General features: G+C 36.3%; 2 protein-coding genes across 7 annotated transcripts; both read left to right on the forward strand.

Moving 5' to 3' along the window:
• The first annotated feature begins 2,392 nt into the window (after positions 1 to 2,392).
• On the forward strand, positions 2,393 to 45,968 carry LOC149807390 (solute carrier family 35 member E1 homolog). 4 transcript variants are annotated; one of them, XM_089966171.1, is made up of 8 exons: positions 2,393 to 2,801; positions 7,840 to 7,910; positions 14,738 to 14,875; positions 26,385 to 26,510; positions 32,532 to 32,777; positions 37,194 to 37,309; positions 39,172 to 39,255; positions 42,867 to 45,968. In XM_089966171.1, exons 1-7 carry the CDS (start codon positions 2,459 to 2,461, stop codon positions 39,212 to 39,214), a joined length of 1,083 nt encoding a protein of 360 aa, XP_089822297.1. In that variant the 5' UTR covers positions 2,393 to 2,458; the 3' UTR covers positions 39,215 to 39,255; positions 42,867 to 45,968. The 4 variants fall into 4 exon arrangements, with proteins under 4 accessions (XP_089822297.1, XP_089822280.1, XP_089822289.1 ...); XM_089966154.1 differs by having other exon boundaries at positions 37,194 to 37,470; positions 39,172 to 45,968; XM_089966163.1 differs by having other exon boundaries at positions 39,172 to 45,968.
• A 9,752-nt stretch (positions 45,969 to 55,720) lies between these two features.
• LOC149807391 (uncharacterized) lies at positions 55,721 to 119,661 on the forward strand. 3 transcript variants are annotated; one of them, XM_089966184.1, is made up of 4 exons: positions 55,721 to 56,345; positions 74,949 to 75,213; positions 98,694 to 98,852; positions 115,913 to 119,661. In XM_089966184.1, exons 2-4 carry the CDS (start codon positions 74,976 to 74,978, stop codon positions 116,362 to 116,364), a joined length of 849 nt encoding a protein of 282 aa, XP_089822310.1. In that variant the 5' UTR covers positions 55,721 to 56,345; positions 74,949 to 74,975; the 3' UTR covers positions 116,365 to 119,661. The 3 variants fall into 3 exon arrangements, with proteins under 3 accessions (XP_089822310.1, XP_089822322.1, XP_089822315.1); XM_089966189.1 differs by having other exon boundaries at positions 55,725 to 56,345; positions 74,949 to 75,207; XM_089966196.1 differs by lacking the exon at positions 74,949 to 75,213 and having other exon boundaries at positions 55,723 to 56,345.
• The last annotated feature ends 20,958 nt before the right edge of the window (positions 119,662 to 140,619 follow it).

Consider the following 140,619-nt stretch of genomic DNA (forward strand, 5'->3'; position numbering starts at 1 on the left):
AGTATGACCTCGTCGTATCGCGACGCTATGATGTTTCAGCGTTGATAAAACAGCGCCGCGAAATTCACTACCAGGATCAACTTGTAATAGATTTGGCCAGCGCAGAGAACCTCTTCGATAAATCCGCTCAAACGCATCGGCCACTTCAGTTGCTGACTTTGTTTTTAACGGCTCCGCTTGTTTGTATCGACTCGCAACATCAACTACGGTTAGCGCGTATTTGTAACCGTTGTCATGCGGCAGAAATAGTATATCAGCCTGATGAACTTCATTAGGTACGCTGACATCAAAGCGCGAGAAGTTGATTTGTTTAGGCGGTGGTAGATAGATTTGCCATATAGCCTGTTTGGACAACCAATTAGCCGCAGTGGCCTTTGTTACCTTTGCAGCGCTTGCAAGCTTACCAATTGCGGCCTTCCCCTTCCAGTATCCTCTCGGAGAATAATAGATGGATTCCATGTTGTTATTAATTACCAGCGCCCATCATTAATTTACCTTTCATAGCCGATTTTACCAACCATGAGGCCAATTTTTCTTTGAAGGATTTATCAGGAATGGTATTTAACGCGTGAATTAATTTCACATCCGCGATATGACGCTGTTGCAGATCGCTACTTTTGTAGTAAGCAACATCATGAGCATGACACGCCTTATCGATAGCGTTTATTGGATACTCACCGGGTTTGGGCTGATTTTGTTCATCGAGTCTGATATCTAATCCTGTTCCGGGGCCACAGTAGCTATATCCTGGGAGGTGCTTTTCTCCTGGATACTTTGCCCACGGTGTTCCGGGAAGTTTTGCCAATTTGGCTGCAATATCACCTCCTCGCTTTTTTTTAAAACATCCCCGGGTCTAATAGAAATAAATCTAAATTTCTTTGTACCGCATTGTACACACTTACCAGTAAGTGCTGATCTGTTATTTCTTGTTGTAACGGTTGTCATATCATTTGTGCCAGTACGCACTCTACACTTCACACAATATAGATCCATAATTTATGTATAAAGATATGAATATAATTGATTTTTCGGCGACTAAAACAAGAGAACCAGTTAAGCATGTTGCAGCGTTACCAAACTCGATCCGGATGATTATCATCGGACCATCTGGATCCGGCAAGACGCAATTGTTACTTAATTTAATAATGAGATGGATGAAGTGGGATAAGTTGTATTTAATCGCCCCTAGCGTAGATGATCAACGATGCTACGAGGTGTTGAAAGATTTTAACGAGAATGCATCAGCGATCGCTGAAAAAAATGTTATTGAGTTTATTACAGATATCAATGATGCACCGGGTATTGATGATATTGATGGCGACGTTAACAATCTAGTCGTGTACGATGATGTTATGTTAGACAATCAAAAAAACCCAGCTAGGATATTTTCCAGAGGCAGGCATAAAAACACTGACGTGATATATGTCACTCAACGATACACTCAGATTCCAAAAGTAATCAGAGACAACTGTAATATTCTTGCTGTATTCAACGGCGTTGATACACACACGCTACGAAATATTTGGCAGACATGGTGCGGCGGTGACATGGACTTTGATGTTTTTCGAAACTTTTTTAGTCATGCTCAGTCGACCCCACATGGATTTGTAACGATAAATTTACATGATCCTCGGACACGATATCGTATCGGACTTGACCAAATATTCGGTTAAATTGTAAATAGCCTCTTAGCAGCAGAGGGGGCGATGACATCGACGCGGCCGTCGTTATGTTTACCCGACGCTGACGACACTGGGATCGCTGAGTGCAGAAGGTATATTAAACCAAATGACGTTCGATTTACCCCCCCCCCCCCCCCGACGACGACGTTGTTTTTTTTTACCCGGCGCTGACGACGCTGGATCCGCTGAGTGCAGAAGGTATTAATTAAGCCAAATGACGATTGGACAAAATGTCCGATTCGCCCCCTCTGCTGCTAGGCTATACATGGCGGCCAGTATTAATGGTGGAGGAAGAACCCGGGAAAACCCCTGGAAAGAACCTCCGACCCACGAGAAGCTACTGGCAAACTTTCTCACATACCCACATTGGCCGAATCTCAGACTCGAACCCACGCAGATAGAGGTGAGATGGCAGTGATCCGTAACGGAGAGCGCGTTAGACCACTAGGCCACTCGGGGCCCCGTACGGAACGATACGAGCCCCTGTGGCATAATCCGTATCTACACAATTTAATATTCAGCCAGCGATATGTGTGGATACTTTTTTATAGATAAAACGTTGCATCAGATAAATTAAAAGACCTTTCGTACACAATACTTAAATATGAAGAGTTACGATACTTTCTTCAAAATGCGTGTGCCCGAATTAGTACAAATATAAATCAACCAATCAAGTTCCGCCTCTACATCAGTCCTTGTCGTATGTGGAAACGTGTACACTTCCTGTTATTAATTCTTACCATCTGTTTGACACATTTGGTACGTTTTTATAGTCCATGAAGTGTTACCGGTTGCAAATGAACAAAAGTGATACGCTGGACGCAGTTAAGCTAATTTTAGTCTGTTTGTTATGGTATTTCAGTAGTGCGAGCGGAAATGTAATTGGCAAAATGGTTTTGAATGAATTTCCATACCCAATGACGTTAACGATGGTACAGCTGACTTCGGCTTGCATTTGCCTTGGACCAATACTCAAGATTCTTGGGGTTCCCAAAAGAGGCAATATCCCGAAAAGATACTATCTAACCATGATAATACCCCTGTCTCTAGGGAAATTCGTGTCTTCAGTGTTATCCCAGGTCAGCATATGGAAAGTGTCGGTTTCATATGCACACACGGGTAAGCTATTGGAAGCCGCTTACGCTTGACATTCAAACATGGTATAAGTTTTCTCTGGCCCCTTCCTATCCAGTTTTAGATATTTGATACTCCAGCGTAAATGTCAAAATAACTTGAATGGGCTAGGAAGAGTCAAAGGAAACTAGGATTGATTTGAATAGCTTGATGTCTTAGTCTTTGTTATCGTCATTTATAAAGTAGAAGGAAAATGGTATATATGAAAATATACATGGAATAACAAAAACTTTAAAGGAATAAACATTTACTTATTTCCATTGTGGCTTTAATTACTATATAAGACCCATCAGGCGTTAAAAATAGAAACAAGTCAGGCTGACAAGAGAGCTCATTTTCATAGCAACAGATATTCGTTACATTAAGAACAACTTTTTTGACTAGCAGTTTTAGTGGTTGAGATTGATAATGTTTGATGCTAACATTTTTATGACAATCTGTTTCATGCTTTCATATTTAGTATTCAAGTTTGTGGACTTGATTTGTGTCAGTTTTGGTAAATCCAAGATTTATATCCTTTAAAACACTACTAAATTAAATCAGTATGAAATTAATGGTGCCATATGAGCATTGAAACATTATTACAGTACCGCCTGCAAGTAACAAACAGAATTATTATAATGCAGCCACACGTTTATATTGTGTTAAATGAATAAAGAGATAAGTAGTTTGATATTAAGGATTTGTCATAAAAAGCTTATTTGTTTTAACCAGGAACAACAGCAAATTTAAACACTTCCACTATCAAAGTCAACTTCTCTATAAAGCACAAACAAAATTATATAAATAATAAGATATTAATATTTTCATCAGCATTAAAGAAAAATCTGAAAATAAATTGCAACCAGATTTATGAGTGATGAGGGCTGGGAGATTAATATGTTAATAATACCCCCAAATACTCATTTTACAATGAAGAATGCCCTGTATAGGGATGGGGTTTCTTGGAATCATCCTTGAATGCTTTGTATTTTATAAAAGTACCTTGACAGGCATGCGTTGTCAAAATGAAATTGAATAAGGGCACTTGCCAGTAACTTAAAAGTACCTATAAATGATTGTTCCTTTATGGAGAACAAACCTAAGCCTTGCACTGGACTATAGGATCTGAACGTTTACCTCAGATTCCAGAACTAATCATTAGTAATACTCAGATTATCTTATCCTGGTGTGGATGAAGTTGAATGTTTCAATGAACCCTAAACAGTCAGAAAAATGGATGTAGTTGAATGTTTTATATAGGTCTTAATCAATCAGAAGCATGGATAAAGTTGAATATTTTAGTATGTCATATTCTGTCAGAAGCATGGATGAAGTTGGATGTTTTGGTAGGTCATATTCAATCAGAAGCGTCAATGAAGTTTATTGATTTAGTAGGTCCTAATCAATCGAAAACATCAGACTTACCTCATCTACTTTGAATAATTACACACTCAATTAAATATTAATTATGCTTCCTACTCAGGGGTCAAGCTAGACTTGAATTTTAGGGAGAAGCAGCTTCCCCTTTTGGACAGGACAGGGAGATTGAGAACTGAATAGGGAGAAGTAGAAATAAAGCAACGAATGCAATATATGTGTGTGTGTGTGTGTATGTGTGTGGTTTCATTTAATTGAATTAAGCTCTCAGTTTCCCAGTTTGCATATTTGCATTTAACATTGGTTTTAAGCAATACTTTATTTACAAGTTGAAAAGTTTCTTAGTTGTATGTATATTAAAAATACATTTGGAATGTGTTTATAACATATATTTATACGCAGTGTATTTTGTCCAAATGACTTTTTTAAAAACCAATAGAAGCTATACATTGTAATGAATTTTAACTGAGTAACTGGATTACAGTATATTATAATTGCAAATTAGTCAAAATGCTTAATCATCTACCCTTAATAAAGATTTCTTTTTACTTTCTGAAAGTTTACTATAAAATGGCACTTGAAAAGATTTCTAAACTTGTTGGAACAAACCCGGTACTATGTCCATATACAAAACTAATACTGTTCATCCTAATTTCTTTGTTGCTGATAAAACATTACTGTAACTATCCATAGATGACACACTGAAGAAGTAAAATTTGTATATGAATGAACTAAACCTGTCTTCCAATTGAATCAACATAGCCAACATGTAGGTGCATCTGTTTTTAGAAATAAGGATTATCTTGATGTAACCACTTACTTTATAGATGCAACAGTCCCAAGTTAGGTTTGAAAAGGTATGGTTTTATTATTTGTCTACATGCTTATAATAACATTGGGCATTGGTTACAAGTATTTGTTCACTGTTTATTTTTTTCTTTGCATTTTCTTAAAGATGAGTATAGTCAGAAAATAACTTTGACTTTACAGTGCATCTTGAATTCCACAATTAACATAGCATTGTCCTGTATGTTTCTGACCTGCATAATTGCATTTAAAAGCTAAATCTTCAACAACATACATTTAGACTCTGCTTTCTAGGGATTGTATATTTTCCTGAATATATTTGCCCAATGGTTTAAAAAAATAGACAATCTAATCATGTGGTACTTCCCAGAAACAGTGATGTCCAACATTATTTCCCCATGACAGGTTTACTTACCACTTAAAACTGATTTTGTGAAGAGAATAATGTACATGCAGCAGTTAAAATATTCATTTTACTGATTCTCTTCATAAAATACAAATTGCTATTTACATACTTTTGCTAAGTTGCAAAACACAAGTTGGTATGTTTTTATCATCGAAGGGTAACTCGCAAACTCAAACAGTGATAGTTGCCACATTATTCGGGAAAGGGTTAATAGTCAGTCAACTATCAAAACACATGGCTGTGAATGTGCAGAAGTTTGTATACCAGCACAGTTTATATCAGCACCAAATATGTGATGTATTGAAGCCTACATTTCACCTTGAGCTACAATACAACACTGGAACTAACCTGGCTAATGCAAGGAAGCTTCTCAAGAAGTACAGTCACTCAATTTACTGCTAAAAAATCACAGGGTTAAGTCATTTTCACATTCCAATCAGAATAAAGCAGAGTTTACATATTTGTAGGTGACTTAGTCACCCATGTCACCTGGTAATGTAACACCTGATATTTTATATCTCCTTGCAGTGATTAGAAGCATTGGAGATTAGCAAATGTAGCACCTGTGTCAGAGAAAAAGGAGTCACTTCTTACAATTACTTTTGTGATTGTTACATGTCATATATATACATGTACTGACTGATTGTAACAATTCTCCAATTTATGATGTTATATTTTTGGTTACTTTTGGGGAAACATTACTGTAATAAATTCAAACTTTCTCCTGAATCCACAAAATCCATGATTTTACTTGGACAAAATTTCTTACATAAATATGATTTAGTACAAAGAGCTCCAATCAAATCATTAACATAACAGATACTGCAATGGACAGAGTATCAGTCCCTGGGGAAACCACCATATCAAATAATAGCACTAAAAGAAAAAGTACCATAAATATCCACTTGCTGCTGTCTGTGGTCAGATAATGGTTTTTAGCTTCTTTATATTAGGTAAAAATGATCAATGGTACCATAAGATTTCTCTATGTCAAATAATGAGCATATCAACAAACTTGCATTGAACCATTGAAAGTTAAATGTGCCATGTTATATGAATTAAATATCAGTTGAAACTCCATGCAGAAATCCTGATTATACCAAAATAAAAGCATTCTTTTAGTGAAAGAAGAATAAAGGGAAAAAATATAGATACATTACCCTTTCCTGTACTTTTGAGATACTCTACAAAATACCTTTATTTTCTTTTTTATCCACAGTAATTACAATAGAAACACATTGGGACAAAACAATTTTGAGATTTTAAAATTTAAATATTGTGGAAAAATCAATCTACAACAGTGAGCGTTCTAGCAAGAGCACTAATCAGTTACAGAACTTCCTTGTGAGAATAACCTTAACAAGAAAATTGTGCCTGTAAAAAGACTTTAGAAAATAAATCTCTCATCTTTGTTGAATACCACTCTCCCCAATGTATAAACAGAAATCTTTCGTCCTTGCTGATTATCAATATCCCCCAATGCATAAACAGAAATCTCTCATATTTGTTGATTACCAATTTCTCCAGTGTATAAACAGAAATCTGTCATATTTGCTGATTACCAATATCCCCAATGTATAAACAGAAATCTCTCATATTTTCTGATTACCAATATCCTCCAATGCATAAACAGAAATCTCATATTTGCTGATTACCAGTATCCCCAATGCATAAACAGAAATCTCTCATATTTGTTGATTACCAATATCCTCCGATGCATAAACATAAATCTCTCATCTTTGCTTATTACCACTCTTGCCCAATGCATAAACAGAAATCTCTAATCTTTGCTGATTACCAGTATCCCCCAATGCATAAACAGAAATCTGTCATTGCTGATTACTAGTATCCCCCAAAGCATAAGCAGAAATCTGTCATCTTTGCTGATTGCCAATCTCCCCTAGTGCATAACAGAAACAAAGGAATTTAATTGTGTAATGGGTATTGGGTACTTAATTGGATCACACCATTTTCTTGTCTCAGGCAGCTGGTTTGTTAATAGAGTTTTGTTGACTTTTATATCTTGGTGTGTTAGCATGATGTCCTAACCTGATGATGCTGATAACATAAATTAGAGTGAATTCCATGGGTCCCATGGGAGATCCTTTTGTATTTTATTACATATCCTACCCCTAGCCCTAACTCACTTCCCTTATATTTGACCATGACCCAGGTTTCATAACCTAAAATATATTACATCTCTTTTTTCATGCTGTGAATGCATGTTTAGTTGAACATACAGACAGGCATGGTATCGTGCAATTCTCAATCCAAAAGCATCAAATTAAAGTTTCAATAAATAAATATCCAGTTATTTGTGATAATAATAATAATATTAAGAAGAAGGAGAAAATAAGAATAAAGTAAATGAATGTGGTAAACGTAAATTCTACATTTGTTTTTTTTTTTTAATTAAAATTTATGTACATTTTGTTTTCTTTCTCACTGCAGTAAAGGCAACCTTGCCTCTGTTTACAGTTATAATAACAAGGCTCTTTTTTGGAGAAAAACAAACACTGCCGGTAAGTATCTTTACCCAGTTCATAGTTAATATATATGGAATATAGTCTGAGTTCATATTTAATGTATATAGGATACAGTCTGAGTTCATAGTTAATATATATGGGATACAGTCTGAGTTCATAGTCAATATATATGGGATAAAGTCTGAGTTCATAGTTAATATATATGGGATACAGCCTGAGTTCATAGGTAATATATATATGGGATACAGTCTGAGTTAGTTAATATATATGGGATACAGTCTGAGTTCATAGTTAATATATATGGGATATATTCTGATTAAAACTGAGATCTGTGACAAGGAGATTTCACAGGTACTGATAGAAGTCCATGTTATGGTGATCTTTGGAATTCCTGGTCAGGTTAATTTTATAAGTCTGTCAGACAGAGCAATGTATTTCATGTTAATGAGATTTATAATTGGTAACAACATGCTCCCATTAACATTTTTAACTTTCATATATATGAAAGCTTTAATTTGATTGGTATTTCCGAAAGTTGATTGAACATGACTTCATTTTGGTGCCCGTCAGAAATATTAATTATAAGTACATGTGTATTTAGATTGATGTGAGATAATGTTCACTGAATTCTATACGTCTCCTGTCACATTTCAGTTTGATGTCATATCGCTGAATTTCCCATTCTTTCTGTATTGTTTGAATCAAGTTTGATAAGACTTCTGTTGTAGTTTTTACGTACCAGAGAGCAAATATCAGAAAAACGAAACTAAAAATGAAGAAAAAATTTTAAGATATATTTTATATATCCAAAGACATTCATTTTGAGCTGAATATTTTGTATTCAATGCTGCTTTTTTATCAGAATTTACCAATTTGGTACTTCTGTTTATATTTTCCCCTTACATATCTCAGCTGTAGATAGTTTTTAATTTATCTAAGATGATATATAATGCTAATGAATAAACTGTCCATTCATTCAGTCATTGTAACCATGGATCATAAAAAAAGTTAAACATAAAGTGCATTAAGACAGGTGAAATGTTTAAGTAAGTATGTCACTATAAATCAGTCTAATGACAACAAAAATTGTCACCTCCACAGTGGTAAGTATAATAATGTAAAGACCATTTAGAGGAATTGGCCAATATATTTAACTTGCTTTTGAGGATTTTACTCATAATACCTTAGGAGTGTGACCACAACCTGGAGAATCAAGCCCTCCATGGCTAAAAGTTTTAGCTATAAAAGCTCTAAATTGTCTGCACACATAGGTGGCAGTCAGACAGAGTGATCTTCCCTTGATATAGGGATTTACTTCAAAAACCCATCAATACCTCAGTTACTATTTCTGCTCATGCTAGGTATCATACCCTCTTGAGAGACCTCACAAACTGACATCAAGAGTTTCTTCTAGTCTGCTATTGTACAAGTTTGAAAAATTTCTCATCTTGGAGAAGTAGTTGTATAGTCCATCTATACATGTATTTCCAACTATTTCTTGCTCTTTCTATATGAGACAGAGTTTTTTGTATTGATTGTAGAACTATCAAATAAACATGTTAGGCACCCTTTTGTAGTTACCTGCATTAGTTGCTAGTTTCAATAAAGTGATGTTTTGCTGGCTATACCTGTATAATATTACCTCTTGTATTTCTTTTTTAAAGGGTGTAGAATATGGTTTGAACTAAATGCAAGCAGTGTAAACACCTGAAGGACATGGGCAATAACCATAATACATGTTTAGCATGTATTGGATGACACTCAGGAAATGCATGTCACTATGCACTGTATGGACAGAGAATCGGTTGTCTACGGTACTGATCAAACAATCTAAACAGAGGGAAAGTGGATAAACGCATTTGGAGAGATGAGGATGTCAGTAGCATCAATGCTGCACCTGCCTCCGTCATAAATTCCTGATGGACAATTCCATCTTCACAGACTTCAACTAAACAAGATTTTTGTCTGTAGTACCAGTAGGCCTGATCATGTGACTCCTCAGGTGCATGATGGCCAGTCATCTCTGCCTGCCAGATACAAGCCAGATTGAGAGCATGCCAGTCCCACTCAAATACTGTCTTGCACAATACAAGCAGGGACCTGTTATGTGGCTCACATACCCACTAACCAGTCCCAGCATAAGATACTTGACAGTGTTATGGAAGATAAGATTTCTGTGTTGTGTCACAATCAGACTGTACCATCTGAATCAGGTCCAACGAGGTCAACGCCAAAGTCAATCTTATCTTTAGTGTCAAATGTGGAAATCTTTGTCTACCAGTTAGTGGGATTCAATATCCCCAAATCTGTCCCACCATCATGAACCTGGTATAAATAGGAAGGAAATGATGGCTCTTTTGTGTCAAGATTCTGCCATAAGATATAGATTACTCATGGTCAATACCAAATTCGATTTAGCCTACAGATATGCCTGAGGGAACTGCTTATGATGATGTAAACTCACATCCTCGCATCTTTACATCAGCACTCAGAGGGAAAAAAACTGTTCCTGGTAAAGCTATGGTCACTTTAGTGCCATCATACCCAGTTTCTATCACAGATGCACATACTTGTGTAGGGAAGAGACATCCAGTATAGTGCCATAATTATCCAGTGGCCATTTTAGTGGCATGTACCCAGTTGCTATTACAGACACGGGGTAATCTATAGCCATGAAACCATCCACACTTATTACAGGCCCTAGCAGGCCTGGTACTAATGTATATGGCTGCAGCATGACCTTTCATAACTTATTTATGGTACTGACATGACAGTGTTGCAGTCCCAGATCCCAGAGAATGAACAGTACAGTTAGCAAAAGGCAGCATGACCTTGGCACCAAAAGAAGGAAATGATGCTTCTGTTTCATCAAGACTGGCCATCTAACTATTGATTCTAAACAGTTAGCACACATTACAATATGGCCTTTTCTTATGCCTAAGGGATGGGTGACAATGATCCAATATCATGTGTCCTGCCCTAGCACCATAACACTGACTTCAGCATCACAAATCACTTGGTCTGGACCCATGTTGGTCTATGACCAGTGTTGTGCCACTGTTTCTGGTTATATGCCAAAGCACACAGGTACCATTACAGAACTAGTGCAGTCCATAACCTATTTGGGGTCCATGGTTTTTATGGTCCTTGCTATCAGAAACCAGTGTTGTTTTGGGTTTAATGCCTTATTTCATTATGGTTGGTATAACTGGTAGATTAAGAACCCAGAAAACCCCCAGTAGGAACCTCCTGCTCTTGAGAAGTTACTGGCAAACATTCTCACATACCCACATTGGTTGAGCCCTGAGTATTGAACCCATACCAACAGAAGTGAGATGGCAGTGACTGGTCAAGTTGAGCACATTAGACCACTCAACCAACCAGGCCCCACAATCTAGTCATACAGCTTCATGGTCCATTAAGACTTACCACTAATGTACCTGCTACAGTGATGTTACAGTCCAGTCCATGTCAGCCTGATACCATGTAACTCACACTCACAAGCTTTATTGTCAGTTCTTGAACCAACCAATACAGGAGACAAGTCGTAGAGTGTTCAAGTTGCAGACTTAATAGATGACTATCTTTTTTCCAGAATCTGAACATATAGCTGTGTGCTGTAGAATCAATACTTTCATGTGACTCACACTGTAATAAAGTGGCTCAGAAGCCACTTGACATAATGCTATAACTGCAGCCATTATTATTATGGTATTGAGATGCATTTCTCTTTAGCTCTGTTATCTGGGTGATTGTCATGTAACCTTTCTTGGATCACAATAAACAACATTTCTTGGATCACAATAGACAACCTTTTTTCGATCACAGTAGACAACTTTTCTTGGATCACAATAGACAACCTTTCTTGGATCACAATAGACAACCTTTCTTAGATCACAATAAACAACTTTTCTTGGATCACAATAGACAACCTTTCCAGGATCACAATAGACAACCTTCCCAGGATCACAATAGACCACCTAAGATGCAGACTTCATGAATATCCAGAGGCATGCTCTTTTCCTTTATATATGGGAGGAGATACAGAGCAGGAAGGGTCTTCTAAGGCAAGCATGCAGGAGTGAACATATCTCACCCTTGATATCCTGTTCAAAGGAAATCAACTTTTCTAAAATAATAGGAGTCATTACATCACTGTTCCTTGAGTGATACACAGTATTCTGCAATGCCTTTAGACATGTGTTTACCTTCATTACAGATGTCCCAAGAGATGGACAATCTGCAGCATTTCAACTCCTTTAGGTTACTCTAGATGATTCTTGCTACCAAAGGCCAATGGCACTCTTTGACTGGTTATAGATCAAGCTCTCAACCTGTTTATTCAGGCACATTGGTTCAGAGTGGGAAATTCCCAGACAGGTTGTCAGAAACATTTAAAAGGGAGACTGATTACATTCAGGGACTCATTATACCAGTTCAGGGCACGTCCCTCTGGTTGAAACATCAGTCCGAATTTTGTTGCTCTTTACAGCCATGTCCTCATTAATAATTTCCAATAATCTGGACAAGATTCTACTTAAGCAACAGATAAATTAAAGTCCAGATCAAGATGCACGCTTCTTTCACATCTGTTCCTCCTTGGATTTCTTGCCAACACTGGCAAATCCATTATAGTACCATTTCAGAGTTTTACCCAAAATATATATGAACAGGGTCTCATTCCCACAAGTACATGGCTTGGAATAATAATAATGGCTTGTTTATCAACCCAAACTATCAACAGGGTGGTTCGGTGTTGTTCATTATGGCCCCATCCCATCTGTGTGAAGAACAGGTTTCAGCTACTTTGCAATCAATCTTTTATGGTGAAACCACTTTCTATGTTGGACCATTCACCTGAGAGCCATCTGCAGGACCCAGTGAAAGCTTTTAAGTAGTACCTAAAATGAATCTAGGTGGTTCAAAGATGGAGATCTCATCTATTTTACTTTTGAAAGAGGGAAAAGGTCAATATCTCAGCTCAGGCTCTATCAGCCTGGTTATTTGTTCTGCATACAGAGAGTTAATCCAAGATCAAATGAATTTATGATGCATTTTGGCTCATGAGGTTAGGTCATTTGCAATGGTCATTGCAGTGTAACTGTTCCCTAAATCAAACCATGGAATGGAGGTCAGAGATGACATTTCTGAACTCTTATATCCCAAATGGTTTGATTTGAACTTAAGGGACCTATAACAGTAATGCAACATTTCTACCTTCCCAAGTTGCTTGGCATCTTCTTGGTGGTGCCATATTTCTAGATGGAAAATTTTCCGGGTCAGCCACATCAAGGCATATGGAGTCACTACTCCAGCTTAAGTTATTTCTCAAGAGTTGAAGAAATAATTTTCATAGTTAAATATGCTTTTTCAGCAATACTTACCCAACTGTGACATGGATAAATCCTCCCAACCTGCCCAAATTCATCCCACCTAAGGAGAATATAAATTCCACTCCTATAGTAACAGAGGTATAGATGGGATTTGGGTTCAGTATATTTATCAAGAGATCTTTCTGTCTGATTATTTTGTGGGCAAGCACCTTTTAGCTTTTATAACTATATATTTTTCTTTAGAAGACTGGATTAGCAAGGTAATGGTTGGGTCCTGAGGTGTCATGATTGGGCAGGTATTATCAGTGAAACATTTTTCACACAAAAACTGATTTCTTTTCTTGTTTTTTAAAACCCCTTTGTTTTGGTTCCACTGATTTACCAATAAACCCTATACATCTACATATATTTCATATGAATGTACTGAAGTAACTACATGCACTTGTCAAGGATATTTGTCAAATTCATGCATTCACTTATTCACTGATTCACTGTGCACAATAATCAGGGTCTGTTGAATTTCAAAATCTGATAGTAGCTCTGCATCCTATCTGAAAAAGAACCTCAACTTCAGCATTCCAGTGGGTGTGCTTTAATATTTAGGTGAAGAAAACCCTTTCAGCTCATTACGAGTCAGTTATAACTCTTCTTTGACTTGTTTTAAGAGTTTTGTTCAACAAAATAAAATAATATTTGATCAAGTTATGTTATCATGTATTAATATACTGGTCTGTTTGAATTCATTATCCCGAGTGGCCGAGTGGTCTAAAGCACTCTCCCTTACAGATCACTGCCATCTCACCTCTGTCTGCATGGGTTCGAGTCTAGGATTCAGCCAATGTGGGTATGTGAGAAAGCTTGCCAGTAGCTTCTCGTGGGTCAGTGGTTCTTCCCAGAGGTTTCCCGGGTTCTTCCTCCACCATTAATACTGGCCGCCATACATAGCCTATCATGTGCTGAAAAATGGCGTTAAAACCCACAACAACAACAACAACAACAACAACAATTGAATTCATTATCCAGACCCATTATTCTTGTAACCTGATGACCTCTGGGTACATGATTTGTCTAATCCCTTTTAACATTATTGGGGACCACTCCTGTGTCCAAATAGTTTGAGCATCTGCCTTGGGTATGGGGGGTCACAGGTTCGAACCCTGGCCAAGTCATACCAAAGACTTCTAAAAATGGTACTAACAGCTGCCTCGCTAGGCACTCAGCATTAGGAGGTTAATGTTAGGACTGGTCAACCTGGTGTCAGGATAATGTGACACGGTGGAACATCATCTCCTTAGGTGGGATGTAACTGGGCAGGTTGGGAGGATTTATCCATGTCACAGCGCCCGCTATGCAGACATTCTAGCGATATGACTGAAAAATTGTTAAAGCTATTACAAAAATCCAAAACACACACACACAACATTATTGGGACTCTCAATATAATTATGTATCTACTACTTGGTGCATCATTAGTGCACATTATAATAGCACACTAATTTCTTGATAAATCATTTGTATTTTTATTTGCAGGTATACCTGTCTCTGGTGCCCATCATAAGTGGTGTTGTTATAGCCACTTTAACAGAAATCTCATTTGATTTGATTGGTCTCATGAGTGCTTTATTTGCAACATTGGAATTTTCACTTCAAACCATATTTTCCAAAAAGGTAAGAACATGATATATTGATGAACATTCTTGATCTTTGTCTTGAATAACTAAAAATATATATCACATGCTGCCACAAAATTTGTTCTACCTTGTCATTTACCAGATGTTGGTAGGTATTCATTTAACACAAACAGATCAATCAGCCATGAAAGGGAATGATGTCTGACATTTTATTTGACACATGTGACACATGACCACTTATTAACTGTTTTGATAGCAACCAATACAAAGTTTTACCATCACAATGGATTAGTGATGGCTGGGATTTTAGTTATCCCTGTAAAATCACTCACCTCAGTTTAGTGAATTAGCATTAACTTTGTACTCATTATTTAATCTAATGTAAATAATATGCAGATGAATCATAACATAAATACATCTATATGCAGATAAATCATAACATAAATATATCTATATGCAGATGAACCATAATATAAATATGAAATCATAAAGATAAATCATAACATAAATATGAAATATGAAACATAAAATCATAATTGGGAATCTATGCCTTGGATCACCAAGTATTTTGTGACACCACTATAGCATGCTTCATTATAACACGAATATCTATCTATATGCAGATGAACCATAACATAAATATATCTATATGCAGATGAATCATAACATAAATATCTATATGCAGATGAATCATAACATAAATATATCTGCCAGTACTATACTGTTTACAAGAATTCATTGATTATGGTATTTGTTTTAAAATTCAAAATATACTGTTTGTTTTTGGGAGAGCGAAACTATTAGGGAATGCATAATGATTACTTACAGGTACATGTTTCCTTATCCTTACTTTGACTGTAAATAAAATTCAGTATGTGATACCAAAGATGAAAGTTAAAGAGTAATCCAAACCTTACATGCTCTTACATGGATCAAAAAATGACCAGATGATGGTAATGTGTTGATTTTACAATTTTACTACTTGCATAAAAATTTATTTGTGACTATTTTTAAATTAGGAAATTAACTATTTCTCTATCTACAATCAAAGACAAACAATTTTTTAAAATAAATAACATGGGCCAAACGGATAGACATGAAGAAAAGCCTTATTTTTAATTTGAATACATTCCCTAATCATATTAACATTATTGCAGCCCTACCAAAGAGGAAAAAAAGTTGTCTTTTTCCATATCCACATAGATCAATGGAAGAAACTTTTACCCATTACCTCCCCTTTACCACTTCTAGGTGGTTCAAATTTTATGCTTTTGTTCAGCATTAGCAACATAATCCTGTAGGACTTGTCAAAATCCAGTTTTTATCTTCTTGATTTGAATCTGTCCATCCATAAAATCAGTATATTACTGGGTATTAAGCTTTTTTACTGCATGTGGTAGTCATTATATTTTATTTGTGACTCATATTTATGTAACTGACTTTTGGGCAGTTGTGAATGTTGTTTATTCAGAGCTTGTGCTCCAGCAAGGTATGTTGTCTGTTGTTTATTCGTCCTCACTGCATAAATATTTCCACTCATTTAAGTAACACTTTTCAATTGTTATTTTCCAATATTGATTGGTCTTTTCAATTAAATATTGACAGTGAAATTCAGTAAGAGCAAGAAATATAAAGTTAATGAGGACACACATGAGATTTGTCTCACTTGCATAAATTATTTCTTATCCTCAACATGCAGTGTGTGGACATTATGGATGGAAAAAATCTGTTCCATGGTGTTGCAAAATAGCATCAAAAACAAAAAGAGACACATGAAGTTTTGTGCATTGTAGAGCAAAGTCTTGAGCCTTCACCGAAAGATTGCATCAGCTGCTAGCATAGTGATGGAATCATGATGGTTCTCACTCGCCATCAAGGATTAGACATATGATGCTAAATGCAACAGTTATATACAGCAAATTTTATGAACAAAGGGTTTCAAAGTTGCTGTTCCCACCCCATTTCTAGGCAACCCATGGAATGTCTGTTCCCCCCTCCTCCCCCCCAAATATCCAAGAATAACTGTCGAGCCCATAAGTCTGTGTGCATGGGGTATTTGTTGGACCAACATCTTTTCAAGCCATATAATGCCACCCTGGCTCACCATGCAGTAAGCTGTACCCATTGTCTGGTGATCATATAATGCCACCCTGGCTCACCATGCAGTAAGCTGTACCCAATGTCTGGTGATCATATGTCACTTTGGCGAGCCAAGCCACATACAGGCTGACACGGCCATGGCATGTGCAACCATCATGGTAACTGACTGATGATATGTCTATTTTATTGCACTTTCTACATGAGTGGTTCCAGAGCTGACCAGCCAAAAACAGTACACTCCATCCACTTGTCCATCATACTCTCTTGTCATCCATCCACCTGTCCAACGTACTCTCTTGTCATCCATAGCTGGTCAGCTCAACCATCAGTACATTTCTTCATGGTTTATTTATTAATACACTTATAGTACAAATCACACAGATCATGTAAATGCTCCAAGACAGTTTTACAGCTATAGGGGTCATTTTGGAGAATTTGTTTACACATACCTTTAAATTGCATTTAATCACTTTATTTTGCTACTTATCCATCAAAATTCCATTGAAGATTATTGTATAAATTCCTCGAGAAATGCTTAACAGCAAATTCAATGATAACGTACGTCGACATTTTTAGATTTAGCCACCCAAGGGGATGATCCCATTTAAACCAGATTCTGTCACACTCTGATGTAACAGGGACAATGCCTGTTGTTAAGTTGTACAGCAAACATAAATAGAGATGTTACAATGTTGTAATTTATAAACAAAACCTTGAAAAACACCTGCAGGAAAAAACCCCACAAAAAACAACAGATGAGTCCAATAAATTGGAGGTAATTGTGTAACTTTGTATATATCTTAAGTATGGTATGTTGTGTCCTGGGATAGGAGAGGCATCAAGCTTGCCACCAAACTAAAAGTCTACACAGCGGTTGTTCTCCTCATCCTCCTCTATGTTTGCTAGACCTGGGCTGTGTTTAGCTGCCATGTTAAAAGACTGAACCACTTCCATATGAACTCTCTGAGAAAACTACTGAAAATCAGATGGCAGGACAAGGTATTGAACACAGAGGTGCTCACTCAGGTTGGCATGACAAGCATCCACACCATGCTGTGCAAGGCACAACTGCAATGGGCTCGTCATGTTGTTCACATGCTGGTAGAATGCCTACCTAATAAGGTCTTCTATGGAGAGCTACAGCAGGGCAAGAGATCTCACGGTGGTCAAAAAAAGAGGTACAAGGACACCCTCAAGGCCTCACTGAAGAATGCAGGCATTGATCCTGACAGCTGGGAGAATGTCGCTGCTAATCGATCTGCGTAGCACAGTCAAGTCAATGTCAGTGCAGCAGCCTTTGAGCAGGAAAGACTGGTGGACACAGTTGAGAAACGTGATCTGTGCAAATTCATGAACAGCAGTTCCACAACTCCCAGTCAGCGACCTGTACATCCATGTCCCCGACCAGACTGATCAGCCATCTCTAAACCCACCCCCAATGAATCGATGACATTGAATGCTCCTCATCGACACCGATGGACGAACATCATGTTGTGTCCTATATTTTAGTTTATACATAATACCTATTTTTTCAGTAGAAATATTTTCCATCATATACATAAAAGACAGTAGAAACGTTGTTGTAAAAAATTCAGATTTATTTTAGTTGAATTTTACACTATGCTGAATTATAATTTTGAAGAAATATCTTCTATAGAAGTTAAAACGTACTTAACAAATATTGTATGTTACTCCTCTATCTCATTTTTAGCTGAACATCCCTACAAGAGATGAATGAAGAAAATGCACACAACTTCTTCTTCACGTGATTGAAAATTGATTTTCCCTGCATTAGTAATAGTTTAATCCAATATCAACTTTCTTGACCCGTATAATGCTGAACTGCCATTGTATACATCCACAGTGATCAATAATTTTCATCTGTAAGTTTATAATGCAGACCATTAAAAACTAATGATTGAATAAACTTTGTGTTAGAACTATATTAAGATTAAATTTTAAGACTGAAATTAATTTTTAAAATTATATCAGTAAATGCAAATGCATGACCTGTGTAACTTTTAGTATAGATATGATGGCCATGCCTCCTAAGATGTTCTACACATACATTGACAAAAGCCATGTTGAGAATAACCAACAGCATGTGTGGGGATATCTTTGGTAACATAACATTTGGATCCTGACTCTAGTTCAATTGTAAAGTATTTGTCTTGAAAATACGTGTTGTGTTCCTGAGTTCTGAAAGCCTGCCACCACCAACTGTGAGCCAGGCCTATAACATCAGTCATCAGTCGAACATCCCTCCTGCTATAGTTGGCAAATGTAAGGAAATATTAGACCATCTGTCAGATAAGGAAATATTATACCATCTGTCAGGGAGGGGGATGGTTGAGTGTTCTAAGGCACTTGCCTTGACAGATCACTCAAACATATCACTTCTGTCTTTGTGAATTTGAGTCTTGGTTCATGGGTATGGGAGAAAGCTTGCCAGTAGCTTCCATTGGGTTGCTGGTTCTTCCCAGATTTTTCCACAACAGAACATACTGGCCACATTGCTTATCCTATCATGTGCTGAAAAATGGTTAAAGCCAACAAAACAAAACCAACAGTGACCTGGGCAATTCTAAGGCTTTCTTTTTGGGAAGCCGACTACCAGTAATGTTTTTGTCACACTGGAATTGAAACCACTGAGCTTCCGGTATTACATAAGGACATTGTGGTGAATATGACTGTTCAACTAAGTTGACAAGAATGTCTTTCAAGCCTAATTGAAGTTCATATATAACATTGCGATTACTTCTTCAATGTTAGACCTAGCATTACTAGCCATTTTATCAGCTTGCCATAAAATCATAATTGGGAATCTATGCCTTGGATCACCAAGTATTTTGTGACACCGCTATAGCATGCTTCATTATAACACGAATCCAGATACACCACTCCCTCTATAACTTGCACCATGATAACTCATGAACCCACTTATAACATGGTGTCAGGCATGGATGACATTTTTTAAACCAGAAAATGCCCCAAAATTGATAAGTATTTGTTGAACTTGAAGAAAATCCTGATCATAATTGGTAATGGAAACTTAGATATATATCACTAGTTTTATCATCGAAGACAGTAGATATGACCAGAAAATTTTGATCAACATTATGACATATCAACTTTTAATAAGAAGTCATATAATTTGTTACATTTTCTTTTTAAACAACATTCTTAGTACACCACAGTTAACGATATTCGAGGACATTTCAATCAATGAAAGAGTCACTTACTCCTAGTGGAGGCAGTACTTCAATAAATAAATACCAATTAAATAAAATATTTATTATCAATTGAAATTTGTGATCTAGTTCTATCTTTTAATTCCTTTTAAGTGTAATCATAAATGCAATTTGTCCTCTTGTAATTAAACGTAAGATGTGTTAATCTACTGTTACAGTAACAGCTATGTCCATGAGTGTTTCTTTGAGAACCTAATTAAGTACCCACCATGTTTTGATATTGTACAAGCAGAAGCATTTGTTGTCTTGATGCACTAAATAAAAAGCAGGCCTCCTTTTATATTATCATGGTAATTACGTCTTTTGACTCAAATAAAGGAGGTGGAATAAAAAAAGTTAACAGGCATGCAAATCCTACATGCTTAAGAAACAGCGGCTCCGGTCATATGTTCGGTAACTAATTTCAGTTGATCAATTGAACACTGATCAATTTTATTGGGTACATAATCTAATTAAACTACAATAAATTCACCTACTTAGTCATAATTGTGATTAAAGATAGCAAGGCAACCAAACAAAATGAGTACTTCGTAGAATAAACAGCTTCGCTTCACAGATATGGACCATTGTGGGAAAAACAAGTTCTAGAGAATTCCTGAAGTTGCACTTAGGGATGTCCTCAAGGATGATAAGAAGTTTCACCGATACTTGCAATGAAATCACGGCATCAATATTGAAAAATACAAAAATTTAGTTTTGATGTAGATGATTATCTCATGAAATAAATGTTGCATGTTTTTGATAAAAAGGAATCTTGTTTGGTAGTGTATAAACAGTTAGTCTGGTTCCCTGCTTCATAGACTCCTTTCACAAAATACTACTGTACATCATTCCGGGAACCAGACTAATCAGCAAGACAAAAAGCCGTGATGTAATACATGAATGTTTTCGCGAACCATGTTTGGTTGTTGAAACCAGTTGCAATCATGTTATCGATCTTTCAGATGTTGGACATTTTGAAAATTAATGTAATTTATAGAGAATAACAAACAACTTCATCAGAAAAGGTGCTTTACTGATAATTTTTCTCAACTCGATAATAAAACGAAGATTCAGCCATTAAACAGCCCATTCCCCCCCAACAACCCAGTGTTTTTATGGATGTCTAGCAGGTATTTTGAAGGTCGCTCAGTAACTCATGCCCTTGCTTTTAGTGCAGTCTGTGTTTTTGGATCCTGATGTGCGTGAGTTATCGAGGGATAGGAGTATAACATGGTTGTGGTGTGGCTTCTGAAATTTCATATGCATATACTTTTCTAATCCATGAAAATATTTTTCTTTCTTAAAAGTACAAAAGGTAACGTGTAAAAAGTTTATTATCATTTTTGGGGAAGAGATTGTGTATGAATTCTAATACAAGACAATCTAGGCATAGCTCCTGCAATTTCATATGTATGTATTTTTCTTGTACTTGTGGAAAGAAGTTTTTCTTCTTAAAAATACGAAAACAACATGTAAAATGTTTATTCAGGGATCACACAGGGCATCACCAATGTCACAAATTGTGATTTATATTCCTTACTGGCAACAGAATATACCATTGGGCGATTTATTTTCCCCGACATTATTGACTGTTTAAATTTATATATACGTTTGGTTTTGAGTAAAGAAATTCAGATGCAACATGAAATGAAGCCGCAAACTTGATATGAAATGCACTGGAATTTTTCTGTTGTTAGATACACAAACTCTTTGTTCATATTGACAAACCATCTTAATTAACAGTGCATTGTCATATTATAATCTGAGTTTTTGGACATCATGCCAAAGTACTGCTTGATGTGTAATCTCATTATTTTTATTTGTTTAAAACATTTCTGGTAGAGGAGATCAACCAAACAAGGCACAATCTCATAATGATGAAATAGTGTCAGATTATAGGACGCTCACTAGGAATTAATTTATGTATATTGAGTGACCACTGTATGTATGTAAAATTACTCTTCTTTTCACTCATAGAATTAAATCCTTCAGAACACTCATATTTTCTGTAGCAATCCCTGTCAGAACAGAACAAAACACCTATGTATTCATCATCTGACTGATCTTCTTTATCCAGTTTATAGACCGTTTTGCACTATTATATGACCCACACATAAACACAAAACATTAAGTTTGAGTCAAGTTGTGTTGGAGTTGAATTGTCCTTGGGGTCAATATGTCCAGGCCAAATTGTCTTTGGGGTTGAAATGTCTTGGGTTCAAAATGTCTTGGAGTTGAAATGTCTAGGAGACTAGAACCACAAGCTGCCAACTTTATCCCTGCAGACCTGCAAGCCTTGGCCATAGGATGCACTATCAATCAGTTGGGTGGGGTTTTGTGTTTTCACCAGCCTCCCCACCATCATGGTACTTAAAATAATACAGAAAATGAGAAGCCAGAACTGCAAACTGATTCTGATAAATCCTGTCAGGTGGAACAAGTGCTGGATCAATGATCTACTCAATTTATAAATATTCCCAGAAAAACCTCAGCAAAGTCAAACCTGCTCAGAGCCACCATGGTCACTTTTATTCTACTCTCTCCAGACCAGGTCTTCTGTCATGCTTGGATTTTGTTGGACAAGTTTTACAAATAAAGGTAGTTCAAATCTTTGATTGTGGAGATAATCTTGCAAGCTAGAGGGCCATCCACTTTGAAGATTTACAAGGGAAAGCGGCATAGTTTCAGGAACTGGTGCCAAGTCAACAACATCATCCCTTTGAGTGCCTTGTTCCCAAAGCTGGCTGATTTTTTTTTTTATCCTCTAGCTGTTTCGGTTACTGTAAAAGGTTATATATCCATGATATCTGACACTTTCAGCCATCATGGCAAAAGAGATATTGATCCAAAAAAAGATCTATCAGACCTACTTGCCATTTTGTTCTGAATAGGCAAAAATCTCATCCTGTTGTAAATGGAACCACTGGTGGGTTTTGACATGACTCTGTGTAAGTTAATTTGATTGTTTAGCTGGATCCTTGCAAAAGCTACCATCATACAGACTATGTGTGGCAGAAAATCTCCTTCAATTGACAAAGTAATCAGTTAATAGACTTTATTGACCGAAAATAGCATTTGATGTTCACAAAAGTCTTGAAGATAGTTCATGAAGCAATAATTGAATAATCACAAGAAATAAAAATGAAACCATTTGCAATATCTTTTAGTTTAAAGTTTATTACATATACAGATGCTGAAAAACTGCATTAAACATACATCACTATAAAATTGTCAGATAGTTACACAGTAATATGTCCCAGAACCAATAATTATCTGAAAAGTAAATTAAGGTAAACTTTCGACATTATGCTATTGGTCACATCTTTCAACATATGCAAATCAATTGAAAAGTGATACAATGAAATTCAGTGTTGGAATTTTATAGGTGTATGAATGTTCATAGCATTATGCTATTTTTCTACTCATAAATTAGGAAATCATGAGGTATTGAGTAAAGAAGACAAATTTACTGCATTAACATGGGTAAAAACACAATAAAAACTTTTCTAGTACAGTATATTTCTCGATGCGCACTGCACAATAACACTAAATGAATTCCAATATGTGACCACCAATGAGAACATGTGAAAATAATATTGTAGGAGCAAAAATTCGTTTAATTAAAAGTGTTATTATCTATCCTAATCAATATGCATGAACTATTATTTATAATATTTGATAATCTTACTTGGGAAAAATGACATCATTTGTTACCTAATGGACATTACAATTCATGTCATCCATTGAATGTAAATGGTCTTGTAATGCAAATATTTAGGATGGATTTTCAACATTGAATGGATCCCAGAAAATAAAATTATACCACTTAAGAGACCACAATTTCTTGTTTACCCATGATTTCCACTTGTCCTTTGCATTCCCATTTGTTTTCCCCAATCTCTTTTTTTTGGCCACAGGTGATTGTTTATATACCTGCCTATGATAATTTTATAATCTACATGTGTTTTCAAAATATTTATCCACAGTAATAATAAGCAACTTCTCAGTACTTTAGAGACCGCTCCAGTGGCCTAGTGGTTAGAACTTCCACCTCAGATGCAGGAGGTTGTGGGTTCAATCCCCGGCCGAGTCATACCAGAGACTTACAAAAATGGTACTAACAGCTGCCTTGCTTGGCATTCAGCATTAAGAGGTTAGTGTTAGGACAGGTCGGCCTGGTGTCAGGATAATGTGACTGGGTGGGACATCATGCTACAGGTCTGCAGCATGATGCCCCAGTGCTAGACATCACTGTAAACTGCCACATTGCAGACATCTTAGTGACCTGACTGAAAAAATTGTTAAAGCTACGTTAAAAATCAAAATCACACACACACACACTCAGTACTTTAGAAAATGAAATGATAGTATGGGTACTTAATTATTATTGGATTATAAACAAAATTCAATATAAAGCATACAAAATTTGTTGTTTATTATTTTACACATTATGAACAACTTGGATCAGAATTATATTGTTTGCAGATACACATCGAAGAATGTACAAAGGGAATTGACTTAACACCTGCGTGATGTCATGTCACTTAACCAATTGGAAAGTGTCTTGCGCTATTTGATGTAAACACTTTGGCTACTCCCATGAAGGACTAGAGGTATCTGATCATTTAGCAACATTTACCTGTACATAGATAAGATTCAGTGAATTAGGTAAGTAACCGTAGATCGAATACTTTGATGTATCTGCAGTCTATTGGATTATTGCAGCTCGATAATGGATATGTAAAAATGCCAGTCTTTATTTTCAAACTACACATGTACTATATATGACCAGTGCATGGTGATAAATAATATGTACACAAGGTTGTGAGATTTACAATAGAGGCTTTATGTTATCTCTAGCTTTGACATTCAGATGAATGAGTGTCATGCTCTTTTAGTGGACCCAAATTATCTCCAGTTCATACTGATGCAACCAGACTGTGTTGCTTAGAATAGTTTTCACCAGCGGGCAGTCAGTGTCATTATTAGCTCCCTCTCTTCAATGGATACTTTGAGAGGCAATGATGCCCTCAAGCATTACTTGAAATGCACATACAGAAGTTGTAGAACAAGCGGATGCCTCTTCCAGTGAAGGCCAGAAAAGAGGTTATAAACCCCTTATGCACTAATATTGTGGCTGAAGTCGATGATACTCTCATCATACTCCATAGTCTCAACAGATCAGAGTTGCCTTATGAAAATTTAAGCTCATGAGATTAGAGCAATTGCTGCAAGCTTCCAATTGAACATATGTTTCAATATGAGCCATAACAAGAACTGGTGGTGGCATGCACAGTCAATCTGCTTAAGTTTTATATCTAGAATTAAGCTTTGCAGAGACAAAATTAAATTTGATGGGTCCAATTTATGTTGCCCATATGACCACTAGACACATTCGACATGAGCACAACTGCCTCATTGGCATGAGTTTAGTGTGTTTGCTGCATTTGCTCAGAACTGTTATGAGTAAAGAAGAATTCATTATTTTCCTCTTATCAGTGTATAGTTGTGCTGCTCTCTCGGGTTCAGAGAGTGGCTTATTCTTCATGCAGGGAATTTGGTCATTTTTACCTCAAAGGTATGATGCTCAGCATTCCCTCCTATTACATATTCTCCTAATATTAATGTGATCAGGAATGTATTCAATTTAGAAAGCCAGTTTTTAGTAAATTATGTTTCTCTGAGAATACTTGCCTGGTCACATTACTATAAATTCCTCCCACTCCTCCATGTTAATGTGAGCATCTACATTGATCTATCACTTAGTTTAAAACTGGAGTCACCTAGTGGTGGTAAAGGGGATGTAATGGTCAAAGTTTTTCCATGGTCTCTATAGTGGAAATGCTTGGTTTGGATTATTTTTTCAAAATATTCATGAGATTGGGTAAGTATTCTCGGAGAAACATAATTTACTAATAAATTTACTTTTTTTTTAATTTGATGCAGAAGTCACAACCATGTCATTTTATGCCCAAACTCTCTCAGAGTTTATTGCTGTGACACTTCTTGCTAAAAACGAAACTGATGTTATCTTGATGACTTCATACTGTATCGATCAAGATATCTTCAGCTGCCAGTAAGCATTGATTTTACAAAAGTAGACCTGAATTACTTTTTTGGGTGAGATTTACCCCTGCCTCTTCTTCACATTTGATTAATGCATGTATGTTTTGCTTTTCAGTTTGTTTAATTTCTGTTGGTTTATCTTTTCAGACACTAAAAGATACTGGTCTACATCACATGAATCTCCTGTTGATTTTTAGCCGACTTGCTGCCCTTTCTTTTTTCCCCATCTGGCTGATGCTTGATGTCAACAGGATTGTTCAAGATGAAAATGTGGTATGTTTGGCAGAGTAAAACCTCACCTGACAAACAAAAAGTACAGTCTACCTTCCCATTCAGGTTCTATTTACTTAAGAGCTATAGGTTACTGCATTTGTATGGGAAAATGTGAACAGTTTTTAGGATGTAAATAATGCTTGGGAGTGCAGTATATCTGTTCGACAAAACAAGTTCATATTTTCCCATACAAATGCAGTAACCTTTTTGTTATATGCTCATTTTCTTATTCTACCTAATGCTTAATTATATTAACAAAATACACTACAAGAAACAAAGTAACTGAATCTAGGCAGTATTCCAAACTAATTACACAAGCGCAGATTCATCATTACACAACAACAACATTATTACTGCACACATAACTCCGCCCAGATAAATTTGAACTTAGTCACGCACCCGACATAACTTCTGAAAGAAAGTGGCATGTCTAGTTAAAATTGATGTTTGGAGTCATATATTGAATGAACGCATATTGCAAAAACTTTTCCATTTGATCTGGAATGAGTAGGTTTTGGTATTTTTTTTATTCTACAAAATTTTCGTGATTATGGACTGGATTTATGTGACAATTCCACATGACATTGGATTGAAGAAGCAAGGGAGAAGCATGTTGACATCTGCAAATGTGTTTCTCTTTCAGTCATTGAATGTTTGAAATCATAATGTGGGGAAAATATGAAGTCTTTCAATTGCAATTATCAAAAAGACGCTATGGAATTTAATGCTTATTTCATTTTGAGTGCAGTAAGGAGGATGTAATTGCACTTATGTTCGAAATTACAGTACAATTTCGAAAAGTGTAATCAAGATTGAGAACCTATGACATGGCTCATGTAATTTGGATTTGCAGAACTAAGAAAGTACATTTTCAGGAAATTCAAGATGTAAAACTGTAAGTATATTTTTTTGCCATTTTTATTACCAGCTAAAGACAGCTTATGCCTTGTCACTTGTATGTCATTTGTAAGGACCCTTTCTTGTGTCTACTGTATAGCTAGCCTAAATATGAAACATTGTATCAAAAAAGTTAATGTGGAATGTGCCAAAGCAGCTGGTATGTGGCAGTCCATGAAACATCTGCTTTACTTCATTCAGAAACAATTTTAATCAGCATAAAAATAAAGCACCTACTACGTGAGTGTACATGATTTATTTACAAATCGAAAGTGCTGGCTGCTGAGTCCATTGTTTGTTTACAATAGAAAGTAGTTCCTTTATGCACGTGAATGCAATGTGAAGGTGTGCAATATCATAAAATACTGAACGATTCTGACAACGTAAAGTTAACAGAGGAAAAAAAAGGGGAATATAATAACTATATTTCTTACACAACCAATGTATGCTTTCCTCTCTTCCCATTACAGATCACCTCTGTTTAAAATAGCCATAATGCCTGTGGCATGGTGTTGGCTTTGTTAGAGAAAGCAAAATGTACAGGGCTTGAAATTGGTTGGGTTATTTTTACAGATCCTGCCAAAATGTCACTAATCCTTGCACTCTTATATTTCTTTGAATCCTCTGTGCAGAAAAAGTGCACAACATAAAATCTTATTCTGGGTCATAATTTAGCCTTCTTAGTTGTTTTCCCAATATTTGTAGTGCTTTCTCTCTTTCTTCTCTTGATGGGTCCCCAAGTGGCCGAGTGGTCTAAAGCGCTCTCTGTTACGGATCGCTGCCATCTCACCTCCGTCTGCGTGTGTTCGAGTCTCAGTTTCAGCCAATGTGGGTATGTCAGAAAGCTTGCCAGTAGCTTCTCGAAGGTTGGTGGTTCTTTCAGGGGATATCCCGGGTTCTTCCTCCACCATTAATACTGGCCGCCATGTATAGCCTATCGTGTGCTGAAAAATGGCGTTAAACCCTACAATAACAACAATCTTCTCTTGATCATATCTGTGTTTGTGGGTTTTTTTGGTCATCTAATTTATTGTATTTGGTAGCAATTGTACACATTGCAAGAACTTCCACAGTTATCTGATTATCACCTCACAATGCATTGAATGTTTAAACAACAATTATATAATGAAAATGCTGGTGTTCATTATAATGCAGCATAATTTTGTTGGATTGGCCAAGTTTTGCCACTGTGCTGATACCATATATACCATTTTATATTGTCCACATTGAAATTAGTTAATTTAGCCAGGTTATCAGTCTTGTTCTGTATGCATAATGTTTTAACAAGCAGCACAATTATTTATTTAATAAATTGAAGAACACTGACCATTTTTTTCTGGATATTCATTCTGTACATCATTAGTGAATGGCTTGGCATGTATAAAAATAATGCAGTTAAGTTGTGTACAGTAGACAGGTCAGTATATTCTATGTACAATAGACAGGTCAGCATATTCCATGTACATAGACAGGCCAGCATATTTCATGTACAATGGACAGGTCAACATATTCCATGTACAGTATACAAGTCAGCATATTTTATGTACAGTATACAGGTCATCATATTCCATGTACAGTATACAAGTCAGCATATTCCATGTACTTAGACAGGCCAGCATATTTCATGTACAATGAACAGGTCAACATATTCTATGTACAGTATACAAGTCAGCGTATTTTATGTACAGTATACAGGTCAGCATATTCCATGTACAGTATACAAGTCAGCATATGTTATGTACAGTAGACAGGTCAACATATTCCATGTACAGTAGACAGGTCAACATATTCCATGTACAATAGACAGGTCAGCATATTCCATGTACAATAGACGGTCAGCATATTCCATGGGCATTATTATGGGGACTAACACTTCTCTAAAAATAGTAAATCAAATTATTTGAAGATGTGGATATTGTTGTGGTAAATTATCAACTGGCACAAAGAAGACAATATGATTACCATTATGTATTGTAGTTACGATGAAGATTTGTGAATAATTTGAATTTATGATTTGTTGATCAAGCTAGTTTAATTCCTTGTAACTAATCGAGTTACACTCATTAACTATTCAGCCCCAATCCCACCTTTAGGCTTGATGAGGTTGTACCCTGCTTCCAAGCTCTGTTGGAATCAGAATTTGTGCCCAGATTTTAGATTTTTTGGTCTGTGATCTAAGGCAGACTGGTCTGAACTTCACACAGACAGGTGAATCTTTCCAAAAAGTAGGACAAGTTGGGGGTTGGGAATAAAAAGTGGCCAGGAGACAAAAATTGATGGATGAAATAAGCACAAAAAATCTAACTTTTACCCTTCTGTACATGCTCCAGCCAAATAGCCAATGAAAAACAATGTTTCTGGAACAACTAGGTGTCAGTCTAAGCGAAAAACTCTTAAAACAACAGATGTATTTGGATATATTCAGAATTAACCTCCATGATGCATTTCCTGCCTCCATTTCAGGCGAAAATGACAAAAATCTCCAGGGCCAAATGAGTTAAAGAAAGTCTTTATAATTATTATTATTATTATTTTTGCTACATTCATCATTGTGCTTAAATGTTTCATTATTGCATTTCATCAATATGCCTCATGTTCAGTTTTTAGCCCTACTGGTTATAAACCAAAAGAGCTTATTTGATGGTTTGTTGTCTGTCTTTAGCTAGTCTGTTAACACAAGTTTGTTATTGCTACTTCTTAAACTACTTGGAGGATTGCCATGAAACTTGACACATGTCTTGATTTCAAGGTCTAGTTGGTCTTAAATGAAAATGGTGCTGCTGGGACATCCAGTATGGCCACCAGAGCAGCCATCTTGAAAATCTTGTTATCAATACTGATGAATGGATAGTCATATCAGCATTGAGTTTTGACATGCAGTTTTCACCACGTGACTTCTTATGATGTATAGTTTGTCTTAAATGAAAATGATTCTGCACAGACATCGAATATGGTCACCACATCTGGAAAGTTATATTGTTGCTACTCCTTCCAAATGGATAGGCCTATCAACATGGAATTTTCACTAAAAGACATATTATTATATGTGGTTGGCCCTAAATGAAAATGGTACTGATGCAGTATCTAATATAGCCACCATGGCAGCCATCTTGAAAATCTTGTTATTGTCATTCCTCCTGAATGGAAAGTCATATTGACATGGGGTTTTGACCAGAAGACTTGGTATGATGTGTAGTTCATAATACATGAAAATAGTGCTTGTTTTCACTAGTCAACAAGAATAGATGGTTATAACTACATAGGGTTTTCACTAAGGCTTCTTATAATGTCTAGTTGGTTCTAAATTAAAATGATGCGAATCTGATATCAAACATGGCCACCACAGCAGCCATCTTTAAAAGTTTGGTTTCATTACTCCTGATTGGAAGGGCTTATCAACATGGGGTTTTCACTGGTTGAAATTTTATGTCATCTAGTTGGTTTTAATTAAAAATTGTGCTGATCTGCTATCCATTATGGCCACCACAGTGACCATTTTGAAAAATCTTCTCTTTTATCCACCTTCATTGAAAGACATAAACATTGTGTTTTCAACAGAAGACTTCGTATTATGTCTACCTGGTACTAAATGAAAATTTTGTTGATCTGATAGCCAGTTTAGCCACTGTGGTGGCCATCTTGAAAATCTTTTTATTGCTACTCCAGCTAAATGAAAGGTCATGTTGATATGGGATGTCACCAGAAGACTAAGTATGATACCTAGTTGGTATTGATCTGACCTCCAAAAGGATCTGACCTCAAATATGGCCACCATATAGAACATTTTTTTCACTAATTCTCCTGAATGGTTTGTCATATCAATGTGGGTTTTTCACCAAAAGTCTTCTAAATTATGTCCATTTTGTCATAAATGAAAATAATGCTGAGCTTACATCCAATACAGCTGCCACAGTGGCTAATTTAAAAATATTGCTCCAGAAACTCTGAGATGGTTTCAGAACTCAGCAGTTCAAAAAAGAATGGTCTTAGTTTGAATTCCTGAAAATTCTTCTCTAATCATAGAGCATCATTACCTTGAAGGGATTCTTGTTAGCCTTACTGGTCATAGACCATATGAGCATGTTGGATGACCTGTTGTCCATTGTCTGTCATTTGTCTTTCTGTTAGCACCAGCTTGTTGTCATTACTCCAAAGCTATTTGGAATACAGTGAAACTTTACACACATATTCATCCCAATCTGACTACCAATGTGACCTCCATGGGAGCCATCTTGAAATCCTTATCACTACTTTTCTTGAACAGAAGGTTATATTGACATGGGGTTTTCACCAAAAGACTTCATATGATGTATAGTTGGTCCCAATGAAAATGATGCCAACTTGAAATCTAGTATGATCATCATCATGAAAATATTTTTATCACTACTACTTCTAAAACTGGAAAGCCATTTTGACATGGGTTTTCACCAAAAGACTTTGTATAGTGTCATGTTGGTCCTAAATGAAAGTGATTCTGATATAATATCCAATATGGCCACCATGGCAGCCATCTTGAAAATCTTGTTATTGCTACCCCTGAATGAATCATCATATTGACTTAATGTTTTTACCAAGACTTCTTATGATATCTACTTGGTCCTCAATGAAAATGGTGCCTATCTTACATCAAATATGGCTGTTGCTCCTTCTAAATGGATGGTGATAATGAAATGCAGTTCTCATCAGAAGACTTTTTGTGATGCCTAGATGGTTCAAAATGAAAATGGTGCTAGTCTTGCATCCAATATGGCTGTTACTACTTCAGACTGGATAGTCATATTAACATGGGGGTTTCACTGAAAGACTGTTTGTGATGCCTAATTGTCTGAAATAAATATGGTGCCAATCTTAAATCCAATATGACCACTATATGAAAATCATGTTAGCGTTCAAGAATATTAAAGTTGGTTTCAGAACTTGTTAGTTAAAAGGAAGAAACAGTCCTGGAAATTCTTTAAGCCAGTAGAACATTGATGCCTTCGAGGACTTGTGTTATTGTAAATTGTGCATAATTATTTACTGTATTTCTTGACAAAATTGTTATACTTAACTAAAATTAGTAATACTTTTCATGGAAAATATTTTAAATAGAAAGAGCTGAAATTTGATTTTCTTAAATTCCAGATTAACAGTAACAGAAAATTGATGACTCTAGGTCTACTTCTCTGTGATGGACTATTGAACATGCTGCAAAATGTGTTTGCATTTACTGTCTTGGCAATGGTAGCCCCATTAAGCTATGCAGTAGCCAATGCAACAAAAAGACTAGTCATAATTGGTGCTTCCCTTGTCTTGCTGAAAAATCCTGTAACTCCAATGAATGTTGTGGGTATTTTAATAGCAGTACTTGGAGTTTTGTTTTATAATAAGGTAATTGAGTGGATATTTCAAGGCTGGAAAAGTCTTAAAATGTGTACTTTCTTAGAATCATGATTTTTTTTTGTATTTAAAATGTAAAATTGTGTATTTTATTCCCCAATGCAAATTTAGTTGGGATATATAGTGTTACCCTTGCCTGATTGTTCACCCAATCCAATAATTTCAGTTGGCATTGAAAGGCAGCATTTATGTTCCATGAAAGCATTTATAATTCCTTAATAATTATTATAATCGGGGTCCGTATGGGATCTTGAAAACCTTGAAAAAGCCTTGAAAAATGAATTTGTCCTTCAAGGCCTTGAAAACACCTTGAAGATTCAAACTTTTGGCTGAGTACCTTGAAAAGCCTTGATTTTATTGAAACCTAAAGGAATTATTAAATAGTTTTGTTTTGCAGATTTAAATAATTTTAAAAAAAGAGAAAAAAACAATCTCTCACTAAGTTTATCCCGGAACAGAAATTTCCACAACTGGCCACTGTGCAGTCATACGTTTTTAACTTCCAGATGTAGCCGCAGTATAAATTTGAATCATCTGTAAGCTTTGAAATGGCTGGCTGTTGATTCCAACTTCAGTGGCTAGACAAGGAAAAATACAAAGTATGGATTATGAGATCTTTTGCGGACACTTTGCAAAATGCAAATTATGCCAGATGGCTTTTGATATGCATACAGTGGGAGAGAGTGCTCTATGGTTACATGCAGCCACAGGTACTCAACACGAGCTTGATGTTTAGAAAAAAAACAATAATCTGAAGGAAAAAAATCATACAGAATGACAAAATCACCTTAGATTACCCCCATAACCTGTTCTGACATAGGACCCTCTCAATCATACCATATAAGAAAGAAGGTATGTAAATCTCTTATATAGTATGACAGAGATGGTCCTATGTCAAAACGGGTCATGGGGATAATCTAAGATATTTTTTTCACCTGTATGATTTTTTCTGTTGGATTATTGTTTTTTTTCTCAACATCAAGCTCGCATCAAGCACCAGTGATGCAGCTGGGAAAAAACTAGCTCTTGTAAATTACATAATTGTGACTAATACAGCAAAACAAGAAGCCTTAAGCATGAAATTGTTTTAGATGAAAGAGGTAAGTCTGCGAATACGGAGCTTCAAGTTTTAAAAAAGAAATCTTATGTAGTCATAATTATGAAATTTGTTTGTTCCAGATCTTTTTGGGGGATTGAGTGGAAATAGGACAGACAATAATTACAGACAATAATTGCAATGAGCAAGATAAATCTAAACATAAAAGGATACAGCTAAGCTGAGAGAAACATTAATATATCTAATATGAAATAGTCTAAAATATTGATATGCTGTTTTTAAATAAGTGATAATATATTAAACAAATATTTTTGTTACTTTTTTTTTATGGGGGTGGGGTATAAATAACGAGACCTCAGCACAGGAGCCCACATTAATTTAGATTTTTTCCCATGAATTTAATATTCATAGGTGGATTTCAGACAGGTTTACAGCAGGGTTTCACTTTTAAAAGTATACTGTTATTCGGATCTCATTTTCATAGTTGGAATTATTGAATGGGGGTCCTGTAAAGTTTTCCCATGAAAGGTTACCATTTAAAAGGGTTTTTCTATCATTAAAGAGTGTGAAGATGTAAATATGAAGGGAAGGACTGGTTGCAAGGAGAGTGAGTATTGACAGTGTAAGAAATGGTGGAATTTGCCAAATTGATATAACACCAAAAACGCTTATAAGTGCAGGCAGTGCTTACAGTAGGTACAGCATGTACTTGGATGAACAGATGAAAAACCTTGAGCAAGAGAGAAGAGGACAAAAAAGAAAGTACTGGAGGAGGAAATAGCAGAGTTAGTGAAGGAAGGCAGGCACTGAAAAAGAAAAAGACATTGAGACAATAGCAGCTGCTGCTGATAACTATGCATTGAAAGCAGAGACCCATAGGAAAATTTAAATTATCATGACATCAGATAGTTTGAGGAAGAGTGTTAAGGACAAAATCGTTGAACTTGGAGCTCTTGAAACACAGTCTGATGACAAGCTACAAGAACTGAAAAATTCACTCTAAAATATTTTGGACATTGTAAATAGTATAGTTTTATAAAAGTCAAATGAACATTATTCAGTGACTGTACATTATTCTAATGCCCAGATGTAGATAGTTTAGTATTAATGGGAATGACATCAGTGATAATACTCTTGACTTCATCTTTTTTTAAATAAAAAATTGTAAGAAATGTTCCTCGTATGAAGTAATAGTAAGTAGTGTTTACATACAGTTTAATTTATAAATCCTTTAAAATTAATGTAATAATGCATTGTGAAAAACATGATTTTGAACCTTGAAAAATCTTGAAAAACCAGGATTTTTTTAAAAGAAATACGCTACTAACCCTGTATAATATTCTGGGCAAAGTGACAGAAAATTTTCTTGCTCAGGAAAAGTCTTGAACTTCGCTAGACCTTCCTGACTATAGTCTTTAGCTCTAATGCTCATAGACCAGAAGATCTCATGGGTATGATTTGTTGTCTGTCACCCATATGCCCTTTAGAACAAGTTTGTTATTCTACTTGTTCTAAACTACTTGGGGGATTGCCATGAAACTTGATAGACACAATCATCTCATGGTCTGGTTGGTCCTAAATGAAAGTGATTTGACTTGGACAACCAGTATTGCCACCACAGCAACTAGTTTCAAACTCTTATTATTGCTACTCCTGAATGGGTGGTCATATCAATATGGGGATTGCACTAAAAGACTTCTTATGATGTCTGGTTGGTTTTAAATGAAAATGGTACCAAATGTATGTCCAAAATTGCCACTGCAGCAACCATCTTGAAAATCTTGTTGCCAATACCCCTCATGAATGGAAAGCCCTACTGACATGAGATTTTCACCAGAAGACTTTTTATGATGTCTAGTTGGCCCAAATTGAAAATGGTGCTGACCTGATGCCTAATATGGCTATCACAATAGCCATATTGAAAATCTTGTTATTACTTACTTCTGGAACAAAACAGTAATATTGCTATGGTATTTTCACCAGAGGATTTATTATGATGTCTAGTTGGTCCTAAATAAAAAAGGTGCCACTTGCACATCTAATATTTCCACCACAATGACCATCTTGAAAATCTTGTTATCACTAATGCCTCCTGAAGGGACAGTCATATCAACATGTAGTTTCTATTAACTTAGTTCTTATGATGTCAGTTTGTCCTAAAGAAAAATTGTGCTGATCAGACAACCAGAGTGGCCATCTTGAAACTGCTGTTGTCACTACTCCTAAATAGTCACATCAGCTTGGGGTTTTCACTGAAAGACACCTTATGATCCCCAGTTCATTGTGAATGAACATTATGTGAACCTGACTGCTATTATGTCTGACAATGGCTATCTTGATGATATTGTTGTGGCCTGGGGTTTCCACCAGAAGACTGATGTCTTGTTGGTCCTAAATGTCTTGTTGGTCCAAATGAAAATGGTGCCAATCTGACATACACAGCATCTAATTTGAAAATCTTGTTATTGATGAGGAATATCAGAGGTGGTTTCAACACTCAGCAACAAGAAAGGAAGAAATGGTCTTATCTAGAAATCCTGGAAATTCTTTTCAATCCATTGATTGTCATCCCCTTCAAGGGACTCATGTATTCACAATATAATGCCTGGTATACCATTCAAATAGAAATGTTGATGTTGATTCCAATCAGATATGAATTGTATAAGTGGTGGGTCCAAAAGTTTTTTCTATCTTGATACCTAATGTTGTCATTAGATACATCAGGATGGGAGAAAATAATTTCTATTATTTGAACAGTCTATGTTATTGTTGGGTTGGTTGAAGTTTGTAGGTTCCAAGGTTTTCTTTTTGCGCATATCCCTTGAGTTGATCTTTTATTTTCACTTGAAATTCCCTTTTGATTTCACCTTCATATTGTGTGCTTCAGGGGTGACAGTCAATAAGTAAGCTATGTTAAACGTGTTATGAACTTTGCACTTACAAATTTTGGACCCCAAGGACACATATTTGCATAGATTACCATTGGAATCAGACATGGTTTACTATGTGCAAATGTTTGCTGAAACACAAAGAATTTTAGCCCAAGTGTGAAAATTAAGGGTTCAAAATCTTTCCATCTTCTTTGGCAAATGTTAGCATGTAATGGAATTAATTATTTTCGATTTACCTCCAAAACTGACAAGTTTTATATCAGTTGAAAAACTGCTTTCAAGCATCACTTGCAAATCTGATTTGCATGTATTAAATACGTGGAACTGACTTGGTCATTGAAGAATTTTGCCCTAAGAAATGCCTGTTTGTAATTATTTGCATTATAATAAGAGGTTACATTGTATATGATATATTTTTAATACTAGATTCCCACAATGTATATATTTTCACATTTTCAGGCCAAATTCGATCAAAATGAGAAGGCCAGACGACAGAGGTTGTTACCCTATGTAAAAAGTGAGGGAGCACTGACTGCTGCCAATGGTGTTCATGGTTTACCCCATTCAAAATCTGAGTATGATACACACATACAGAATGGCATACTGCCATCACATTACTCACATCTACTTTGGAACAATACTGTAAATACAGAGCAAGTCAAACTCATACCCCCAGTGCATGAAGAGAACAGAAATTACAGCCGAATTTTAGAAAATGAAGAATTACATTCCAGAGGTGTTCATTTTGTTTGAAACTTGCAGTTTTCTTAAATATACTTTAACAGAGCAACTTTTGTTGTTTTTGTAGGTACTTTGCTGATAGCCATAAAATCTTATCTGGTATTTGTAAAAATCATGGCTGATATCTGTAATACTGTTGAGACTGTCCAATAGGACTACCATTTAATTAGAATAAGTAAGATTAATTCTCTTGGTTTCTTTTTCTTGATATATGCATATTACAAGATTTTGTTATTGATCCTAATCAGATATTGGCTGTTGATACAGAATGTGTTTATTTTTAGAAAGTTTCTTTGCAAAATATGATTTTTTTCCTTTCACAGCCACTTTAATAATTTGTATACACCTGTAACATAATTCCCTATTCTATTTAATAGTGTTGATCCATGTACAATATAATCCTATCTGCAGACAGTATAGACCTAGTTCTGCTATCCCATAATTCATCACTTGATCAGATTGTCTGCTCAGTCTGAACAATTTTATCTTGTTCTGATGCAGATAGAAAAACTTGGACTTACAGAAAGAGACTCAGAGGTAACTGTAACTGTCATACAGAAGAAATTTGATGAAATCGTTGAGTGTTGCTTGTGATAGGACTAAATCTGACTTGTGGATATATCATGAGTAGCCTTGATTTGAGTGCATATCCTGCAAGCATCTACTGACAGTGAAACATGGTCATTTTCTTAGCATAATAAACTTCCACCCAGTACAACAGAAGTGTTTTGATGTGAACTCATTTAAGAAACATTTTGATGATGTACCACACAAGAAAAATTTAACTTTTAAAAAGAAGATGGTTTATTTTAAACCTTTTGATCCTATATTTTATAGGTACATATATTTGTTGCTTTTCTTTTATATTTTTTTAATAGCTTTTTGAGATTTTAACATTTTGAGCTGTTATACTTCATCTTGTAGACTTGGTGTTATCTAATTGTTTTTACATTACATTTTTATAACAGCTATGAAATGGTTCTGTTCGACCATTATTGTGCTGATGTGCTGTCAAACCCTGTACATACATACTTTCTAAATTGGTAAATTTTGTTTGGCAAAGATCTTGTTAGATAATTATGCTAAAAATATATCCTTGTAAAATGATACGTATTGAAAGTTACATTCTATGTTTCTGCCATCAATGAAATACATGCACTTTAAATTTTGAAAATTATTCATGCAGGTTTTGAATAAAAGATTTTTTACATTCATTTGGTTTCAAAAGCCAGAAATCATTGCTTAAAACTTTTTTATTAGTGATGACACATCATTCAGTGTTTGTAATGTGAGTTATGATTTAATAACAACATGCCTGAGGGCAGCTCAAAATGGATGCTAATTATGTCTGAGGTATTTTGTTTAGACTGTTACAGAAAAGGCAGAGGATGGGTGCATGCTATTGGTACTAATGAACACAATAGACCATGCTTTGCTGTCACATTATGCTAAGGCAAAACATGGTCAATGCTGTTTGTATTTGGGATCATGTTATACATGGATAATTACATCTTCAGTAAATTTAGAATTAAAATAACAAAATTTATTAACATTTTGATATTCAGTCCTCATTTTATTGACCTGCTGCCTATTCCAATGATTTGCATTGGTGTAAGAAAATCAAATGAATTCATGTTGTACTCCACCTTTTTATGCCAGGGCAATGTTTTACTAATTTGTCTAATCATATTTATAGGGTAGCTGAGTGGTCCAAGACACTAGCCTTTACAGAGGACTGACATCTCATCTCAGTCAACAAGTCTCCATTTGGCTAACAAGGGTACATGAGAAAGCTTGCTAGTAGCTTTCCTTGGGTCACATATTTTTCTTCAGGGGTTTTCCCATGTTCTTCCTTCACCAAATATACTGGCATCCAGGGTTAGCCTATCTTGAGCTGAAAAATTACATTGAACCCACAAACCATATTTACAGTGATACCCTCTGTATGGCACCTCAGTATAGGCTGGCCCTTGAAAAGCATGCAAGTATGATTATGTATCTTGCTTTCGGGATGAATGTAGTCATGATATTGAACCTGCATAAGTAAAAGGCAACCATACAATGTGGTACACATTTATGGCTCCCCATAACAGCATTATAGTGAGGGATCACTATATGTTGCCCTAGATTTCCTTTGTCTTTCACTGAGTGTACAAGAGACCAGTGTTTGGAAGCAAATAATTGATTTTGATTTGGTTGGATACCATTATAACTTTTGAATCTATTGCATGCAAATAATTAAGAAATTTGATTTCAGGGTTTCACCTTTCATATTCTTCTTAAGAAGAAATATTAATAATTTGAAAACCTTCATTGTAAATGTTGTTATCATTATGCCAGAATTTTAGTCTTCAACTGAGCAACAGGTGCTATGTTATGTTAGGACATACACAAGTACTTTATTGTACTGATTTATCTAGTCATCAGATGTTTTTAATGTTCATTTAGTTTCTGTTTGATTTCAGACTGACTCTTTTCCTTTTTTTCTCATGATGCTTTTGGTATTCTGAGTATGTGTTCATTAGTATAAGAAGTTGAATATATTTGGTCTATCATCTTTTGTTAATATTAATGACAATATTTACATATCTACTGGAAATAGTTACTTTTGTAAACTTGGCTCTTTCTTGTTATATCACTCTTCATAATAATAGCATAGTTCAAGATAAAATGCAGTGTTGCTATAGACCTCGTGACCAGAACGAAACCATTGTTCTTGAATTGGCCTATCAAAACTAGGACAATATGGATTGAAAGAAAACAACATGAAGCTTAGTTTTATATCTGGATTTTTTTAAAGCATAATTATTTAGCAAATTGAAATGCACAAATGCCATAAAGTGAACAAATATGTCTAATTTTCTTTAAATTTAATACATATGACTGGTATTTTGACCTTTCCCCTCCCCCATCACATGTGCACAAAATCATCATAATTCAAGCTACAGTGAACATTAGCACATAATTGAGGTAGCAGTTATGGATCCCATCATCTACATTATTACTATATATTTAACTGTTACGTCATTTATCCCCCTGACACATATCACACTTACCCACAATCATTCTTTGGTTTAGTACATATAATTGGTAGTTCTGTACACGATGTAGTTGGTCATGGTTGATCATTGTAGACCCCCAACAGCCATGATATAGAGAGAGAGAGAGAAAAAGAGAGAGCGGGAAATGTAATGTAAAAAGAAAAAAGAACACCAGTAAGTAATAGTTTTATTAATTTATGTGGATTTGAAACCAGTCATATATGTCACATATGTGCTTCATTTGACCAAGAAGATTACTGGACCATAATGAGACACAACCCTTAGGATTAATTGGACTAATGATTTCATAATCTTTTGGATTAATTAGACCATAAAGGATACACAACCATTACAGTTAAGTGGATCATAATGAGTACACAACCATTAGGATTAATTGGACCCTAATGAGTATACAACCGTTAGGATTAATTGGACCCTGATGAGTACATAACCCTTAGGATTAATTGGACTGATGATTACACAGCCCTTAGAATCAGTTGGACAATAATGAGTACACAATCCTTAGGATAACTTGGACAGCAATGAATACACAACCCTTAAGATTAATTGGACCATAATGAGTACACAACCTGTAGAATAACTTTGACCGTAATGAGTATTCAACCCTTAGGATTAATTGGACCATAATGAGTACACAATCAATGGGATTAATTGGACTAAAATAAAAAAGTGTATTTAACTGATATTAAGAACAGTATTGTGCAGATATCTAAATTTTGTATATTTGCTAACCTTTATTTCATATTCAAATTTTGTTTGATTTTTTTTTGTCAACCATTTTTTTGTTTAGTTCTTACATTTTTTATTTATAAGAAATACTTGTTAATGCAATAAAAAAAATACTCAGTTTACATATCAGTGGTGAAGATATTTTTTTTTTAATTTATTAAGAACTCTAAACCAGCCCTTTTAGTGTGGACCAATAATTTTTTTAATGGATTTTTATATTTCAGCAGGTGCTGGCTTTAAGTCCAACAAGTTCTGAGCATTCATTTCAAACACTGTAAGCCCAAGTGTGTGTCTACTTTTTTAAATAATACATAATTCCCACTCTCCATTCCCACCCTAATCATAAGACAACCTTACCCCACCTTTTTGAATTCATGCATCCTGTCCCAGTCATACTGCAGCTCCATGCTTTTCTAATTTACAGATTTCTAATCCATTTCAAACCCCAAACCCCTTTCATAAAACATCCCTTCTCTCCTCTTATTTGTATGGTCCTCTTCCACCACATCCTTTGGTGTAGCTCTTTATCTAGAAATGTTGAAATTCATTTTCAAACAGATACTGCATTTAAATCATTACTCTATTTTTAAGTTGGTTCACTAAGTGTTTGATAAGGCATGCTAAATTAAAAATGGATCTACACATGTACATATGGGCTTGACCCAGTAGCTTTTGTCCTTGTATGCGCCACCTTGACAGTGGTAGGGCAGATAGTGTTATCCTTGTTATGTCTGTCTCTGCACTGGTATGTCCATCCATCTATCACACCATGGCTAAGGTTTGTGTTTATGTCATTTCATGCTCAGTGGGAGGGCATCTGTGTTCCATTAACATATTTCTGGTTTTTGACAGGAATAACAAGACCTTTTCCTAATCATTTTACACCATTTTATGTTGACCTAGCATCAGTTAATACATATGTTCTAACATGAAAGTTTTCTTTAATATGGTTGAGTTATAATAATTGATCTTAATTACTGTTTATGGTTATATTATAATTTCTTTATCTAAATGCTAACTCTTCAGCCTAGATGTATTTGTTTATGTACAAATGTTATTTGTTATACTGTATGTGTTGCATGAAGTAATTATGAAATTCCAAATGACAGTTGATCCTCATATATAAGTACATGCCAAACAAGGTGAAAATATAAACAAATTCTTTGATTTTTATTTTTTTAAATATGGGTGATAGACAAAATCACAAACATTGCCTAACAGTTGTTGTACATGCATTCTAACAAAACTTTTCATGCAGGTATAGACTTTTGCTTTCATGGTGGTCACTGTTAAGCTAATAATTTTGCTGTGTGCTTTTCATTGAGCAGTCATCTAATACTGGAAAAGACATTTCTTAGATTTCCTATTAACCATGTTGATGCTGGAAACACACAATCACATGAAAAGAAAAACAACCTACAAGCCACTTTTGGAAAGAGATTTCTTCATTTTAGCAAAGTTGTCTGCTTATTAATGATTTTGCATTTTGTATATAAAAAAACAAGGAAAGAATAAAATATGAACTCAAAAAATAGCCAGTAAGTCTGATATTTATTTATTTATTTAAAATTAATTTATTCTATTGTTCTTTCATATGTAGTGTCCAAAAGGGTGTGGGTTGGGATCTTACAATCAGACCAGCCTGCATTGGCTATATTTGTGTCCCCTTGGTGAAGACACACCTGGCCCAAGGGCAGTAAGTGATGAACAGGGCCCCAAAGCACAAAAAATTTCATTGCAGAGTTGATTTCCTGAAAGTGCGGGCCCAAGGCAGTTGCCTCGTTCGCCTTATGACTGGGCCTGGGTGAAGAGACTTTACTCCAATTGAATTGACACTAAATAACCTTCTTGTGTTGCTGTGCCACAAATCAAATCATTATTTCCTTCATATTTTTCCTAAATATTTGAGAAAGATTTAAAATATATCATTGTACACATTTGTTATTGCTTAAAATGTTTACTGCATACTGCATGTTTCATGACTTTTTATTTATTTGTTGCAAAAGGAAAGCTTATCCCATGGTGTAAATTCACATTTACACAGACTACATGTATGAATATACATATTTTCAATCATATTTGCACACATGAGGATGCATAGTGCAAAAAATATATATTTTTATGATCAAAACTTTGATTGTTATAGGACACACGGTACTAATTATACGGAAGAACTGTGAAACAGTCTAGAAATGGGTGAAGAAATAATAGAGTATTTACAGGTTTGGTGGTCCATAATTGGTTAATAATGAAAATTAAAATTTTAGGAAAAATATCTTTTGAGAGCTTATCCTATATGTAATGTAAAAAAAATTTTGACAAATTTCTACTGATGCATCTTTAGCATTTTTACAGGCTTGACTCAGGAGTACTCAATACTGAAAGTAGCACCTGATTCATTTGGTGCAGAATCAATAACACGTGTTTCATGCACATGTATGTAAACAAATTGCCGCGGGTCATATGGTGTTCTCCACACATAAGCTTGCACCAAGGTTAGATGTGCAAAAAAATTATAGGTGTTATTATCAGCACCCATAAATTTTAAGTTATTGAATTTTGAATATGATAGTGTTTCCATATGTTTACCATTGGAGTGGAATTAGTACCGTGAGTCCTATACCTCATTTCCTCTTTAAACTTCTTTGGTAATTGAAAATTTTACAATCTGATTATTTGCACTACTTATGTCTAGTTCTTTAGTAACTTCCTTTAAATGCTTATTTATTTTATGTAGATTAATGTGCAGAGTTTTGCAAACCTTGTGTCAGCAGCATACAGTTTTATCTGTGGTACACCAATTTTTATGGTTGCTTTATATCCTGTATTTAAAGATCTAATGAACAATAATTCACTGGTACTGACAGTGTGTCCACCCTTCCAACTCAGGAATTTGTAGACCAAACAGATCTACTGGTATAGACAATTTGACTGCCCTTTCAACTGGCATAGACAATTTGACTGCCCTTTCAACTCATGAATTTAAAGACCTAACAAACAATAATCCACTGGTAAAGACAGTTCAGCTCATGAATTTAAAGACTTAACAAACAACAGTCCACTGATAAAGGCGATGTGGTTGCCCCTCCAACTCATGAATTTAAGTAACAACAAAGTGGTAACATTTTGCACTGCCACAAATATACATGAATTTGCAGTATTATTCCTTATAATTTTACAGAGGTTGCAATGCTCCTTCATGAATAATTCTGACATTATTACAATATTCCTTGCATAGTGCATGCAGACTTCTTTGCAGTGTAATTCCAGAAAATCAGGCATTTTTTCGATTACACAATGGAGATCAAATCAGCAAATTATTTAAGAACTATTTGTTCCTAGTTACATAAACTGCGCCAGTGACCTAGTGGTTAGAGCATCCACTTCAGATGCAGGGGGTCATAGGTTCTAACCCTGGCCGAGTCATACCAAAGACTTATAAAAATGGGTACTAACAGCTACCTCGCTTAGCACTTGGCATTAAGAGGTTAAGTGTTAGGACTAGTCAGGATAATGTATCTGGGTGAGACATCATGCTACCTGTCTGCAGCATGATGCCCCCAGTGTAAACGTTACTATAAACTGCCACACTGCAGACATCATAGTGATATGATTGAAAAATTGTTAAAGCTATGTTAAAAATCCAGATCACACACACACACAAATAGTTACATAGTGCAGTACATGTGTTTCTGTCACCAGTAGAAAAGATCTGCTAACTAAAAAACAGGTACTTAACATAGTATCTTTCGACTTCCAAATGAAGTCTCTATTTGAAATAGTTTTATTTGTGTTGTAAGTTAAAACTTTTTACATTAAAAGTTAAGAGAGATCTTTGATGAATATGTCTTTTTGTTCACATTAGTGACTGAAGTACTTAAACATAATATGTGAGCTTTCAATGGATATTATTATGTATAAATGCTTCCAGTATCAACTCAGATTTTAGAAATATTCACTTTTAACAGGTTCTTCTGTTATGCTGGATAATTTTGGTAATTTGTGTTTTTCTAGCTTTGAAAACAATGTTTATATTTTATTTCTATTTAATACATTTCATTTGTTCCTTATTGGTATATACAAGAAAGAATAAAGGAAGTAAAAAAATTATTATGTATAATATATCCTGTTCAGGATCAGCTCTGATTTTAGGAATGGCCATTTTGAAATAGGTCCACGGTTATATTGGATCATTGTTGTAATTTCTGTTTTTCTCACTTTGAACAAAATTATGCTTATATTTTATCTCTTTGTAACAAAGTTCATTGGTTTCTTTTAGAAACATGAAAGAAAAAAGGAATATTTTTATTTGTACAAGTATTTCGTCCTTAGGAAACTTGGATCTTAATTTCAAGTTGCTTGCATAGTTCAAACTGTGCAGTCACAAGGGTATATGATTTGATAATGCTTTCAAAGTCATTTATATTTCCTCAAGTGCTGAGATAGATAAAAATATAATGGTGATAATGATTTCACAGTTTATGTCATTCAACAAGCTTATTTTATTTTTAATTACTCTTCTTCATATTTTGAAAGAAAGAATGCTCTTACCAAAGAAGTGTTCAAGTTGTCAAACTTAATGAATATCACAATGCTTATTTGTTAATGTTGTTTAGATACTATTATAGTAATTTCTAAGTGGATCAAACGAAATAAGGGAAACTTTTTGTACTGTTGATGAAAAATAAAAATGTAAACATTTCATACATATTCAATTCATTTCATTAATTATGCCCACAAGAAAAATGGCAGGAGGCAGCATGATTGAATGTGCCTGTCCTGAACCATGTCTCTCATCATTTGAGCAGTCAACTCCACCTACAGATTTCTTGTCATTTGTATGCAGCTTTGCAGTTATTACAGGGCACACAGTACTATGGTATGGAAAAATGGGAACCAGCCTGGAAATGGGTGAGCCTAAAATAGAATATATATGGATTTGGTTGACCAGGATTGGTTAATAATGTAAGTTGTGTTGGAGGAAAAAGAATCTTTTCAGTGGCTTATCATAGTTGTAAGTGGAAAAAAATAGAGACATTGTTTTATTGATGGTATTTCAGTTTTAACAGTCTTGAGTTTGGAACACACATTACTAAAATTAGCACCTGACTCTTTGGTGCGGAATTGAAAGCACATGTTTCAAACACATGCAGGCCCAGAAAATGCAGCAGCTCATATCTTTTCCTCTACACAGAAGCTGACATCCAGGTTTCATCTATACTGATAAATATAGGTTTGATCATGAGCACTCAAAAATTTTAAGTTACTGAAATTTTAATATCATGGTGTTTGCATTGGTTTACTATGGGAACTGAATTAGTACCGCGAGTCCTACAGACATATTGGAAATGTTCATGTTATATTATGAAGGTGCAAAACTCAAATTTGTTCGTTAAAATATACCTTTTTTTAATTTTATGATTCCTAATTTGCTTTGCATTGAAATTGTTTTGAGACTGTGCATTGGAGATATTTAAGATGCACTGTGAGTTTGATAAATGAACTGTGAGGAAAATTATGATTTTCTTTTACTTTTACATCATTAATTTGAATGTTACACCATTGTGCTTCATATTCCATACACCATCCTTCTGTATTTTTTATTTCATTACTCAGATCTTTTCTCCACCCAACTTCCAGTATCTTCTTAAGTAGGATAAACTTAGATAATAATTTCGGTCACCTCAGTAGACCAAACCTGCATATTCTGTTGGTGTCTGATATTCTCCAATAGACAATAAAATTGAAAATGGGTGACTTAACTTTCAATTGCTTGTTCTTTTAATTTTTCACTGTTGCCTTGAAAAAACCTAAAGATAGCATGAAAATCAAAACAGAAATAAAATATGAAGTTACATTCATATTAGTTTATTAAATTCTACTTTACTTCTGACTTCATTTCACTAGATAGCAATTTAGTTGTGAACATTGTTCTTTTAAAGTTGATATCTTTAGCTCTCTAAAATGATCTTCTTCTTTCCTAAGTAAATTATTTTTAATAAAGTATTAGAAATAAACATTATTTTGTCACAGAAAGTGCTGAAATAGGTTTTATGTGTTTTTCTGCCATTTCTGTGAAATTACATTACCTGTGTTGATATTTGGCATTTTCTGATAGCACAGATCATAGCTAGATGTTTTTGTCCGGTAATTTCCACTTGTAATCTTTATTGATTTTGATTCTCTCTACCTCCGTTTTTGAAATGGCATTTATTTGCTCACCTCGCTGTAATGCCAAATGATCTTTGGGTTCTTTGTCCATCATGCATCAGCCATCATGTACTGTCCATTCACAATTGAATTTACAACATCCCTTTCAAAACCGCATGACCAGTTTGTGCATGGTTTTACAAGGAGACATTCTAACATCAAAACCTTTAAAATTTATTCAGTGAATGCCAACCCATCAATCAGTATGACTACCATTACTAAAAACTGTTAAGCATCATCTCAAAAACTGCTTTAGAAAATTTGACCAAAATTGACAAGAAGTATTCTGGCATAAAACTCTCTGCATTTGGTATAAGATGATATTCATCCACTAAAGAATTTGGCCACCATTGCTAAAAATATAAAAGCTATTAAACAACTTATTTAAAACCAATCCGAAGTGTTTGACCATTTTTGAGAAAAAACATCCTGGCAAAAAGGTCTTTCAGATGCAGCCACCATTACTATAAATAAAATTCAAAACCACAGGTTCATTTCAAAAAGTTCTCTGTAAAATTAATCAGATTTGACAAAAGTATTCAGTTTTTCCAGGCTTTCAGAATTTATACAAATGATGCAAATTTGACATCAAATATGGCCACCATTACTAAAAATAGATAATCTTTCAAATTGCTTAAAAATGTCACTCAATAGAATTTTACCAATTTTGATAGCTGGCATCCTAGCTTGAAGGCCTTTCACATCGGTACAAAGGATGAGTCCACCATCCAATAGCACCCCCTTCCTAAAAATGGAAACAACTCAGTTATGCGACTTTTTTAAATAAGAAAAATGCTTAATATAACAGAATTTGACAAACTTAGAAATATCTTGGCATAGAAGCCTTTCAGTAATGGACATATGAGGATGTGCAATATGGATACAATGTAAAAACTAAAGAACCATTGTTTCCATAATATATGATATTAAAAGAAGTGTACAAAATTTCTACTAAATGCATCCTACAGACCAAGTTTTTTGGTCATGTGCATATGGCTATTATACAGATGTGAGCCAGGTGAACAGTCTCATTCCTACATGGTCCTGTTGTTCTTGGAACCTACCAGCATGCATGCCTGATAAGTCAGGATCATTTCTAGGAGCATATTACCATACATGTCTGGGATCACATTATCTTTTCTTGAAACCTGCCACCATGCATGCCTGGTAAATAATTATCACCTCTTGGAACAGACCACCATGCATATCTGGGATCTCATTATCACTTCTAGGAACCTACCACCATGCATGCCTGATAAATCATTATCACTTGATAGTTTATATGTCTCAAAAATGTATCTTTCATATGTTTTATTTATTGCAATCATATTGGGAGTTGAGATTCACCTCCAAATTGGAGTACTTCCAGCAGAGTTCCTAAATACACATTGTCAGGACTTATTTTTATCATTCTCAGTGTGGGCCTATAATGATGATCATTACCATCTGAAATACAGACCCAAAAATATTTTTGAAGCATACAGTATGCTTTTGTATTGAATACTTTAAGATAGTGGATGCTTTGTTCAAGTACTTGCATGCAGGTTTTAAATAATTCTATTCATAGCTGCATAAAATAATACAAGAATAAATTAATAGTTGCATAACCTTTTAATGTTTGCATTATTTATTGATCTCTCTGTATAGAGTAAGTAGAGGGGCATGTAATTAATCAGTAAGACTGGAAATGCAAAGCTCTTGAAGAGGTTGTTTTTATTGCTTTAATGTTTGATGGAGTTGGATGTCTATGTCATAGCTTTTTGCTCACCTGGCCCTAATGTCGACAGAGTTAATGGTATGGTCCCATGTCCATAGTACATTCGCTGTTGCTATTTACAACTTATTCTCAACAAGCAGTTGATGTATTTGAATTTGATTTTACATGTAGATTTCAGACATCAAGGTCTTTCACATTTGCAAGATTTATACTGATCTGTCATCCAATATGGCTAACATTATTAAAATTAGAAAAACATATATACAACTTCTTTTTTTAAAAAAACCCTAAAAACATCCTGATAGATTTGAGAGAAAGCATACTAGCATGAAGGTTATATTTGCTCAAAATCATGCCAGTCTGTCCTAAAATATGGCCATTATTGCTGTAATTTTTTTTAATAGAAAAACCCTTAAATTACTTCCTAAATTTGCTAAACGGAAATTTACCAGATTTGAAAGGGAAAAAAAGCATTCTGGCACAGGTAATTTTATGTCTGTACAAATTATGCCAATATGTTGTTAAATATGACTGATATTACTAAAAATGGAAACAATGTTTTAAACAAATGATTCTCAAAAACTGTTCAACAGAATTTGTCCAAATTTGATAGAAAGCATTCTGGCTATCTATGTTTTAGACTTTTACAAACTGTGCTGATCGACAATCAAATATGGCCACCAATACCAACAGGAAGAAAAACGTCTTAAAGACTTCTCAAAATAGTCAACAACCTTTAACCAAGAAGAGAGAAAATATGGTATAAAGGATTCGAAGTTTTATAAAAAATAATTATTCTGACCCTCCATCAGGATTGACCATAGTTACAATTCAAAAAAAAAAAACAGAAGAAAAAGAACTTTAAACGGTTTATTTCGAATCTGACCAATTTAGACATAAAACATTTGGATATAAAAGGGCTTTTAAATTTATACAAATTATGCTGATTCGCCTTCAAATATGTCCGCCATTAGTAAGATCAAGCACTCCCGTCAATGACTTCATCTTAAACATCACTTAACAGAACTTCACCAGATTTTGGAATAAATTGATTTTAAATAATATATTAAAAAAATATATAATTTTTTAACATTTTCAACAAAAAAAGCAATTAATAGAATTTGACATTAGATAGAAAGCGTCCAACCCCGAAGATCCCACACGTTTACAGAAATGATGCTGATCTGCCATGAACTATTGCGACTTTTACAATTGCACAGCCTTAACTCAAAATTTGACAGATGGCGTCCTAGCACAAAGGCCTTTATTAGACAACTAATACTGATCTGCAGTCAAATATGAATGGAAATATAAAAACTATAGAAACCATTACATGTTTGTTTTCATAACCTATGCAGTTAATAGCGGTGGAAGAAATTTCTACAGAAAGCATCTTTTTATGAGATTTCTCGGTCAACTGCTCTTGCATTTGGCTTTTAGGCAAATGTCATCCATGTGAGCCAACTCAGCCTTAAATGGTCCACTTGTTTCAAAATATTTTTAGTATTGTTTAAAATGTTGAGTGCTTTTTTTCAACAACAAAAAATGTTATCACTTCTGCCAAGTTTCGCACCACAGTCCTTTCGATTTTTATTTGTGTGCTTTGCGTTTTCGCCATGCAGCCTTTCTAGTAGCACAAGTACGCTATGTACAATTTATTTAGCAATAACATATTGGTAGACGTCTTTTTTTCATCTCCATTTATTTGAGTGCAAGTAGTAAGATTCCAAATAGCACGATAGTAGGATATAGCTGTTGAGCAGGTAACTAGAGTACTGGAATATCGACTCTCGATATTTTCTCGCTGTATTGATTTATCTATGCGTGGGCACCGCCTGCATTAAAAACGATGTCAATATTTTCATTTTTCACAATACACAAGTACCTACTGTGAGTACCATAAGAGGAACCCTTCAGGCCACATAGTCATGAACATTTCTGAATTTAAAACTGACGTGATGCTAAAATGTTAAAACATTTGTCTTCTATAACTTCACGTGGAAAGAAGCTAAACTCACGAACACTGCTTCACCACTAAAACATTTCTGTTTCTATATTCATTCCTAATTTTACTAGTATTGGAAAACTTAAATCATGATGTTTCAGCTTTTAGTTAGATTGCAAAGCAATTCTAATTTCTGCCTTGTGGTTGACTATGTCTGTCCAGAAGTCCCTATGGCGTTTACAAAGGTCAAAGTTAACGTTCTCTTATATTATTGCTTGCAGAATCGCATTACTTGGTATGCAAATGTCTCATGAAGCTTGCTACAGCCATCAGTGAAATCTAAAACACCGTGACTTAATCTCGTGGTATGCAGTCCGGTCAGATTAGTAGTTTTCTTGTTAAATTTTGAGTCTGATTTCGATTTTTCGTCTTGGGCTGTTTCGTAACCATGGGGCTCTGATCTAAAGAATCAAGATCAATACCATTTGAAATATGGCTTCTAGACCATTTCATTTTCACTTCGTATCAGTTTGTTGCATATTGTTTGCAGCTTTATTATATGGCTTTAAATGTAAACAAACAAAACCATTGGACAAATCTTTCATCCGTAAATCTCATCCTAATTAAACTATAATGACGTGCATTTCGGAAACTTTGTATTTCAAGTATTGTTTTATTTTTTGTTTCATTTTTCGATGAATCTATCACGGTAGGCCTCTTATTCTGGAAGCCTTTGAACACAAACATCAAGCTCTAAAAACTAACATTCAGTTACTTTTTGATAAGCATAGACATGTAATCATTTAACGCTTAGGATCTTAATACCTTTGGCTTCTTTTTAGTGTTCAAAATATCAATGTCTTCTGTGTGAATGGTTTAGTTTAATCTCGAGTTATTTGTTGGAACGAAGTTTTGAGAATATGTGACCTGGATGTTCCAAACACATAAGAGTTTTTAATCCAGCTTTAATAATAGTACAGTTCGGTTACTGCTGGTGAGTTAGAGAATAAGAATGAGTCAGCACTTCCATCCATGCATATTTGGAAAAAATAGATGTATACAGTTAAAGGAAGATCAGCAAAGACCTGGTTATATAGTGCTCCGAGAAAAGTGTGGTGGTAAAATCATACAGGTGAAAAATTGCAAAAATCTTCAGCAAGAAACCCCATTTTTATAATAAGAGACCCAAATGGGCCTGAAATGGCTGACCAGGCAACCAATTCATGCGCAGCTGGTCAAAAAGTCAGGATTAATTGGATAATTTTTTCTGTTGATTGTTATGAAACAATTTTATCGGGGTTTCTCTGTGCTTTGTATATTCATCTATATTTGTAGGCATATCATTGTCATTTGACCAGTCTTGAAAGGCCTCTAGGACAGGACACGTTCCGTTAAAGCTGGTCCATTTCTGTTGAGCACTTGTGTTTGTTTGTGTTTCTATAGATGAAGTTATGTAAATGTTTTCCAAGACATATTTCACAAACTTCGGCCGTGCTTGATGACAGATCGGAATCATTCGTACAAATTTGAAAGACCTTCATGCCAGAATCATTTTGTCGGATTTAGCCAAATTATGCCAAGCAGTTTTTGAAAAGTAATTTTAAAGTTTTTCTATTTTTTCTATTTTAAAAAAATAATATTGTTTTAGGGTCAAAAGGACAAAGTCACTGTCACCAACTGAAAGAAGAAAAATGATTTCCGCGAATAAGGTAAGAAAGAAACATCTCGATTTCAATGTCAAAAGGGCAACGGTCAAGGTCACTCTGAAATAAGAAAGATGGTTTGTGCACCAAAATTTGAGTTATCTACATAGAGGAATATTGGACATGGAGTATAAAGTACCATTGACTGTACTGTTGTTTAAAAATTGACAGTATGGATGAGCTGTGAATACATTATTAAACAATTGTCGCTCCAATGGGCCGCTGACCAGTATTAATGATGCTGCTACTTGTGATCTTTTCTTTGTACTACACATGTCTGGGCTCGTCAAGTGATCCAACAAGAATTCATTGTCACTATGAAATAAGAAAGATGGTTAGGTGGGTCACCTATGCAGTCAGTACCCAATTACACATGCAATCTCACATCTTTATAACTTTTATATTTCACGTCCGATTTTTCAATAAATTTTTACCACTTAAGTGTCGTCTGTTAATCATGATTTTATTCAAGGAGAAAAAGTAGATTATGACAGAATACAAGTTATATTAATTATTGGGCGAGCCAAACGTCGACTATTCAAGAGGTTAATTTCACCGCCGTAGTTATATTCATACTATATCACTTTACAAGAAGGCCCACATTTAGGAATTTACAAATTTATTAAATTGCTCATTTTACCCTTGTTCTGATATATGCATCATGTGACTTAAATATGAATTGAAAACTATTCTAGTTCCCTCTGTCGTAATTAAGAATTATTTCATAAAAATGTGCATTAGACTTTTCTTAAAATTACTGATCAAATCCTGTTTTATCTCTTCTGTTCAAGATTTTGTGCTCTTATCATAGGCTTTCATTCAGAATTAGACATAGAGATCATGACATCTCAATTGAGAAATTCCGTGTTTCTGTCGGGTTTAGGGCCCCGGGTGGCTGAATGGTCTGGTGCATTCTACCGATCATCTCTGCCGGTATGAGCTTGAATATCAGGTCGACAAAAGCGGATATATAAGAAAGCTAGGCTGTAGCGTTCCGTGGGTTGGTGGCTCTTTCATGGTTCTTCACCATATATTCTGGCTGTCATGCATAGCCTGTAATGTGCTGAATGACGATGTTAAACCCAACAGACCGAACCTAATTAAACCTGTCAGGGTTTCGACTACATGCATTAGACAATATATCTCAATAATTCCTCCTACTCTTTATCTGTCCCTCGCTTCTTTGTGTATATATCGAACGCTCGAATGTCACGAGTGCAATTTGCAGTTTTGGTGTAGGTATACTATGTTTATACATATATAATTATGTATTTGATATCATTTCATTTTCGGGGGTGGGAAGGTGTGATTTTCTTTCAACATTAATATATTTTTTTCTTTTATTTTATACCGGAAGATAATTAATTAATTTCAGCTAATACAGTATGGTTGTCTTTTTTTTTTATTTATTTATTTTTTATCTTTTTTGCTGTTGCTCTAAATCAGAGCAAGAATTTTTCACAGGCTATTTGAAAGTCGAAATGCTCCCCGCTCACAACAAAATCCCAGGTCCCCTTTCCTGGAGTCTGTGTACATAGGTTGGGTCGGCATGACGTCACAAGCATAGCGACCTACTTTCCGCCATATTGCGGAGGTGAAAACAATTGCTTAGTAACAGTACAGTAGCTTTAGTTATGTTCGATATGCAAATCATTTTAGTTTACCTGTATTTTGTTTATTATTTCTGTTTTCTGTTCAGAAGTGATGCATAGTCTTCTGTAAAAGCAGGATATAAAACCACGAATGTGTCTGTTGAATATTGTTAAAGACGTAATATATTTTAGGTTGATAAGGGTGATAGTGGTGTGTACGTGCACAGGAGTCTGACTTTTTATCAAGAAAGGACGGCGAAATCTCTGACAACATGAAATCATCTTGTCGGTAATATAAATGAACACAAGAAGTGCAAGCGTGACCAACACAACCCTCCGCTCGATTCGACTTTTCTCACGCGTCTTTTATCGCTTCAGAAACGCAAGAAAACTGAAAAACTACACATATACATTCAAAAGACAGTGACGTACGCATAACTCTCGGACGATCATGTCATGAATCCAATCCACCGAATTAACCTTTATTTTGACCATTATGGTCACAAACCCTTTCTGTTAGAATCCATTGTGTTTGATTGATTTTCTAGAGGTTGCCACCTGGTAAAATTATCTGTTGTTTGTACTGATATTTTTTTCATAACAGAAAATAATAGTGGAGAAGAAAATATGATACTTATATGAGAGATGTACTATTTATGATGATGATGCTGATGATAAAAATGATTGAGAGAAGAAGGAAAAAAAAAACAATAGGAAAGGAGAATATATTACCGATAAGATAAGCTGATTTCATGTCAGAGATTTACCGTATTTTATTGATAAAACGTCAGACTCCTGTGGTACGTGTCACGTACATGTGTAAACGGCAATATACGCCAATTAGTGTCAAGGCAATTTGAAGGCTGTTTGTTATATAGTTTGTGTATTGTACACTTTTCATTTATAAAATGAAAATAATGCAAGGCTCATAAGATTAGCTGGCCATTCTTGCAATGTCTTACGTTTACAAAGAGACGCTGGATAGCGATGCTAATGCACGATATTTACATAAACTTAAAAGTTGTGGAAATTAATGATTTTAAATTTTCAGCAAATATTTGGGTAAATTACCCAACAAAATGGCCTGAAGTGACTTGGCCTGATATTTGCAACTATCTTACAGATACACCTGGTAAGTTTGTTTTCTAACAAAATATTTTGTTGAAGTAAATTGAACACCCTTTTTCTCAAACCTATTTTTCTTTAATTAAACTATATCAAAATCTGAAATTTTCAGTCGGTATTACTTGTGATCCTAATTATTTTTGAAAGTTCTCATTAATTTATATTTTTCCATAATTATTATTCTTTATTTGTCCTATTAAATCTTAGGCATATTTTAAAATGTTGTACAAATGTCACCCACACGTTCCTAAAGTCCCTATAACAATGGCGGTCGTTTTCACCTCGGCGGTCGTAACTATGCACTGAAAATGCCCGGATGTGAAAAAGTGCCCGGATTCCCGACCCAACCTATACTTACAAGTTACGGTGTAGAATCTGACAGTATGGCCGTATTTGTTCGTGTACCATATTTTTAATGTAAAGATACATGTACTTTACTAAGATTTTTTTCTGTAACGTCGTTGCATTCAACCTGACCTTCCGGCGCATTATGCGATGGCGGATTTAAGTCAGTATGCACTCTAGTCTAACCAATAATCGTACACAGAAGGCTTGTGCAATAACCTTAACAAGTCGAACACGCACAATTAACATACCTTTACCTGTATTGACACACCTGAGCGAATTTGAATCGGTTACAGGTAGTAATCAGTGCCTACTTCCTTGCGTGTGTATATCTGCTGTTGTGAAACTTTGAATATATGATATTTACACGGATTTGCCAGTCGGAAATACTCCATAACTTATCCAATTCGCCCGAAACAAACAGCCAAAATGTTGACTACAGGTAAGTTTTTACAGTTATAATTGGCAAACAGCTAAGTTTTAGCAAGCCTGTGGGTAGGGACAGACCTTGTAATTTTCGGATAGGTGGGGCAGACCAGCTTTCTATTCTAGCTTTTTTCTTTCGCCTCAAGATATTTTCTTTGTTTCAACTAATGGATCTAATTAGTTCTTGTATTGTTTATGTCTTTCGCAAATCAAGGCATGAATTGTTCTTTTTTTCTATTAAAAAACGGGGGTGCATCAAGAACAAACTGAACTATGTTATACAGTAGGAATAATGGCCTTGTGCCTTTTCATACATGAATTGATTGATTCTAGTCCGCAGCGCGTGAACACATTCCCACATTCTTATCAAAAGAAAGATTAACACTATGACAGACTGCTACGTGTTGTCATTCTTTCCGCTTACAATAAATACATGGACCTGCACGCGATATCTCTATTCCAAATTTGAACCAGTGTAAAAGTAGTCAAATCCAGTTGTAGGGACCGGCCATTTTAATCTTCTGAAGGATTAGGGTTGAACTTTTTTTGGGGAAAAAAAAAAAACAACATTTCAGGCCCCCAAGTAACTTTGAAACATATTCTTGCTCAGATTTATGGGGATTGCAATAATATTATCCATTATATTAGTTTTTAAGAAATTATCTTGGAGGTAAAAGAAAATAATTTTTTTGAAAAGAAGACCGCTACTCCCCACCTCTTGAAAATTCTACCAGTTCAATCTTTATCCTAGTGTCATATCTTCATTATTGTCCTGTACTTCGGTCTTGTACTCTAACATTATTCAATGTTGTAAGCACTTTCTGACCAGGTGGATTCGACATTGTTTGGTGATAGAGGAATTGCGCATTATGTAACATACATGTACGTGCCTGTTGATATTACTGATCATGTGCACTAACTACTAGGTCGCTACTTAAATCAATAACATATGTTGGCACTATAAGTAGTTATAGGAGAAAATATGGCCACTGTGGAAAATCGTTATTAAAAATGGTCTTGGAATTGTGGGGTCCTATGCGAATTTGAGATGAACGGAACATTATAGTATATTGACTGACCGATACTTTTTCTTATTGTCTAATACCTATTTGACAGACGAACTCTCATTATGACTGATTAACACATTTTTACTGACCAACTCTTATTCTGACTGACCAGTGCCTATACTAACTTACCAGCATCTATTATAACTGATCAGCGTCTTTTTTGACTGACCAAAGACTGTTCAAGCTAATAAATATCTCTTCTGCTTTGATTTCGATAGGTTTAAGCACATGATATGCTACACGTGAAGGCAAGTATGTTTAGTGGAGGAAAAATCCAGTTAGTACCACAAACCCACAGAAAGCTACTGGCACGCTTTCTCACATACCAACATTAGTCGAGTCGAGACTCGAACTCACACAGACAGCGGTGAGATGTGTGAGTTTTCTGTAAAGGCAAGCGCCTAAGATCCATGTGCCTCTAGTACCTCTTAAGACTGACCAATTCTTATCATGACTAGCCACTACATATTGCGACCGACCAACTCTTAATGTGATTGACAAGGACCTGTTCTGATTGAAAATATTATATTCTAACTGACCAGCAGAGCAGCAGGGAGGGTGGGCAGACTTTTTTGCCCAAAATGCCCCAAAATAGCCATTTTTCACTAGGGGGGGGGGGGGGGGGTATCTCGATTTTGTAGCCGATAAAACACAAAATAATAATCCTCGACAAGGGAAGTTCTACAGACCAGGTGGCACAGACTAAATTAAGCCTTCCAGACAAATAATTTCCGTAGAACCCTCAGAATTCAAAAATAACGCCTCCTACGAAAAATAATCCGCAAAATTCCCCCCAAAATTGCATTTTCGGGCATAAAAAAAATAGCAGCTTTTTTGGGGGGGGTGTGGTAAAATTTGTTTGCCGTAATTGACCATAATTTCATTATGGGGGTTGCAATTTTATGAGTAAATTTGATCAAGACCGACTCGATATCTACTACGCGGATCATGAAGATTAATCGTGACAAATCCGTGCGGAGTCGCTTGAGCGTGACTAAAGAAATTTTTAAACTTATTTATATCCATGTCGCCATTGCACCAAGTTTGATGAATATTTCTTAGCGTGTGAGTATCAACGCCATTGAAAACTGATAAAATATTACAATTATCTCTAATTACCTTTGGAATTTGCGTATATCGCTGCGTCACGTAAATCACATCGGTGTTCTTGTGTCGGCCGCGCGAGAATATCCTGGCCGGATTAGTTTGCTTATCCAGCATCACATCGTCGAAAACAACAAGATTATTAGTATCGCCATCTAAACTTTCTACTGATGGAGTTTCATTGATATCCGTTATAAATTCTATTGTGCCATCCTCAGTATTATCGCTAAATTCTTTTAGTACCTTATAACATCGCTGATCATCTACGGACGGCGCAACTAAATATAATTTGTCCCATTTCAACCATCGCATTATCAAATTTAGCAATAACTGAGTTTTTCCAGAACCGGATGGTCCAATAATTATCATTCTAATCGAATTCGGTAGTGCGTCGACGTGTTTTACTTGCTCGCGTTTTTTCGTGGCTGAAAAATCAATTACATTCATGTTATTAGAATATTATGGATTCATATTGTGTTAAGTGTCGCACTCGAACTGCTACGCTAAATCCAATCGAAGTCGTTACACGCAACAACAGGAATGCAATCAGAGGAGAATGTGCTGTTTGTGGAACAAGTAAATTTAGATTCGTTAAAAAAAAGATAGAACCGGAGGAGACATCACCGCCTCCATTAAAAATTTACCAGGATTGCCCTGGGCAAAATATCCCGGAGAGAAACATTTGCCAGGATACAACTACTGCGGGCCTGGCACAAGACTAGATATAAGACTTAACAGTAATAATCAACCAAATCCTGGCGAAGAACCAATAAACGCTATTGATAACGCATGCTACTATCACGATCTCGCATATCGCAGCGGAGATTTAGAACAACGACATCTCGCTGATGTGAAGCTAATTCACGCGATAAACGCCGTTCCTAATAAAAAATTCAAAGAGAAATTAGCAACCTGGCTGATAAAGGGAGCAATGAAAGGTAAATTAGTTTTAGGTGCTGGTTAATTTATAATGGAGCAAATATATTATTCTCCACGAGGATTTTGGAAAGGAAAATCAGCAATTGCCAAACTTGCCAAGGCTGCAAAAGTAAAACACTCCACCGCTGCGTTATGGTTATCAAAACAAGCTATTTGGCAAATTTATCTTCCTCCGCCTAAGAAAATACCATATGCGAGTTTCTCCGTCAGCGTCCCTAATGAAGTTCATCAAGCTGATTTAATGTTTCTTCCTCACGATACCGTTAATGGAATCACATACAAATATGTTTTGACAATTGTTGATATTGCTAGTAGATATAAAGAAGCAGAACCGCTATCAAATAAAACAGCAACGGAAATAGCAAATGCATTTGAGAGAATTTATTCACGATCTCCACTAACATGGCCGAATCTTCTCCAGATTGATCCAGGACGAGAATTTCTTGGTGCAGTTACTGCGTTAATGAAAAATAATAACGTTAAAATCCGTCGCGGTATTGTAGGTGTTCATCGCAATCAGGCCATCGTTGAAAGATTCAACAAAACACTAGCGGAACGATTATTCGGATATCAGTACGCGCGCGAATTTATTCAAGATAAACGATCTCATGATTGGGCAACAAGATTACCTCACGTGATTAACGCACTAAATAACGAAGTAACACGAACGATATCAATGAAACCCGCAATTGCAATTACAAAGACAAAAATACCACTAAAGCGAAGTTCAATAATTTCGCCTGTGCTGGGTAGCGTCACGGTTAGATATTTATATAAAGAAGGCGAGGCCGAAGGTGGCAGAAAAAGAGCAACCGATCCAAACTGGAGTGTTACAACACATAAAATATCGGCAGTAACAAGATCATCAGGAAGACCAGCAATTTATTTTCTAGATTCATTAGCACCACAACGAGGATTTACCAAAGAAGAACTACAAGTAATTCCAAGAGATACTCAATTACCGCCATCTTCGTTAATGTGAAATCTAATCCTACCCAACTGAGATAATTTTCTTACTCGAGAAACAGCTAGATAAACTAAATTTGACCAGGAAATTCTATCATCAACAATCCAAACTTGACTATCTACTGTTAATCCTTGTGACGAGTGAATCGTTGCTGCGTATCCGAGTTTCCACGGCGATCTTTCTGCGTTTATCGCATCATTGACAAGATTAATATCGACGAAAATAATATCGTTTAAAACCATTATTTTTTCTTTTCCGCACGGCAAAGTAACATTAATATTTTGTTTTCTAGTATCAGCTGGCCTATAGCACAACGGAACCTGTAGCGTTGGAAATCTCTCACAGTGAAGCTTAAATAATATTTTCTGAATAACATCGCGAATAATTTTCCTACTAGCAACTATCAAATGATCAGGACGCCACAAATTTAGAAAATTATCCATCGAAGTTTCATCTATTATTTTTCTCATCACATCACATTGAATTTTATTAGGTTGCAGCCGAATTAGTTTTTTAAATTCAGTTAGTAAATTATCATTGGATCTATAATCGGCATCAATTTCTTCATAATAATCTACAAAATTTCTAAGCCATCCATGAGGGGATTCACCATCAATAGGATCAGGTTGTCCATGATCGCCGCACATTATTACTGCGGTATTTTTTTCTTCTAGCCAACTCAGGAATGATTTTAATACAACTAAATTTACTGTGCAAATTTCATCAAATATTATAATCTTGTTGATATATTTGTTTCCCATTCGAGCTGGATCCCATAATCCACCACTATATTTGAAATAGCTATGATAAGTACAAGAACTAACGCCGCGTTGTTTTATTTCTCGTGCTAATCTGTGAGTTGGAGTTAACACTATCATATCAGAATTTGAAAATAAGTTTATTGCTCGTGTTGTTTTACCACTACCGCCAGGACCATTAAGATAAACAAATTTATTTCGTGAAATCGGATCAAACGCAGATGCGGCCGTTGATACTTCATCATATTGGTCTTTGTGAAACTTATCGCAATCTTCCACATCGGCGTCTTCACAATAGTCTAGAATATCCTCATTTTTTATTCTCCAAGTTCCCCAAGACCCATTAGCGATTAAATTTTCTAATCTGCACTGATATTTTTTATCAATATAAAATGAATCAGTTGCAACCCTTACCGCGATATAAGCAAATTTATTTATCATTGACAACAAATTAATACTCACATAAGCGAGCATCGATGATCTTAAATGAGTATACTGCGCGGATTCTCCATCAAGATAAGTAATCACGGTACCTAATTTTTCTCCATCAATAATAATATTTTCTCTGTTGCAAAATATTCCACGCGATACTGTATCGGCAATAATAAAATCCATCTCAGCATCATTGATAAATAACCTAGCGTGTCTGTGTTTATGATCAACTGATCCTCCTTGAGTAAATTTACCAATTATTTTTCTTCCAATATCTTTCGCGTTCTCACAATCCGTTGGCAACCACACTTCAGTTTGTTTCCTATAGGATATAATCGCTTCACTTATCGTCAGCGATATCAACATCGATGAATCCAGCATATATCTCAACAGCACTATGGGAATCCATCTTCGCTGATATAAATGCCGACCAAACCAAATATAACAAATCCTATGCAAATTCTCAGCAAGTTCGAATGAAGTAACATTAGCGAATCCTGTCATGACAAAATCAGGTAATGGTCCGTTAATTGCAACTCTCGTCATCTCGCTAGTAGGATGGCCGAATTTAGCAAAGTAATCCGCACAATCACCATACCCAAGGAAACTTCCAGGGTAGCACGCGCTCATGTCAACGGAGATCATATCCTCGAAATTGTATTTGGTATTCCATAATCCTCCGTGACCGTATTCGATACAACTAAGTTGAATATCATTAAGAAACTCATTCTTTGTAGGTTTCCACGAATTTTTTTCTCTCGCGGCGTGAGCAGCAACAGACGAAACAGTAAAGCAATTTGTCAGCAATTTATTTGGATTTGACGAATATTTCTCCGCGATATTTTTCATTGTTTCGTGTAATAGTTCATCACGGTAAATATCTCCACGTGGCAAGATAAATTGATCGTATTTTTCTTCGCTAGAAAATAACCAGACCGATATTGGATCGGACTTGGCTAATAATTTGATATATCGGAACATTGCATCGGAATTGTTTTTGGATTCCGCGGGATAGAATTTAACAACACGAACTCGTGGAAATATCATCACTGACTGGGTCCAAGCGTGTGAATTATGATCAACAATTTCGATTGGTGTTCCTCGGGATTTATACGGCGACGAGTATAATATTTCACCCGATAGCGTTTTAACCGTAATAGGAAATTTAAGTTTCTTACTTAACGCAGCAACATCGTCAATCGATGCGCCATCAACAATTGTCTTTGCCCATGAATTAATTTTATCCAATCTCAATTGGGTTAGACCGGATCCGCGACGAGCATTTTTCATGTGTTCGATAACGCGCTCAGCAACGCAATTTATCATCGGCGACTCTTTCATCGCTGGTAGATTTTTCGCATCAGGATTGTTATTCAGCCGATAAATTCCATAAACAACAGCACTAGAAGGATAAGCTCTAGCGTAATAAGGACCATCAATTCCTAATAACAATCCCGGTTTCGAATTCTTATCAAGAACGACGTTTTTCTTACCACCTCGCACCGGATCTCGTTTGTCGCGAATAATCCAAGTATCGTCCGGCATTTGTGCAATAAATTTTATTCCAAAGATAAATCGCTCATCTTTGTGTTCAGATTTTATGTGCTCGATTATCTTCTTTGCTCGCTCTAGATTCATCGTAGCATCAATGAAGTTAGTTTTCCACGTTGACCAAACATGAATCGCTCCATCGTCGAAAAATTCTTTCTTTGCACGATCAACTTCAGGAATTATATATTCTGCCTCATCAAGATCAAATAAATCCATTATTATATTTTAGACAAATATCTAATTATATAATATGCAATGCAAATGGATAATAGTTGGATCAACAAAGTCATGTGACAAATCTTGTAGAGGTGAATATTGCGGCGCTCATATATATGAAGTTCGACGAGGTAACAAAGGACCACAGCGATGTTTAGTTTGTCAGGTTGGCATTCGAGGAAAGACAAGATTGTGTTTCTCTTGTGGTGGAAAGAAATATCGTGAATTACGAAGATATTATGAAAAGAAATCTTCCTCAGTAATTTCTTGTGAAGAAGATTATATTAATCGATTCAGAGCAAATTATGATTTAGAAGTATAAAATATTATATATGGAAATGAAATCAACGATTCCTATGAGAGAATATAAACCACATCCTATCATTGATGATTATGAAGCATCCAAGGATGGAAGTGTGAGACACATCAGGACAAAAAATCTTGTTGGTCATACTGATATGAATGGTTATCTCAAATTTTCAATCGCCAAAAATAATAATCGAAGACAAGCAAGTTATTTTACTCACAGATTTGTGTTCGAGTGTTTCAATGGACTTATCAAGGATAATTTGGTTATAGATCATATTGATGGAAATAAACTCAACAACAAACTTTCCAATCTTCGAGCTGTGACTCAAAGTGAAAATTCAAAATTTGGTAAAACTGGTGGCGCACGATTCGCTAAAACTATTAAGTCGGTAAATCAAGAAACAAATGAAGAAATTGCATTTGTGTCGATATATGCTGCTGCGAAATTTTATGAAATTACTCCAGTATCGATATGGCGAGCAGCCGAGGGAATAATTCACAGAACTTTTTCATATAATCTCGGCGAATGGATCAGATTCTTCTATATTCCAATAATATTTGATAACGACGAAGAATAATTGAATACTACAAAATTAATATAATGGACGAAGAAATAATAAACGACATCATTGTGGCAATTGATGATCTGAAAAAAAAGATAGATCTTCCATCGGACCTAGATGTGAATAAAATCAGATCAGAATTCGAAACAATTATTCTAGGGAGACTCGAATATAAATATACCCTGCCGTCAGAATATAAATTAATAAAGAAAATTCAAATTGCGATGTACCAATCACTTGCAACGGTCAGCGATGATCACATCGAGGATTTTGTTAAATTATCAACGCTAGTAGAAAAAGCTAGATTGATTTTATCCGACGCATATGAATCAAGGAAAATCACAAGTTCTCGTGTCAGACAATTGAAAAAACTTGTTGATGAGAATAAAACAAGAGAATCCTTGATTCCTAAGACGGCATAAATTTGCAAAATAAAAAAAAAGATTAATTTTTGAAAATTTTCCTGGTTTTTATTTATTTTTTTCGTTTGTTTTTTCCTGGGATATAGATTTAAAAATCAAAAACTTTCGATTACGATTTCACCAGTAAACTAATACTCAACGTTTCTCCGCGAATATCAAGTAAATTTCCATCTTGATTTGTTAGTTTGAAATTTATTCTTGATAATATTCGATTATTACATCGTAAGTAAAAAGGATTAACCGGCTCCTTTATTATTAAGTAACCAGGAGAGACGTTAGGAGAGAATGTGTATAATACAAAACCTTGTTCCGCTTTTGATATTGTAGAATCAACATTATAGCTACCTTCTACAATATCAGCATGAAGATAAACAGCAATCACTTCGGTTATATTAACAATGTCAGGAGAAATGTGCCTTCCTTTTCCAAATCCGTCATTATCGTGAGTTAGTCTTGTTTTTATCTGTGATTCCTTCCTAACCCACGCGTCATGTAATTTAGGAAATAACCTATTAGTTGCATCAGTTACAAATTTTCTCATCTCATCAACGTTATAGCCGGGAAACTTATAATTTGGCAAGGTCTTTTCGGTTAGGTTATGTCGTTTCTTGAAAGCGTCAATAATATAACCAAATTTATCGCCTATACCAATTGCAGCAGAATCTTCTATATAATCTATCGCTTGGTTGTTAATAAATTCCATATCGGCGGCTATTTTATTTATCCGCTCCGTTGTTATTATAATTTCGTTACACGAAGTTTGTACGTTGAATATGCACTCCTGGAAATAATGTTCCAGCAAATTCTTTTGTTCTTCGTATTTGTCTATAATTCTAACGAATAATATTGTAATACCATCCTCAAAAAATTTCAACTCAGATTCTGACCCTAAGAAAAATAAAGTACTATCTTTTATTTTTTTATATTGACCAATAAAATCCAGATCGATTCCGTGGTAGTCTTTTTTATCGCTGATAAAGTCGGTCTTCACCGGCTCTGGTGTTATTCCACCGGGCGGAATATTAGACCAACCAAGCACTGATCTGATAGATGAACGGTAAATATCTACCATATACGGCGATTTTACTTCAATTATTGATGATAACGTTGGTTCGTGTGCTAATATTTTTATTCCTGGATGAAGATCACCGGTAATATTCGATATTCTAGTGTTGAACTCGCTATTTATCTGTTCAATCTCATAACTGCCAGTTGGTATACTAACGACAAACCAACTAGGAGTTCCATCGGCGTGTTTCTTATCAGCAACAACAAGTGAATTGTTTGATAATAATTTACCGAATGATTTTGATCTGATATTAGGCCAACTATTATAAACACGAAGTTGTATCAATGCCATTTCCTTGACGCTAATTGGAGTTGGAAAATTAATACTAAACTCGGGTTTCGTTGAACTTAGTGATATTAACGTTGTTGTCGGCGGTGTTGTGTTTGTCACTATCTGGACTAACTCGGACATTATTATTATTCATTTGTTCAATCTCAGAGTAGATGCTGATCATCGAATAAAATTCTATATCGGATATAACTCCATCGTTGAGACTTTCGGAAATCAGCGATGATAACTTCGAATATGCGTCGTTAATTTTAGTTAGTTTATTTTTGTACGATAATAGTTTCTCACTTGTGCACGAAGATATTTTTCTTGCAATAATATTGAGAACACCGGCTATCGTTGTTGTTGATGAAATTATTATCGTTGCTACGATCGGCGCGATTGTTGTTACCACGGATAAAACAATACCCGCGCCGGCGATTATTGCTGATGCAGTATAAACAACAACATCAATAGTAACTAATCTGCGCTGGTATTTCTTTATTTTTATTTGATACTCGTCTATTTGTTTTTTTAGCGAATCTTGCCATGATCGCGCAAGATTATATCGGTAATCTGATGCTGTCATTTATTTAATCTACAATAATAATTACTATATTATTTAGTTTTGTACGGAATATTATCCAACCCGGATAAAAACTCATAAATTGCAAGATATTTGATTTCTCCTGTGATGGTTCTATCTGGTGGTTCTAATGTAAATACCTCCCGAGTATTTTCCTCCATGGAAATAATAAAAATTCCAGGATAATACTCATGAAATGTATTAATTTTGTGAAATTCAGTTGTTACCGTGAATTTTATTTTGGATATGAAATATACTCGATATACGCCAGTAATTGGTGCAATCCAACTCGTAATATTTGATTCGGGTCTCCATATCTTGTTTATCGCTTGTACCACAAATGATATATAACAACCAAGTTTTTCTACATTTTCCACATCCGGTGGGATGACAATACGGGACAATTTTTCAATTTTTGTGTTGATTTCTTGTGTTTTCTCGCTGAGATCATCGTGTGATGTTTTATCGACTTTTTCACCCATTGCGGTATTTATCTTGGTAACATCTGCGAGAATATCATCGTTGATTTTCTTTTGTTTCTTTTGGAGGTTATCGTGTATTGTTTTATCAACTTTCTTAATTGCGATTTGGCGTACTGCGTTGATATCTTCAATGATCTTAGTATTATCTTCAATGATTTTCTTGTGGAGGTCATCGTGTGATGATTTATCGACTTTCTGCTCACGAACTGCGTTAATATCCTCATCGATTTTCTTTGTTTTCTCGTCGTGTGATGATTTATCAACTTTCTGAAGCATTGCGGTATTTATATTTGTAACATCGGCGAGAATGTTATTAACGTCCCTGGTTGTTCTTGTTAGTTTTTCACCAAGATCGTCGTGTGCTGATTTATCGACTTTTTGATTTGCTAATCCACGAACCGTTTCAACGTCTTTACTAACCTTAGTAATATCATCACTGATTTTCTTTGTTTTTTCATCGTGTGATGTTTTATCAACTTTTTGATTTGCTAATACACGAACTGCGTTAATATCCTCATCAATCTTCTTTGTTTTCTCGTCGTGTGATGTTTTATCAACTTTTTGATTTGCTAATACACGAACTGTGTTAATATTATCATCAATTTCCTTTATTTTCTCGTCGTATGATGTTTTATCAACTTTCTGCTGTGTTAATCCACGAACTGCGTTAATATTATCATCAATTTCCTTTATTTTTCCGTTGTGTAATAATTTATCGACTTTTTCACTTATTGAGGTATTTATTTTGGTAATGTTGGCAAAAACACCATTAATATCCTTGGTAATTCTTGTTAGTTTTTCGTTAAGATCGTTGTGTGATGTTTTATCGACTTTTTGATGCGTTAATTCGTGAATTGTTTCAACTTCCTTACTGATTTTAGTGATATCTTCACCAATTTTCTTTGTTTTCTCGTCGTGTGATGTTTTATCAACTTTTTGATTTGCTAATACACGAACCGTTTCAACTTCCTTACTGATTTTAGTAATATCATCACCGATCTTCTTTGTTTTTTCATCGTGTGATGTTTTATCGACTTTTTGATTTGCTAATACACGAACTACGTTAATATCTGCGAGAATGCCAGTAACATCTCTAGCTGTTCTTGTTAATTTTTCACCAAGATCGTCGTGTGATTTTTTATCAATTTTTTCATTTGCGATTTGGCGTACTGCGTTAATGTCTTCTGTTTTCTCGTCAATTTTTTGCTGCATTAATTCACGAACCGCGATAATATCTTTGCTGATTTGAGCGATATCATCATTTATTTTCTTCATTTTATCGTCGTGTGATGTTTTATCAATTTTTTGATTTGCTAATCCACGAACCGCTTCAATATCGTTGTTGATTTTGGCGATATCATCGTTGATGGATTTTGTTTTCTTGATAAGATCGTCGTCACCTTGACGCGATAATTCACGAACCGCTTCAATATCGTTGTTGATTTTGGCGATATCATCGTTGATGGATTTTGTTTTCTTGATAAGATCGTCGTATAATATTTTATCGCTTTTTTGTTCCGTTATGTTTTTTATTTCAGTAATGTCGGTGATAATATTAGCAATATTTTCGTTGATTTTATTTACCCTATCGATAAGATTATCATGTGATTTCTTCGTTAGTTGATCTGCGGCGAATGAAGTATCGGTAGTTTTCTTTATATTCTCGTCGACTTTCTTGCTAAGTTGTTTTAAGGTTTCATCAAGTTTTTTAAGATCGTTAGTTAGTTTGGTTAGTTGTTTTGTAAGTTTTTCTTGATCTTCGTCGTAGATTTTTTTATCCAATTTTAACAACAACGTCGCTGATAGATCTTCATCAGATTTTTCTACGTCCGCGATATTTGCCTTCGATGATAATTTCGTGATAATACTATTTATATCAATGATGTATTTTGTCACCGAATTCGATAATTGAGTAAATTGATTAATATGTTCATTATATTCATCTCGTTTGACAATATCAAATATTTTGATGTTGCTAGTTTGTAATCGACCTTCGGTATTTTGAAAAACAGCAACTTCGCCAGGATTTATCTCTGCCAACGATAGAAGATTGTTAATGTCTTTCTTGGTTGCAAAATTTGATGTATCGATTTTTTTTTCTTCATCTGTTTCTTCTTTCTTTCTAAAGAGAGATCTACCGTAAATGTCAACCATGATATTTATCTACGGTATATTCAAATAAAATTTTGTGATAAGGGCGGGATGATTTTGAAATTGCATCAAGAACGTTAATTGATTCTGGACCGCATATTGGTGGATCGGTTGATGTTTGCGTTGGAAGTGTTGAATACCAAACTGGAAGTTTCAGCGAGGAGATATATTTGAAAAATTCGTTTGGTGGTGCTAATCCGTATGAATCAAAGTAAATGATTTCGCGAGGATTAATCGCGTAGGCAACCCAGTGAGTTCCAGGACCGGAATTTTTATCGAGGTTTATTATTCCTGTCTCGGTAGAGTTTGGTTTGTTAGGTAGTTGATCTCGCATGAATACTCCTCTGAAAAATTTTATTTTCTTTTTTTTTGCTTCGTTGATTAAATCTAAATTCGACGATGGCGTGATGATCTTAGGCCGGATCCGTACATTGGAGGTCGTCCTAGTCTCAGGCCAGATCCGCGATGGTATTTTTTTTTACCGTATCTTCCTCCGGTAACTTTATCCAATAATTTTTTAACTCCAAATCCAGCAGTTGCTGATAACGCGCCCGTTATCAACGGAGCTAATAAAGGCAATAGGAAAGGAAGGAATCCACCTACCTTGATCATGTCTTTCACTGCGCCAATGGAGAGAGTTACATGAATACCAGAATTCGCTGATCTGGCTTTGGTAAATCGTCCATGTTGACCTCGTGTCAGTGATAGTTTGTTAGGTCCACCGTGAATCTGATTATTTTTCAAGATTAATTTTAAACCTCGCCGCGCCTTTGTTGCTGCTTGAAGTTTTTTTATCTGACCCGGGGTCAGTGTTACGCTGACGTGTTCGTATGGCATATTAATAATCAATTTATCTAAATTTAGAATTTATCACATATTTTCTACGGGCGCGTCGATGACTCTCATTCTACCACTGATGCCTTCTAGGATCATTGTTCTATCACTAAGAATAACCGCGATGGCCCTCGCTGGCCCTCCAGTGTTTATTCTTGCTTTGAAATGAATATCGACAACCGATTGCTTTACCAAATCAAGATGTTCCAGGGAAAAATAATAGATGGGATAAAGAGTATTAAAATCCAATTGTGATATTTGCAATCCGGTATCAATATTTTGATCGCGACCCATATAACTTAATAATCGATGATACGCGCGCGCAGTGGAATAATTAGTAAAATTAATAGCTATTTCCTCGGTTGGTTCCTGTTGACCGTTTATTCTTAGTGAAACATTTGTTGCCTCAAATTGATCAAATATCATGTGACTGTGAGTTTGATCGTATCTATTTGCATTTTGAAGAACAATGAAGATATGCCTGGGCGCTGAAACACCTTGCTGTGACGCAATTCGCCAAGTGTATATTCCGTTCATATTAACATCGGAGGAGTCGGTTGTTGTTGTTAGCCAGGACATAATGGATTTTCCTCCTTGATTCATGAATGATAATAATTTTTCTTCCTCGCGAATTGATGGTGTTACTGCTGGCATCCACAAAGTAATTTTAGTTAATGTTACCTTACCAGCATCACCCGCCCCTCGCCAAATGGCTCTATCATTACCCGCGGCATCTCGAATAAAGGAAATTGTATGCTTTGCTCCATAAATAACTTTCCTGAAATGCCGACAAAATCCAAAAACGTGAGATAACGGAATTGCACAGGAGAAATTATTCTCGCCTCCAACTAACATTTTCTTTCGCGTAGCAAATCCAAGATTATAATTTTCAGTTTGATTAATTATCATATTTTCAACATCAGCAACAGCATTGCCGGCGTTATTATTCGGTCGTCTAACAACAAACGGTTTGAATATAGGTTCATTAGAATTATCCTTAGCAAACATCATACTAGGACCAGCTGATCTGGTAAAATCATCCGAGTATCTTGCTAGGCCTATGATCGTTGTTGCTACATCAACATTGTCAGTGATTGATTCAATCTCTCTTCCATCAATCATGTAAGTGGCACTCTTGAATAATGCCATGATACCATTATTGACAAATCCAACGTTAAAATTTGCATCGTAGTTGGTATTATCGGTTTTATTAAGTATCCCAACAACCTCGATATACGCCTCAGACGGAAGAAAATATCTTGTTGTATCGTGAACTTGAATTTCCTTGCGGTTAGGTGTATTTGGTTCAACTACCTCGTACGAGAAATACTGAAAATCTCGTATTGATGTGTCTCTACCCACAGACTCGTCCATGTCAAACACTTCATTTGACACTTGTGAAAACATTATTACTAATGATATCGTCTAAAACGAAGACCATCTCCTGAAATGAAACTTGTATTTCCAAGATTTGTGTTTGCAATCTCATGCGCCAGATTTGTGTTTGCAATCTCATGAGCTAGATTCGTCTTAGCAACTTCCTGCGCCAGATCATTTATTTTTTTATTTGCTGCTTCATTTATGGTTTTGCTAATTTCTGGCGGCATCTCTCTAGTGATAGGTAATCTGACTGGTCTTTTCTTACGTATTAAATTTAATATTTTACTTTTGACAGCGTTGAATCTTTTACTAGCTAAATTACTAATACCAGAAACAGCGGTCTCACCAATCTTTCCTATTGCTTTTAATCCTAGTTGTTTGATCACTGGACCAATTTTAGGTGCTACTCGAGTAACAAGACTTCCAATGATATCGCCAAGTCCATTACCGTGAACGTATTTATATACTGGCAATCTAGAGTTTACTACGCGAACCAGTGCTGGTCTGCGTTGATGTTTGTGAATAATCATATTATTTCAATTGTGTTGTTTTAATCGATAAGCTCATCAACAAGTTCTTTATAAATGTGGGAATCAATTACACCACCGCGGAATAATCGCTGACAAATATCTGATGCCTCGTTGATTATTTCAGGAGAATTATTTCCGGCTCGTTTTCCTCCGATTAATACTTCAAGACGAGAAACATCGTTGACAACACTGTCGGGGCAAACAGTATATCCAGTTCCATATTTTGGTTTCGGCTCCCTAAACCAATCTGCTGCCACATCCTCTTCTTCTTCTTCTTCCACTGGTGGTATCTCTTTATTTGGCAATTCTCTTACCGCTTTTTTAAATCTTTTGTAACTTGGTTTATATGGATCAACTTCCTCGTTCATCTCAGCGAAATACACAGCAGGGACCCATTCTTCAGGAGAGTAATGATCTACAAAATCTTTTTTTAGATATTCATTTCTTTTATCGTAATCGTATTTGGCAACTCTAGCTAAATTTTTTTTATTTAATTTTCTAAGTCCTTCAGAAGAAAAATTAATAGCGGGATTTCTACCGTAAATTCGTCGTTCTTCCTCAGCGGATCCTGTTACTTCTTGTTTCGCATACGATTCAAAATGAGCAAAATCAACTCCTCTGGCCTGTGCTGAATCAAATCTTATTCGATATATTGCCTTGTACCAAGAATCTCGTGATTTATAAAAATTTGATCCTTTTTCGTTTAAATATCTATGTCGTTTTTCAAAACTACGCCTTGCAAAATAACCAAGTTCCTCAAGATCATTAGGGTCAATTTTTTGTAAATTTACTTTCAAACCAAGATATCCTGTATCGTTAAAATTTTCCCTTAATTTTAGCATTTTATCAGGTTTAATTTCTTTTTTTTGCAATTGTTTTTTTTCTTGTAATTCTTCTTCTTCTTCTTGTAATTCTTCTTCTTTTTCTTGTAATTCTTCTTCTTTTTCTTGTAATTCTTCTTCTTTTTCTTGTAATTCTTCTTCTTTTTTTAGTTGTCGTTGTTCTTCTTCCTTTTTTACTTGCATTTGTTCCTCTTTTAATTCTTCCAATAGTTGATCTCGCCAATCTTTTGGTGATGTTTGTGGAGTTGGTGATAGTGATATTTGTGGTGAACCTACTTGTACTTGCTGCGGTTGTGCTCTTTCTCTTGCTTTTGCTTGTACTTGACCTAATCGTTTTTCAACCGCCTTCGTTTGTGCTCGTACTTGCGCTTGTGCTCGCGCTTGTGCTTGTCCTTGTTGAATTTGCTCAAGTTGACCAGGAACAATTCTAGCGTGCTGCTCAATATCTCTCGTCATAGGAATAAGCCCAAGATCTCTAAGTTCTTTATCTTTCGTTTGCTTACCGTATGCAACTTGTTCGATCACTCCAGTGACTGGACTCAACCACTTTGACGATACTTCACCAATATGATGTTGCTCGTCATCGTACTCACGAACCTTTTTCTTAAATAATTGTTTTGTCGGAATAAGTTTCCTTACTGCCGCTAATTGCTCTCGCGCTAATCTAGCCGAATGAGGTTCTCCAACTCTACTAGTTTTTTTACTCATCTTATTTTCAATGATATTGTTTTATTGTGAAATAAAATTAGCATCTGCAACCCCCATAATGAAATTATGGTCAATTACGGCAAACAAATTTTACCACACCCCCCCCAAAAAAGCTGCCATTTTTTTTATGTCCGAAAATGCAAATTTGGGGGGAATTTTTCGGATTATTTCGCGTAGGAGGCTTTATTTTTGAATTCTGAGGGTTCTACGGAAATTATTTGTCTGGAAGGCTTAATTTAGTCTGTGCCAGGGGGTCTGTAGAACTTCCCTTGTCGAGGATTATTATTTTGTGTTTTATCGGCTACAAAATCGAGATACCCCCCCCCCACCCCCCCTAGTGAAAAATGGCTATTTTGGGGCATTTTGGGCAAAAAAGTCTGCCCACCCTCCCTGCTGCTCCAGCAGCTATATTGGCCGACCAATATCTGTTGTGACTAATACTTGTTCTCGCCTACCAATATATATTCTCATTGACCTAATTTGATTTGAAAACACCTAGATTTACAAATACCTATGGTGACTGGCTCAAACCTATACTGACTGATTAATACATATTGTAATTTAACAATACCAATTGAGACTGATCGACGCATAATTTTACTGACCAATTCATATTCTGAGAGTGTCTAGATCAATAACGATGTAGTTTTAGAAGTATTAGGAAGTTTGATTTTATTCGATAATGCAATAGCAGCGTTGTATAGGATGTCAGAAACAAACTCAAGTTATAAATCTACTGTAAGGTCTCGTGCTTTTAAAAACAGTCATACATTTCACTGTTGTTTTCAATCAATGGGAACGTTTTTGTTCAAGTCAAAGACGCTAGTTATGGACATCTTGATAAGGGTGGACAATAAAAGATGAGTGAATAACAAATACAAACCTAATTACAGAAGTTCATTGTCAACTGTGCGTTACATAATGCCAAATTGATAAATAGCGTGGCTAAGTGTGTTCTTTACCAACGGTACGCTACATAACGCCTGGTCACTAAACGCTTACAGTGCGACCAATATCTGTTGTGACTAATACTTGTTCTCGCCTACCATGTAAGTTCGTCGACAGTGTGCTGCGTTATACCACATATAAGAAACACGCTGCGGCCGGGTCAATTTGTCGTGGACTGTGTGCTGCATAATTGCATCGATGATTGCTGATTGCTTTCAGTACAGTTATATCCAGGGGCACCCGCAAAATTTTTTTGTGGGTGGGGCAACATGTATTGGTCAGCTATTCAGTTTTTCGTGTGTATGCCGAAACATGTTTATATGTGAACTCGCGGGGAGGGGGCACTTATAATAATAATAATAATAATAATAATTATTATTATTATTATTATTATTATTATTATTATTATCGGCAGCCATATATGTATTATTATTATTATTATTATTATGATTATTATTATTATTATTATTATTATTATTATTATTATTATTTAGCTGGCTCAAGTTGATTAAGGCACCACCATGAGGCTCATAGAACTCAACCAGTTAACTCTCCTAAACGCCGTGACAATTGCTGTCTTCTCATTGGCCATGCTGTTTCACTTGATTGCCTACACAACAGACCATTGGTGCACTTTTAATTATGAAGGGATTCAATGGAATGTGGGTCTATGGCGTGGTTGTTGGCGCAATGAAACAGAGAGGACACAGCTTTGTACTACAGAGATTTTCAAGGAAAAGTGGTTCAACAGTGGTAAGAGTAGGTTTAAATGTTGCTGCGCATGGTACAAGCCAGAGCTGGATACCACAAAACATTTTCAATACGTACCACGGTATACCAACAACTCAAAGTGTTCGGGCTGAGGCCCGACACTATTTTGTTTGATTTCTGTCTGTCTGTCACTAGGTAAAAAATTATCTTGCTCTGATTTACAGCAAACAAAGACCATACTATAATCATGATATTATTAGGGGAAACAAATTATATCTTGAGACAAAAAAAAAAAATAGATAGAAAGAACATCACAGCCATACCCACACCCACCCGAAAATTAAATCGTCAGTACCTTATCGTAGATTATTTTGATTGATTATGTTACTTGTTGTATGTCTTGTAATCTAAAACCTGTAATCAAAGTGGGATGAGTAAGCTTAGCTGACTGGGCTCAACCAGTGTGGGTACGTGAGAAACCTTGCCAGTAGCGTCTCATGGGTCGGTGGTCCTTTCAGGGGTTTCCCGGGTTCTTCCTCCACCATTTATACTGGCCGCCATGTATAGTCTATCCTGTGCTGAAAAAATGGCGTTAACCCCTACAACAACAACAACAATACAACAAAGCTTTGCTGATCCGTGAAAGACACCGTGCTGACATTAAAGAGCCTATTTATACAAATAGGAAGTGTTGATACTAATGCAGACAAGTAGTGTAGTAGGGCTATTGGGGGACAATGGAAATTAACATGGCAGACCCCCCCCCCCCCCGGCCTGTTTAGGGACAAGCCGTATAGGGACAATGGGAAAATACATTACAGACCCCCTTGGGCTGTGTATAGGCAAGGTACACTGAGATATGTATAGGGACAGTGGGAAAATGCAGTCAAAAATAGTGGGCCTGTATAGGGACATGGGAAAGATAGCATCTAACGTCACGGTAGGGGAGATTGGTAACAGTGTGTCAACTAGGGAAGGTGACGTCACAGTACTGAGCAAAAGAGCGGGTGTACAGAGATAACACTGACAAAAGATAAATACTTATGCGACATTTTTTTTTTAAATTTGGGAGGCAAGAAAGTCATTTCTTTTCGAGGCATATGAATGGCCCTGAAAGGGGCTTTTGGGTTCTTCTGCTGCTTCTTCTACTTTCTTCATTTGTTCTACAAGCTCACTTTTCCTAATATTCCTTTCTTCTTCTTCTTTATCTCTGTCTCTGGCATCCAGTCAGGATGGCCTATAGCTCTGAACTTTTCCTGGACTTTGATCCAGTTGTTGTTCAGCCTCTCAAAGTCTTCTTTTTCTTTATATTGTCTCTTTCCTTTCTCTCTTTAGTCCAGGTTTCTTTAATCTTCTTGACTTCTTCTGTCAGCAATTTCCTCATCAGTTCTTCTGCTTTCTTGAGCTGGCCTACTCCCCACTTTACAAATGACCACTCACTCCATTCCAAGATATCTTCTAAGAAGCACCTGACTCTCGTGACATGATCAATGGCCTCCTTCAATGTTCCCACTCTCACATAGGGAGGGTGAATGAAGCCTCTTAATCTCTTTACTTCTTCCTCTATTATTTCCTGAACAAGATCCATGGCTACCTTGAGGCTGGTTACTTGACTTGTCACAAAGTCTTTGGTAACTGGATACCTCCATTCATATTCAAGCCTTTCCACTATACAGGCTACATCCACCTTCCAGTACCAATTGTCTTTCAAGTTGTTGAACAAATCAGAGACTGTTACCATCTTCTTTTGCTTATTTCGTAGAATGGCGCGAATGACGGACTCTTGAGTTTTTATCTCTCAAGCACGGACGTGAAGGAAAAGATCCCCTACTTTTCTCTTCTCATATTATCTACTATCCACACATAGGTAATGAGACAAAAAACTAACCCAAAATATACTATCCACACACGCGAAGAAGCAAAAATCAACCATAATCTACTATCCACACACCGGGAAGAAGCAAACAAAACGTAACCATGATCTACTATCCACACACGGGAAGAAGCAAAAATAAACCATAATATACTCTCCACACAGAAAGGAAGATGAAAAACCTCACACTCTACTATCCACACAAACGTACGTGAGCGCTTACAAACCCCAATAATCTACTATATACACAAGCGTACGTGAGCGCTTACAAACCCCAACAATCTACCATCCACACAAACGTACTTGAGCTCATACAAACACACACACACACACTCATATTAGTAAAAGAGTGAGTGTTTATAATCACACTACTCCAAATTTACACCATTTGGCAACTTGCATAGTTTCTTTTCTAGAGTATTGGAGTAGCCCTGAAAAGGGCTGTTTTTAAAAATTCATGTCTCTTCTAGTGTTGGGGCCAGCGCGCTTCCAGCTCCAACTCCCAATCCCAGTCCTGTGTAACAGGTACTTTAAAGACTGGTAACTGTTTCTTTATTCTTATGGGTTCGACATAGCAAATCGGTCTCATCAGGAGGATTATATCCTTCTCCTTCTCCTCCTTCTCCTTCTCTTCTTTTTTCTCTTTTAACTTCATTTCCTCCTCCTCCTCCTCCTCCATAGCTAATTCCTCTAGGATACCTCTGGCATTCTCCAAATGCCATTGAAGCTCAATTATTTTTTCGACTCTGCTCATTATTTCCTATTTAACGAATCAATAATGGGTAGCCAGACTGACGAGCGTTCCTAATAAAAACGTTAAGCACGGACGTGAAGGAAAACATCCCCTGACACTAAAACCTACATTGCCCATATTATCACCAAAAACGCACAGACGTAAAAGAAACACTCACTCACTTTTTGCTGACAATCACTCATGTAAATTTTTTGAAAAGCTACGGAAACGAAAGGGCTTTGAGTCACACTTTCAAATAAAGATAAAGAAATGATCTGCTTATAGACGCACTTCTATTTTTTTTTCTAACTGACTAACCTACCATTGGCAATTGAATCAATATTTCTTTTCTAGAGTACTGGGTAGACCTAAAAAGGGCTGTTTTTGTGGACGAGGAGCTATGGCAATCTTGTATGATATAAGATTGCGGCCTCGTCTGGCAACAGGCTTTCCCACATGATAGGGTCTGCTTCTTCGGAAAGAGAAGGAGAACTCCTTGGTGTCAACACGGCAGTCGATAAAACCTCGTTCAGGTTCCTGCTGCTGTTGCTGCTGCTGCTCTCTCTGCTGTTTCTGAAGTCTGTACTTCTCTGTCCATTTTTCTTTCTCCCTGTTAATTTCCTCTCTGAAGAGCTCTTCTATCAGGTCTTCAGTGACTTTTAACATTCTGACATTATCTATCTCTTGAGGCTTCGGTATCAGGCTTTGCCTGACACGATGCAAATAAACGTAAGCTTCGTTCAGCTTGGCTAATCTTGAGCACATCTTCGTAGGAGGATGAGTCGACAATGGATGATCAGACTTCTTCTTCTTCACTTAAATTAAAGTGGTTAGCGCTCATTAAGAACATGTACCACTGTTTAGTGCACATAATGTGATTTTTAATTACTGCTGAGGGAAGGAATGGTGCCACATCCCCCAGGCTTTAATGTACTCAAACAGTACTTTTTAATTATAGCCGTTAGGTTGTGGGACTATTTAGTCCTTAACAACCTAAGTGTAAGGCTTTTACATGAGTGGGAATAGTGAAAACACACACTCCTGTTAGTTGGATTGAAATGCCCCAGGTGTCAACCCAAGCAGTATGTAACGCCCGCTACGATTGTTCGGCAGCGATGACGTCACATTAGGACACATGGGCTTGTGGCAGGTGGAAATTGTTCCACATACTGCCACGTGTACGTTGTTCGAGCGTGGTAAAGGAGGAAATCGTGCTGGGAAAGCCAGCCATGGATGTCAAGTACTTCCCAAAACGCCAGCCCGTACTTATTTCAAATCAAGTCCAGTTGTACTAATGGACAAAAATATACCAATAATGTGTAAGCCACCTCTGCAATTAATCAAATTGATTGAGTTATAAATTTTGAATAAATATTTACGAACAAGTTTGAATTTAGTGTACATATTGTACATAAAATATTAAAATAAGAACCAATCAATCAAGTCTAAACGACTTACAACAGTTTGTGTCACGCATGGTGAAATATAAGTGTGAGAATTTAAACGGCGGTACCAAAACAGGTCAAATTAGGTTAATTATAAAAATAGATATTATCAAATTAGTTCTCGAGCCAAAATGAGAACCATACATTCAACCAGGCAATTTGATACGTTGCTCGACCTTTTCAAATCGAGTTCGGGAACGTCACCACAGTTCCGGTTTGGTCTCTACTGATATTAAATCAGACATGACAATTTTCTGGCATCAGCGTTAATACTGTGCTGGTCCGCAGGTTTCTGGTATTCCGTTTTCTTGAACGGTTGAGAAGGCTAGGTAGTTAGGTTTCCGTGGGCTGCAGGCTCCGTGTAAATGGTCGCGCCCCCTTTTATGCTTATTTGAATCTGGTTAGTCACGGCCCACGTGCCGCAGCTAAGTCCACTCCTCACTCCTTCCTTTTCTCGTTTATTCCTAGTAACGTGCGGTCCTGTATAATTCTCTGTGTAGTTATGTTGTCTTCCAGTGTAACTCCATGCTGAAATGCCCTTTGTTCTGCAAGTTGAATTTTCTTTGTCTAGTAACACGTGGTAGGCTGCTCTGCACTGCTTCGTAGCAAGTGGTCGTAGCACGTGGTCGGCTGCCTTGCACTGCTCACGATGTTCACCGGTCGACGTTCCCTGGTTGAATGATGATGATGAATGAATGATGATGATGGTCAGACTGGAGACTACCCCGCTTTTATGGTAAAAGTGCGGACGCGAAGGAAAGCATCCCTACACGGTTTCAAGTCGGAACCCTAAAATAGTTTGATCTGAGGGATAGAGAGAAGTCAAAGAGCATGGTTCATGATACCAATGGCAAACAAACGACACACGCATTTTTTTCAAAAACACATTTTATTCAAATAACTCACAACTAACAATTAACAAATTTTTAAAAAATTAACAATTCAATTCAACAATAAACATTTTTTCAATTAACTATCTATTTTGGACAAAGTTGACAACGTTGTGAATTAAATTGAGATTTCCACGATTGGAAGTCATTGGGCCATTGATGTACACTACGTTTCCTAGCTAAAGACAAAATATAACCATAACGGTCACAAAACCATCGATCTACTTTCTCATAGTTTCTAGAAGAATGACGATCAAAATGTCACTAAATGTTCTAAAGAATAGCCCAGACTGCGTTGATGCAGAAAATACACACAATATTGTCCACACACCAATGAATCTCTGCCTTGTAATTTCACATTATTGAATCGTGTTGTCTGAGCATTTCTTCTCATAAAGTCAATGATATCGTCTTCCAAAGGGGGCAATCCATACAAATCAAAATCCTCCAGACATCCTTCTTGAGGAAAGTAGATGGCTGCCCAGTGGGTTCCTGGGAGATGACTGTCGTCCGTGTTGATCACATAAGCTTGATGGTCTTGATGTTTGCGATGAGGTAGTTCATCTTTAGCGCACACGACAGGATTCCAAGAAGCAGTGTACGAACTGTGGTTCAAAAGGCAATAAAGTTCCCAGGTATCCATGTTTGTGTTGTTTTCTTTCTTCACAGGTGATGATAAGTGATCAATTCGATCCTGACTTTCTCTTTCAATTTGTCTGACAAGTAACCGTTTCTTCGTTTCGTCTCTGCGCTCTGAGCCAAGAGAGCTTCGATGTGATAGATTGTTAATGGAGGACAAGAATGTTCACGGAAGTCTTTATACCACTGATGCAACACGGCTTCTTCTGAGATGAGACTCCAAGCTTCTTCCAGATACTCGTCCAGTTTTTCTTCTTGACTTAGCATCAACCATTTGTCGTGTTGAATTTTACAGGGATGATCGTTTTAACACCCATAGCAATCTTCCTTGATCAATTCCGTTATTTTTCCTGCCAAGATTTTGGCAAAACAGGAGACTAAATGCTGTCCTTGTTCTGGCCATCTGGACTTTATCAGTATGTCCTTTTCATCTTTGTCTTGGGGGTCTGCTTCCATGGTCTCCTGACATTCCATATCCAAAGATTCTACACTATGTAAAGATGAATAACAGTCTTCCATGGCTTCTAATAGTCTAGATTGACTTCTCTCAAACTGTTCATTTCTATGGTATTATCGAATTCTGCATACAGGATGACGTTCACCGTGTGACCTGGGAGTAGATTACTTGCAAACTAAAGTTCCACACGAATCTCTCCGGATTTTATAGGGTGCTGCCTTGGTCTGGAGTGAAATCAAAGGCCCACAAGGTGTAGCCTTCTGCATAATCTTCGTACGTAATGCCGTGACTGTTGTTGGTTCCTATTTGTCCGGTGACTTCGTACAGGGACAAGTACGATCTCAAATAATTTTTTTGGGTAAAGTTAGGTTCGAAGGGTTGGGTACACAAGGTCATGCCATCGCGACTGATTTCCATTTTAGACACTCTGTAATGTTGAAACTGGAAAGGATTTTCATCGTAGGCTCCGCTGAAGGCTGAATTCTTGACGATACCAACGATTAAATGCTTGGGTAACTGTCCTTGGAACAGATGATCTGCGATCATGGATTGATGTCCTGCAGGAATGGTGAACGTTTTCACTTCCACACGTCGGATCGAATACTTGCCGGTCGTTCTGCTCAAAGTGTGACTGATGTCGTTTCCCACTTTAGGTAACACTTCCACACGACGTACGTAGGGTCTGGCTTGTTCGATTTTGGTTTTGTAAGTGGCATCTTCTGCAGCCATCAAATGGAAAGCGGCACTACTGCGATTCAGTCTCAGGCGAACATCCACACCGTTCAGCAAATACTTCTCTTGCAACCACATGTCTAAATGCAAACGATCCATCAGTTCTAAACTATGGCTTGCTTTGATTTTCTCTTTACGGCTATTATGACCCACTTTTTAAGATTGGCACCTTCTGGCGCAGATATGTCGTTAAACTTGTTCTCGCCTGCTGTGTCAGGTTTCCATACCACGCAAGCATCCAGATGAGTGTTTTTGGCCTCTTTTCCGTACGTTAAGAGATTTTCCAGGTAGGCTTGGTAAGGGTAAGTGTCCATGCTGCTACTGACCAGTTTGTTATTCAAGTACAAATCCACTTCACTGAACAAGGAATGCATGAATTTGTTGACGGGGGATAAATTATCTGCGTCCTATATATTGCTACCGTCCGATTCGGTTACTTTGACTTTCAAGTACAAATAACTGCTATTCAGATCGATGTAATCTTCGGGCTGTCCTTTGATTTCAAACAAGATGGGAGCTGAATCCGGCAAAGAGGAGACGGGATGAAATTCGACCCATTGGGATTCTTGCATCATCATCATGGTGGGTGGCATGGCAAACAGATCCACTTCCGACTTGGAACAGGCGCAAGACTCTCGATGCCTCATTTTTTGTCTCTATGATTTAATAATCAAAAACGTCTAAGTCTCGGACAGTTCTTCTTTTCTGTGTGAAGTCTTGTGAAGGGGTGTTTTCTTCGTCGTCTCTTTCTGCCTTGTCCTTGCTGTGGCTTCAGGGAAGCAGGAATGCCTGACTCGGTAGCGTTCAGGGCATTTATAGGCGTTTCTCGTCGGCCCAGAATGTCTTTACCCGTTTGCAGCAAGACATTCTTGCCTGCTCTCTAGAATGCTTCTTTAGGGTTTTGTTTGTCGATGATGACATTTTGGAGAAATTCTTTACCGTGTGTCAATGCCGCATCTTTCAAGGCGTGCAATCGTCGTGTCACCATATGTTTCAACACGGAGGCCACCGAACGAAAGGCTGATTTCAACATATCTCCTAAACCGTGTCCTCGCAGTCGAGCAACGCCTCGGTACACTGGATACATGACTTACGAGTCGTTAGAGAACCGTTTTCGAAAATGGACTTTCACCGCGACTTTCCCTTTGGTGAATGAAATATTTTGTCCCAGATCTCCTTTTATAGCAATGTTGACAGTGTCCAAATACGACTTGCTGACGGGCAAATAATGAGGATGTACAAATTCGCGGTGAACTTGTTAGGTGTTTCCACCTTCCTCGTCAGCGTTCGTGGCAGAATTCACTTTGAAAGGAATGACACGCAGTAACGGTACAGAGGTGTGTCCCACCACGTTGTACTCCACCACATCGGAGTACACAAAGATCAAATTCAGTCCTTGATTCAGTTCTACTGGGGAACGAAAAAACTTGGCAAAAGAATCGTTGTCGGAAATGACTGGTAATTCGACTTTTTGTTCTACTTTCTTTCTCATCTCCATATCCCCGCCCAACATGTCAAACAATTGAGGACAAAAATAAAATGGACAACACTTTGTTCCCCTCAGGAAATTTCATTAGTAGGCGACGAGCTACTTTATGGTACTCGATGTCGACACATTTTCTGACACTCTCCAAAGCTTTAAGAAACACGGCATTAAACCTGGTAGCAATGGTGCTCACCAAATGTTGACCGCTAAAATAATAGCCTGGGAGAATGATCAAGCGATAAGTTAACTTTAGAGTTTGCGAGTTATATGTTTTATTCTCATACTTTACATTGGTAGTTAAGTACTTTTGCACTTGCTCGTCATGAACTTCCACTGAAAAAAAAATTTGATTTCGAAAGACATTGAGGACTTGTGTCGGGTGAATGATTTCCACCAAAGCCATGGCCTGAGGTAATTTGGCGGTGTAACAACACAAAGTGTTATTGGGAAACACCTCCATGGAACTGTCGCTGGGTAAGGTTAAGTAAAATTGGTTATGGTGGTTCATAATTCCAGAGTTCTGTGGCTGTCCGAGGGGTTACTGGAAGTCGTTGTTGTTGTTGTTGTTGTTGTGGGGTTTAACGCCATTTTGCAGCACAAGATAGGCTATACATGGCGGCCAGTATTAATGGTGGAGGAAGAACCCCGGAAAATCCCGGAAAGAACAACCGACCCACGAGAAGCTACTGGCAAGTTTTCTCACATACCCACATTAGCCGAATCCGAGACTCGAACCCACGCAGACAGAGGTGAGATGGCAGTGATCCGTAACGGAGAGCACTTTAGACCACTCAGCCACTCGGGGCCCCGTACTGGAAGTCAGAGGCGTGTCTCCGCCCAAAATGGGGTTGCTATTGTTGTTGTTGGAGTGGTGATTGACACTGGGCGCAAGATTCCCGTTGTTGCCGTTGGAGGAGGATTTCAGGGATGGATTGGGAAGAAGGTAACCGATGCAACTGCTCAATAAAATGGTCCACAATTGCTTGTCTCCTTGTTGCAAAGTCAAATTGGCGATGGCTGCACCGAGACACAATATACCACAAAGATTTGGCAGAAAAGACAATTTGCGTTTTAAGTACACGCTCTCCACACCACACATACAAGGGTTGCTTTTGCAGATCTTGCAGAGAAGAACTGGGTGAAGGAGTGGTCTCTGCAGTGGTAGCAGTAGCTGAGTCAGTGTGAAAGGGCATGATAGTCACTTCTTTTTATAGTCGATGACTTGCGAAGCGTCGATCCAAGAATCAAAACTGGGTGGATATCCTTTCCATCGTACTTTGACTTTTTTGACACGTCGTTTGCCCACTTTTCGGGTTCTGCGTTCGAGAATGCTTTCGATGTCGTACACGTCGTCTTCTGTTTTGGTGACACGTTGTAACTCAAGCACGTAAAACGTTCCTTTTAACACTTCTCCGTTCATGTCTTCCAATTTAAAGACGACAGGATGACGACCATGCACTCCTCCAGTGATACGAAACAATTCGGTGGTCCAGTTAGGTAAGTAACCTTTGTCAAAAGTGCGTTTGGTTTTGCCAATGCGCACCCAATCTCCTACGGCCAACACTACACTTTTCTTTGGGACAGCCACCGTCGGGGACGTACCAAACAGGCGATCAGAAACCAGTACTTCATTGTCGGGAGTCACATCTTGAGGGGCACGTCCAATGCTTCGATGGCAAGATTGGTTGTACGCATGAACCAGGTGCGGTAAGATATCGATGTACTTGAGAGTGTGGTGATGCGTAAAATATTTCCACATGCGTTCTTTCAAAGTGCGTTGAAAACGTTCCACGATTCTGGCTTTGGTTTCGGGATTCTCGGTGGTGAAAAAATGAATGTCACGTTTCTTTAATTCTGTTTGAAAAGCTTGGTTCAGAAATTCGGTACCTTTGTTAGTTTGCCATCGAAGAGGGTGACGACCGCTGTGTTTCAACACATGTTGCAGGGCTTGCACTAACTCACTGCTCGATTTGGAAGTCAATGGCACGACCCAGGCAGATTTGGAAAAGACGTCGATGACACAAAACAAATATTTGTATCCGCGATTGTAGGTGGCCAAATGAGAGACATCGGCTAAATCGGCTTGCCATTGATGGTCGATGCCTTCCACTTGGGTGCGACTTCTGGAAACCTTTCGTCGAATGGGTTTGTGTAAAGTGTAGGTAGTTTTTTCTTGTAAGCACAATTGCACCTGAGGTAAACGGCGACTTTTCAGCCGGGTTTTGGCAGCACGATGCAATTTCCGTACTCCTCCGTAACCTGCAGGATGGGATGGATCGTAGTAAATGTTGACTAACATCTTCTCCATTGTTTTGTTTGTTAATAAGTCACCCACTGATGCTATTTCGGACGGGGCGAAAGGGTGGTTTGGAAACAGATTTACGTGTCCGATGGGCCACAGGAGTAGAAGTCGAAGCTAGTGTGGAGGTGGTAATGAAATGGCTTTGGTCTTCTTTTCTTTTTTCACTTCTGGTTTCCCTTCTTTCTTTTTCACTTCTGTCGAAGAAGGAGTGGATATCATCTTTTTAACCCAAGCTTAAATTTCTTCTCGTTGGGGTGTGGGGGAAGGGGTCAACAAGGACGCTGCAGTCTTACTAAAATTGGGAGCTGCTGACGGTGTTTGAAAAACTTCTCGTATCTCTTCTTCTCTAGGCTTTCGTGGGGTGGCGTCTTTCATGACTACTGGGGATGTTGGTGGTGGTGGTGGTGTGGGGGATGGACTTGTCATCAAGGTCTTAAAATCTTTCAGAGTGGGTAGAGCTGTTTCGTCTAAAGCTTTCTGGTGAAAGAGTTGCAGTCGTTGCAAGAGTTGACCGTACTTTTGCGATTTTTCTGTTTCGGACAAATCGTGGCGATCCATCAACGACTGCAATTCGTGTTGTAACTGGGTCATCTCGGTCAAATTGGGATTGGGAGGCAAATGCGGGGTTCGTTGTTCTTGCCAACTATGGTAGTCCATCCATCGTTTGTAAGGCACTAAAGCTAGTTTTCGTCCTTCCATTCGATGTCAAGGGTCACGTCTGAGATCTTGGGACTCCAGAGGTCCACTGGAGGAGAAGTTCTTGGAGACACGGGTTTCCATGGTGTTATCAACGGAGAAGTGGATGAACCTGAGGGTACCGGAGACGCAGTCACCGTCGTTGCAGGTCGTGGCTTGCGAATGTAAGGTTGCATCCTGGCTGAAGTGCCTCTCTTGCGGGTAGAAGCTGTTTTCTGAGGGCTTTTCTTTTTCTGGGGACTTCTCTGTTTCTTTTTCTGGGGGCTTTTCTTTTTCTGGGGTTGTGACCTGGTCTTGACACCGTTGCTCTTTTTCTTCTTGTGGCTTCGCTTGGCTTTTTTGGGAGTGGCTTTTTTCTTGGGGAGAACGTTGGGAGCATTAGGATCCCATTTTAAAAAGGAAAGAATGATGACACCTCCTAGAGTACCGCTCCCTCCAGGTTTCAAAATGATTTGCTTTTTGGTTTGAGTGTCGATGCGGAGATCGGCCAGTTGTGTCAAGGTTACTTTGTTTCTATCAAAAAAGCGTTTGGTTTGATGAGGAATCTGAATTATGCCTTGCAATAATTGACGTGCTGTCACCGTAAACCACCGTAAGACTTCTTTGAGACTGGCTTCTAAGACACGAGCACGTATTTGTGGATATTTTTCGTAACTGATGCCATACAATGCACGAATCAATCTGACGGGAAGATGAGACAGAAGGGACGTCATGTTGACGCTGTGTGAGACAGACGAAAAGTGTCTGAGGTTTTATAGATTTTTTTGGTTAAGTCGAGGACGGAGACATGTACAGGACAGGCCCTCCGTCTTGACACCAGTGGTGAAACAAATGGGTACGAAATCGCAAATAATTGGGGGTAGTGGGTTTCAAATCGACGAGTAAATAGGCGTGTGGAGGTTGAGTGGCATCGTCGTACGCTTCAGTTAGCCAAGGCGTTCCTAACTGTTTGGCTAAGACTTGAAATTGCGATTTATCTCTAAGACTTTTAAACAAGACCACGTAATGAGCATTGAGACTGATGGTGCGATGGGCTTTACTTTGTTGAAGCAAATTTTTAGTAATGCAAATGACACTGGCATTACGATGATGCCCTTTGCGCGTAAACCAAAGTTTAATTTCTTCTTCGTCTTCTCCTAACATGTCGTCGAAAATGACCAGATGGGTTTGACGGGGGTCAGACACGATTCCGTCGTCTTCGATAGGAATGCCTTCCACAAACACGATGTGACCGCCTTGACATTCTCGCAAGAGACTGTACGCCGATTGCCACTCTTTGTAACACCACACGATTCGTTGAGGTGGACGATCGATCAAATGTTGTTTATGTTCGATCAAACGTTTGACAAATTCGGTTTTGCCTGAACCGCTAGGTCCAGCAATGAGCATGTTAAACGATGACGAAGATACAAAGCCTCACAACTAGCACGATCTAAGTATTCGTCGATGACTTTGAAAGTGGATGAAGAGGGAGCAGAGACAGCAGAGGTAGGCATAGTGCAAGGAATGTCACTTGTGACAGGAAGACAGACAAGACAAGAGTTTTTATACTTTTTCAAGACACGTTTATTGATTTTTCAAAAATAAACACAAAATACTAAAATACATAAAAGCCAAAGGGTTAAGTACAACGATAAAATACACATCAATACGATCAAAGTGGAATAGAAACAAGTTTCTGTACAACATGTTTTGGGTAACCAAGATGTCCTAGGAACAATGTGAAATGTTCTTACATGCTCTACATGGGGTAATGTCACACAAGTGTCCTCCCGAAAAAGTCTTTCGGGAATGTCCATGACAGTCCTGTCCTGAAGGAAGTGGTTGTCCTCGGTGACGGGTTCTTCTGGCACTGTCACTAACACAGGTTGAAAAGTGACTTTTTTCCTAGGACGATGAAATGGAGGATCCCAACTCTCGAGCATAATGGGCTACTTCCTGAGTCCAAGCCTCAAAACCCCGATGTTTCCAGTCACGCACATCTGTTGAATGGGGGTGTAAGTCACAAGCTACACACACATCGTCATACAACTCTTCGGTACCTAAAAGTTGACAAATCTTTTTTTCCCATACAGGAGAGAAGTATCTAGATGAAAACGCAAAGCTTTGAGCAAAATGAGTCTCTCGTGACCATTTAGAAGAACCACTTTCATGTTTGATTGGGTGGTAAGTACTGTTGGTAAAGAGTCCACAAGGAATCGGCTGGTAAACGAAATCCCAGAAAACAAGTCACTAAGACACACCACACGTCGACCCCAATTCAACGGATACAGTTGTCGTAATAAGTGTTGGTAATCATCCACTGTTTGAATAGTGTCATTGATTTCCTTCCGCGGAATCTGTTCAGTCACTTTGATAAAAGCCGTGGCATGGCAGCCTGTTTTTATACCCTCTTTTTTCTGACGCAATAAATGTACTTTCCGTCCAGAGATAATCGTTCTCCAGTAGGGAGTCTAAATGCTCCAGGCACTAACCTACAGTTCAGAGTTCGCTCAGAAGTTTCCTCTTCCACTAAGCTGATTTTGCGTAAAAGATTTTGGTAATCCTCCAACTCTTCTTCTGGAATTCGTTGCAGTAGGTGTATCTCGCACATACCGATCCTTCTCGGGCTTGAAGTGTTTAACAAGATCTGACCACTGGAACACTTTCTCATGAATCAGTCCTCTTATAGCATTCAGGTACCAGTGGTTTAAACATAGGTGATGTTATCGGATGCAATTGTTTTTTTTACGTTTGACTTGTATTTTGACCAGTTCTCGGTAAATGCTTCTCTCAACTCCACAGGCAAACCACGAATGTTCTCTTGTAAAGTGCCCATTCAAGGATTATTGATATCGTCCCACTAAAGGTAAATAGTGACAATTCGGGGGCCATCGAGTATATTCCAGGTAGACTGAATCGTGTTGTTCCCACTGGTGAAATGACACACCGCAACTGAAGCACTTGACTTTATCCCCTTCGCCCAAGTAGAAAAATCCGGCTCTGGCTAATTCTTCAGGGGTCGGTCCTCCCAGATATTTAGGCCATTTTCCTTTGAACGATTGAAAACGATTTTCAGAGTTGCAGTATTCAGGCAAACGCACAGGGAACGAATATTCGTTGTTCACAGGTTCGTTTCCTTGAGGGTAGGGTGACATCGATGGCAGTTTGCTCAGGGCTGGATGACATCCGTAGGGTGGTAGACGTGAAGGTTGACATTCACAATGAAAACCAGTAAAGAGTCCACGATGACGAGTGGTATCGCTTTCGCAACCGTCAGGTTTGACACGCACATCATCACTTTCCATGATAGGTGTAGTGGTAGTAGTAGTAGTGAGAACAAAGTTCCCATCATGCTTTACTGCATCGCCGAGGTCACAGCGTACGGCATCGCTCTCATCGCAAGGCACAGCATCGCACTGCACTTGAGAATCACCGAACTTGAATTGTGCCTGACTGAACTTGTTTTGTGTTTCTCTGAAGGTATTCATTTTGTTCGCTTTGTCTTGGTAGTCACAATGAACTATCGATCTTGCATATTGTCCCTTTTTATACTATTCGCAATGAAGCCTCAAGCTTGTACATCGTTCCTTTTTTATGTCTAGTTTTGGAAGTCTTCCTTTTCTTCTTCCTGGACAACGGTACTACCTTCCCTAAGGTACCGTCATAATTGTACCGTAGTGTAATGGGTGGAAAGGCCGTAGAAAGGTAAGGACAGTACGGAGACCATCGAGTATGTTCCAGAATAGCTGAATCTTTATAGATACATAGATCCATTCGTAACTTCAGACCACAGCTGAAACACTGTACTTCGTATCCCATTCCAGTCTCAGGTCCCAAGTAAACAAATCCTGTTCTAACTAAAACATTCGAAGTAGGTAATCCAATTGGAAGTAGCGGGAAGGTTCTGTCAAATATTCCGTCTTGGGTAAACACGGCCGTTGTGCCATTTTGCTCCACTTTAGCAAACGATCGCCTGCCTTCGTTTTCCTCGATGCGGTCTAAAGTGATGACATCTTGTTCCCAGTATTTGTCTTTGAATGTCTTTTGGTCTTCGGGAGTGTGACACCAAGAAGGATAGCCGCTGACTTCCTGTTTCAGTTTCAAAAAGGCATCCACGTAGTCTGCGAAAATGCCTTTCTGATTTTGGTCGTCCTTGTGGTATTTCTGTGTCTTGGGAAAGCGGTAAATTTCGTACACTTCTAACAGTTGGTATCCCATGTCCAGAGCTTTAACAGTTCCACGCTGACCCACGTTCCCGTCAAGACGCGTTCTTCCTGGGTGTGCTGACAAGGTTGATCTTGGTTACACGTTTAGGCACAAGTACGGAACAAGGGAAACATTAGTTTTCCTTGGCAATGGTGGGGTAACACGGGATGGTACAAGTCCGTGGGAGGCAAAACTTTGCACTTGATCAAGCCTTCGTATTGTCGAATGTGGTCCAGGTCGATGTGTTCCGTTAGCAATTGCTGGTGCCCAGTAGGAAAGCGACAATATTTGCACACGTAAGGCTACAGTGAACACATGTCCAAGTATTTGATTTCTTCTCCTTTCTCTTCATTAGCGTGGTACAGCAAACAGATGGCATTTGTCCGTCCTCCGTACAAACTATCCCTCGGTTTCATGGAGTCCATCAACTTGTAACTTTCTACGATGCGTTTAAACTCGGGATCAGTTTTCAAACGGTGATCGTACTCGTGATCCCACATTTCCACCACTTGGTATCCTTGCTGTTCTAACCTTAAGGGTCGCTGACAAGTGGCCTGGTACACGTCTTCCATGGTTCGTTGTAAAAACTGATTTTTAGTGCCACGTTCAGGGGAACAGACGGGACATCCGTGAAATAAGCAACCGTTAAACTCGTACACGATCTTGGGGTTTTCTAAGTCCCAGCCATCAACCAAAAACGTTCCGATGGTCTTTTCGTCTCCTCCGTTGCAGGCGTGCTGAATCCATTTGTATTCCTTGTTGCACAAGTAATGTAACCAGCGTAGGGCTTTGACCGAGTATTGACGTTTGACAAAGTTGGTCGTTTGAGGGCTGATGACAGCCGTGGTGTTTTGGGGCATGAATCGTTGACGGTACACAAAGAAACATGCTTTGGCAATGGTGCAGGCTTCTTTCAAAGGATCGACCCATCCGTGTTCCATGAACAGTTCTCGAAATTTTCCACAGCAACGCCGTAAAATGCCCACGTCGGAACGACAATACTTTAACATTTCTTCCTGACAGTCGAAAGGGTCTGAGGCGTGAGCCTGTTACCAAGCGTAGAAAGCTTATCGCTGTTCAGTACGCATGTTGTCGGGGTCGTAATCGTGATCCTCAGGCAAATGGGGTAGAACGGCATGTTGATTGGCTTCGGTATTGAAAAAGTGAGGAAAATAACTTTTGGCCATTTCTGTCATTCCAAACGTTCTAGGCATTCGACTCAAAGGCATGGCCAAATAGCTCATCGAATCTTTAAGCTGTACTTGTCCCACTTGCATGGAAATGATTTTGGCTCCGTTCAAAGTCACTTTAGGACGTTCGGTACCATGTTCCGTATAGTGTCTGAGAAGAAACTGTCCATCGTATCCAGAGAAATTGCGAGCCATGACTGTGGCATGGCGATGAGAATCTCCATAACGTTCGATGTCCTCTTGGCTCCACGTCTCGTCGATTTGGTCTAAGATCCATCGGGCAAAATTGGCCAACGTGCTCGGTCTCTGAAAGATTTTTTCACGTCCTCTAGGAATCTTGCTGCATTGAGGGCAATGACTAAAGATAGGTTCTTGGATACACTTTTCGCACGCTCGGTGAGCCACGCAGAAATTAGGAATGTGAATGCTAATCTCTTGCATGCATTCGAAATCAGAAAAGATGAAATTGCCTTTCTTCTTGTGGTCATCATCTTCCTGTTGGGGTTGGTATTTTTGAATGTATCATTGGTGTTCCAAGTCCACGATTTGGTGACAAATGTGACATCGTTTCTTTCCTGAACATACGTGTGTCTTGGTATTATTGGTAAGTATGCCTTGTCTACACGTAGAACACAATCTCAGAAGTTGACAAGCACATTTCTGCTGTGAACCTTGTGTCTTTATATGTTGTTGGTAACAGTCAGGGCTGACAAAAGTGCGCCGACAAGCAGGGCAGTCCATTCGTTCCTGTCCTTTGTCCAGACAGGGTTGAGAGGCCAAACATCCTGAGCATTTCGAACCACAATGCTTGTGTTGCTTTCGATTGTTATAGCCATAGTCACATTTCTCACAGTAATAACTGTATCCCAAGAATGCGGTGATACTGGTAATGACATCGAAATGTTCATCGTGATGATAAACGTGAATGTTTTTTCCATCCTTAAAATTTTTGCCTCGAAACAACAGTGACCCGCGCACTTCTTGAAGGTGCACTTTCAAGGTGTAGCGTGGAGTTAGCACATCTTGCAGTTTTTGCATTTCAGGAATGCCACAAGGTGTGTCTTTGGACAGACCAGCTTGTTGTAACAGGAGTTCTGCTTCACTACGTCGTTTTGCTCGGTCCGATTTTCCAATGTTCTTCCAGACCCTTTTCCATTCTGCCGTGTCGTTCTTGTCGGCATACGTTCGTCCCTCCACGATGGAATGTGCTAAACACATCTGGTCTTGAGAGTTGTTAATTTGGAGGAGGCTACGCTTAATGCTGCGATGGTCGTCCACCAATAACACCTTTCTGCGTTGTCCGGTCCCCTTGGGGAGAGATACGCGAGTCATGAACAGTGTCGCTTTTCCATCGGTGATGCTAAATTGGTCGTTGGATTGTTGCACGTGTTGTATCTTGTCCATGACTTTGGAAGGTGTCAGTTCTGCTGGGTTGATAAACTCGATCCAAACGGAGGACTTAAAGCTGTCGTGATGAATGGAAAGTATCAAGCGATCGTCTTCTTTGGCTTGACATTGGTGTTTCAGTGTGGTTAACAAAGAATCACACACCTCGGTGACGAAACCCTCTGCTTTATCCAGTGGTACGTCGGACTTGAAATTTTTAAACTTCACCTTGTAGGTGTAAGCCGTGGTTCTAAATTTTCTAGAGGAGCGCTTTGCTGTCTCTCGAATGTGATAGTAATTTTCAGGGTTTACTGGTGAACTTTGATTAGGTGAAGACTCTCTGTGACTGGATTCTGGTTCACTCAAGTCATCTTTAAAATCACTGGCATGAATTTGTGCCAAGACTTCAGCTACTGTACGAGGCGATAAATCCCGTTTCTACCTCTTACTTTCTTCTTCTTTCTTCACGAATTGATGCGATCGTTTCATCTTGCCTGCGAAAAGTCAAATGACTATATTTTAAACACCATGGACCACTTTATATCCATGGCAGACCAGCCTATATACAAAGGGTATTTGTTTTGCCTCTCAGTATTCATTTCACTCTCAAACCGAGCAGAACGATGGAAGAGCCTACACAGATCGAACTTTTGATCAGAGCTTTGCGAGGTGTCATCAGAAAATTTTCTTCAGACAAACCGACGGACTCCCTCCTTTCGAGATAAAAGTCAAGATACTTGCTATATCTGCAAGAAGAAAGGGCATTGATCTTCAGAGTGTCCAGACCGTCAAAAAAGCAAAACAGGGGTTAGAAGAGACAAAAGTCAAGATACCTGTTATCATTGTCAAGGAAAAGGACATTGGTCTTCAGATTGCCCTAAGAAGCAACAGGAGCAAGAAGAAGAAGAAGAGAGGGACTATGGAGAGGAAGAAGAGTTAGCCTCCCCAAGTAAGAACCCAGACACGTGAAGAAAGAGAAACATGAGAAGAAAAAAAGAAGGGAAGAAAGTGAGGAAGAAGTGGAGGAAAAAACTGTGAAAGTGAATAAATTCAAAAAACAGAGAGAGTGAAGACAGACACAGAAGAAGCCTAAGAACTTATTAAAGTGTTATGTTGTGAATTGGATTGTAAAATATGTAACTGAATAGACCAAGTATAAAGCGTAAGTACCTCTTGGTTTTGATTTTTAGAATAAGAACCTATATTCACGCACTCACACACGTACATGATGGGTTTAAAAGTATTTTTTATAGTTTCATTTGATGTTGGCAATTGAAATATTATCTCTTTTCGAGAGAAATTGGTGGCCCTAAAAATGGCCTTTGGGTATTTGTTTGTTTAAACAACAAACTTAGGAATGGGGAACCAATCAACTTTAACTGCCTTCAGCCTTTGCCACGGCCAAGGCCTACTTCTGAACTGCCTCCTGTCGATGATGATTTGGTAGAAATCACTAAGGGTGGTACGGCAGGCGTAGTCACAGGGTTGGGTTGTTTAGCTCGGGAAGGTTTTTTTCTCTTCGGTCGTAATAAAGAAGTCTGATATTTGTTTCAGACTTCTCAACTCAGCTAAAATGTCTAAAACTACCGTGACGGTTTGACTTTCACTACCTTGTTTCTTAGCTGCTTTTTCTTCATGTCGTTTCCTTCTTGCCTCTTCTTGTTGCTGTTGTTGCTGAAGGAGAAAAGCTTGTTCTGCTTCCTTTTACTGCTGTAAAAATTTCTCCAATTCTTTTTTCTGTCTCTGTTTAAAATTGTCCACGTGTGGTAAAGAAGGAGAAGGTGGCGAAGGTACTGGTTCCGGAACAAATTCTAGCGAAAGAAAATCGGCAAAATCCCAATTATAATTAACCTCTTCTGGAAGTAGGTCTGTGTTGACTTGGGTAGTCGATCCTATTCCATCTCTTTTGGTCTCCACAGCCGGTGCACCCCAATTCATCGTCTTCTTTGTTTCCGTTATGTTTGAAAACTGTGTCGTATGGATTGGCTGCGCACAGTCGCTAGCGCCTCTATATAGGGAATGTGACGTCACAGACTGCTCTGTTCGGATTGGACGACTGACTCCGTGTTGTGACTGAATTTTATAACACGTTTTTGGAATGGTGAATGAACTCAATCCGTAAGCTTCAGTTTGAATACTAGTTATTTCAGATGATTGCCACCAATATTACAACCAAATTAAGCTTCATTTTAAATACTAGTTGTTTCAGATGATTGCCCCCAATATTACAACCAAAGCTTCAGTTTGAATACCAGTTGTTTCAGATGATTGCCCCCAATATTACAACCAAAGAAAGCTTCAGTTTGAATACTAGTTGTTTTAAATGATTGCCCCCAATATTACAACCAAAGTAGGATTCAGTTTATCTACTGGCTGCTTCAGCTGATTGTGTAAAACAGACACAAGTTTATCAGTAATATAGTCCATCAACCCATAATGCAAATGATAACATTTTTACGGGTAATTCAACAGAATGCAGCGACAATCGTAAAATAAATCCAAACTTAAGTATGCAGTGACAGAGTAGTATATTACAGGAAGGAAACAAATATTGATAAACCATGCAGAATATCTCAGTGATTTAAGTTTCTATTACATGATATCCTCTTCTGACCGCGAGAAAGACATTTGGTGTAAGTTTGAGATTGATACTGGTTCTCAGGACCTCATCAAGGGATCAAACGTTTCGATGCATTGATTTTTCTTGGTGAAAGTCCCTGGATTTACATATTAATGATATCGGTAGAAAGGTCAATGTAAAATACAATTGAAAACTATCCCTTTTTTGCTTCATTACAAACTGTACGTGTATAATGGTTGGATGGAAAGCCGATATGTCTTCCACTCAATAGCAATATCGTGAACAGAACATCGGAGTTTGACAAAATCTCTTGGGGAATTATTTCGTGAATCAATGAACGGATAGTTTTAAATGCTAAGTTTATCCAAAAAAGGTATTGTTGTGATATGTTTTGTGTGAATTACTCGCACCTAAACGTTTTTCCTAAATCAATTTGTTTCGAAGCCAATGCTTGAAATATATTTTGTTTTCTTTGACATCCAACATGAGCCAGACAGGCCCAAGTCCGTACACCAAGAGTAAATCCTTTACCCCGATTGTGTTACCCTTTCACTTTGCCAGACGTTATCTATTTTTTTTAGCACGGCGTAGCATTGCCTGGAATATATGTGATATACGGTACTAAGTAACCTAATTTAGTAATTAGTACTTGAACATTAATAGGTAAAACAGGGTGGCAATCGAACACAAACACCCTGGAGTAAAAATAAAACATGTAGCCTCGGTATAGTTAGGTATTTAGTACAAAATTTAGAACACGTACTTTTCAAGTACATTAGAATATTCATAACCCCAAACCTCATTGGCGTATAATAAAATGCTATTATTATATCCAATAATTTGAAAGCTTTTCTGATGTAGAAGGTACCCGACTTGCTTTGAATATTACGTAATGTAAAGCGAGAAAGCGCAACTGTTGCCGGTCCACAGCCTGTCTGTTGATGGTTAACTATGTCAGACCACTCACCTTCCTTTTGTGTTTTGGTCCTTATCCGTTATTAGTCCAGTATCTAGGCTTACCTCACTCCTATCACCGGAAGTAGTATTTTCACTCGTCGTAGTTTCCATACTTATACCAGTTATAAAGTACTTTTGAGAGAGTGACGTATGTAAGGTGAAGTTGTTTGCATTTAAAATACGCACAAAGAAAAGAGAATGTTGGCATACCTCTATGCTACTTTAATTTAATGTGGCTGACATTTCTTTGTATATTGTTCTTTTGGAAATTGTACATGATCTAAGCACACTGCTATATAAAACGACTGCTCCCTTGTGCTAAAATTTCAGCCTGAATTGGTCTAAAGTACACTATTCGTAGCAGCTATTAAAATAGGGAAAATGAATTTTGCCAGACTAGACAATACCAGCTTCTGAAAGTGTAATGAATGATTTAACAAATATATAAAATATATAATAAAAAAAAGTTATCGGCTCTTTTTTTAAACAATTTACCTCTGAAGTTCAGAAAGTGAAAATTACCAAATGGAGCTAGCACTTTTTGAAAGGTGCACATCTGAAGTAAGGCCAAGCTGTATACTCTATAACCCATTTTACACCCATCAATCATACACCAACATAAAAGGAATTAAAGGTTCTTTGAACTATACCTAAGATATACAAGGTCTTTTTTAAATAGCCAGTATAACTAGTGGAGAATGCCGGGGAAATTATTTTTCTTTAAAATTCTAAATACTAAACTGTAGAGCGCCACCATAGCTGGGTAGTTTTTACGGGACACGGTCGCTTGCCCCAAACCTAACCGGCCTCCTTCATTCGTGCTTGGGACCAGAGAGTTATTCTCTAAATGAGGGCTCCCGGACCGAGGAAATGACTGAGATATCTTGTATGTTATAAATCCCATTACAAACTTTATTTTTAAGGTATAAAGCTAAATCATAGATGAACAAGTTAAATAATATAGCGTACAATATAAAACCATATCTGGTACCAGTATTATAAAAGGAAAAACAAACAATATTACCCTTTCGTGTGCATGCATCAGCGTACGTTTTGATACATTTATAATGAATTTTTCACAACTGTCCTCCAATTCTTTTTTCTAGGGCAAAATTTTCTATGATTTATAGAGTACATTTATGTAATTAGACAGTATAGACGACCTCCTTTCTTGAGGATTAGTGAGCCATTGCCCGAAGTTAGAACATGTCTATTGCGTAATACACCTTGCGGAATCCCGCCCAAACCTCTTCAGTATTTTCAACTGGTCTTGACACCTGCTGATAACATAGACTGATCAGGGATCCAATGTATGTATAAATTTGTACTTTCATGCCCAATAAGTGTATATATTGTTACAGAGCGTGGATCTCAACAGTTTTTAAGTTTCAACCGTGGGTCTGAGTCCCAAAAGGTATAAATGGATCCCTAGGGCAATGCGAGTTGCATGTATGAAGTTGCCTTTTCGTGTCCACTAATTACACGTATTGCTGCGATCTCAGTTATTTTTATGTCATGACCTAAGGTCTAGTTCTTGGGGGAAAAATGAAAAACTCTAAGATATATAATGTGTTGACACGTGGGTTACTGATCACATATGACAATTCTCACCTGAGACTTACACCTAAGAATTTATTTCAAATGTATATAAAATCACCCATCCTCTTCTCTCCACCCGTCAAAGCTTTATAAAAATTCCAAAAGCAGTGGCACAATCTACATCCATAGGACAAGCCTTGACTCGAGTATCATTTGTTGTTCTATAACGACGCAGTAGAAGTTCAAAGACATTACATACAAACTGTACTTTGTAATCACAACATCTTGGCGCTTCTTTGCGGTAATAATGATAATAATAATAATAATAATAATAACCTGACACTTCTACTACTACTAGAAATGACCGCTCCGGTGGCCTAATGATTACAATAAACATAATAGTAATAACATTAATAATAATAATTTATTTTCAGGTAGTCACTGGAGCCAAGGAACAAGTGCCATGATGTCGATATCGTTAGCGTGTCTTTTCCTTCTAGAGCTGGTAATCATTTGTTACGCATGCGTAAAGCAGCTCGAGCGGTTTCATGACAGGATAGTAGGAGCTATTCTAGCCTTGTCTTGCGCTGCGGGTAAGCACCAATTTTCATTGCACACACGAAATCAAAGAGAGAGGGAGCTAATGTAAAGAAACAAACCCGCATTCATAAAGCATCTCATTTTTGAGTACTCAGTTTTCATTTTATAAATTCTCTCTTTTTAAAAGGCAAAATGAATATTACAGATTTATTTTTGCAGTCAGCCAGTTACTTGCAAGTCGTAACTCACCAAAATCGCATATAACCAAAAAAAAAAAACAAACAAAACAAGGGTACTGATTGGAGGCCATCTGCTTAAAAGGACAGAAACCAGGCGTATTATCACTTGAAAGGCTCTGACTGGTGGTCGTCTGTTTAAATGGGCAGGAACGAGGCGAATTATCAATTAAATGACGCTGATTGGAGGTAATATGTTTAAAAGGGCGGGAACCAGGTGTATTATCAATTAAAAGGTACCGATTGGAGGTCATCTACTGAAAAAGGCGGGAATCAAGAGTATTATCTCTTGAAGGGCGCTCACTTGACGTCATCTATTTAAAGGGGCAGGAATTGGGCGCATTATCTCTTGAAAGGCGCTGAATGGAGGTCATCTGCTTAAAAGGGTGGGAACCAGGCGTATTATCACGTGAAAGACGCTGATTGGAGGGCATCTGCTTAAATGAATGGGAACCAGACGTATTATCCCTTGAAAGGCGCTAATTGGAAGATATCCGCTTAAAAGGGCGGGAACCAGGCGTATTATCACTTGACTGGATATGATTGGAGGTCATCTGCTTAAAATGGTTAGAACCAGGCATATCATCTCTTGAAAGGCGCTGATTGAAAGTCATCTGCTTAAAATGGCGGGAACCAGGCGTATTATAACTTGAAAAGCGGTGATTGGAGGTCATCTGTTCAAAAGGGCTGGAATCAGGCCTGATATCACTTGAAAGGCTCTGATTGGAGTTTATCTGCTTAAAAGGGCGGATATGAGGCGTATTATCACTTGAAAGGCGCTGATAGAAAGGCATCTGCTTAAAACGACGGGAACCAGGCGTATTTTCACTTGAATGGCGCTGATTGGAAGTCATCTGCGAGATGAGGGTAATTACGGGTAAGAAATATATCATACAAAGTGAGCATTTTTTTCCCTTTTACTGGTTACTTTGACTTTCTTTTTTTTTTATATGATGCTTTTGAAGCTAAATAAAAATGTCGACGATCAAATACCACAAGAAACGCAACATAAGAATGGATCGCCGTCGGGAGATTTTTTTCTTGCAGCTAGAATTTTTGTAGTGTTTCACCTTTACCTTAGCTTAATGGAGGCTGTTTTTCACAAAGCATTTATGGGCCGGAAAGGGGGGGGGGGTGATGTTGACAAATGAGATAACTATTTTTGGATGCAAAGTATGGGGCCACTAAAGAACATTGCCCCCAGGTGCCTCGTACCCTCCGCCGCCACTGAATAATCGGTTTCATTGTAGACATTATTTTATTAGAATAGAACAAGTGACTTTTCGGCGAAAGAAGATTAAATACTCGGCCCCGTGTTTAATATATATATATATATATATATATATATATATATATATATATATATATATATATATATATATATATATATATATATAAACACGGTTTCTAAATGATAACATTCATCGATAGATTTTGACCCATGGGTATTAAGCAAAAACAAATTAATAATAAATTAGAAGTATAATAGAAGTTCCCTCCACCCTCACCCCATAGTCCCCTGTCTGGAATTTGTTAGCTAGAAGACTTGAAAATAGAGAAAATAGAATATTGGATGGTTTCGCAAATAATATCATTGTAGACAAAGAAGTCTTTGTAATATTCAACGAAAACTCCATAAAAAGAAATTGTCTGTATACTCAAAGAGGATACGAGCTTATATTTTTTTTAATAATAACAAAGTTTCCTAATATTTTATTATTATGTTGTAAATATAATTATGCGTACTGAAATGATTCCAAACTAAACGATTTTTATGTGTAATGAGCAATTAACAAAGATGATGTTTCAGTTATTAAATTATAAGTATGTAGATTTGAATAGCACAAGCAGTTTACCAATTTCTGGCTACAACATGATAAACAACATCTGCAACAGTTGAGACGTTTATCTACTGTTTTGGTTAAAATTGTATACGATTGAAAAATCAATATTTGTAATAAAATTTGCTACGATTATATGATAAGTAACTGAAAGAATCGACTCAACAAGTTTACTAAAATTAAGATTTTTTTTATTTGTTTGAGGTCCGAAGTGAGAATTCAAGAGGAACATACCGTATTGTGAATTAAATCTCAGATAATCCTGAATGTTTTATCACATGCTACGACTTTATAGTGTTAAACTAAGTAACAGAAAAAATCAAAACCAACAAGTTTAGTATAATTCAACAAATAATTATATTCTCTAAGTAATAAAATTTAAGAGGAAATTACAGTATTGTGAATGAAATCCCAAACAGTCCTAAAAGTTCTATCAAAAGACCAAAAAATAGTGTTTCGAATGATTTCCAGGATTCAATATGCTGATGTATCAATAACCATGAATGTGTCGATGAAACAACAGTTTTGATGTATCACAATGTTATATTCCAGAATATTTTAAGTGAATTTACAATGATTCCTAAATAGTGTTTAGTCCAAATAGTCATATGAGCACTTTGTAATTCCAATAAATAATTTAAATAAATAATTTCCCTCAATTAAATCTAAACACAACAGTAAATTCTTCTGCAGATTGAAATTGAAAAAAGAATAGGAATATATATAAATGAATGAGTGTTCACTTCCTCATAATATTAATCCCAAGGGCTTTATTACCACTCCAGTTGCCAAAGTGGTTAGAGCATCTGACTCGGATGCGGGAGGTCACGGGTTCGATCCCCGGCCGGGTCATACCAAAGACTTACAAAAATGGTACTAGCAGCTGCCTCGCTTGACGCTCAGCATTAAGAGGTTATTGTTTAGGACTGGTCGGCCTGGATGCCAGGACAATGTGACTTGGTGGAACATGATGCTAAATTACTGCGGCATGATGCCCCAGTGATAGACACCACTATAAACTGCCACACTGCAGATATCGTAGCGATACGACTAAAAACTTGTTAAAGCTACCTTAAAAATCCAAATCACACACGCACACAAACACACACACCACTCTATGTCACAATACCTCCCCACCTGACTTATGTTGCAATACCAGTGGAAAATTACCTCTAATTGTCAAAAGGTTCATTATCAAGGCTGGGTTTAGAACTAAATTGTAAGTAAATTACACAGTTCTAGCTTGGATTATCTTAAAATATAATGTATAACCATGGAATAAAGTAGTCATCGAATATGTTTAAAAATGATCATTGTAATATACAATCATGGCCTATGGTTAAACACAGTGCAGATATGTGCATAACACACAATTCAAAAAGCATTATATTCCGAATGAATTTGAGTATTGAATGTGCTGGTGTATCAATAGTCTTGAATGAACTGATGTACAAAAGTCTTGATGTATCACAGAATGTATCCAGAATGTCTTTGAATAATTTCACAATAATCCAAAGTAGTGTATTTGTCCAAAATGTCAATGAGCACATTGTAATACCAATTAATAATATTATATAAATTATTCATCTCAAATTATATCTGAACACAACTGAAAATGATTCCACAGACAGATCTTAAGATAGCAATGAAATAATTTTGTTTACCTCAACTTTATATAAAAACCTAAGACGCAATAATATTACCAGAACATTTTAAGTTTGTAAATAAAGCTAGAACTTGCACTCAAATATTAGTAAACAGCTTTTAAACTAATGATAAATGCCAAGTCGGCCATAACTACTCTACGCCCTTTCAGAGACTAAGGTCATGCACAAAAAATAAATTAAATATACATAACACTTTGAATAAAAGAAGTGAATGTAACCACTGTAATGTGGACAAAATAACATCCTGCTTTGACAAGTTTTCATTTTCTGCAGGCGTTTTCTCTATTTTTAGCTTTCGATTTCCTGACTGAGTTGGTTTATCTCGGATTCGAAATCACAAAAATTCCTTGCTCTTTAGACCTGGCGATTTTCCCGCTTACGTTCCTTCATTGACTGTTTTACTTGTGTGCGAGGACAGGCGTAAACGAACTGTAGAAGAACCTACTGTTGAGGTTCCCAGTAAATCTGAAAATATATATCACATTATGGAAAAGAATGACAGAAGTGCATCCAGTATTTACCCATGTAGACATAACCCATGCGCAGTTTAAGAAAACTGGTTACAGGCTCAAAACTGTACCAATACATACCTCGCTCATGTCCTTACCAGAAAACTGGTTACAGGCTCAAAACTGTGCCAATACATACCTCTCACCTCTGGTTACAGGCTCAAAACTGTACCAATACATACCTCGCTCACGTCTTTGCCAGAAAACTTGTTACAGGCTCAGAATTGTAGCAACACATATCTCGTTCACGTCATTGCCAGAACACTGGTTACATGCTCAAAACTGTACCAATGCATACCTCGTTCACGTCCTTGCCAGAAAACTGGTTACAGGCTCAGAACTGTACCAATACATACATTGTTCACGTCCTTGCCAGAAAACTGGTTACAGGCTCAAAACTGTACCAACACATACCTCGTTCACGTCATTGCCAGAACACTGGTTACATGCTCAAAACTGTACCAATGCATACCTCGTTCACGTCATTGCCAGAACACTGGTTACATGCTCAGAACTGTACCAATGCATACCTCGTTCACGTCCTTGCCAGAAAACTGGTTACAGGCTCAAAACTGTACCAATACATACATTGTTCACGTCCTTGCCAGAAAACTGGTTACAGGCTCAAAACTGTACCAACACATACCTCGTTCACGTCCTTGCCAGAAAACTGGTTACAGGCTCAAAACTGTACCAATATATACCTTGTTCACGTCCTTGCCAGCATGCACCAGACTGTCAAGTTACAGTGGGTCACTGCCGGATAGTTTCTCATATACCCTCTCTTCCTCGTTTACCAAACAGTATGGCACTCGCTGTAATGAAAGCTCTTTTGACTCTTTTGTTCGACTACTGTACGTCTCGTTCATGAATAAGTAGCTCCTCTGTGAATGTATTGTCACTTAGTTCCTTATGTGGGGTCTATTAACATCAAGAATTGCTAAAAGTAATAGTCACAGACGTATCATGTTGCGAAAGAACAAAGAATATGCAACTTTTGAAAGTCCAAGTAGTCAACTAGTGACAAACTGGTTACAGACTAAAAACTGTACCAATACATACCTCGCTCACGTCCTTGCCAGAAAACTGGTTACAGGCTCAAAACTGTACCAATACATACCACACTCACGTCCTTGCCAGAAGACTGGTTATGGGCTCAAAGCTGTACCAATACATACTTCGTTCACACCCTTGCCAGAAAACTGGTTACAGGCTCAACTGTACCAATACATACCTCGTTCAAGTCCTTGCCAGAAAACCGGTTACATGCTCAAAACTGTACCAATACATACCTCGCTCACGTCCTTGCCAGAAAACTGGTTACAGGCTCAAAACTGTACCAATACATACCTCGCCCACGTCCTTGCCAGACAACTGGTTACAGGCTCAAAACTGTTCCAGCACATACCACACTCACGTCTTTGCCAGAAAACTGGTTACAGGTTCAAAACTGTACCAATACATACCTCGCTCACGTCCTTGCCAGAAAACTTGTTACAGGCTCAAAACTGTGCCAATACATACGTCGCTCACGTTCTTGCCAGAAAACTGCTTACAGACTCAAAACTTTACCAATACATACTTCGTTCACGTCCTTGCCAGAAAATTGGCTACCTGCTCAAAACTGTACCAATACATACCTCGTTCACGCCCTTCCCAGAAAACTGGTTACAGGTTCAAGACTCTACCAATACATACCTCGTTCACGTCATTGCCAGAAACTGGTTACAGGCTCAAACTGTACCAATACATACCACACTCACGTCTTTGCCAGAAAATTGGTTACAAGCTCAAAACTGTACCAATACATACCTCGCTCACGTCCTTCGCAGAAAACTGGTAACAGGCCCAAGACTCTACCAATACATACCTCGTTCACGTCCTTGTCAGAAACTGGTTACAGGCTCAAAACTGTACCAATACATACCACACTCACGTCTTTGCCAGAAAATTGGTTACAGGCTCAAAACGGTACCAATACATACCTCGTTCACGTCCTTCCCAGAAAACTGGTTACAGGCTCAAGACTCTACCAAAACATACCTCGTTTACGTCCTTGCCAGAAACTGGTTACAGGCTCAAAACTGCACCAATACATACCTCGCTCACGTCCTTGGTTACGGGCTCAAAGCTGTACCAATACATACTTCGTTCACACCCTTGCCAGAAAACTGGTTACAGGCTCAACCGTACCAATGCATACCTCGTTCACGTCCTTGCCAGAAAACCGGTTACATGCTCAGAACAGTACCAGTAGAGACCTCGTTCACGTCCTTGCCAGAAAACCGGTTGCATGCTCAAAACTGTACCAATACATACGTCGTTCACGTCCTTGCCAGTATGCACCAGACTGCCAAGTTACAGTGGGTCACTGCCGGATAGTTTCTCATATACCCTCTCTTCCTCGTTTGCCAAACAGTATGGCACTCGCTGTAAGGAAAGCTTTTTTGACTCTTTTGTTTGACTACTGTACGTCTCGTTCATGAATAAGTAGCTCCTCTGTGAATGTATTGTCACTTAGTTCCTTATGTGGGGTCTATTAACATCAAGAATTGCTTAAAATAATGGTCTTAGACGTATCATGTTGCGAAAGAACAAAAACTATGCAAAGTTTGAAAGTGTAAGTAGTCAACTAGTGACAAATAAATTTCAAACGTTTAGGCTAGTTACGATCATAAAACTCCGCCAGTTCTTCAATCAAGAAGACATTCACGAACTAACATGAGCGGTGCCACCTCAAAATCTACTTATAGTTTATGCACACGAACTTTATCAATTCTTTCATGATGTTCAACGATAGCAAAGAAAATTATATGGTAATAATTTTATTAAAACGAGACCCTGACACATTAGTATAAATAACTTTCCAAATTCTGTTCAAACAAATTTGTGCAAATCTTTTTCAGGACATATTTTTTTTTTTTGTTATTGAAGTCCCCCTGACAAGATTTTCTGAGTGATAGTTTGGGTCTCTCTTACCAGAAAATCGCCTCACCTATAATTGTTGATAGCATGTATTGATGACCGAGATTATAATGAAAAGAACCAGTTTCATATTCAGAAACAGAACCCAAATATCCGATTGATGTTATATAGGCTTAATTATATTTCTGGTCACACGCACCAACACAAATTACATGACTACCACCAACTTTTCAAAATGTTCCATCGAAGCAAAATGTTAACGTACGTCGCTGACAGATACGAAAAAGGACATTGCGACAATGCTCAAAGAAAAAGAAGTCCGTAAACAATTACACTGACTTAATTGTATTCCTAAGCATGGTCGACATAACATAACAAAGAGACTTGCTACACTGTTGACATATTTAAATGTGTTGCAATACTTGAATCGTGTAGGGAGAATTCTAATTTAAGTTGTTAGAATGTGTATCCAGTCCCATTGCATAATACTGTAACAATAAAGTATATTTAAACTAGCAGAGACCAAAATATAAGGTTTTCTCCTCTTGAAGATCACACAATATTTTGTGTCCGAGTAGGACTATTTATCAACTTTTTTTAGATCAATAAATATGTATTTGATCAATCATAAAATCGTGTCTTCTAACCGTATAAAACGTGTATATAAGTACAGTTTCAAAGAAAAAGAAAACAATGGATGAGATATCTATAGAAGGCCGCAACGGATACAAACTCGTCTTTTAATATAGACACATAGATGAATTTGGAAGGCAAAGTGTTGGTAGTTTGTATTAATGCATTTAAACTGCGCAGAGACTTCGAGTACTTTGGGGATCGTCTCTATACATTGTCAAAACGGTAAATGTTCCGTTTGATCAGAGACGTGGGTTTACACTATTTGGAAAGGAGTATTATTTATTATGGAAATATACAAATACAAATTTGTATCTTCCACATGTTACGAATCTATGGTCTTAAAACTAAGTAATAGAAAAGAGAGAAAACCAAAAAGTTTTGTAAAATTCAAGAAATGTGAATATCCCTAAAATATAAAGTGAAAATTTAAAAGGAACTTTCAGTATCATGAATTAATTCCCAAACAGTCCTAAAATTATATTACACGGACAAAAGTATATAGTTGTGTTGTGCCGAATGAACTCCAATAACGAATATGCTGATGTGTGCCAGTAGTCTTCAGTGTGCTAATGTACCAAACAGTCTTGATGTCTTACAATGATATACTCCAAAATATCCTTGAATGAATTCACAATAATCCTTAAAATAGTAATTTAGTCCGAAACTATTGAGCTCTTTGGAGTTCCAGTGAATAATTTAAGTAAGTAAATCCTCTAAATATTAACTAAAACACAACTAAAATTGACTCTCTAAAGAATGGTGTCAAAATAGAAATGTTTGCTTCTCCTTATATAAAGACTAAGTCACAATATGAAGGCCGTGAATAGGGTAAAAATGCATTTCTAGAACATTCTATGCTATAAAGAAAATCAGGAATTTCCAAGTGAAAAACTAATGCCCTAAACTCAAATACAGGTAGACATGTTTTCCTCCGGTAATAATGATCTTAAAACATAATATACAGTCATAGAGAAATATTAGATATGTAACATGTTGTTACAAAATAACAATATTTTTCTCATCTCAGCCATAAACTCAATTACTGACCATGGTCAGTAGCAAAATTTAGATTTACATTACATATAATCATGGAGAAAAGCCAACGCACAATACAAATTAAATATACTTAACACTCATATAAATGAACACAAACAGATATGTGTTAAAATAATAATAATAATAACAATGCTAATAATGATAATAATAATGTTATAATATCATACACTTAGTTTGTTTTCAATGTATCTATGACAAGTTTTGTTGCATGCGCTACAATAAATATGTACATGCTTAATTGATTGTGCCTTCGTTCTTAGGATTACATATTATTTTCAAAAGATCATATTATAATTTAAATCACAGTTCAGGAAATATTTTTATATTGATGTATAAAATGAAAAGCTTGGCGTTTTCTATCTTACACGAAGTGCAAAGTTTTTCATCTTTTCGTATTTTAAGACATCATTCCAGCTCCATTAATAAGTCATGGGCATCGATTATGAGATAGGGATAGTCTCCAAAAGAGGAATCCCGGGTGGCCAAGTAGTCTGAAGCGATCGCTTTTACCGATTACTGCCATCTCATTTATATCCGCGTGGGTTTGAGTTTCGGGTTCGGCCAACGAGAGTATGTGAGAAAGCTGGCAGTAGCTTCCCTTCGGTCGGTGGTTTTTCCCAAGTTCTTCCTCTGCCAGTTATACTGGCAGCCATATATGTTCTATCTTGTGCTGAAACATTGCGTTAATCCCACCGCAGCACCAGGTCTCCAGAGGAATGTCATTTGTCCTTTTCTATCAAGATTACAAAGTTATCGAAAGGCGTGTAAAAATTTATGTTTGACAAAAGTTCATGCCGCATTTTATTTTATTTTTTATTAAAAGGTTATGGAAAAATCTAAGATTTGAACATCTAGTGATACCTGGCTGTAAACAGTGACTCGAAGTATGGCCGGAACGTACCTACAAGAAGAGATTTTAATTATTCTACACCCTGTGCCCTCTGATTAACTGTACTTTAATATGCCTGAGAGCCAACTCATTATCACGTGTATCGAATGCAAATCATGCAAACAGCCCATATTTCGAAGCAATTAGCTTCTAATAGACTTCAATCGTACATCAAGTTTCATTACCTATAGCTTTTCCTTGACTTAGCGGCACCATAAACCAGCAGCAGTGCTAACTCTCTAGCATTTTTGGTAATCGGATAGAAAAGTGTAAGGTCGATGATTTGGCACCTCCACCTCCACCCCAAGAAAGCAAAGAAATAAAATGTCGGAATGAGGGGCCATATAAACGGGTCGTCATAGGTTTCTCCTTTGTTCATGTAATAGTGATAATGGTGGTGGTGGTTATAGTCATACGGAATGTGTAAAAGATTTATCTTATCTACTTTGTGCTTAGTCATAATGACTTTCTTCAGGTTTGGCGGCAAAGACAACCATTGTGTTAATTTGGCCAATAAAACAAAGATTTTCGTTTTCCGGGAATTATTTTGAGACCTGATGCACAATATTCAATATAATTCAGTTCAATATCCTAGATAGTTTAAATCTATTGTTTTATTTATGCGATATCGTTACAACACAGAATAAACTTTATTGAGCGTAGATATGAAACTTCACTCATTTTATTGTCATTTAATTGTAATTTTAAAGTACAATAATTGTTCTAATTAAATATTCCGTCGTGCTCATCATGTAGTTAGTTGATCCATGATTACAAGGTATCTGGAGAGCTCATGGTACTAATTCAGCTTCCATAGTAAAAATATGGAACTATCGTCAATAATTTTAAAATTCTGAATGCTCATGATTAAAACTATATTTCAGTATTGACATGTCCTTGATGACAGCTTATTGTTAGAGCAAACCATACGTATCGCTGAATTTTGTTAAAATCTACTTGTGTTTGAAACCCGTGTTTTAAATGCTGCACCAAAGAATCGGATGTCAATTTCAGTGATGCGTTTTACAAACTCACCTCCGTTAAAGAACTTAAATTCCGTCAATTAAACATTATCTCTGTTCAGTTACAACCAGGATAAGCCTTCAAAAATACTGAAAAAAAAAATCTTACTTTTTTTATCAAACAATCCTGTTGAAGGAAATCCATATCCCGATTTCTAGACTGGTTCACGTTCTTCCATATCATTAGTACCGTGAGACCTGTACAAACATATCTGAGACAGAAGAGTTGAGCAGAGAGTGGTGGGTGAAAATGGAACGTCATTTACGTCCTACACCTGGCTGACATCTAGGTTCTGAACTACATGTATTACAGAAAGTATTATCCCTTCTTATGAAATGTCCGTCAGGACGTGCTTGTTTAAGTAAGCCATGCTGCTCAATACCTTCTGTGCCGTTCAAGATATAAACCTCATGCCTCCTATATCGTTCAAGATATAAACCTCGTGCCTTCTATATCGATCAAGATAAAAACCTCAAACCTTTGGGATATGATAGTTAGTGGTCTGGTGACGTCAAAACACGTTTTGGAATTTTAATGCATCCTCTAGAGGTGGTAGCTGTTTTGCATTAATTAATTTAAAATAGATCCCAAATGAAACGACTAAAGTGTCTGACGATTGGTGTTTGTGATTGGTACATGTCAGATAGAGGAACAAGGCATACAATTTTTGCCTCTTTGTCATAACAAAGAAACTATTGAGATCCTTACCATATAATATACATGCACGTAGTTTGCATGAAAGACAATTTAAATATGCAACTGACATTGGCCACTATGTACATTCCTATCCACAAGTGACATAGCAGCCTACTGTTGAGATCCGCACCCTAATGAATTACGTTCATACAATAAGATATTCAGATATACAACCGAAATTAGCTTTTGCATCTGTTTCTACCAGCCGGGATTAGACCCTACTTTACCATATTGAAACAATTTTTTTTTCGGTGGAATCTAATAAAAGATACATTCTACGGTAGTTTCCTTGTACTGATTATGGACATTCTGAAATGAGCCATGGGCTGAAAGTGCTTCTATTATAAACGAATTACTCCGCTCTAATTGTAGTCAAGAAATTAATGCAAAGAGTAATCTTTGAGATAGTTAGTGATGTTCACACATTCCATAATCAAATCAAATACCATCCAACCAACAATCAACTACAGAGAGAGAGAGAGAGAGAGAGAGAGAGAGAAGCAACGTATCGTAACTAGAAAACCGGTAACTGGTGGATAGCTTGTCTCAGTCGGGACAATATTTTTGAGGAAGGGCGTTATTGTCTACAAAAATGTTCCAAAATATTGGATTAGTAAGAATTTTGTTTGACATTAGAAACGAATATTAATGTTATTCGGAAGAGGCTTGGAGCAGCATTTAATTCACCTACTACCCTCATACAGTTACAAAATACTCATCTTGAAATTCTAACGAAAACAAAGTATGCAAAGAATTCTTCAAAGGAATAATGGCGAAAGAAGGCAAAACCAGAAAAGGAATTGCAACAAAACAATATGCATACACTAACACTATCCGACAATATTGTAATAGGCATATTTTCAGTAATAAATAAAAAGTGAGTGCTTGAAATTGTCACAAACCATACAAATCAACTATTCTCTTCAATAAACTTTCATTATCTCTGTAATTCGATTTGAAAATGAGAACAGTCTTGAGAAATATCGGGTATGTAAATGCATATAGGAGTCCAACTAGTGGACTCGGGCTTGCCAGTGAGATGTTGTCCCTCATCCCCGCGACGCGATCTGCATAACGCTTCTTTGCTTTAGATCATCTGATGCTATTGGGGTATCATGACAATACGCTTTATTTAAAATAGTACTTTAAGTTACTTTTAACAATTACAAATAAACAACAAAGTCACCAGTGGTATTTCATAGCTACTGCGAGTATAGTTGGATATACTTTGCAACCAATTGTTGCACAATGTTTTGTAATAAAATTACTACTATAAAACAACAAATGCACGTTCTGTTCTCGGTCTTCAAAAATTGATTGGATTGTGCTGAATCCTTCAGGCTGACATTGTTAACATGGCATTTAGAAGAAATTCCAAAAAGCGAAAATCTACATTATAACGGAGTACTTGTTAAGTGGTCATCTGTTTTACAGGCAAACACCAATAATGTAAAAAGATACAACTGTAGACGTTTGTGTGAACATTACCATCACTAGTATTATTTTCTTTATGTTAATAAAAAAACGATAGAAACTACAACCCAGTCAGTAGCTTTTGCTTCTACCATGTCTTTCGCTGATAGAGCGTATACACATCTTAATTGAAGGGTCGGCAACATGCTGCTGTATTATAAGACCAATGTGCTTACCGCGAAGGCCTTCTGGTTCATAATAACAATTGCATGCAATCATTTGCTATGCGTGCAATTACTAATCCTGCAACAGAGACGTTACACCTCTACTCTTGTCTTACCCTTGCCGCTCTTTCTTCCACAGGAGGATTTCCCATGGTCGGGCTGATTGTTCTCGGAACTGAGCTCACGAAACTATCCGATTCTCTCAAAGTTCGTCTAAGTTGGTCTCTTGGATTTGAAATTTTCTCTCTTCTGCTAACTATTTTAACTGGTTCCTTTGTGTGTGCAGATGTGGAAGTATAATTCCAGCATAAGGCATGCATCTGAGACTAAAGCGTCTCGTTCTGTGGAGGGAATATACACTGCGGAGAAATCAACGGGAGTGGTAGCCACCATGAAAGATGACTACAACGAAAGTACGGGATATTAAAAAGTAAAACATGGTCAATATAAAACAGAGGAGAACTCTTTTATATCTCAAACCGTAACTTTGCATACAACAGCCACATGCCTACCCGAATTCAATATACATTTCAAGTCTCAGTGCTCGCTGGAGGACAGTTCTTTACACACCCAATCCAGTGAAATCATCGCTTTGCCTGCCCTACGAACGGTATGGACCCTGCTTTGAAGAGGGCTCCACAGAAAGCTTGGTTTGATTCGTTTGGAAGTGTGATGAAGAATTCCAAGGATGAATCTGTTAGGGCAGAAAAGTGTGGCAAGAGGGAAAAAATAATATCTGATTCAATGGGGGTACTGCATGGAGATGTCTTAGGAGTCGATGGAATTTCCAGAGCTGAGATAACGAGATGTTCTATTTTAAGATACAAGGAAAAACAAACGAGAAAGAAATTAAAAAAGAGTTATTTACGTTGAAGTCACTTTAACAAAAGTATCGACGCAAATAATGAGTATGTATTAGAAAATATAAAGTAAGAACGAACATCTGATATTTCAAGGAATGAAATCAGTTAGAACAGAATATTATGAATTTTCTTGTATCTAAACACTGAGTAAAGACAGTCAAGTGCAAATTTAAATAGAAGTAGATTAAGGGGCGATACGACTTTCCTATAAGTATATCGCATTAAGAAATGTTATGTATCCTATATGCGGTCAATCATGTCACGGAATTGTACTCTTGTTAGAATTAGACTTATGCAGTAAAAATATACTGCTTTGTGTTTTTTGTGCAATTTTTTATATATTGTGTTTTGTAAAGAAAGATGATTGTCAATGTGTTCCCTTATGTTTATTTATGGATTGACAGGCAGAAAAATTAAAACCAATTAGTATGTCTAATGTTTATTATAATTGTCATCAGTTGATCTGAGTTAGAATTTACATTCAAACTTTGCTTTATGTTCAGAAATCATTTGTTGATTTATATTTTAGTTCCTCGTTTTAATGGTTTAGAGCAGTAAATGAACCTTATACAATTTGTAGCCATTTTCGATTATGACATTTTTCTGATCGTAATAAGATAATATATAAATGCTAAGTTTTACCACTTTATCAAAGGTTTCTAATTGTAATAAATCATTTATTATACTTAAGTATTATATTATGTAATCTTCTGATTGTAATAAGTCATTTATTATACTTAAGTATCATATTATGTAATCTTCTGATTGTAATAAGTCATTTATTATACTTAAGTATCATATTATGTAATCTTCTGATTGTAATAAATCATTTATTATACTTTAGTATTATATTATGTAATCTTCTACGGAAGGAAATGGATATGATGAAGAGCGAATTTAACTTGCACATTCAAAATCGAATACTTTTTCCTTTAATGGTAAAGTCTGAGATCTTCAATTAAAGTGTGCGCAGTCGCAAGCAAATTTCATGTCCAATGAAGCTAGTGCACCTAACACAAAGAAGCAACAACAAAGAGAAAGTTAGAAATGCGTGGCTAGAGCAATCGACAAGACACGAGCTACTTCGTTCAGTAATAATTCTATTATAAAGTTCATTCAAAAAGAACGGTTGAAAGAAGTTTCTTGTTTAAGGACACGGATTTCACTCATGGTAGAATCAACTGCATTTATCTAAATAGGATGTTCACAAAACAAGCAAACCAAGCAAAAGCACTGTACTTTGATGATGCCAATATTCCTAAAAAGTGAAGTCGCGACTGTGGACATGCATTTATATGATCTATTAGCATGCTATCTCTGTGCATACTTATCAAAGAATGAGTAATACGAATCATTTTACCTATAGTTAGTATATACGAATCTCTATAGCGACTGTGGACATGGTAAATCTGTATGATAATATCCCAGTGCGTAATAATGCACACATGGGTGGTTAAAATTAGCTAGCTTTGTTTAATACGTACGAACCTCCATCTCATCCGCAGTAGAAATGGTATGTGCAAATCTGAAAATCATGAAGGAAATAATGAAATAAAGTCTTGGCAATAGATCAGTGTATATTAAATATCCCAGGTTCGTGTGACTTCGGGCTGTCCATTAAGAAAAGAACTAAGCAATATGCAATCACTCAACCAAATGGCGTCTGCCTGCTTGAAAAGAATTCACTACTATTATATGCATATCAACATATTAGATAAAATAAGATGAGTCTAGTACTTGATTTTAATCTATATGAATTACATATATAGAATTGATGCCAACTCATTATAATGAGAAAGAGGTCAATGAGCTGACTCTACAATAGTCTTCCCACCCACCCACCCTCAGCATGAGCCTGTTTACTTTGTGTTTCGGCCCTCATCACACACACACACACACACACACACACGAGCGCGCGCGCACACACACATACACACACACATTTTTTAAAAGGTTTATAAAATAAAAAAGATACTAACCTAAGTCGTACCATTTCTTTAGTCATGCTGTCTTTTCAGATAGCTGCAACGTGTGGCCGAGTAGTCTGGTGCGCTTGCCTTTACAAATCACTCACACATCTCACCTCTGTGCGCTAGAGTCTAGGCTCGACCAACGCGATTATGTAGCTTCCCGTGGGACGGTGGTTCTCGCGGGTTCTTTCTCCACCAAATATACTAGCCGCCATGTATAGCCAGTCATGTGCTGAAAAATGGCGTTCAACCCCACAAAACCAATAGAACTTTTCCGGCTGTAAATACAAATCCGTGTGAAATCATATTATAGGACGTGAGTCGGCGCAAGTCGTACTTACGATATATGTGCCTCTGATTGTCAGACTGTAGTCTTTTGTTTAACGGGAAAATGTATTCGAACAGAAATCCAAGCAATATTTCAAGAGCAAGACTTAGATCTTTACCATGCAGTAGCAATAAAGATTTTAACAAATGCATGCAGAACAATGTAGCATATGACCTGAAATTTTTAGGCAGTTACGTTAACACGCTTTAAAGATATTTAATATCAAATGTCGAGTAAATGTTTAATCCCTGTCAGAAAGTTTTATTAATCCAAAGCCTGGTCGTATGGGTACGGGAAAAAAACAATTTTTGCAACGTAGTAACAATATGAAAGGAAATCACGTTCGATTGTCCACGCAATATATTTTCTATCGCTCCGAGATATTTTTTAAGTCGAGCTCCTTGATCTGTATCGGTATTTTACAACAAATAGCTTGTAAAAGATTTTAGAAATAGTCTGGTGTTGTAAACCCGATTCAGATACTGATAAACAATCCAATCTGACGGTTCAATCATATGTTTCAGCCTATAACATTAGCTGGATAAAACTAATTGCATTAATAGAAATAGAAATTTATTGTTCATATTGTTTTAGTACAGGAGATTAAACTGTTACAGCTGCATTTCAATGTAAATTCAAATTAAAACGGAAACTCAGAGAGGTAACGTTCATGCAAAAATTAAACAAACTTTATAAAAGCTACTTCATATTTTTCATGTATCGACTCTTTTCATTGCATTTGAAATTGTATTTTATTTATATAACCGATACAAGTAGGACTTACATTTGTAAGGTGGATTTCCTATGTCTGATTCTCGGCTTTGCTCTTTCTTACAGGTTTCTGCCATTTTATTGTTTTGCTGCTGTACGGATTAGAGGCGAACGGAAACTTGCCTGAGTCAACTCTCTCGTGGTCATATGGTTTCACTTTTATACCTTTTATCCTTGAGATCTCTGTTCCAGTGTTTGTAAAATACGACAAATGCAGAAGATATCCAAACGCCGACGTCTCCTTGGATACTGGTGACAAAAATGTAAAGCGAAACAGAAAGACAGCAGACGAATTTAATGAGACAAAGAAACCCAAATATAAACCAGGTGTTTCAAAGGTAGAAGCTGGTCCGTATACCATTGATGAGGGTGTTTTGGGGTCTCCAGCTTCGTGTATGCACACATCCTTCACAACCTTATCAGAATACACCAGACGACCCAGTTTTAGTGGGTCTCTTGAAGACAGTTTGTCTTACGGACCTTATTATGAAGAAGGCTCTATAGAAAGTCTGGTTTGACATTGTAGAATTTCACGGAGTATGCGATATAGTGGATTCCGCACACCAGGAAAGCCTCCGTCATTATCCTTGTAGAAGTATAAAGTTGAAGACCTTTAAACCGATAACAAAAGGCTATATTTAATAAACATGTCAATGAAAAGCGATGCCGAGATATCATTGTATGATTTTCGCAAAGTGTTTTGAACGTTTAGGAATAAGCATATTTTTATACGAATTTCTCAGTTCGGAAGAGCTGCACGGAAAAGGCTGAGTATATGTCTCCAAAATGAGTTATTATTATGTGAAAGAAACAAAGAAGAGTGGTGCATGACTATATTAGAATACTGCAGAAGCAAAAATAAACCCACAACGCTGCTTACAGTGGCCACATAAAATGGTTACCATGGCATTAGGGTAAAAATGAGGCTCTATCTGGTGCATCGCGGTTCATTAAGATTTGGCCATTGTAGAACTGGACTACATACAAATTGGTTAAACAGTGACTCAAAAGCATCGAATATGAACATTTTGCTCTTTTACAACACAGTCTTGTCCAACAAGCTCATGGACATGTACCTTACACAAGTAACGAAGCACTAACGAACGAAAATATAACAAAAATGGAAACAATCAACGTTTAAGATGCAGAGACTACTTTAAATTGGAAATCTCGGTACGAGAACAGATAATGTTGGTCACGAATCCATGAATCCATTTACGAAGCAGTTTTATTGACAACAAGACAAATATGAATATTGTCATGAAAGTTCTATGTTGCAATAGTGCTAGAATTGCTATTATGTATGTATGTATGTTGTATGTATGTATGTATGTATGCAGGTGTGACCAAGACTTCAGGCCCATTAAGTTCATAAGGGATGTAGTGTGCACTGAGTACCATACTACCATATATCCTTATGGGCGAGAGTGCATATATTTCCGAATTAAAACGTTACTTTTGTTATAATATGAAACGTTTAGAGAGTGCTTGAAGAAGGCTTCAGAGTTATTGAATTATATTTTTGAAAGATCGAAACTGCTGTTATGTACATGTATCTTTGCAATGATCAATGATGGTCTGTGCTGCGGCTGACTGCTTACGGCTTGAGTTTAAACAGCTATTTCTCGTCAACAACGTTCTGTCATCTTGAAATGACGTTTGCGACTTATTTGAGAATCATTTTAAAGTGACTGCTTTGTAGCATGTATTGTTTTAATATCTGATTACAAAATATTTCGGCAATGATGTGCAATAGGGCATTCCTACATCAAGCTACAAAATGATGGATTTGCCTGCCTGTTTTCTCGTTATACAGGACAGCTATGCCATCTTACATGGCGAGGGCGAGTCTGGATAGGAAATATTGTCAAAATTAGCATTTTTGACAAACAAACGTTTGAAGAATTATTCTTTTGCTATGGTGAAATCTGGTGTGAGACGACATGGCGTATACCCAATAAATTCATCTAAATTGTATAAGAGAATTGTTCATTCGGATAAGAGGGCCGTGTGTCTTAATGGAAATTAGAATGGAGGAATCTTACCTGATAAACTTGTTTAAAATTATTTTACATTATATTTTTATATCATTGTGCTTTTTTAAGTAAATAATAAATAAAGGACATATTGTTGAAGATGATCATCCATTCCGCAAGTGCATCTGATCAATTTCTCTGATACATAACTTAATCGAGACTTCTCGGCCACATGCGTACGAGTCAACTAGAGTGGCTCAGTTGTTTATTGGAAGATGCATTTGTTCGATGGAAAATTGTTTCTGGTGGATTGTTGGTTTACAGCACAGAAAAAAACGGAGGTTATTTTGTGCTGAGGCCATGGAGTAAAGTGCCTTTCCCAATGACTCACCATGGAAATATTGGATCGCTTGAGCAAAAACTTTTTTTAGTATGTCGACATACATGGTAAATTTGGAGTGTCTTACATATGGGTCTCTTTTTGAATTTGCATGTGTATATGTGTTCCAAGCATTCGTCTATAAAGCAGAGAAGGAAGTAAACTATAAGCAAAAAGTGAAAAAACAAATTGTACTATAAATGGTGAAGAAAGCTTGTACATGATTTGTAGTGGCAACAGGAAGGCAGTAAGCTTTATTATATCGTAACCTTATCATTTGTATAGATGGAGACTACGAAGCAATATTATAGTTTTCAATGGAGTAACAAAAATTACAATCCAAGTTATCAAGCAGTGTGTCTCTTGCAAAACGCGCGTATATATGACATTGAATTTTTTCATTCTGTCTGTCGGATTCGTCCAAACAGATGCTGTATTGAGAATAGTGTTTTATTAGGATATTAGCTTCCAACGTTTTAAGGATACTTGAGTCACTTTTGGTTAGAGCTTGCCTTTCATCTTAGTTAGATTCAGCTATAGAGCTTTCGGTCTGTAAAATTATATGTGCATTGTTACTAACAGGCGTGAAATTGTTTGAAAAAGGACAGACGGCTCCATTGTTGCATATAGGAGAAGAATACTAATATTAGTACTAAAATGTAGTATATCACATATAATGATGTTATTAGTTAATGAAATCATTTGAATTACTTTTTGTGTGCAAGTATTAATATTTCATTTTTGAACTTATACAAGTTAATATGTTTTAATTCAACGTTTCACCAACCCCTCAACCAGCAATAGTGAATTGCGATGTACTTACTAGACTAAATATATTTCTACATTTTTAGCTTTTTAGAATAAAATCCTAATAATACTTTTACATGGCAAACTCGCTGCACATTACGTGTACTGTCGGTGCCTAGAACATCCTGAGTTTAGCCGTTTAATTCAGTTAATGCTACTCACAATGCTATTGAAAGTTTTTATTGGAGCGAAATGTTTCTCTGGAAACATCAGATTCTCACATACAGGTATGTCTGTTATTACATTAGCTGTTTTCAAAGGTGATCAATCTCAGAATTCTGATAAATGGTTAAATCATTTTGTATAATGGGATAACGTTTATGACTTATCAGAAGTTACGTTTTGAATGCTTTTCCTTTTCATCTTCAAGAGGATGCAAAAGAATGGTATGAATCTCTACCTGATACTTTTACAAATAACTACCCTAATCTGGCAGCTGCCTTTAAATCAAGGTTTCACACTGACGATATCATTTTAGATTTATCAATTTTAGAAACTCGACAAGAGACTTCTAGAACAGTTTTAGACTATCTAAATCATCTTTTACAAGTTGCAAAGAACAAATCTAGCCCAGATCAACTATTGTTAGCAGTTGTATTGCAAGGTTTAAATCCAGCCATTGAAAGAATTCTAATAAACAAAAATCCAACAAACATGGATGATTTACGTCCAGCTTCAATTTTAACAGAGGCATCTATTGTCACCAGTTATAACGTTAATTGATCTAGACTTCAAGCAATTTTAGAGGAACAAATTAAAGTTGTAATTAAAGCAATCAGCTCAAAACAGAATATAGAAAACTATTCATTCTCTCAATTTTTTTTACATGTCGCATATAAACCTTTTCGGCTTCACAGATCTAACTCTCAACATCAGAATTTGTCTTGCCAGCCAGCCAAATTACCAAATCTTTCCTCCACTTCAGTGCACTATTCTCGCGATAACTCCACATATCAATTACCTCGTGGTGCGCGCTACCAGCAAAGTCATTCCCAGATATTCTGTCTCGGATGAGGCGGGCTGTGCACATCACGTAGAGCATGTCGTGCACACAATAAACAGTATCACTTTTGTCACAAAAAATGTCATTGTTCACGAGTATGCTTCTTATTATAACAACGATATGAATTTGCGCCAAATCAAGGGAAGCTACCTTGCCAAAAGCGAGCTCGACAACTCCAAGTTACCTTAGTTGCACCCGTTCATAAAAATCTAATTCTATCCACGTCAGAGACAAAGAAACGCATGCATTTGTTGATTTATGCGCACATATCTAGACAATGAAATTTTCTCCTACCGTGTAGGCTTGAATTCAAGTCACTACAAACCATCAAATATTTCTCAGATAGTAGGAGCTGCTGGCGAACATCATAGTGTTTCAGGTGTTGTTAAACTTAATTTGAGAATAGGAGTCATACGTTTATCTCATCCATTATATAACGTACCAGCGCTACACCATTCGGTTATCCTTGGTATAGATTTTTTTACTAAGCACAAAGCTAGATATGCAAGCGCTCTCCTTGCTAGACGATACGGTATGCATAAATTTAATTAATAATCAGTCTGGTCTCGCATGCGTTGCCATATTTACGAACATTTCGCCTAATTCTATAAGTACAGCTGCAGTATGCATCAGTAAAATTCCAATGGGAACATCTGTTTTGCTTGAACCGTCTCATAGCATGCAAAACTCTATAATTCTTCAAGCTACAAACTGTCAACCCTGTTCTAATGGTTATGCATGTACGTGCCAAAAGCGTATTAGCATGTGTAGACGTACTACACCCACAAACAATATTTATCATAATGAGGACCCAGTTGACAACGAGAATACATCCAACCCCATGAATGCACAATCTATTATTTAGCAAGAACCAATTATTTCGATATACACCCAACAGCTTTGACCGAAAAAAACAGGAACTTCTCTCATTTTTCAATCAGCATAGGGATGTTTTTGCTGCTGAGTTAGACGAATTAGGTAGTACTACCGTATTAATTGACCAAATAGAAATATGTGATTCCATGCCGATTCGTTGTCAATCTCATCATGCGGCACCGCACATTAAATACAGAAATTCATAGACAGGTAGAAGAATGATTAGAGCATCAACTAATTGAACCCAGTTCATCTAGTTATGCATTCCCGGTTGTCTTAGTCAAAAAGAAAAATGATAAATATCGTTTCGCTATTGACTATAGGAAACGTAATTAGTTGACAGAGCCTATGACTTTCCCTCTTCCACGATTAGAAAATGTCAACGGTGCAGTTAGACAAACTGAACCATGTCTTTACAGTACTTTAGATTTAAATTCGGCCTTTGGACAGGTCAAAATGGACCCAGTCACCAAGTATAAGAGCAGTTTTAAAACATCACGTGATCTTTACCAATGGAATGTAATGCCGTGTGGATTCAGAAATGCACCCGCCACTTATTTTTTTCTTTTGAGTCATGTTCTTAGGGGCATGCCATGGTCGACGTGTCTCGCATACATAGATGACGTTATCATTTTTTCAAATTTATTTGAAGACCACGTCAAATATCTTGAACACATTTTTCATCGTTTACGTCAAAAAACTTGGCACTCAAGCCTTCAAAATGTGTATTTGCAGCCTCTGAAGTTGTTTATCTCGGTCATAAATTTTCAACAGAAGGAATCAGTGTAGATGAATCTAAAATTGATGCAGTCACACAATTCCCTGTTCCTACAACACAGAAACGCGTAGTTTTGTCGGCTTGTGCAATTATTACAGGAAATTTGTGCACGGTTATTCTACCATAGCAACACCATTAAATAAATTGTTGACAAAAGATAGTACATTCCTTTGGATAGATACGTGTCAAACAGTATTTGATACTCGTAAGACAGATCTGACCTCAACGCTATTTTGGCTTGTCCTGATTTTAACAAAGCATTTAGATTAACATGTACTGCTAGCTGCACTGCTCTGGGGTATATTTTGTCTCAGATAGGGACAGATGACAAGGATCATGTTATTGCTTACAGTGGTAGAGCTTTCACGGACGCTGAAAAACGTTGGTCAGTTACTGAACAAGAATGTGTAGCTGTTTTGGAAGGTATCAGAAAATATCATGTTTACCTATCACATCAGAAATTCACTGTCATTACAGATCACAAAGCATTAGTGTGGCTTAAGACAGTTATACACACTTCAATTATACTAATTGGTTGGTCACTTTATTTACAAGAATACGATTTCGACTTCGTATATACTCCAGGACATCAAACATAAATGACGATGCACACTCTCGTCGACACTACGAACACATTGAAAACACCCACAGTGAACCAGGTAAATCTTCAGATTACACAGACACACAGACTACTCAATTAGAGCCAGCTGTTCAGTCTATAGAAATAGAACAGAAAATACATTATGGTACACTAATGAAGATATTTCAATCTTATCTGCGGTATACACTAATGATATCACAAGTACTGATCCTTCTTCGGAATTATCAGCTATCGCCCAATGTCAGCTAGAGTACCCTGATTTCAAGAATATGTATTTTTACTTAGAGCAAGGAATATTACCATATAATACTCGTCGAAAAAAGCTATTCCGTCTGAAGCAAGGCAATATGAACTTGTCAATGGTGTCTTACATCATTTTTTCCAACCTCGAAAAAAACACAAATCTTCCTCAGATCAAATCATAAAACATGTTTCTTTACCAACAAATTTAAGACACGATGTTATTCTGTCTTAACACGATTCAGAAGCAAGTGGTTGTCATTTAGGTGTCCAAACAACATATCAAGCTATCAAATAAAAATGCTAAGGCCTAAAATGTATCAAAATGTGTATGACTACATTACATAATGCTCCCAGTGCCAACTTGTTAAAAAAGACACAAATGTTCGAAAGGCTCCATTGCATCCATTGCCTCCGGAAGATGTATTTTCTCGATGGCACATGGGCATATTGTGTATGAAACAGTTAGGAAGGTTACCAGAATATCTTACTGGTTAAAGACAGTTTGTCACATTGGTGTGAAGCATTTCTCTTGCGTTCTCAGACAACAACGGAAGTCGCCAGTGTTTTCTACAATGAAATATTCATAACGTTATGGTGCACGGCGAACACTTGTCAGTGATCGTGGACAACACTTTATGTCTCAGAATGTCCTTGTACTCTGTGAATTATTTCAAATAACAAGTCACCATACCAGTTCATATCACCCTCAAACCAACGATGCGTGTGAACGTCTGAATAGTTCAATAGAGCTACGAGCATACTGTAGTAGACACCAAGTTGATTGGCCGTCGATATTTCCCAGCATAATGATGCCATTCCGAATTAACTCAGCAGTTAACCCAACTGGCTATTCACCGTTTTACATAGTTTTTGTGAATGAAATGACTTTACCTTTAGATAGATCACTTACACCTCTTCAGAAACAAACACAACAATACTTAGATCAGTTAATTCAAAAACAGAAAATAGTTCAGGAATTAGCTAAAGCAAACACCCGCAAAGCGCAATACACAACCAAACAAAGGTTTGACCAAAAACAAAGGAACCGTACTTTCGCGTTGGAGATTATGTTCACCTACAAATCGCACACATACCCGTAGGGTTATCCACAAAGCTTGACCCCGGATGGGAGGGTCCGTTTTACATTACTCGTTTTTGGTCCGAATAACACTTACAAATTACGCCGTTGTTTCAACAATAAGGAAATGAAATCACTTGATCACGCCAATAGGCTTAAGCATTACAAAGATCCTAGAAATTATCGATCTCCGTCACCGGAAAAAGCCTACACAGTTCCACAACCAACCCAGCCACATGATCGAGCGAGCAATGGTCATGCACCGACTGATGATTGTACTCAGTTGATAAACGTTTGAAATCCAAATGGATTTCTGGGAAGAAACATAACTTGGTAAAGTGGACCAATGGATCCATGCCATCATGGCAACTAAGGGACAATGTTTATCCGGCACTAAAGAAACATTTCACAGAACACCCACACACACACGAATACACGTAGCAAACGACTAGGTCAAATATTTCGTAATTAAATTCAAAACGAAATTCTGAATGAAATATCTTCGTATATGGAAGAGATAATTATAGTCCTATCCTCCATTCCATTCTTTCCTCATACCTTCTATTTCGTTGTCTTCTTTCTGGCGACAAATCTCACATACCTATTTCTTTCTTTTTAAGGTATGGATGGAACATGGATTTTTTTATAGAATTGTTTTCTTAACTCTGAATTCAGGGTCCGCAGTATCAGAACAAAAACAAGTTCAGCTATAGGTTATCTCCAGCCTCTCTCACTACTGTATGGTTCAGCCGATAAGTGGATTCGCATTTATAAATCAGGCTTTCACTGAATTGTTCAGTTGAATTTATCGAATATTGTCACAGAGATGTCCAATGTTACTACATAAATGATATTATTTCACAGTTAAATACAATACGTATTACAATGAATATGCAGTTTAATACAACAATCTCATTAATCAAAAAGTTAATTCAAGAAGGAGTTTTTCAACCTTCCGGTGTGTCAAAGAGAGAAGTTTTGCCCTTCAATGGTAAAATAGGTAAACACCTATTTGGACTGGCGACAATGAGAAACATTGCCACATTAGCAAGTCACTTAAATATGCTGACGCAACAGAATAATAAAGTTCTCGGTGTTATTATTCGATATGGAGGTGATATCTCCTCCTATACCTGACAGGTTCATAATCGATTTAAAAACATGTAACGGCTATTGGTCGAAATTCGAAAACCTTGCTACTTTTAGAGCAAGCGATGCTTGCCACAATCGAAAATATTAGCCAAGAATATTAGAAAATGGAAGCAATGATTACTGCTTAAATAATTATTGAGTCTAAGCATATTAGTCATACAACAGAATTTTCAGCAGGTAAGTTACCTGCTATATTAAGTCTACCGCATGTTTTAGCGGAATCTATCAATCAAATAGAAACGATCCGCATTACTGTTTGGGTCATTTATGGCAATACGTAAAGATCGTGACCTAGATATTGTGCTACATACCGCAATTTCGTCCCGGCGACCGTCAAGACGTATCAATCATTTCCGGTTTTAATGAACGCATCATTAACACACGTTAAACAGTTACTTGATTTGCCTGGCATAATACCGCGTCGTACCACACATTCTAGATATATCCTCAAATTAAAATATTTGTTTGTATCATGTATGAAATAATATTGGAATGTCACATTCCACAATATATTAATAGGGATTATTGCTTCGATATTATGAATAGGCCGTTCCATTGCTACCTTGTTCATACGTCTATGACATGTGATGGGCATATCACTAATTATTCAGATAAATTAACAGAAAAATACTTAACTTCATTCGATTAACGTAGCACTTCTACATCAATTTTTCAATTATATGCACTTAACAGCCATCTGGCGATTTGTTTTCGATAATTCCTTCACCATTTCTCAGCCTCAATTAAACTATATCAGCATCAACAAAATAACCGTAGACACACTAAAATATGTTCTTTTGATGTTATGCTAACAAAATCAAAAGAGGAAAACACCATACAAAAGGAAAACTAAAGAGAACAAGAACTGCATGCTAATAATACTTGTCATAATTATTTAACAAGACTAGTAGTAGGAGTAGATTGTGTAGGGTTTTATTGTGCAACAATTTTACTATTGTATTTTTGAATTTGATTTAATCATTTACAGTGTTATTACCATTGCATTTTGGACATTTTCATTTTTTAACTTTCTATTCAGGAATGAATTTTTTTGTATTGAGCTTCGAGGACTCGTTATTGTTAGGAAGGAATTTTTCAGTAAATTGTATTAACAACAAAACTTTTTCTTCTCATATAAATGTGTAATATTTCAATTACGATTGCGCTTTTCTATGTGAAATCAAGACAATCCTACACATTCTATAATACCGAAAGCTGGCAAATTCAGAACTCTGCAGCAAAGGTGCTCAGCAAGGAAATTCTTTTCTGCTGAGTATTTCACTTATTTTTTCACGTGTTCGTGGAAAAACCTATCTGATGACGTACAAGATGCCCAGACGGTAGTCGGTTAAAAAAAAATTAAGCCTCGCTTTGAGATTCTGGCGAACACAAGAACAAAGACGTATGGCCATATTTTCCGCGTCCTAAGAATCTGTGTGTTAGAAGCGAGAAGATTTGCTAGGCAAAATTAGTCACTTTCGTCAGAACTCAGAGAAAGCTTGTCTTATTACAGGTAAGCTGCCGTCTGCATACAATTTTCTCTGTGGTATAGGGATTTTTAATGTTAGTTCAAGTACGATCGGTACAGTTGCAACATTGGAGTATTTTAACATTTCTTTACTACACTTTAATATAATGTTCTGGAAAGTTTAGTTGTTTGAAGATTTTATACTTACTTGTAATGATATTATTGATTATTGTAAAAGGCAACGTTCGCTACCAACTTCATGCAGTAATAATTAATTCAAAAATAAAATACTCTTTAAGTAATAGAGTTTAATACTTTTGTATTTTTGATTAAATTCAGTAAAATATATTTCTACTAAATGATTGCGGTTTTAGTCTGTAATATTTAATTTTACATTCGTTAGCTGTCATCAATTTATTCGATATTTATTGGTATTGTATTCTAAAAGGCAGAAATTATACAAACGTATGAAGTTTGTGCGCGAAGAAATATCGTAGTTTTATATGTATCTCTTATATCCGTAATTTAAGTGTATGTAGACTGATATTGGAATGTAATTTTGTATGTTTAATAGTTCAGTAAAAGTTAGTCCGTTTCATCAAAACTCAGAGAAAGCTTGTCTTATTACAGCGAACCCGTTACCTCTAGTTCAGCCTTCCCGAGAACGTACACGTATCTGAACAGTTATAAGTGACACCTCTTTTAATGGAGCTTGAACAATTTCTCTCTCTCTCCCTCCCTCTCTCTCTCTCTCTCTCTCTCTCTCTCTCTCTCTCTCTCTCTCTCTCTCTCTCTCTGGCCATGGAAGAGAGCATTGCTTACAGTTTTATTGTAAGTAATAAATTTGTAAATAAAAAAATTAAATAAAGCTAAAATATCCAGTCCTATGTCTTCTCTTTCGTTTTATCGCTCTCGTTTTTTTTTTGTTTATTTAATTAACTTGCATACTTGTTGTTTTTTTATTCTCTTTACCTCTAGAATGTTTCGTATAATTTTTATACGAAACTTTTACCTTGTTTTCTTTCATTTTTGTAATAAATGTCATCTTTTGATCATTTTGGGAAAGGACCTAGGTAAGTTCGACAACTCATGTCTAATTCTATATTGTAATATTAAACGACAGTAAAATATGTTTGAAAAAGCTAATATATTTCTGTGCGAGATCATGCAATGCTGACCTTGTCGTTGTCTTCAAAATATAAAATACAGACTTTGGCAATGTAAGGAATGAAATGAAGTTTAAAAGTTGAAAGAAACTGGGGTTATTAATGTAATAAAAGAATGCTGTAACATAAATGCTAAATAAGGATGTCGATATGTACTATGGCTATATCGCAGACTATAAAACAGAACAAAGTACTAAACTTTTAAATAGACGACTCTATCTCGCTCAATCTGTATCTCTTCTAAATATGTTAACTTGTCCGCAGGCAAGTACTTTGCAAACTTGAATTTCCAGAGCCGAATTTTAGCTTGTCTCAATCGATGGGCAAGTGGATTTGTAAAGCCCTGGACGGTGTTGATTTTTGAAAATGAAAATAAAACTTTTGATGTCTCGTACTGGTTCAGTTAATACGTGGTCAAGAGTTGGGTTTGAATTTGGCAATTACCTTCAGTTTATGATTGTGTTTAATTTATCCTGTTTCATTTGGGGAGGAAGGAGCGTAGTGGTTTGTGAAAAATTTAATCAGTCTGTTTCCTGTTATGTTATAGTAGCTCGGCAAATATATATCTTATACTACCTATGAGTGATGGTATTGTTGTGACATGATATGTTGGACGAGACACAAGTTTAAGATTGAGTATTGCCTATCCATACCTTCCTTCTATCTGGTTGCTTTGAAAAGGATAAAAGTTGCATAGCGAAGCTGAGGGTGCATGGTCAGTAAGTGACACACTTCATGACTGTACAGCTATTCTCCATCCCATATCATTTACCAGAACTAATTACGAGTTTCTAATAGAAATGAGATGCCAAACAGGCGTAGTGGAGTTTTTTAGAAAATAAAACTGAATTAAAAATAAAACTTTTTTCAGACTTAAATTATTCTGAACTTTTCAAAAATGTTTGATCATTATTGCATTATTTAACAAGTATTGATAAGGTTTAGCCAAATATCAGATCAAAATCAAGTGTTGGATTACAGCAAATAATTCATTGGTATTTGCAAATAAAAATAACGATGATGTCACTACTGATTGGTAAGTTAACGAAATTCCGACACGTAATTATCAAATCGAACAATCAATGATGAATTCCATTGCAAAATTAAATCTATAATTGAAAAGAATCCAAAATAGCTATAACACTGCAAGAACCAACGTTATCAACTGCAATTTTTAAATAAAAACTCCCAAGATAATGTTGTAGATATTTATCAATCATCGATCAGAAGTGTGTTAGGTTGGCCTGAGATAGCACATGTTTATCAAGGACCACTAGAACCTCAGCGAGATGATTTCTCTATTAACGAAAAATATTTATACATGAACCACGATATCGAAATATGTAGCCATGAAATCCTGATCTTAGTTATTTCCCTCCTACAGTTGATAAGTTTGACACCAAAACCAACACAGCTACTGTTTATGAAAAAGATCTGAAATCACTGGTTAATAAAATCAAAGAAGAAATAATGATTATATCTGCAGAATTAGAGCAGTTATTTAAAAATTATATTCTGGAATATCCTAATGATGATCTAAAAAAGAAAATCATTGAAACAATAAAACATTTAAATCAAATAATAATAATAATAATAATAGTAATGAGGAATTTTTATAGCGCCTAATCTTTAGAAATTTAGAAGCTCTAAGCGCTTTACGACATTAGACAACACCTATAAGATAAAAAACATATAATGATACGATTACAAAAACAAACACCATGAAATTAGAAAACATTAAAAAAAACATGCTGAGAATATTTAAGGTAGGAAACATTATTAGGTCTTTAAGTTTGTTCTTGCAGTCGAAATAAGTGAGTTTAGAGAGCCCTCTTGAATGTGATCACTGTGTCTTTGTGTCTAAGTTCAGTGGGCAATTCATTCCACGTTGCTGGGCCCTGGTATGCCAAAGAGCGCTGTCCATATGACTTTGTTTTCATAGTGGGAATAATGAGTATACGATTGTCAGAAGAGGAGCGTAATTATCTTGCTGGTGTGTACACATGGGTGAGGTCAGATAGGTATCTTGGACTAAAGTCCGACAGTGAAAGTAGCACAGAGAACAAATTTTGATTTTGATTCTGGATCGAATGGATAGCCAGTGTAGGGTACAGAGCAGCGAGGAGGTGGGCTCTGATAGTGGTACTCTAAGTATGATCCGAGCAGCTGTGTTTTCAACGTTTTGAAGTTTCTGGAGCAGATATTGAGATGAACCAGACAGAATTGAGTTACAATAGTCCAGTCTTGAAAGTACTAATGAAAACACAAGTGTTTTAGTGGCATCAACTTGAAAGATATTTGCGAATTGAGCTGATGTGTCTCAGCTCAAAATATGTAGCCTTGCATATGTTCATGACATGTTGGTGCAATGTGAGAATACTGTCCAGAGTAACACCTAGGTTTCGTACTGATTGTGTGAATTTAATGTTGGTGTTGCTGATATTTATTGTTTGAGGTAAAGGATGTGAATGAGAAAGTCTTTGTGTTGTGATCAGAATGGCCTGAGTTTTATCATCATTCATCTGCAGCTTGTTACATGTCATCCATGCTTTCACATCAGAAATGCACCTCTCTACACCTAGGATGGTAGCATCAACTTCAGTTGGGTGGCTAGATTTGTATATTTGGGTGTCATCAGTGTACAATTGGTGAGACACTGGATGATGATCTATGACACTTGAGAGCGACTGAGTGTACAGAATGAAGAGAACAGGTCCAAGAACAGACCCCTGTGGAACACCACAACATAGATCACCTGGACTGGAGTATATTTCATTTGCAGATACAATTTGTGTCCTGTTGACCAAGTAGAGCTTGAACCACAGTAAGGCTGTATCATGAATGCCAAATACATGCTGGAGACGGTGAAGTAATATATCATGGTCTATTATGTCAAATGCTGCAGACAAATCAAGAAGAATGAGGACTGTAATCTTTCCGCTATCCAACGCAAAGAGAATGTCATTAACTACTTTTAGGAGAATAGTTTCAGTACTGTGGCAAGGGCGACTGTACATTGCTAAAAAGACTGTTTGAATTTAGATGTGATACAAGCTGGGATAGAACAACCTTTTCTAAGATTTTTGATATGAATGGGAGATTAGAAACTGGGCGGTAGTTCTTTAACTCGTTATGGTCTAGTGTTGGTTTCTTCAGCAGAGGCTTTACAATGGCAGTTTTGAAAAATGATGGGAATTCCCCAGATGAGAGAGAGGTATTAATAACATCAGTTAGTGAAGGCAATACTGGATCTAAGCACTCAAGCAGCAGTGATGTTGGAATTGGATCAAGTTCACATGACTTTGGTGCACTCTTCATCACGATTGTACGTACGAAATCCATAGAGACAGGTTCAAATGCTACTAATGATTGCCGCTCAAATTCTGTATCCCAACTGTACGGTGACGACGAGTCAATTGAAATTGTGATGTCAAGCTTATCTCTGATGGTTTGTACTTTGTCACGGAAGAAATTTGCAAACATGTCCGGAAGGTCGAATGGAGAGAAGGTAGTTGGAAGTAGTGTATATTTGTTCCTTGACATTAGCTTGTTAGTAATCTCGAAAAGCTCTTTGCAGCTGGAACTTTCCATGATCTTAGTAGTACAGTGGGTTGATTTCACTGCCTAGACTATATTTTTGACATTCTTCTTAGCGACTTCATAGATTTGCTTATGAATAGTGAGTCTGGTGGAAAGCCAATGCCTCTCAACTTTACGGCGGTCTCTTTTAGCAGTGCGAAGCTTGTCCCTAACACTGCTATACCATGGAGAACACTTTTGAATTGATACTCTGCACTTGGTAGCTGGGGCATGTTTGTCAAGCAATGAACGCAGGCAGTTATCAAGTTGTTCTGCGGTAGGAGGTAAGCAAGTTGTTAGGTTAGCTTGGATGTCGTGGATTAGTTTGGTTCTATTTATTATACGGAGATTTCTCTTAGTAGCAGATAAAGGTGGAGGGTTAGGGACTGATACGTCAAGATGGCATATAATGCAGAGGTGATCTGATGCAAGGTCATGTGATACCAGGAAGGACTGTAGAATGTTATCATCAGGTCTATGAAGAATCCAGTCTAAAATGTAACCATGTTTATGGGTGGGTTGGTTAATTGATTGTTTGAGGTTGAAAACATTAATGGAATCTATGAATTTTGATGTATTTGGGTTTCCGGGACAGTCAAAGTGAAAGTTGAAACCTCCAAGAATAATCAGGTTGCCACCTATCGAATTTCCATAGACCAGGAGATTCGGAAACTGCTCCAAAAAGATACATGAACCACAATATCACATCAGACAATCATTATGCTAATCAAGCTCTTATTAAAATTATAAATGTTGGTAGTGTTCTGAAACGTTGGAAAACGATATATTTTAAGCAACTATTTCTCGGTCGTTATAAAATAACAAGCAGAGTTACTAAATTTTATATTACCAGGATTTTAAACCGACGGACTAAAAAGAAAACACAACGATATTATCAATGAAAACTTTCCTAAAATTGTTGAGTCATGGAGAAAAATAACCCCATCATCAAATAATCTAAGACATAGCAATGATCCATACGGTGGCGGCAGATATATTTCACCAGGAATTGTAAATATAACATCAACAATAGCCGTCAATCTTGTATGTGATGCTATTGGTGGTAGCTATAAAATAGATCTTGAAAAATCTAGTATGGTTCAACAAGGATACATTTTATATACATTTATACCTCAAGTACCTCCTGGATATTTGATTGTACAAGAGCCTTTTAATCCTGTTTATCTACGTTTTCATAATGCGTTATTATCAAGGATACATTTCAAACATACTGACCAATCCGGACAGTTACTTGATTTACGAAATAAAATTTTGAATATTAATCTCTATGTAAGATGTTAATGATTTCATGGGCATATTCAAATTATCGAAAAAATATTGTATAATAATAACTTCATAAACAAATATATTTGTAACAGAATTTTTATTATTTCTCAGATAGAATAAAAGTGAGAGGATAATTGACCACGACATTACCGTAATTTTAATTTTCATCATTGACGTTGTCAATACTTTCACTTTCAAAATCCCCTTTGCTCTTTTCACTTTCGTCACTACTTTCACTTTCAAAATCCCCTTTACTATTTTCATTTTCACAATCTGACATAAACGCTTTTAACTGCCTCACATGCGTGCTAATACTTTTTCGATTCTTATTCGTGAGCTAATTCTGAGCTAATTTTTTCGATCACGCTTGGGAGAGATACGAATTTTTTAACTTCCGTATCTTTCACAGCAACCAAAATTTGGAACATAGCTTGTTGGATTAGTTTTATAAATATGTATTCTGCTGGTAGTGTATATCTATCTTCCAATTTACCTGTCTGCAATGATTCTAAATCACAAATAATATTTATTCCGTCTTTTTTAAAAAAAATTTTATTGCAACAATAATATCATTAATATTTTCATAATTCATTATATAATAAATATATATTTAAAATAAAATAAATTAGATGATCTTTGGCCGTTGTTTAAGCCAATATCGACCGATTTTGTCTTGGACTGCACAAAATATAATCTTAATTCTAGATTGTCAAACGACATTCTAGCAGGTTCAGAGGATACATATATAATTTTAATTCTATAATTTAATTCTAAGGATGTCACAAATCTTATGTGAACCCCTAGATTCCCAAACAACATTCTAACATATTCAGAGGATACATATATAATCTTAATTCTATAACGTAATTCTAAGGAAGGCATTAATATAATGAACTTAATTCTAAAGACGGCACAATACATTGAATCTTCGTTCTATGGACGGCAAAATACATATACGGCGGGTCATTCTACGTCCAAAAATTGCACACCCAATCCCATAATTAACACTGGGAGAGTGCAAAAGATCACCCACCACGTGACGACATGATGGGAGGGTGTAATTTTTTCTGTTGAAGTTCGAGCTTGGGTTTAGACCCCCAAATTTTAATGAAAATTGCGAAATATCGCCACCGTCGACATATATCAGTCACAGGATTTGATCGCCCAACCTCGAGTATGTGAATCAGCCGTGCAAGCAATGCGCTATCTTCCAATCTTATAGATAAATCTTTCAGAAATTATATAAAGTTACCTATACTAGATTTTCTATAGATGATTATACAAACTGCAGCGTGGATTTATTTTGATTTTCCAGAACACATTGTATCAAAATAATTATATAAGTATATTATTATACTGTATTTCAGTGTTACAAATAGATCTAAAAGTAGCTAACACAATGCGTGTGGCTTATTTACTGTTTGTAGTTTTTTATTATTATTAATATTTTATTATTATTAATATCGCTGACAAAATATAGATGAAGCAAGAAACCTGACAAATTCAGAAAAATAAGGATAATGATTCTTTAAAAACTTCAAGCAAAAGAACATTAATAATCAATAAATACAAATTATTTATAAGATTGCATGCCTTACCTTTATCTAACAGACTTAATCCCCATGACGCTGTCAAAGGATTTAATCATCAGCGAAGTCATAAAATCATTAAATTAATGTGTCTTACGTTAGAGTTATACCCTGGACTAAGATATGTTTGTTTCTATTTCCTTGAAAATATCGACTTGTTTATATTATTGCAACACAATGGGGAAAAATTAACCAAAAAATAATAATTTATTTATAAGCAAATATAATTATAAAATACAGGCGAGGTTACTCATTAGACGCTCTATCTTGTACCTGACAGAGATAACTCTCTTCATATGTATGTATCTAACACAATCGGGAGATACTGAAATATAATGTTTTGTTTATATTTCTTAGAAAACGCCGATCTGGTAATATTTTTGCGACAAGTTGTACCTAAGGTATGCAAGTATCAAAATATTTGTCAGCTGCATTCATTGACTGAAATATTATTTCTTCACTACTATCCACTTTCAGAGATTTAACAACCCTGGCAAATTATGACATTTCCAAGTATTTCCAAATCTGAAATTTTGACTGTGTAATAGCTCGTAAATTACACAAATTATTATTTTTCGGATTTCAATCAATATGATTGATCACAAGTCAGTCTTCGATTAATCGGTAAAAAGACTCGTAAACACATTTTTAGAGTAATATTTTTTCGTTCCATCAACACCAAACATTAGATGACCAGTTTTAGTGACAGCACCGACTGGGTTTATTAGTTCACAGGTCCTAGTATTACCATCACGAGATGCCTCCTAATTCTTGATGATAGAATGTTTTATGAATTTTTTTGTTCCATTTATGTATAATATTATTTGTTTAAATTATTATTTTAAAATCTAGCAAGATAGTCTTCAGCGTTTCATATAACCTTATTTTTATCAATGTTATTTTTTTATCATAATATCGTTTCAGTTCTCTGTATCTTTTTAAAACCACATTGCACACATAACTGTGTGTGTCCTCTAACACGAACACCACACTTCAAACACAGTTCAGGTACTAAATATATATATATATATATATATATATATATATATATATATATATATATATATATATATATATATATATATATATATATATATATATATATATATATATATATATATATATATACATCATTTTCTTCAAAAATCTAGTATGGTTCAACAAGGATACATTTTATATACATTTATACCTCAAGTACCTCCTGGATATTTGATTGTACAAGAGCCTTTTAATCCTGTTTATCTACGTTTTCATAATGCGTTATTATCAAGGATACATTTCAAACATACTGACCAATCCGGACAGTTACTTGATTTACGAAATAAAATTTTGAATATTAATCTCTATGTAAGATGTTAATGATTTCATGGGCATATTCAAATTATCGAAAAAATATTGTATAATAATAACTTCATAAACAAATATATTTGTAACAGAATTTTTATTATTTCTCAGATAGAATAAAAGTGAGAGGATAGATATATATATAAATAGATATATATACCTATATATATACATATATAGACATATATACATATATATATATAAATAGATATATATAAATATACCTATATATATCTATACCTATAGATACATTTACATATATATACGTATATCTATACATATATACATATAGCTACATATATATACGTATATATATATACGTATATATACATATACATAGATATATACGTATATATACATACATATACATAGATATATACGTATCTATACATAGATATACATAGATATACGTATATATACGTATATACATAGATATGCATAGATATACGTATATATACGTATATATACATAGATATACCTAGATATACCTAGATATACGTATATATACATAGATATACCTAGATATACGTATATATACGTATATATACATAGATATACATAGATATATGTATATATAGATCCATATATCTCTATCTAGGAATATATACATAGATCAACGTATATTTAGAGACATATCTCTATATAGGTATGTATACATAGATCTACGTATATTTAGATACATATATCTCCATATAGGTATATATACATACATCTACGTATATATAGACACATATATCTCTATATAGGTATATATGCATAGATCTACGTATGTACAGATACATATATCTCTACATAGGTATATATACATAGATCTAAGTATACACAGATACATATCTCTCTCTCTCTCTCATATATATATATATATATATATATATATATATATATATATATATATATATATATATATATATATGCACACATATATATACACATAGACCTACGTAAACATAGATACATACAACCCTATATAGATATATATATATATATATATATATATATATATATATATATATATATATATATATATATATACATAGAGATAAGTGTACATAGATACATCTATCTCTATATAGATATATATACATAGATATACGTATATATAGCTACATATATTTAGAAAAACTAAATAAATATATATATACATAGATATACGTATATATAGATACATCTATCTGTAAGTAGATATATATATATACATAGATATACGTATATATAGATACATATATCTGTATAAAGATATATATATATACATAGATCTACGTATATATAGATACACATATCTGTATATATATATATATATATATATATATATATATATATATATATATATATATATATATATGTATATATATATATATATATATATATATATATAGATCTAGATCTACGCATACATAGATACATATATCTCTATATATATAACATATATATATAGATCTACGTATATATATATAGATCTACGTATATATATATATATATATATATATATATATATATATATATATATATAGATCTACGTATATATAGATACATATATATATAGATCTACGTATATATAGATACATATATATATATATATATATATATATATATATATATATATATATACATAGATCTACGTAGATATAGATACATATATCTCTATATAAATATATATACATAGATCTACGTATATATAGATGCATATATCTCTATAAGGATATATATATATACATAGACCTATGTATATATAGATACATATATCTCTATATAAATAGATATATATACATACATAGATCAACGTATATATAGATACATATATATCTCTCTCTCTCTCTCTCTCTCTCTCTCTCTCTCTATATATATATATATATATATATATATATATATATATATATATATATATATATATATATATATCTACGTATATGTAGATACATATATCTCTATATAGATAGATATATATCATCATCATCATCATCATCTTTATTTCCTTCCATGGAAGATTACATGATATAAGAATAAATCATCTGAATACAATCAATAAATATTTAAAAAATAAAATTCTATATTAGAATACAAATTCTTACACAATATCAATCAACAAAGTGTTGGTCAACTCATAAGTTGCAAGTTTCAGAACCTTATTTACAGAAGATAGCTGCACACTGCATGATAAAGTATGCTGCATACAGGACGAATAGCTTGGAGTTTTCTTTGTCGATTACTCCTGATGGTAACCTTTTACCTAAAAGATATTGTAGTTGCAGCTCATCTTCTGCATTAAATAACGTAATGTGCAGGCTCAGGGGAAATTTATCAGTAAGGAAATCCTAGAAAGAATTTCGAAAGTTCGACATATAAGGACAACTAACACAACAATGAAGTATCAAGTCTGTATAAACATTCCCACATCTAATACACATATCAAGCTGTGTTTGTGGAACAGCAGCCCATAGTTTAGCTACATATGTAAACACCTTAGTGTGTTGTCTGGTTTTAGCCGACTGCCACACTGAGGCAGGTCGTAAGTATTCGTGTATCGAAGAGAATCTATCAAAATCTGCTTGATTAGACATACGAACTCTCCAGAGGCTATTTTCAAGACCAACAATTTTTGACCTTACAATTTCTTTTCAATTATGTTTATCTGGAATTTCAGAATGATGTAAATAATCAGTTAGATACCCGAGCAAGTCAAACTTCTTTGAGGTATAATATAAATTTGAAATTAACCCGCAGCTTGACATGCATCCGCTCAAAATGAAGTGAAATAACGCAACGTTAAACACACGTTTAGTATGTACATTGTTAGGAATCAAACACAATCTGTGTAAAAACATCAATTTTCTTCTATCAATTTCGGACTGCGCTGATGTTCATCCTAGCATTCCCAGGGCAATGTCTGATCTTGTATGTATTGGAAAACCTTGTAAATGTTTGGCAAAATACCTCAGAGTTTTATCCAATAAAGCGAGGTCACTTTTTGAAATGTTACACCATAATTCACTTCCATAAAACACTGAAGGGAAAATTACCTTTTTAATTATATTTACAGCAACCAAAGGATTTAAACCATTCGGTTTAATGCCAATACCAAACAGACCGTGAAAAGATTTTTTCCCTTTCTTGCATGCATCGAGTATTGCGTCATGCGACGTCAGCTTTGAATTAAGCCGGTGACCCAGGTGTGTTGCCGAATCGGTAACCGGCAAACATGACGGGCCAAGATACCATTTCATATTGATATAATTCTTGTATTGGGGTCCGAAAATGATAATGTATGACTTTGTGACACTAAGCTCGAATCGCCACTTATTACTGAAGTCGTATGCTATATCTAACAGCTTTTGTAGATTGCTAGGATATATAGCCAAAAGTGAAATATCATCAGCTAGGGTTGGATTTCCCACAGCTAAGGATCCAATCTTTGCTCCAAATCCACTATTTTCTAACTGTAGCAGCAAGTCATTTATAAATATTGTGTACATCAAGGTTGACAAAACACCCCCTTGTCTCACTCCTTGGCCAATTGAGAACCAATCTGAAAATTGCCCATTTACAAGAACTTTACTCTGTAAATTTGTATACATGTTGAAAAATATCAAAAGGGATTTACCCGTAATTCCCAACGTGAATAATTTAAAAAGCAGTCCTTCGTGCCACACGGTATCAAATGCCTTTTTTGTATCAAGAAAAGCAGCAAAAACCCGTGAACCCATGTTTACATTATAGTGTACTGATTGCAACAGCACAAAACTCGCTGTTGTGCAGCCTAAACCTTTTTGGTAACCATGTTGTTGTGAACTGGGTATTCTAGAATTAGTATCTTTGAGCCAAGTTACCAAACGTTCATGAATAATTTTCTCAAAGGTTTTGTAGATAACAGGCAGTAAAGTAACAGGCCTGTAACTTTCGAGGGAGTTCTTTGATTTTCTGTTACCTTTGTACAGTGGTATTACTAATCCTTTTTTGCAGTCTACAGGTATGTAAGATTGATCAATCATCCGAGTAAATAAAATTGTCATACACTCGATGAGGTAGTCGCTGCCATAGATCAAATGTTCATTGCAAATTTGATCATGGCCCGATGCTTTTGATTTCTTTAGACCTTTAATGATTTCTCTTACTTCGTTTAAACTGATACTAGTCTGTAAGGCCTCGATATGGCTTACTTCGTCCCATAGACCCCAATTTAATTCTCTCTCTATAAATTCATAAACGTTTCCGTCAAAACTATGGTTTAAATTCAGCGTGTGAATGTCCTCATAGTATCTGGCAAAGCCATTTGCGATGGAATCATCATCACGGACACAAACTCCATCAATTGATAGTTCCTGACAAAAATTTATATTGTTCCCTCTCTTAATTTTGATAATTTTACAAAAGTGTCTTACATCGCATTCATGTGCTTTTTCAATTTCTTCATACACCTCCCCCATATATTTTTCCACAGCCAGTTTTTGAACGTTTCTAAAGTCTCTCTTCTTATCTTTATATTCTCTGTAAGAATTAAATTGACTACCCCTCGGTCTTCCCTCATTTATCCAAGTATACCTAGCTTGTCTTTGAAGTTTATGTGCTTCTTTGAGTTCATTTGACCAGTATGGTTTGGCATGATAATTGAATTTAGACTTTGGAAGCGCGATGTCGCTTGACTGCTGTATTGCATTAACAATGTGCCGGTAAAAGCAATCAACATTGTCCGAAATAGTATCTATATCTAAAGTTTTCAGGTGAAGGTCCAGCTCAGATTGATAGTTTTTCAAGATATCAGCGTTTAATTTATTCCAGGCTATGTTGTTTCTCTTCATAGACTGTCTGAAGTCTCTCCCACAGGTCACTGTACGAAGGGAAGTAAGGATAGGGAGGTGGTCAGATATCACGTGCTCTTCGTGATCTGAAACAATGTGCACACTTCGTAATCTACCTATGCATTGATCCGACAGTACAAAATGATCAATCATCGTTCTTGCTGGGGTGAACGTATAACGGGAACCAGTGCATATTATTAAATGTCCAGCACTCACTAGATTATTATATCGCAAGAACTCATGAAATACTCTATCTTTGTAATCTCTGAAAGTGTCTGTTTCAGCTACTGCATTGAAATCACCAGTAAAATACACGTCCCCCAGCTGTGAGTACTGATCATAGAGATTTTGAATCAACTCAGTTTGCGCTTTGTAACAATCTATGCCATATAATAGGGTCGGCATATATACACAAAAAATATATACATTTTGCATATCGGGAAATTTGAATTCTATGCCAACAACTCTGTCACTATTAACTTCATCTATAAAGTTAGCATATCTCATGAGAGAAGTTTTGCAGAAGATTGCAACTCCTCCTTTACCACATTTTATTAACGTGCTATTAGAGGAAATATCCTCTGCCTTAGCAGTGCATTTATAATCAGAACGAATAGTATCGCAAAATGGAAGTATGTGCTGTAATAGTTTATG

This window comes from Sinohyriopsis cumingii, chromosome 1, assembly GCF_028554795.1.
Source record: "Sinohyriopsis cumingii isolate HCF-2022 chromosome 1, ASM2855479v2, whole genome shotgun sequence".
In the NCBI taxonomy this organism is placed as follows: domain Eukaryota; kingdom Metazoa; phylum Mollusca; class Bivalvia; order Unionida; family Unionidae; genus Sinohyriopsis; species Sinohyriopsis cumingii.

Coding starts and splice junctions, on each gene's coding strand:
- LOC149807391 (XM_089966184.1), top strand. CDS start 74,976: ATGAGGCTCATAGAACTCAACCAGTTAACTCTCCTAAACGCCGTGACA. Junction 75,214..98,693: donor GTGGTTCAACAGTGGTAAGA/GTAGGTTTAAAT, acceptor ATTTATTTTCAG/GTAGTCACTGGAGCCAAGGA. Junction 98,853..115,912: donor AGCCTTGTCTTGCGCTGCGG/GTAAGCACCAAT, acceptor TCTTTCTTACAG/GTTTCTGCCATTTTATTGTT.
- LOC149807390 (XM_089966146.1), top strand. CDS start 2,459: ATGAAGTGTTACCGGTTGCAAATGAACAAAAGTGATACGCTGGACGCA. Junction 26,511..32,531: donor TTGTTCAAGATGAAAATGTG/GTATGTTTGGCA, acceptor CTTAAATTCCAG/ATTAACAGTAACAGAAAATT. Junction 32,778..37,193: donor GAGTTTTGTTTTATAATAAG/GTAATTGAGTGG, acceptor TCACATTTTCAG/GCCAAATTCGATCAAAATGA.